At 47.6% G+C, this 141,126-nt stretch overlaps 4 protein-coding genes, 1 non-coding gene and 1 pseudogene across 14 annotated transcripts; 3 read left to right on the top strand and 3 right to left on the bottom strand.

The window, feature by feature from the left end:
* The first annotated feature begins 247 nt into the window (after positions 1–247).
* Positions 248–90,170, top strand: Nploc4 (NPL4 homolog, ubiquitin recognition factor). Of its 2 annotated transcripts, XM_004655268.3 has the most exons (17): positions 248–335; positions 5,346–5,426; positions 8,852–8,964; positions 17,314–17,493; positions 21,099–21,147; positions 22,308–22,402; positions 25,064–25,187; positions 31,846–32,025; positions 33,985–34,071; positions 43,999–44,070; positions 44,448–44,574; positions 57,666–57,826; positions 72,880–72,951; positions 76,403–76,498; positions 78,592–78,708; positions 83,088–83,190; positions 87,758–90,170. In XM_004655268.3, exons 1-17 carry the CDS (start codon positions 321–323, stop codon positions 87,913–87,915), a joined length of 1,830 nt encoding a protein of 609 aa, XP_004655325.1. In that variant the 5' UTR covers positions 248–320; the 3' UTR covers positions 87,916–90,170. The 2 variants fall into 2 exon arrangements, with proteins under 2 accessions (XP_004655325.1, XP_045014245.1); XM_045158310.1 differs by lacking the exons at positions 248–335; positions 8,852–8,964.
* Positions 35,814–35,920, bottom strand: LOC123463719. Its single transcript, XR_006639109.1, has one exon. It is a non-coding gene; the product is annotated as a U6 spliceosomal RNA (small nuclear RNA).
* On the bottom strand, positions 40,531–41,286 carry LOC105943810 (annotated as a pseudogene).
* A 2,153-nt stretch (positions 90,171–92,323) lies between the features above and the next one.
* Faap100 (FA core complex associated protein 100) lies at positions 92,324–103,031 on the top strand. 6 transcript variants are annotated; one of them, XM_045158012.1, is made up of 11 exons: positions 92,324–92,522; positions 92,614–92,732; positions 93,326–94,287; positions 95,457–95,613; positions 96,213–96,629; positions 96,828–96,982; positions 97,638–97,774; positions 98,839–98,955; positions 101,467–101,553; positions 101,768–101,903; positions 102,294–103,031. In XM_045158012.1, exons 1-10 carry the CDS (start codon positions 92,358–92,360, stop codon positions 101,897–101,899), a joined length of 2,448 nt encoding a protein of 815 aa, XP_045013947.1. In that variant the 5' UTR covers positions 92,324–92,357; the 3' UTR covers positions 101,900–101,903; positions 102,294–103,031. The 6 variants fall into 6 exon arrangements, 5 of the variants coding, with proteins under 5 accessions (XP_045013947.1, XP_004655323.2, XP_004655324.2 ...); XM_004655266.2 differs by having other exon boundaries at positions 96,213–96,982; XM_004655267.2 differs by having other exon boundaries at positions 93,329–94,287; positions 96,213–96,982.
* Positions 103,032–103,963: 932 nt separating this feature from the next.
* Positions 103,964–128,656, bottom strand: Fscn2 (fascin actin-bundling protein 2, retinal). Of its 4 annotated transcripts, XM_045158015.1 has the most exons (8): positions 128,645–128,656; positions 124,481–124,607; positions 117,821–118,061; positions 111,860–114,331; positions 105,611–105,767; positions 105,032–105,153; positions 104,311–104,478; positions 103,964–104,236 (listed from the first exon to the last, which is right to left on the bottom strand). In XM_045158015.1, the coding sequence occupies exons 4-8, from the start codon at positions 112,683–112,685 to the stop codon at positions 104,031–104,033; spliced, it is 1,479 nt and encodes a 492-aa protein (XP_045013950.1). In that variant the 5' UTR covers positions 112,686–114,331; positions 117,821–118,061; positions 124,481–124,607; positions 128,645–128,656; the 3' UTR covers positions 103,964–104,030. The 4 variants fall into 4 exon arrangements, with proteins under 4 accessions (XP_045013950.1, XP_045013951.1, XP_004655322.1 ...); XM_045158016.1 differs by lacking the exons at positions 124,481–124,607; positions 128,645–128,656 and adding an exon at positions 124,237–124,329; XM_004655265.2 differs by lacking the exons at positions 124,481–124,607; positions 128,645–128,656 and having other exon boundaries at positions 111,860–114,294; positions 117,821–117,841.
* A 254-nt stretch (positions 128,657–128,910) lies between these two features.
* On the top strand, positions 128,911–131,680 carry Actg1 (actin gamma 1). Its single transcript, XM_004655264.2, has 6 exons — positions 128,911–129,028; positions 129,309–129,437; positions 129,521–129,760; positions 130,032–130,470; positions 130,572–130,753; positions 130,851–131,680. The coding sequence occupies exons 2-6, from the start codon at positions 129,315–129,317 to the stop codon at positions 130,992–130,994; spliced, it is 1,128 nt and encodes a 375-aa protein (XP_004655321.1). The 5' UTR covers positions 128,911–129,028; positions 129,309–129,314; the 3' UTR covers positions 130,995–131,680.
* Positions 131,681–141,126: the final 9,446 nt, after the last annotated feature.

The raw sequence follows: 141,126 nt of genomic DNA on the forward strand, positions 1-141,126 counted from the left end.
TCAGAAGCCAGTCTCTGTTTCACACCCGGGGTTTTCAAACAGTCGCTCCATCGCCAGGCGGAGCCAAAGCGCCGCTCGCGCATGCGCAAGGCCGTTGGATGGGCCGGAACCTTGTTTCGGGGCCGTGCGCCGGGCGGAACGCGAAGGGCGAGGCACCGGACGTCGGCGGCCGGAGGAGCCGGGCGGCGAAGCTGGAGCGGCGTTGGCGGCGGCGGCGCGAGGCCGGGGTCGAGGCCGAGGCCGAGGCCGTCGCTGCGAGGCCTGTGCGAAGGCAGGCCGCGGCGGTCCGGGGCCCGAGTCCGGAGGCAGGGGCGGCCGCCATGGCCGAGAGCATCGTGAGTGCGGCGGCCGGGAGGGAGCGGGGCCCCGGGATGAGGCAGCAGATTTGCCGGCGCCCAGGGCGGGCCCGCGCCCGATCGTCCCCGGTGCCGGCTGGCTTCGGCGCTTGGTCTGGGCTTGTGGTCCGGCCAGGAGTGACCGGCGGGAGTGAGTCCCGGCTGTCCGAGTCGAGCGGCCGCCCGCCGCCGCAGGTCGCGGCGAGGCCCCTCGGCCTTCTCGCAGGCCCCGGAGCCGCTCTCGGCCTCCCCTGGGCTCCCCTAGGGCTTCGTCCTGAGTCACTCTGGGGCGAAGGCCAGCGTTAGGGAATCCCGTTCCCTCCCAAGATGCGACCCGGGAAGCAGACAGCAGCCTGGAAGGGGTTGGGTTTACGGGACATCTGGACTACCTGTTCAGAAGAAATGAGATAAAGAAGGCTGATTTCACTTTAGCCTGTCGTTAGGAATAGTGTACCTCCCCCGTCCCTAAAAGTGAAATACAGTACTTACAAATCAGAGAAGAAAAACCAAACCGACAGCCAATAGCTAACTTGTGGAGTTTCCCCTCCGAAGTAAACAAGGCCAGGGGAAAAAGTACCAGGCAGGTCGGATAGAAGAACTGTGGTGAGCTCTGAGGAATATTTGGAATGTTTGAGGAATCAGAACAGAGTTGAGTGATGGAAGGGAGAGGGGGAGCATTAGCTGTTAGGCCCTGGCATTCCAGAGGGCATCACTTCTCCTTTCGGAATGTCATGGGTTTCCCAGAGACCCCGGCTGTTGAATTACTTCAGGATTACCTAGAACTTGGCATCCTTCTTTCTCAACCTCCTCAATGCTGGGGTTACTTGTAAGGCCACCTTGCGTGGTAGGCTCTTGAGTTTAAGACTTTTCTAAGGGTTTCCTCACCTTCCTCACAGCTTCGTTCTCAGGGCACACTTGTTCCCTCTGTTTCCTAACCTGGAGATTGTCAGCAATGAATACATGGTCTAAAGGAAAGCTCAGAAAGGCTGTCCTTTTAAAAAGTCAAATTTACCGAAATTGGTGACTTGCCTAAAAATAGGCCAGGGCATCAGCAGTCAAATCTACCTTTTTTGTTTGTTTGTTTTGTTTTTTCGAGGTAGGGTCTCACTCTAGCTCAGGCTGTCCTGGAATTCACTATGTAGTCTCAGGGTGGCCTTGAACTCACAGTGATCCTTCTACCTCTGCCATCTCTCCAGTCCCAGAACAAAATCATAACAGTTGAGAGCATGTGGGGTAAAACCAAGTAAAAAATAAAAGACAGTTACACTGGAATTAAAGGCATGCACCACGACCTGGCCAAATCTACCTTTTAAACTTTGTTACTTCATGATTTGCTGAGTTAAGGCAACCTTGTTCAAATAAGTTCCAGACAAGAATGTTTTCCAACCATGTACCAAAAGATGGGCGCTCACAGACAGCATTGGGTCTCTGACTTTCTCAGGTATTGAAAAATCAAAACATCCTTCTGAAATTAATTTTAGAAGCTTTATTTTAAATTCAGAAAGAGGGGCTGGAGAGATGGCTCAGCATTTAAGGTGTCTGCCTGCAAAGCCTAACCTGGGTTCTGCTTCCCAATCAACACCCTTGTAAACCAGATGCACAGAATGGTGCATGCATCTGTAGTTTGTTTGTAGTGGCTAGAGGCCCTGCTGTGCCCATACTTTAACCAATCTCTCTCTCTCTCTCTCTCTTTCTCTCTCTGTCTCTGTCTCTGTCTCTGCTTGCAAATAAATAATTTTTTAAAAAATGTATGAGTTCAGAAAGGTCTTTAAAGAATTTCTTTGGGATTAATGTTTTATATCTTGATAATTCTTCATCCCCTTCCCAGGAAGCCTTCTGGGCTTCAAAACAAAACAAAAATTTGTGATCAAGTTTTCAACAATGTTACTCAAGCAGTCCTCCAAACCCTGGGTTCAAGCAATCCTCCTCTCTCAATTTCCTGAGTAGTTGAAGTACAGATTCTTGTCACCATACACAGTCTTGTTTTCTTATAAATAGGGAAACAAATTACTAAGGCTCTGTGTCACTTTGGCCTGATTTGTCTGTTCTTGTATCCTGTTTTTCTTTTTTTTGGTTTTTCAAAGTAGGGTCTTACTCTAGCCCAGGCTATGTAGTCTCAGGGCGGTCTCAAACAGTGATCCTCCTACCTCTGCCTCCTGAGTGTTGGGCTTAAAGGTATGCGGCACCACACCCAGCATATCTATTCTTTCGTAGCTTTGTTTCAGAGGGTAAGCCAGAGCTTTTCTTAGTAACCTCTCCACCTCCCCCCAATGAGGTAATATCTCACTCTAGCCCAGGATGACCAGAAATTCACTATTTAGTCTTAGGGTGACCTTGAACCCAAGATGATCCTAAGAACCAGTGTTGAGATTAAAGGTATGCACACATTTTTCTTTTTCTTATTTATTTATTTATATTAAAAAAAACTTTTTAGTTTACTTTTATTTATTTATTTGAGAGCAACAGAGAGAGAGAGAGAATGGGCACGCCAGGGCTTCAAGCCACTGTAGATGAACTCCAGTGACGTGAGCCCCCTGGTGCATCTGGCTAACGTGGGTCCTGGAGAATCGAGCCTCGACAGGGTCTTTAGGCGTCACAGGCAAGCGCTTAACCGCTAACCCCTCTCTCCAGCCCACATTTTTCTTTTTAAACAGACTACCACATAGAGTACAGGTAGAGTGACTTGTACTTTAGAAGCCTTCTTTGTAAGCTGGGCATGAGGACACAGGCCTGTAATCCTGTGCACAGCAGGATCATGAGTTCAGAGCCAGTCTGTGCTACCTAGTGAGTAATGGGCCAGAGTTATGTAGGTAGACTCAACAGAGAAACAAAAGCACAGTTCTTCCATGTGACTTCTTTCTCACTATGCCAGAGTGACAGGCTCCAGTTCCCCAGTGATCAGATGAAGGAACATTTGTAAGTTTCCACAGAGAGGCAGAATTCTTCACTTTGTGACATGCCTTAGTTTTGAAGAAAGATTTCAGAAATAAATGTATGGAAGTATTTTTTTTTTTTCCTAGTTATTGAATACAGAGTGAAAGACCCCACAAATCAGAAGTCAGAAGAATTCAGCTAATTGCACCTAAACACAGATAGGTGAGAAAGTGAAAACATTATGCTTATGGTTAAGAAGTACATGGACATGACATGTTTTTTACTGATCAGGATTTTTTGTTTTGTTTTTCGAGGGAGGGTTTCACTCTAGCCCAGGCTGACCTGGAATTCACTGTGTAGTCTCAGGGTGGCCTCAAACTCATAGCGGTCCTCCTACCTCTGCCTCCTAAGTGCTGGGATAAAAGGCACGTACCACCATGCCCTGCTGCTGATCAGGATTTTTATTCATAGAGATTACCCAGAACAAAATCCTTTAAAAAAATTTTTTAAATTTATTTTGAGAGCCGGGTGTGGTGGCACACATCTTTAATCCCAGCACTTGGGAGACAGAGGTAGGAGGATCACCATGAGTTTGAGGCCACCCTGAGACTACATAGTGAATTCTAGGTCAGCCTGAGCTAGAGTGAGACCCAACTCGGAAAAACAAAACCAAAACAAGAAAAAAAAAACAACAAAAAAAATTTTGAGAGAGAATGGGCACACCAGGACCTTCAGCCACTGCCAACAAATTCCAGATGTGTCCACCCTCATGTATATATGTGTGACATTGTGTGCTTGTGTCACTGTGCATCTGGCTTACATGGAACCTGGAGATTTGAACAGGAGTTCTTAGACTTTGCAGGCAAGTGACTTAACCAGTGAACCATCTCTCCAGCCCCAGAATAAAATCAGTTGAGAACATACGAGGCCAAAACCAAGTAAAATTCATTTAAAAAAAAAATAGACAGAGTTACGCTCCCCCCGCCCCCTGAGGTAGGATCTCAGTCTAGCTCAGGCTGACTTGGAATTCACTGTGTAGTCTCAGGATGGCCTTGAACTCATGGTGATCCTCCTCTCTCTGCCTCCTGAGTGCTGGAATTAAAGGTGTGTGCCACCACACCTGGCCAAGAGTCACACTATTTTAGGAAAATGTAGATTATTTATTTATTTATTTATTAGAGACACAGAGAGGGAGAATGGATGTGCCAGGGCCTCTAGCCATTGCAAACGAACTCCAGACGCATATAATACCTTGTGCATCTGGCTTATGTTGACCTGGAGAATCAAACCTGGGTCCTTTGGCTTTGCAGGCAAACGTCTTAACTGCTAAGCCATCTCTCCAGCCCTTTAGATTTTTTTTTAAATTTGTTTGATTAAAGTAGATGAAGTTCAGTTCCAGGTGTTTCCAACTGTTTGACATTATAACATGACATTGTTACCTGCAAAGTTTATACTTAAGAACCACACAACTGAGTTACAAAAAAAAAAATGCAAAAGAAAACACTTTAATGCTTTAAGTTAGTTTATAATTTTGTGTTAGGCTGCATTCATCAGTTCCATAGGCCTTAAGCCTTGGGTTGGACACACCAAACCATTAAGCTCTGTTTTTTTTTTGTTGTTTGTTTTTTGAGGTAGGGTCTTGAGCTAGTCCTAGCTGACCTGTAATTCATTATGTAGTCTCTGGGTGACCTCGAACTCATGGCAATCCTCCTACCTGTGCTTCCCAAGTGGTGAGATTAAAGGTGTGCGCTACCACACCCAGCATAATTATTTTTAAAGTTGGTCTCATGGAGCCCAGTCTGGCCTAAATTATGTATTTGAGGATGACCTTGAACCTCTGACCCTTCTTCCTCCACCTCTGAAATATGGGGTTACAGTTGTTTGCTGCTTTGAAGTGTGTTCTGTGTGCAAACCTAAGGGTTGCAATCAAGGTGGTACCCATGGGCTGCCTGTCATTTGTTGATGCACCTAACCACCTTGATTCTTATCTAGCAAGATTGAATTGGGGTTGAAAGGTGAAGGATGACTTTTCCTTTCATTTTCAGTGACCTAGATGCCAAAAGATTCAGGTGTATGTCTTAATAAGTCAGGTCCTCACTAGGCTGTGTAGTAATCATCTTAACCCATTTGCAACAGATAATCCGCGTCCAGTCCCCAGATGGAGTGAAGCGGATCACGGCCACAAAGAGAGAAACAGCTGCAACATTTTTGAAAAAGGTACTTGTGGCATTTATCTTTAGCAGTCTTTTTTTCTTCCACTGCTCTCCTATGCACTTTTCTTTTTTTCTAATTTCCTTTTTCTGCCCATGTCTAAGTGTCTCATTTATGGGTTTTTCTCTGTATGGTTGGACTAGATTGCTGTTGGATCAGATTTTTCTTGGTGTGTGTAGAGTATATGTGGTATGTGGGCACGTGGGTGCATATGCATTAAAAAAAACTTAACCTGGAAATTATTTCTTCTTATTATTTTTGTTTTCTGAGGTAGGGTCTCATTCTAGCCCAGGCTGACCTGGAATTCATTATATAGTCTCATGGTAGTTTTAGACTCACAGCAATCCTTCTACCTCTGCCTCTGGAGTGCTGGCATAAAAAGGCATGTGCCACCATGCCCAGCCTGGAAATTATTTTAGTCATTTATTATTCTCATGCACATAATGAGGAAAAACTTAAGTAAAATTGAAGCCGGCTGTGATGGTGTATGCCTTTAATCCCAGCATTTGGGAGGCAGAGGTAGGAGGATCACCATGAGTTTGAGGCCACTCTGAGACTACATAGTGAGTTCCAGGTCAGCCTGAGCTAGAGTGAGACCCTACCTGGAAAAACCAAAACCAAATCAAAACAAAAAGACCCAGTAAAATTAAGAGAGTAGGATTTGTATATCATATTTACAGTGCAGCCCCTCTGAATCATTTTCTCAGTCTGTAGGTTCTGTCCCAAAGGGTACTCTTGTAGTTTTCAGAGTGCATTAGCTACCAGCCACCAGCTTTGTAGCCATCTTTTCCATTCCGTGGTCATTCGTTGGCTTGTTGATGTAGTGACAATCCATAGTTGTGCCACATGGGATAACAGATTTTCCTGAGCCTATGTAGTTTTGTCAGTCCTGATATTCACAGACTGGGAGGTAAGATGTGTTATTCATAGGGTGCATCCATGTTAAAGATTGCATTAAGTGGTAATTTGTAACTTGCTCTTTTTCTGTTGGATACTATATTATGGACATGAGTCTATGTAACAGTGGATTTACATAGTTTTTTTGGGATGTGTGTTGTATGTGTTCATATGTGTATATGTTTGTGCATGTGTGTCATGTATAGGCATATGTGTGTCATGATGCACTTGTGGAGATTAAAGGACGGCTTTCAGATGTTGGTCCTTGCTTTTCACTTCCTTTGAGACCAGGTTAGCTTAGCTGATCAATGATGGATGAACGTCCAGGCAATTCTGTCTCAGCCTCTCACTCTAGCCCAGGCTGACCTGGAATTTACTATGTAGTGTCAGGATGGCCTCAAACTTACAGCAATCTTCCTACCTCTGCTGCTCAGTGTCTAGATAAAAGGTGTGTACCACTACGCCCAGGTCAACCCCCCCTTCTTGCCTCTGCATGACTAGGATACAAACATCTGTTACTGTATCATGTATGTGCGTACTGGAAGAACTCAGGTACATCTGTAGCAAACACTTTATCCACTGAGCTATCTCCCCAGTCCCACCATTAGAATATGTGTGTGTGTGTGTATATATATATATATATTTTTTTTTTTAAATTTTCTATATTTTTCTTTATTTATTTGAGAGCTACAGAGAGAGGGGGCCATATATATATATATATATGTACATATACATATATATACGCACACACACACACACACACATATACATGAATGAGACAGAGAGGGAGGAGAGAGAGGGAGAATGGGTGCATCAGGGCCTCTAGCCACTGCAAATGGATTCCAGACACATGTGTCACCATGTGCATCAGGCTTACGTGGGACCTGGAGAATTGAACCTGGGTCCTTAGGCTTCACAGGCATGCGCCTTAACCGCTAAGCCATCTCTTCAGCCCATAACTGTTTATAAGTATATAATTTTCTGGTCCTGTGAGTTCTTGTTTCCTTCACTTCCAAATGTCTCCATAAGTTTTATTTCATACCAAGTTTCTTGTGTATTTGCATTGTTGTGAAACTAGTTTCCAGTTCTCTTGGGCACATCTGAAATCTGTTCCCATTAAACAAAAACTTCCCTTTCTAAACTGGGCGTGGTGGGGCATGCCTTTAATCCCAGCACTTGGGAGGCAGAGGTAGGGGGATCGCCCTGAGTTTGAGGCCACTCTGAGAGTTTGTAGTGAATTCCAGGTCAGTGTGGGCTAGAGTGTGACCCTACATTGGAACCTGCTTCCAAAAAAAAAAACAAGCAAACTCTGTGTGTGTGTGTGTGTGTGTGTGTGTGTGTGTGTGTGTGTATGTATGTATATCTTTCCCTTCATTGCAGCCCTGGTAACCACTATTCTGTTTTCTTTTTTCCATGAATTTGACTACTTTGAGTGGTGAGATTAAAGGCATGTGCCACCACACCTGCCTTTTTTTTTTTTTTTTTTTAATTTGGGAGAGAGAGGCAGAGAGAATGGGTGTGCCAGGCCCCCCAACCACTGCAAACAAACTCCAGATGCATGCACCATCTTGTGCATCTGGCTTAAGTTGGACCTGGGGAATTGAACCTGGGTCCTTTGGCTTTGCAGGCAAGTGCTTAACTATGAAGCCATCTCTCCAGCCCCCCTTCTTCATTTCTTATTACTTTTATTAATGTCACCATTAGCTTGTAGAAATAATAACATACATGCTGTTGAGTAATTACAATACATCTAACATATAATATTTAACTTTCTTTTTTCTTTTTTTGTTTTTTTGAGGTAGGGTCTTGCTGTAGCCCAGGCTGACCTGGAAGTCTCAGGGTGGCCTTGATCTCACAGCTATCCTCCTACCTCTGCCTCCCAAGTGCTGGGATTAAAGGTGTGTGCTACCACGCCTGGCTTTTTATTTTATTTTTTAAAATTTTTATTTTTATTTTATTTTTAATTTTTTTTTTGTTCATTATTTATTTGAGAGTGACAGACATAGAGAGAAAGACAGATAGAGGGAGAGAGAGAGAATGGGCGCGCCAGGGCTTCCAGCCTCTACAAACGAACTCCAGATGCGTGCGCCCCCTTGTGCATCTGGCTAACGTGGGTCCTGGGGAACTGAGCCTCGAACCAGGGTCCTTAGGCTTCACAGGCAAGCGCTTAAGTGCTAAGCCATCTCTCCAGCCCTTATTTTGTTTTTTTGAGGTAGGGTGTCACTCTAGCCCAGGCTGATCTGGAATTCACCATGTTGTCTCAGGGTGGCCTTGAACTCTTGGTAGTCTCCCTACCTCTGCCTCCTGAGTGCTGGGATTAAGGGCGTGTGCCACCATGCCCAGCTTCTTATATAAATTGGCACTTGTATAAGCAGTACACGTTGCTTTCAGAAGTGAAATAATGAGACATTTGGCTAGTGAGAAGTAGTTCTTAACACATATTAAGTGTTCTTTAAGTAGTTTTGGTGGACCATGATATGTGTGGTGGTGCTTAAATATTTCATTAAATTTCTGTTGTTTGGGGCTTGTTGTAGGTTGCAAAGGAATTTGGCTTCCAAAACAATGGCTTCTCAGTTTACATCAATAGAAACAAGACTGGAGAGATAACAGCATCGTCCAGCAAATCCCTTCATTTGCTAAAAATCAAGTAAGTGTCCACCCAGGGTAAGATAGGCAGTGAGGAGTAACCAGACCTAATGCCCACTTGAAGGTGTCTGAATGTATCCTTCTTCATACCACTCTAAGTATGGTTCTGGTAGGGTTTGGCTTATTGGCTAACTTGTCTAGCTGAATTAGTGAGCTCTAGGTTCAGCAGGAGTTGTTATCTCAAAGAATTTAGGGGAGAATGATAGATGAAGACAACTGTCATTGACCTGACATATTTGAACACACACATTCAAACATGTGTACATACATGCATACCTACCACACAGCACAATATGCAAAAAAAACTATATATATGCATATATTTATGTGTATATATGTGTGTGTGTGTATGTACATAATATATCTATGTATATATTTTTTGATGTAGGGTTTCACTCTAGTCCAGGCTGATAGTTACTATTTTGGAACTGTATAGGTCTTAATAAATCTCATCTGGTTCCATTATTGCTGCTCACTAGTGCATTGTACTTTCATCATTGTTCCTTATTAGTGTGTGTGTCGTGTGTGTGCGTGCACATGCATACTCATAGAAAAATATCACATCCCATTGGGCGTGGTGGTGCACGCCTTTAATCCCAGCACTTGGGGGTCAAAGGTAGGAGGATTGCTGTGAGTTCAAGGCCACCCTGAGACTACATAGTAAATTCCAGGTCATCTGGACTAGAGTGAGTCTCTATCTTGAAAAACCAAACCAAACCCAAACAAAAGTTAAACATCACATCCATTAATATGCACAATTTTTTTGGTAATGACAGTGCTGGGAATGGAGTTATGCATGTTTATACCTGTTTAGAAGATCTGTTTGTGGTTGGAGATGTGGCTCTGTGGCAGAGTACTTGCCTAGCATGCATAATTCCCTGTTGTGTTAATTACCTTTTTTGTTGCTGGGACAAAAACATTAATTTTAAAAATTAAAAAAATTATTTCAGCGGGGCAAATATAGAGAGAATAGATGGGTGCAACAGGGCTTCTACCTGCTGCAAACAAACTTTACATACATGTGCCAACTTGTGCCTTTTGGCTTACATGGGTCCTGGAGAATCGAACCTGGCACCTCTGGCTTTGCAGGCAAGTGCCTTAAGTACTAAGTCGTTAATGGGGCCAAGGAGATGGCTCAGCAGTTAAAAAGGCACTTAGTTGCAAAAAGCTGTCAGCCCAGGCTTGATTCCTAGTACTCAAATAATGCCAGATCCAAAGTATGCTACAACTGTCCGGTGTTCCTTTGCAATGGTAAGAGACCCTTCTGTGCCCACCCACCCATTTATACACACTGAAATGCATGCATGCATACATATATACATATATATAAACAAATTTAAAATACCAGTTTAAGGGCTGGGGTTGGCTCAGTGGATAAATGGCTTGCTACTCAAGCTGGAATACCCTAGTTCATATAAAGACATAAGAATCTGGAAGCCATGGCAAATTACTGTAATCTCAGCACACTGATGCTAACAGCAAGATGAGAAATGGAGATATGAGTCAGGCGTGGTGGTGCACACATTTAATCACAGCTCATGAGGCTGAGGTAGGAGAATCCCTGTGAGTTTGAGGATACCCTGAGACTACATAGTGAACTCCAGGTCAACCTGGGCTAGAGGAAGACCCTACCTCAAAAAACCAAAGCAAGGGCTAGAGTAATGGCTTAGCAGTTAAGTGCTTGCCTGTGAAGCCTAAGGACCCCAGTTCAAGGCTCCATTCCCCAGGACCCATGTAAGCCAGATGCACAAGGTGGCAAATGTGTCTGGAGTTCATCTGTAGTGGCTGGAGGCCCTGGTGCACCCATTCCCTCCCTCCCTCCCTTGGACCCTCTATCTCTCTCTCTGCCTCTTTCTCTCTCTGTCAATCTCAAATAAATAAATAAAAACCAATCAACCAACAAACAAAAACAGGGCTGGAGAGACGGCTCAGCAGTTAAAGGTATTTGCTTGCAAAGCTTGATGGCCTCAATTCATTTCTCCCATACCCACCCAAAGCTAGGTGCATAAAGTGGCACATTTGTTTGGAGCAATAGGCCCTGGTGTGCCCATTATCTCCCTCTCCTCTCCCTTTGCTTGCAAATAAATTTATTTAATTTAAAAACAAACTTAAAGCTAGAGAGATGGCTTAGTGCTTAAGGCACTTGCCAGTAAAGCTAAAGGTTTGATTCCCTAATGCCCACATAAAGCTGGATGTACAAGGTGGCCCATACATCTGGAGTTTGTCTGCAATGGCTAGAGGCCCTGGTGTGTCCATTCTCTTTCTCTGTATCTCTTCCAAATAAATAAATTTAAAAAAAATGAATTGCACAGTGGGAAAAGTGCTTGTCACAGTAGCATGAAGAACTGAGTTTGAATTCTTAGCAATCATTTGAAAGCCAGGCTGGGGAGGCAGAAGCAGGATACCTGGGATTTGTAACTGTCTTGTCTAGCCAAATTGATGAGTTCCAGGTTCAGTGAGAGAGACTGTCCAAAAAAAATAAGGTTGAGAGTGATTGAGGAAAAACCTTCAATATTGACTTTTGGCTTCCACATGCACATGAATGCACATATGCACACTACACACATACACATGCAAGAAACCTGATCCAAGAGTGGTAGTATATATGTTCTTGGGAGCTGAAACTGGAGAGTCATGAATTCTTGGCCAGCCTGGGCTACAAGTGAGATTTTTTTTTGTCTCAAAGAAAGAAAACGTGTATTATATCAACTTCCCTTTCTTTTGTTTAATATTTTACTTATTCATGAGAAAGAGGCAGAGAGAGATAGGGTTTGGGTGTGCCAAGGCCTCCAGCCATTGCAGACGAACTCCAGATGCATGCGCCACCTTGTGCATCTGGCTTACGTGGGTCCTAGAGAATCTAACCTGGGTCCTTTTGCTTTGCAGGCAAATGTCTTAACCGGCAGGCCATCTCTCCAGTCCTTTTTTTGTTCTGTTTTTTGAGGTGGTGTCTCAGTCTAGCTCAGGTAGTCCTATTTATTTATTTATTTATTTATTTATTTTTGGTTTTTCAAGGTAAGGTCTCACTCTAGGCCAGGCAGTACTTATTTTTTTTTTTTTAATTTTTGTTTATTTATTTATTTATTTGAGAGCGACAGACACAGAGAGAAAGACAGAGAGAGAGAGAGAGAGAGAGAGAGAGAGAGAGAGGGAGGGAGGGAGGGAATGGGCGCGCCAGGGCTTCTAGCCTCTGCAAACGAACTCCAGACGCGTGCGCCCCCCTGTGCATCTGGCTAACGTGGGACCTGGGGAACCGAGCCTCGAACCAGGGTCCTTAGGCTTCACAGGCAAGCGCTCAACCGCTAAGCCATCTCTCCAGCCCGGCAGTACTTATTTTTGAGATGAAGTCTTGTTATACTGCCAAGGCCCTAAGCTCCTATACTCAAGTCACTCTCCTGCCTCAGACTTTAGGGACTCCAGGTACACACTGTACCTCTCTGTACCACTTTTCACTTAAAATTTATTCATTTGTTTTACCACTGAAAGTTGAACGAAGGCCTTGTACATGCCAGACCAGTGCTGTATGTCTGAGCTGTGTCCTCAGCTTTTTACTTTTGCTTTGAGATGTGGGTGTGCTATATTGCCAGGCAGGTCTTAGAAACTTGCCTCCTGTCTCAGCTTCCAGAGTTGCTGAGATTATAGGCTTGCATCACAATGCCTGACTCAGTCCCTCCCCTCCAGGGTCTCAACTTAGCTCAGGTTGACCTGGATCTCATTCTGTAGTTCCAGGCTGGCCTTGAACTCTCAGCAATGATCCTCCAACCTCTCCCTCCTGAGTGTTGGGATCAACGGTGTGTACTATCAAGACTGACTTATATATACATTTATATATTTGGTTTTTTCAAGGTAGGGGCTTGGTCTATCCCAGGCTGACCGGGATTCACTGTATAGTCTCAGGGTAGCCTTGAACTCATGGCAGTCCTCTTACTTCTGCCTCCCAAGTGCTGGGATTAAAGGCGTGTACCACCACACCCAGCTGATACATACATACATGCATACATACATACATACATACATATATATATATTTTTTGGTTTTTTGATTTTTCGAGGTAGGGTCTCACTCTAGCCCAGGCTAACCTGGAATTCACAATGGAGTCTCAGGGTGGCCTCGAACTCATGGCAATCCTCCTACCTCTGCCTCCCGAGTGCTGGGATTAAAGGCGTGCACCACCACGCCCGGCTGTATTTTTCAATTTAATTTTTTTTTACTTATGAGAGAAAGAGGCGGGGGGGGGGATGAGAATGTGTGCACCAGGGCCTCCAGCGGCTGCAAACAAACTCTAGACGCATGTGCCACCTTATGCATCTGGCTTACATGGGTCCTGGGGAATTGAACCTGTGTCATTTGGCTTTGCAGGCAAATGCCTTAGCCACTAAGCAGTTTCTCCAGCCCCCGGCTGATATATATACATATATATTTTTTTCTGGCTACTTTGTGATTTTGTTTTTATTAACAACTTCCATGATTATAAAAAATATCCCATGGTAATGTCCTCCTTCCCCCCACTTTTCCCTTTGAAACTCCATTCTCTATCATATCCCCTCATCTCAGTCTCTCTTGTTTTGATGTTATCATCTTTTCCTCCTGTTATGATGGTCTTATGTAGGTAGTGTCAGGCACTGTGAGGTCATGGATATCCAGGCCATCTTGTGTCTGGAGGAGCATGTTGTAAGGACTCCTGCCCTTCCTTTGGTTCTTCATTCTTTCTGCCACCTCTTCTGCAATGAACCCTGAACCTTGGAAGGTGTGATAGAGATATTACAGTGCTGAGTACCTCTGTCACTTCTTCCCAGAACCATGATGCCTTCTGAGTCATCCCAAGGTCACTGCCCTCTGAAAAGAGAAGGTTCTCAACCAAAAGTGAGAGTAGCAACATTAAGAGAAGTGCTTACCCGGCAGTTTGATGAGCATAGTATATCCATTTAGCCAGACAGTAGCAGACATTACACCCCTAGGGCTTATGACTACCCTTGTAGGTTTTCACTATCAGGGATATATTCCCTCTCATGGAGCGGGCCTCCAGTCCAATTAGAGGGTAGTTGGTTTCCACCATGACAGACATGCCACTCTTGCACTTGTTGGCTCATTTGGCCTGGCTGGCCAAATATAAGGCTTGCAGTGTCCACTGTTGAGTATCTTCACTGGTGATTTCTTTTTCTCCCATTGAATGGTTTCTTCCAGCTTTCTGTCAGCTGGTCTACAAGGAGGTGGTTAGTTCCAGCAGGCTTTTTCAGTAGCCTTGTACCTGGCTTATATTTTTTGATGATTTCCTTTCAAATATAGCTGTTGACTTCTCATACTCACAGGTACCACACTGTTCCCAGCTCCTAGAAGGTTTGTTTTCTGCAGTTTGCTTCCAGCACTTGAATACTTGGCCTGCCTCTCAGTGCTTGATGTCCCCACCCCTCCGGGTTTTTTGGTGGTGGTGGTGGTTGTTGGGAGGAGTGGGTCTGAGAGGTTATATATATATATATATATATATATATATATATATATATATATATATAATTTTTATTTATTTGAGAGCAACAGACAGAGAAAAAGAGGCAGATAGAGAGAGAATGGGCGCACCAGGGCCTCCAGCCACTGAAAATGAAGAACTCTAGATGCATGTCACCTTGTGCGTCTGGCTTATGTGGGTCCTGGGGAATCCAGCCTACAAGATCTTATTTGTCTCTGTGAGCACCAGGCACCAGGGGGTGCTGTGGAGGTAGGACTCTGCTGAGTCCCCTTTGTCTTTGGGTTTTCAGATCCCAACAACAGCCTAGGCTCCACCCCCACAAGGAGGTCCTTGCCACAAACCTCCATGGCAACTTTTTCCCGCTATGCAGGGATTTCTCCCTTTCAACTTGTGGGATCTCCCTAGTTGTTAAGGGTTCCATCAGTCATCTGTTTGGGTTGGGCTTTGTTTTTACTTATTTATTTTTATTTTAGATTGGTGTGCCAGGGCCTATAGCCACTGCAAATGAACCCTTGACACATGTGCCACCATGTGCATCTGGTTTACATGGGTCCTGGATAATTAAACCTGGGCTGTTAGGCTTCACAGGTATGCACGTTAACCACTAAGTCATCTCTCCATCCCTTAAATTTTATTTTATTTTATTTTTTAACAATGGCCAATTTATTTTTAATTTTTTTAATTTTTATTTGAGACAGAGAGTGAGAGAGGGAGGGAAGGAGAGAGAGATATGGGCATGCCAGGGCCACTAGCTACTGTCAACCATGTCTGGCAAGTTTTCCTTTTCTTTTAATTTTAATTTTAATTTAATTTATTTTTTTAGAGAGATTCTTTTTTATTAAAATTTTTTATTTTTTAATTTTTATTAACATTTTCCATGATTATAAAATATATCCCATGGTAATTCCCTCCCTCCCCACCCCCACACTTTCCCATTTGAAATTCCATTCTCCATCATATTACCTCCCCATTACAATCATTGTAATTACATATATATAATATCAACCTATTAAGTATCCTCCTCCCTTCCTTTCTCTTCCCTTTATGTCTCCTTTTTAACTTACTGGCCTCTGCTACTAAGTATTTTCATTCTCACGCAGAAGCCCAATTTAATTTTTATTTTTTATTTTTTATTTTTTTTTTTTTTTTCGAGGTAGGGTCTCACTGTGGTCCAGGCTGACCTGGAATTAACTCTGTAGTCTCAGGGTGGCCTTGAACTCACAGCGATCCTCCTACCTCTGCCTCCCGAATGCTAATTTTTATTTTTTAAAGACAAAGTCTCATGTAGTCTAGGCTGGCTTTGAACCTCTAATACTCCTATTGTCTATCTCCCAAGTGCCAGGATTACAGGTCTGTGTCACCATGTCTAGCCAGTCATCTGGTTTAATGTGGGAGTTTCACACTCAGCAGTGTGCTTTGGGCAGGAATGCCCAAGACTTCATCTCCTGTTGCCCAGTGAACACTGTAAGCCCTAGGCCTACTCTTTTTTTTTTTTTTTCCTTAGCAGTGTTTTTACAGTATCCATATATCCTGCAGCTGAAGGGTGTTTGGGATATTTAATTCACTCTGGAAACAAAGCCTCTGGATAGAACATGGCAGGTATATCGCCCCTGAATTACAGAGGCAAGAGAAGGTTAGAGCAGATCTATAGCTATGCTCTTCAGGTCCTCGTATCTTTGGCAGTGTTGGCACTTGAAGACACTGCTCTCAGTGTGGTGTTCAGGGCTGGAGCTGGCTGTTCTTTCAGGCTTACTCTGTTTATGGTAGTGGAAAACTTGCCCAGTGTTCTACTTTGGCTTGTCTTCTAAGGCTAGAGCTGATGTGCTGTAAGGCACACCTGGTCAGCTGTGACCCACAGGGTTTTGTGAAAGACTTCTGAATGGAAGCACTCCTTAGCCACCAAGTCTTGCCATTGGAAAGGAGATGTGCAGCAGCCCTTTGAAAAGCATGAGCAGCAGCTTTACAACATAAATGGGCCATTCCTAGGAATCTGCTTAAGGAGTAAAAGCTACTGGCATCTGTTGTGGACATTTGCAGGAGTTCTCCAAAGTGGCAAAGCACAGCAGACAGCATACCTGCCCCTCAGGAAAAGCTGTTACTGCTTCCCTGGGGTATGTTAAGCCAGGTGTGGTATATGCCTGACTATAGTCTCAGCACTCATAGGCCAAGGCTGGAGGATTCTGATTGTGAGGCCAGCCTGGACTACATAAAGACACTTTTTTTTTTTAAAGTAGTGTTTATACATAGAGCATTGATGTGACAGCTCTTTGAGAGTTGCTGGATGAGAAGAGCAAGCTGTAAAGTGACTTCCTGTTGTAAAACAGTGACCACCCCATCCATGTGTGTGTGAGAGAGAGAGAGAGAGAGCGCGCGCGAGTGAGCAAGTAATTGTGGATGGAAAGTTAGATAGAAGGCTGAAGAGTGACGCAGATATGGCCACATAGAGAAGGAACAGGAGAAGGTTCAGGTGAGCACAGGCTGTGTTCACATGTCTAAAGTCAGATAGCAGTAGGTATTTATCAGTATCACAGCTAATAAATTTGTAAGAGAAATTACTGAGAATCTATTGCTGATCTTTATAATGCCAACTAAAATAAGAATTCTGGTCTCAAAATTGGAAGCCTTTAATCTCAGAACTTGGGAGGCAGAGATAGGAGGATAGCTGTGAGTTGGAGACCAGCCTGGGACTACATAGTGAATTCTAGCTTAGACTAGGCTATAGTGAGACCCTACCTTGGGGGGGGGGGGGAAAGGAAACATAATCACTCAGTCTTTAGGATGGTGAAATTTGCTTTTTTGCAACTGTTAGCTCATATATCAAGGCTGATTTATGTGGCCTGGGTGGTGGGGGTGAGGATAGTGCTGATGCTGTTTATCTTTGAACAGACATGGCGATTTGTTGTTCCTGTTTCCCTCAAGCCTTGCTGGAACTTCATCTGAAATGGACACGTCGTCAACCTCACTGGGGTTAAAGGCCTTTGTCCCTCCTAGTGTGGTTGAGGATGAAATCGATCAATACCTCAGTAAGCAGGATGGAAAGATATACAGGAGCCGAGACCCACAACTGTAAGTGCTCTGTAGGGCTCTGGGTCTTGTCTGTGCTGATCTTAATGGGCCATTAAAGGAAGTACTTGAGAAATGGGCATTGTGGCAAATGCCTGTAATCCCATGGACAGGAAGATCATTCCAAGTCCAAGGAAGGCCAGCCTGATTCAAATGTGAACTTAGGTCAACCAGTGAGACCTCTTCTCAAAAAGAAAGAGGGGGCTGGAGGGATGGCTTTGTGGTTAAGACACTTGCCTGCAAAGCCAAAGGACTCAGGTTTGACAAGGTGGCGCATGTGTCTAGAGTTTGCAGTGGCTGGTGGCCCTGGTGTGCCCATTCTCTCTCACTGTTATCTGCCTCTTTCTCTCTCTCAAATAAATAAATAAATGCTAATAGAATATTTAAAAGAAAGCTGGGCGTGGTGGCACATGCCTTTTAAAAAAATGTTTTGTTTTTATTTATTTATTTGAGAGTGACAGAGAGAGAGAGAGAGAGAGAGAGAGAGAGAGAGAGAGAGAATGAATATGAATGGGTGTGCCAGGGCCTCCAGCCACTGCAAACGAACTCCAGGCACATGTGCCTCCTTGTGCATCTGGCTAACGTGGGTCCTGAAGAATTGAGCCTCGAACCAGGGTCCTTAGGCTTCACAGGCAAGTGCTTAACCACTAAGCCATCTGTCCAGCCCACGCATGCCTTTAATCCCAGCACTCAGGAGGCAGCGATAGGAGGATTACTGTGAGTTTGAGGCCACCCTCAGACTCCATTGTGAATTCCAGGTCAGCCTGGGCTACAGTGAGACCCTACCTCAACCCCCCCCAAAAAAAAATTTAAAAGAAAGGTGTTATTTTTAAAATAAAAGAAAAACTGTTAAGAAAAAACATTTAGTAGCTGGCTGTGGTGGTGTACACCTTTAATCCCAGGACTCAGGAGGCAGAGGTAGGAAGATTCTTGTATTTCTGTGAGTTCAAGGCCACCCTGAGACTACATAGTGAATTCCAGGTCAGCCTGAGCTAGAGAGTAAGACTCTACCTTGAAAACCCAAAAATATTTAAATTAATAATAAGGTGGAGAGTTGTTTAGGAAGATGTCTAATGTCAGCATCTGGTCTCTGTGCATGTGCATACACACATCCCCTCACACACGTGCCTGTATAAGACAGTGAAAACCATCTGAATTCATATGCAGTGATATGAAATTTTGTTAGAGAAGGCTGTCTGCAGTGGATTCTGTTTTCTGCCAGTGTGATAGGTGACAGCATCAGGATATTGGATTTCAGTTGCTGTATTAGCAGCTCTTATGCCTGAGACATGACCTAGCCACAGATGCTCAGCTGCTTTGGTGTGGAGCTGCTGGAATGCTGGCTTCCATTTGAGTTTCCTCCCAGGAACTCAGTGCCTACTCCCTTGTCACAATCTGGACTATCATGGTTTCATTAGCTGTCTTTTAGAGAGTGTGTTTACACATTTGTATTCTGACCTCTTACTGGTATATAGGAAGCAGAGTCCATTTTGTTCTGATACTTGGAACTTGCATTTGCTGGGCATTGTGGCACACACCTTTAATCCCAGCATTTGTGAAGCAGAGGCAGGAAGATTGCTGTGAATTTGAGACCACCCTGAGAGTACCTAGTGAATTCCAAGAACTTAAGATGTGTGCATCCCCCTTGTGCATCTGGCTTACTTTGGTCCTGGGGAATTGACCCTGGGTTCTTTGGCTTTGCAGGCAAGCCCCTGAACCTTTAAGCTATCTCTCCAACCCGTGTTTTTAAAATTTTATATTTTTATTTATTTGATAGGAAGAGGCGGGGGTGGGGTGGGGAGATAGGCGTGCTAGAGCTTCCAGCCACTGCAAACGAACTCCAGATGCATGTACCACCTTATGCACCTGACTTATGTGGGTTCTGGGTAATTGAACCAGGGTTCTTTGGCTTGGCAGGCAAGCACCTTAACTGCTAAGCCATCTCTTCAACCCATCCAGCCCGCTTTAAAAAAAAAAAAAATCTTTAAATGTTTTGTTTTAGGGAGAGAGAGAATTTGTGCGCCTGGTCCTCAGCTACTGAAATCAAACTCCAGATGCTTGCACCACCTAGTGGGCATGTGTGACCTTGCACTTGCTCACCTTTGTGCATTTGGCTTACATGGGATCTGGAGAGTCTAACATGGGTCCTTAGGCTTTGAAGGCAAGCACCAGAACCACTAAGCCATCTTTCCATCCACTTTTTTTCATTAAAATTAATTAATTATTTTAAGAGTGAGAGAGAGAATGAGCATGCTAGGTCCTTCAGCCTGTTAATGAACTCCAGACATGCGCGCCCCCTTGTGTGTATGTATGACATTGCATGCTTGTGTCACTGTGTGCCTGGATTATGTGAGACCTGTAGATTTGAACATGAGTTCTTAAGCTTTGCAGACAAGCATCTTAACCTCCAAGCCATCTCTCCAGCACAGCACTGGCTTTTTACTAACATTTATTTACTTATTGAAAATGACTTTGGGGCTGGAGAGATGGCTTAGTGGTTAAGGTGCTTACCTGCAAAGCCAAGGGACACAGGTTTACTTCCCCAGGACGCACATAAGCCAGGTGCACGTGGTGGCACATGCATCTGGAGTTCATTTGCAGTGGCTAGAGGCCCTGGTGTGCCCATTCTCACTCTTTTTGCTTTTCTCTCTCTCTCTCGCACACACACATAAATACTTATTTTTTGTTAGTATCATTCTAAGTACATAGTATCTGTGAAATCACAGGTTTGATGTGTTGGCCAGTTTTCTTCCCCCCCCCCCCCCCCGAGCCAGAGTCTTTTTAGCCTAGGCTGACCTGGAATTCACTCTTGTAGCCCCTAGGCTGGCCTCTAGCTCAGTGACCCTTCTATTACAGCCTCCCAAGTGCTAGAATTAAAAGCTTACATTCGTGGGTTGCCATGACTGACCTTTTGTGTTTTGATTTGAGGTCTATGTATATAACTCTGGCTGGCCTGGAACTCACTTTGTAGTAAGTATCTACTGGTATTATAAGCGTGTACCAACATGTCTTGGCTATTTTTTTGGAATATGTATCACAATAAAAGTGAATTACTAAAATAAAAACATCCAAGCTGGGTGTTGATGATGCATGCCTTTAATGCCAGCATTCAGGAGGTAGAAGTAGGAGGGTCACTATGAGGACAAGGTCACCCTGAGACTACATAGTAAATTCCAGGTCAACCTGGGTTAGAGTGAGACCCTACCTCAAAAAATAAAAGTGAAAACAACAACAACAAAATGCTGGGTTGGAGAGATGGCTTAGCCGTTAAGGTGCTTGCCTGGTGAACTCTTAAGGACCCAGGTTCGGCTGCCCAGAACCATTGTAAGTCAGATGCACAAGGTCCTGCATGTCTACAAGGTGTCGCACACATCTGGAGTTCAGTTGCAATGGCTAGAAGCCCTGTTGTGCCAATTCTCTCTGTCTCACTCTAATTAAAAAAAAAAAAAAAAGAAACATCCATGTACCATCTAAAATAATTTCTTGTAAGTAGGGAAACATTTTATTAAAATATGATATACATTTTAGATATTTAACTGTTGGGAGGCAGCAACAGAGAAATAACTTTTGTGTCCCAATATCTTTTTTCTACCCTATATGCTCTCTAGATGTCGCCATGGTCCCCTGGGAAAGTGTGTGCATTGCGTCCCGCTGGAGGTAAGTCATTTAGAGGGATTTCCTGAGCAGGCATGTGGTTGGCTGCTGATGACAGAGTTGTCCAAGCACTTTTGGTGACCGGACTTGGTGGTTCCAAGAACTTATCTATTTATTGCCCTGGGCCTTGTATTCCCACGAGTGCAAATGGTTGAGTTTTATAAGAGTAACCTTCTGGGTGGATTGGGAATGACTGAGGTGTTGGTGTTGCTATGATTCAAGGACAAGTTTCCTGCTTCATAGATAATCCTTCTCTTACTGGACATAGACCTGACCCTGTCTCTTTCTAGATGTCATGGTTTTGACTTACTGTGCCTGAATCTCAGGTGTCTTGGTGAGATTGGAGAGTTACCATAATAATCCTGACTGGTGTAGTTCCAGGCTGACCTTAGGGCAGGAAGGCCCACCTTATTTTCTACATAAGGCTCTTCTGACTGCATGTGTGCATGCATGCCTGTCACTGTAGATTGTTCTGCCACTGAGTTGTATCCCCAGACTCTTTCTGGCTTTTCTTTCTTTGTTTTTAATGGCTTGGGGGGGGAGGGTCGGGGGATGCACTTGAGTGTTCCCTGAACTGACAATTCATAGCTTTTGTTCAGTGTCAGGCAGTCAAAACTATGGGGAGTCTGAGCATAAGACCCTTTGTGGCTTTCTTTTTTTTTTTTTTTTTAATTTTTTATTTATTTATTTGAGAGCGACAGACACAGAGAGAAAGACAGATAGAGGGAGAGAGAGAGAATGGGCGCGCCAGGGCTTCCAGCCTCTGCAAACGAACTCCAGACATGTGCGCCCCCTTGTGCATCTGGCTAACGTGGGACCTGGGGAACCGAGCCTCGAACCGGGGTCCTTAGGCTTCACAGGCAAGCGCTTAACCATTAAGCCATCTCTCCAGCCCTTTGTGGCTTTCTTTTTGAGAGTTTTCTTAGCACTTATTTGCCCTAAGTGCATGTTGTATTTAGGAGGGTTGCATTTTAATCTTGAAAGCATAACTGACATAGAGAAAAACTTGATTCTGACCTTTGACTGGTAAGAAAAGGATCCATGTGGGTCTTCCTCACTGTCCCTGTGAGCTCTGACTACAAGACTGTATTACCTGGCCTGTTCCCTGTGTCTCACGTGTCCTGGCAGGCCTGTGACTGTCACTTCCATGTGTATTTTGGCAGCCATTTGATGAAGACTACCTGAACCACTTGGAGCCTCCTGTCAAGCACATGTCCTTCCATGCCTATATACGGAAGCTGACTGGAGGGGCTGACAAGTAAGTGGCCATCATGGTCTTGGCACACATAAACTTTATTGTTTAGCACTGGGCAAGGGAAAGCAATGCAGGGTGTAAAGCATTAGCATCTTCTACTTTGCTTAATTAAGGAGCAGGTGGGGAGAACCTACTGCATGACCACAGGGCTCAGAGCATCAGGCAGATTCCTATCTGTCACAGACCTTACTGTCTACACAGTTCCCTTGGAGTTGGTTTTATGTGGTGGTGGCCTATTGAATCTACAAGTCTTATCTATAGGTCTGATCCCTGTCTGTCATGTTCCCAGGGCCCTGCCTCCTTGTCCTTCACTTTCACTACCGTAGCAGGAACCAAAACTACAGCACTGTTCATGGGTTGCACTCTGGTACCACAGGGGTTGCAGTCCACAGAATTAACCAGACGGGCAGTGTAAGCCTTCTCTCTTTGCTCTTGAGTGTGGTGCCAGTAGTGGCTAAAAAGGAATGAACAGTGTTTTTATTTTTATTTTTTTGAGATAGGGTCTCACTATGTACCTCAGGCTAGCCTCAAATTTGAGATCATCCTGCCTCAGCCTCCTGAGCACTGGTCTTACAGACATGCAGTATCACTTGGCTGCATTTTGGTTTCTTTTTCAGTGTTAAATTTGTGTACATTTGGCCAGAGAGTAGCTGGCTTCAGCTGTAGGTTTGCAATTCCTATTACTGTAACAAGGGGAGATGCTACTGATCCAAGTCAGCACCATGTTTGCCTGATTGTAGCTTTTCTCCAATAACGTGCTGACATCCTAAAATGCCTTTTAGAAAGTGGTAGGCAAGCTGGGTGTGGTGGCGCATGCCTTTAATCTCAGCACTCGGGAGGCAGAGGTAGGAGGATTGCCGTGAGTTCAAGGCCACCCTGAGACTCCATAGTGAATTCCAGGTCAGCCTGGGCTAGAGTGAGACCCTACCTCGAAAAACAAAAACAAACAAACAAAAAAATGTGGGAGGCCAGAGCTTGGTATGGTGGCATGCTCACATCTCTAATCCCAGCGCTCAGGAGGCAGATGTAGGAGAATCACCAGGAGTTTAATACCACCCTTGAGACTATGTAATGAATTCCAGGTCAGCCTGGGCTAGAGTGAGACCCTATCTTAAAAAAAAAAAAAATGGTGGGCCAGGAGAAAACACCTACTAGAACCACACTTTTGCCTGTAAGTGGATGGAGAGCTATGGGGTCCTCTGGTCTATCAGTCTGGGTCAAGGGCTACAGCCTTTGTGGGGCATATCTGTGAGCATGACTGGTGTACAGGTCTAGGAACATTTGCCCCAGGTACTGAAATACCAGTGAGCTCTTAGCTTGTGACAAAACCTACGTGTGAGGTTATGTGATGTTAAGTCACCTAAAGTTAGCTCATGGTGCGGGTGTGTTTGGAGACATCTTGAACACTAAAAATCCATGCAGTTTTTTGTTTTTGTTTTTTTAAATTATTTATTTATTTATTTGAGAGTGACAGAGAGAGAAAGAGGCAGAGAGAGAGAGAGAGAGGAGAGTGGGCACTCCAGGGCTTCCAGCCACTGCAAACGAACTCCAGATGCATGTACCCCCTTGTGCATCTGGCTAACGTGGGTCCTGGGGAGTGGAGCCTTGAACCGGGGTCCTTAGGCTTCACAGGCAAGTGCTCAACCGCTAAGCCATCTCTTCAGCCCTGTTTGTTTTTTGAGGTAGGATCTTGCTGTATCCCAGGTTGACCTTGAATTCACTATGTAGTCAGACTCATGGTGGTCCACCTCCCTTTGCCTCCCGAGTGCTGGGACTAAAGGCCGGTGCCACTAGGCCCAGCAAAGTTGGACTTTTTTGGGGGGGCTCCATGCAGTTATTATTTGCAAAACATCATATATGCAACTTAGATAAATAAGCGTGTGTGTGTGTGTGTGTGTAATTTTTTTTGCCAGCTATATCTCAGTAAAGCTGTGGGGAAAGCAATGAAAATGGAATTAATAGGCCATTCTATGAGTGCTAAAATTGAGATCACTTGCATACATTGCCAAGTTCAGTGCTGGGCCCAGGTCTTTTTCATTGACATTTTCAGACAATGCCTTTTACTTTGCTTAGTACCAGGTAGAATATTTTCCCATTGTATATCTTAGTCAGATTTTCCCTGTGAATGAAAATGTTTTACAGATGGGTTGGAACTGGGCTAATGCCACAGTTACTGCTAAATTCCTCTTAGTGACATAGGTTGATCAGAAGAAGGTATTAGACAGTGTTCACCACCCCCCCACCCAAGGTAGGGTCTCACTCTAGCCCAGCTGAGTTGGAATTCACTATGTAGTCTCAGGTTGACCTTAAAATTCATGGCAATCCTCCTACCTCTGCCTCTTGATTGTTGGGATTAAAAGTGTGCACCACCACGCCTGATTTGGACAGTGATTTTAAAACCCTTGTAAATGTTAGGGAAGTGCTGAGAGCAGAAGGTATATTTTGGTAGGGTGAGATCTGTGTGCCTCAGTGCATGATAACTAGATTTTAGAAGGTGTAGGAACAGGACTTTAAACTGCTACAGAGTGGTGTTAGCGTACTGCCTTGCACGTTTGGCCCCTTTGAACACTGTTCTGGAGGTATAAGTTGTTTCACAAACCCTTCCAGTTTTCTGTCTGACTCCCCGCTGTTGTTACATTTTAACTCAGTTGCTTTTCTTCTCAGGGGGAAGTTCGTTGCCCTGGAGAACATCAGCTGCAAGATTAAGTCAGGATGCGAGGGACACCTCCCGTGGCCCAATGGCATCTGCACCAAGTGTCAACCTAGTGCCATCACATTAAATAGGCAGGTGAGGCTTCCCTGTTTCTCAAGATGTGCTTTTTTAAATTAAATTACTATATTTATTGAGGGAAGTATGGAGCCAAGGAAAATCACCCATTTGGCTAGAGACCCCTCGTGGGGGGTCTGGAGAAACCGTGGAGAGAAAAAGTTCAAGAAGTCAAGTTTTTTTTTTATTTTTATTTTATTTTATTTTTTTGGTTTTTCGAGGTAGGGTCTCACTCTGGTTCAGGCTGACCTGGAATTCACTCTCCTCTCAGGGTGGCCTTGAACTCATGGCGATCCTCCTACCTCTGCCTCCTGAGTGTTGGGATTAAAGGCGTGAGCCACCATGCCCGGCAAGATGTGTTTTTATAATAATATTTCACTTATTTATTTGAAAAAGAGAGAGAGAGACAGAAAGATAGATAAAGATAGGACCTCTAGCCACTGCAGAAGACTTCCTGATGCGTGTGTCACCATATGCATCTGGCTTTACATGTGATCTGGGGAATTGAACCTGAATCCTTAGGCTTTGCAGGCAAGTACCTTAAATGCTAACCCAGCTCTCCAACCCCCAAGATGCATATATGTATTTATTTATTTTGGGAAGCCAAGTTTTATTGGGTAGAAAGAAAGGAAAAGAGGAAAGCTGGTGTGCCAGGTTATTTTTTTAATTTTAATTTTTTTTTGTTTTTTGAGATAGGGTTTCACTCTAGCCCAGGCTGACCTGAAACTCACTATGTAGCCTTAGGGTGGCCTTGAATTTATGGCAATTCTTTTACCTCTGCCTCCCAAATGCTGGGATTAAAGACATGTGCCCAGCTTCCTCAAGATGTTTTTTTATTTTATTTTTAATTTTTTGGTTTTTTGAGGTAGGGTCTCTGATCCAAAATGACCTGGAATTATCTATGTAGCCTCAGGGTGACTTCAAACTCATGGCATTCCTTCTATCTCTGCCTCCGGAGTGCTGGGATTAAAGGTGTGCACCACCACACCCAGCTTTCCCAAGATGTATTTTAATTGGATAAAACAAAGTCCACCGCAGTGTTGGGTGCTTTATTTATTTACTTACTTTTTAATTTGTTTCTAAGAAGAGAGGGAGAGGCACAAAGAGATAATGGGTACACCAGGGCCATCTAGCTGCTGCAAATGAACTCCAAATACATGTGCCCCTTTTATGCATCTGGCTTTATATGGGCACTGGGGAATTGAACTGATCTTGTTAGGTTTTGCAGGCAAGTGCCTTAACCATTGAGGCCTCCCCTCCCCCCAGGTATGGTCTTGTTCTTGCTCAGGCTTACCTGGAATTCACTGTGTAGTCTCAGGGTAATTATTTATTTTAGGATAGCAATAGAGAAAGAGGCAGAAAGAGAGAGAATGGGTACCCCAGGGCCTTCAGCTACTGCAAACGAACTCCAGACGCATGTGTCACCTTGTATATCTGGCTTATATGGGTCATGGGGAATTGAACTGAGGTCCTTTGGCTTTGCAGGCAAACACCTTAACTGCTAAGCCATCTCTCCCATAGCCCTCCTTTTTTTTTGAGGTAGGGTCTTATTCTAGCTTAGGTTGACCTGAAACTCACATTATTTCCTGGCTGGACTTGAACTCATAGTGATTCTCCTACCTGTGCCTTCCAAGTGCTGGGATTAAAGTTGTGCACCATCGCACCCAGCTCAAGTGATGATGATGAATATCATTACTATTTTTTTTTAATTTTTTTTGTTATTTTTATTTATTTATTTGAGAGCAACAGACAGAGAAAGAGGCAGAGAGAGAGAGAGAGAGAGAGAGAGAGAGAGAGAGAGAGAGAGAATGGGCATGCCAGGGCTTCCAGCCACCGCAAACGAACTCCAGACGCATGCACCCCCTTGGCTAATGTGGGTCCTGGGGAATCGAGCCTCAAACTGGGCTTCACAGGCAGGCGCTTAACTGCTAAGCCATCTCTCCAGCCCTCATTACTATTGTTTTTTATTGGAGAAAGAAAGAAAGAGAGAATGGGCATGCCAGGGCCTCCAGCAACCTCAAATGAACTCCATGTGTGTGCACCATCTTGTGCATCTGGCTTAAGTGGGTCGTGGGGAATTGAACCTGGCTGGGTCCTTAGATTTTGCAGGCAAGCACCTTAACCACTAAGCCATTGCCTTTTTTTTTTTTTTTTTTTTTTTTTGCGGTAGAAGCTGACCGGGAATTCTCTGTGTAGTCTCAGCCTGGCCTTGAGCTCACAGGGATGCTCCTACCTCCTACCTCTGCCTTCCAGGTACAGGGACTAAAGGTATGTGTCGCCCACACCAAGCTCAGGTGATTTTTGTTTCTTTAATTTTTTTTGTTTTTTTGAGGTAGGGTCTCACTGTAGCTCAGGACCTAGAATTCACTACATAGTCTTAGGGTGGCCTTGAACTCACAGCGATCCTCCTACCTCTGCCTCCCAAGGGCTGGGATTGAAGGTGTGCACCACCACGCCTGGCTTTAATATTTTTATTAATTACTTGTGAGAAAGTGGAGGAGGGAGAGAATGGGAACACTAGGGCCACTAGTCACTGTAAATGAACTCCAGATGTATGCACCACCTGTACATCTTGCTTATGTGGGTACTGGGGAATTGAACCTGTGTCCTTAGGTTTTGCCAGGAAGCGCTTTAACTGCTAAATCAACTCTTCAGCTGTCAGGTGCTTTTTCTTTTCGTTTTTGTATTTTTTTTATGAGAGAGAAAGGAAGAGAGAGTGCAAGAGGGAAATAATTGGTATGCACCAAGTCCAGACACTGTAATAAAACTCCAGATGTGTGTATGTGTGACCTTGTGTGCTTCTGTCACCTGTGTATCCGGCTTGTGTGGGACCTGTAGGGTAGACTAGGTCCTTAGGCTTCTCAGGGAAGCGCCTTAAGTGCTAAGCCATCTCTCCAGCCCCTCAGCTCTTTTCTTTTTTTAATATTTATTTATTTGAGAGGGAGAGAGAAAATGAGGCAGATGGAGATGGGTACACCAGGGCCTCCAGCCATTGCAAATGACCTTCAGGCGCATGTGCCATCATGTACTTCTGCCTTACTTGGGTACTGGGCAATTGAACCTGGGTCCTTAAGTTTTACTGGCAAGTGTCGTAACTGATAAGCCCCCTCTACCCCCCTCAGGTGCTTTTTGATCCATCTGTGGCAGTCATGAATTCAAACATAATTGGTAGTTTCTAGCTCCTGTAGATGTATAGCTAATGTGTTGGTTGTTTTGTTAATTTGTATGGAGGTAGAAATCTTTTTTTTTTTAATTTTAGTTTCAAAAACATTGTTTATTTTTGGTGGTATAATTTTCTTTTTAAATTTTATTTATTTATTTATTTGAGAGAGAGAGAAAAAAAAAAGGCAAATAGAATGGGTACACGAGGGCCTGTTGCTACTTTGTGTATCTGGCTTTATGTGTGTACTGGGAATTCAAACCTGGGCCATCAGGTTTTGTAAGCAAGTGCCTTTAACTGCTGAGCCATCTCAGCCCTTTTTCTTTATTTTAGGCAGGGTCTGTAGCCCAGGCTGACTTGGAACTTAGTGTAGCCCAGGCTGACTTGGAACTTAGTGTAGCCCAGGCTGGTCTCAAATTCACAGTGATCCTCCTACCTCCTAAGTGCTTGATTTTTTTTTTTTAATTTTTTTGTTTATTTTTATTTATTTGAGAGTGACACAGAGAGAAAGAGGTAAAGAGAGAGAGAGAGAGAGAATGGGCGCGCCAGGGCCTCCAGCCACTGCAAACGAACTCCAGACGTGTGCGCCCCCTTGTGCATCTGGCTAACGTGGGTCCTGGAGAATTGAGCCTCGAACCGGGATCCTTCGGCTTCACAGGCAATCGCTTAACCGCTAAGCCATCTCTCCAGTCCCTAAGTGCTTGATTTTTATAGGCATGATCTACCATGCTCAGCTTGGAGGTAGAATCTCCTTTGAAGAGAGAGAGGGAGAGAGGGAGTGTGTGTGTGTGTGTGTGTGTGTGTGTGTGTGTGTGTGTGTGTGTGTGTATTTTAATATTTGTATTTATTTGCAAACAGAGGGGGGGAGGTGAGGGAAAGAGAAGGAGGGGGAGGTAGAGAATGGACATGCCAGGACCTCTAGCAACTACACATGAATTCCGTATGCTTGTGTCTTTGTGCTCAGATCTGTCTTTATGTGGGTACTGGGGAACTGAACCTGGCTCATTAGGCTTTGCAGGCAAGTGCCTTAACTACTGAGCCATCTCTCTAGTCCTCATTGGAGATTTTTAAAATGCTCAGTGATTTTAACTTTGCCTTTAAGAATCTGTTCTCTGGGGCTGGAAAGATGGCTTAGCAGTTAAGCGCTTGCCTGTGAAGCCTAAGGATCCCAGTTCGAGACTCAATTTCCCAGGACCCACATTAGCCAGATGCACAAGGGGGGCACACGCGTCTGGAGTTTATTTGCAGTGGCTGGATGCCCTGGCGCGCCCATGGTCTCTGTCTCTCTCTCTCTCTTTCTCTCTCTCTCTCTTTCCCTCTCTCTGTCTGTCACTCTCAAATAAACAACAACAACAAAAAGAATCTGGAGTTTCAAAGGGGAAAGTGGGGGGAGGGAGGGTACTGCCATGTGGTATTTTTTATAATTATGGAAGTTGTTAATAAAAATTTGGGGGGAAAAAGTATTTACTCCAAAAAATAATAAATGAATGAATAAAAAAATGAATCTCTTCTGTAGAGATTGGTGACAGAGTCTTTTTTGTTGGGGGGTGAGATAGGGTCTTACTCTAGCCCAGGCTGACCTGGAATTCACTATGTAGTCTCAGGGTGGCCTCAAACTCAAAGCAATCCTCCTACCTCTCTGAGTGCTAGGATTGAAAGCATGTGCCACCATGCCTGGCTGACAAAGCCTTTTCTTTAAAAAAAAAATTTATATTTATTTATTTGACAAAAAGAGAGAATGGGTGTGCCAGGGCCTCTAAATGAATCCAGATGCATGCACCCCCTTGTGCATCTGGCTAAAGTGGGTTCTGGGTAATTGAACCTGGGTCCTTTGGCTTTTCAGGTAAATGCCTTAACAGCTGTGTTATCCCTCAGGCCCAACAAAGTGTTTTGTGAACTGCTGAGCCATCTCTCCATCTCAGACAAAGCCTACTGGCCTTTCTACTTTTAGTCTGCCATGAGATTGGCCCACTGTGACTTTTTTTCCTGTCATTGCATAGATTGTCATGGCAACCTAGCCTCAGGAATTCAGCCTCCCTTCCTTTCTTCCTTCGTTTTCTTCATAGAAAGCTATCTTGTTATTCCCTAGATATTTGGAAACCTGCATTTTTTGATGAATCACAGATTAACTTTAATTTACTGACGGATGATATTCTCCTTCCCCCATCCCCCAGTGAACACTGGAGGGTAGAGCAGGTGACCTCTTAGTTTTTTTTTTTTTGAGGTAGGGTCTCACTCGGGTCCAGGCTGACCTGGAATTAACTCTGTAGTCTCAGGGTGGCCTTGAACTCACTGTGATCCTCCTACCTCTGCCTCCCGAGTGCTGGGATTAAAGGCGTGCGCCACCACGCCCGGCTCCTCTTAGTTTTTTGGAGACAGGTTCTTCACTGCATCTGGGCTCCATCCACACATGAGCAGTCTAACTGCCTCAATCTCCTGAGTGCTGGGATTGCAGGTGTGCACCAGTATGCTTTTGTAGAGCACTTTCTTAGAGCTTGGGTTGTGTTTGTTATTTGGTGGTGGGAATTAAACCCTGGGCCTTGTACGTGTTAGACAAGTCAGTGGTCTCCCACTGGCAGCATCTGTGAACTACACTCAGCTATAGCCTGTTGGTTTGTGTGGAAAATACTGGATACCAGGCTGGAGAGATGGCTTAGTAGTTATGGCACTTGCCTGGGAAGCCTAAGGACCCAGGTTCAATTCCCCAGTATCCTCATAATCCAGATACACATGGTGGCATGTGCTTCTGGAATTTATTTGTAGTCGTTAAAATCCCTGGCACCCCCATTCTCTGTTTTTCTCTCTCAAATAAATAAACATAAAAAATATTGTATGTATGTATATATAGAATATATATGTATTATAAATTATTTAAAAAAGACTAAGGCTGGATAGATAGCTTAGCGGTTAGTGCACTTGCTTGCAAAGCCATAGGACCCAGCTTTAATTCCCCAGGACCCTTGTAGGCCAGTAGCACAGGTGGCACTTGCATCTGGAGTTCGTTTGCAGCGGCTAGAGGGCCTGGTGCATGCATTTTCTCCCTCCCTTTCACTCATTCACTCTCTCTCTCTCTGCCTCGTTCTTTTTCAAATGAATATCAGAATAAAAAATATTTTAAGGGTGCTGGAGAGATGGCTTAGTGGTTAAGCGCTTGCCTATGAAGCCTAAGGACCCCGGTTCGAGGCTCGGTTCCCCAGGACCCACGTTAGCCAGATGCACAAGGGGTCGCACGCATCTGGAGTTCGTTTGCAGAGGCTGGAAGCCCTGGCACGCCCATTCTGTCTCTCTCCCTCTATCTGTCTTTCTCTCTGTGTCTGTCGCTCTCAAATAAATAAATAAATAAATAAATAAAAATTAAAAAAAAATATTTTAAGGAAAGACTGGATACAGTTAGGTTAAATCCCTTTTGCTGAAAACAAACAACAACCAAAAAATGTGTATAATGGTTTGTTCTTGAAAAATAAATACTTTGTTTCTGATAGAATGTTTTCATTTAGTATATTTTTATTACTTCTGTAGAAATACAGGCATGTGGACAATATCATGTTTGAGAATCACACTGTTGCTGACCGCTTCCTTGACTTCTGGAGAAAGACAGGGAACCAACATTTTGGGTACTTATATGGACGGTACACGGAACACAAGGACATTCCCCTTGGCATCAGGGCTGAAGTGGCTGCAATTTATGAACCTCCTCAGGTACATGAGTGTAAGATTTACCACGTGGAGGTCTGGGGCTTGTTTAGAAGGCTCTGTGAGGCACCCTTTCCAGATTGACTATTCCCTACCTGCTTTGCCATTGTGCAACCTCTGTCCCTCATACTCACTCGCACATACTCTGGGGATACTTTCTTGAATTGTTGGAGTGTAAGATCATAGATAAGAGATTTTCTGTGGCACTGGTATATTCTGCGGAACAGACCCTAGTACCTTGAACACATCCACATAGCACTTTATTTTTACTTTTATGTTTTGAGGTAGGTTCTTGTTCCAGTCCAGGCTAACCTGGAATTCACTGTCGTCTCAGGGTGGCCTCAAACTCATGGTGATCCTCCTACCTCTGCCTCCAAGTGCTGGGATTAAAGGCCCTGTCCATTTTTCTCTCTTATTTTATTATTATTATTTTTGTTTTGTTTTGTTTTTCATAGATAGGGGCTTACTCTAGCCCAGGCTGACCTGAAGTTCATTATGTAGTCTTAGGGTAACCTCGAACTCACAGCAATCCTATCTTTGCCTCCCAAATGCTGGGATTAAAGGCTTGTGTCACCACTTCTGACTCCCATATAGCACTTTTATTTCCTTCCATTTGAGTTCTGGGTTTTGATGTTTCATTTTCATAGAGACCCTCCATGATAACAGAAACCCTACCAGGAAACTTGTATCTTTCAGAGCTTGGCTTACTCTAAAATGTGCTCTTTAATAAGGGTACTTTTGGAAGCAGAGAACTTCAAAGTCAGTTTTGTAGGTCTCTTTTATGGGGTGAGTAGGAATTCTATTAAAAGTATAATTGAAGCCTGTCATGGAGGCTTACCCTTGAGATTTAAACACTTGGGAAACTGAAGAGAATTGGGAGTTCAAGGCCAGTTTGTGCTATATAGTCAATTTGAGGCCAATCTGGACTCTGAAAAGAAAGGAAAAAGGCATGTATGCATGTTTATACCTGCAATCCCAGCATGTGGGAGGCAGGGACAGACAGATCACTGCAATTTTGAGGCCAGTTAGTGCAAGATTCATGTTCAGCCTAACTTCCCCCCAGACATATGCATGCATGCACGTGTGCATGAATATGCACATACACTTGAGAAAACAGTTTAGAACAGGTATCTCAGGCATCCTGACTTACCCGCATTGTCAGTGTTCTGTCATTGGGGGAGGGTGTCCCAATAGGTTGAAACCATTGACCTCTAATGACCTGTGCTCATTATAAGGTTAGCCCCTGCTACCATGCCATGGAGCACAAGTATCTTTCTTAAATTTGGACTGAGTTTCTGTTTGACCTATGTTGTGGATGTCTTAAGTGTTTTGTGTATGGTGACATGAAGAAAACATAAATTTTTTTGCTGTTTTGCTAGGATTTGACCAATTTACAATGATACTCTCCTTTGAAATAACTCAATTTAGGATACACCCTGAAAGTAAGGCTTGGGTTTCAGCTTGGAATACTACTTATTTACAACCCATGAGCCATGTTTAAGTGAGCACTAATGATCTGTTCAGTGTCTCCACTTTACAAAGTGACACTGGTGGCTACTTGAAGCTGCACATATGCCAGCCACAGTCATCACATGCCTAGTTGAGCATGCTGCCCCCAGGCAGGCAGAGTACAGTTTGGGGTACTTTATCTTGTTCTGTGGCTCTGCTGACTGTACTCTGCATTGGACCGTCTCTGCAACAACAGGGCATAGTGCTTCAAGGCAGTCCTGGGATGAGTGCCATCTTGCAGCTTGTCAAGCCAAGCTTTTTAGAGCACAACCTCCTATCTAAGGCAGTTGTGAGAGAATCCACACCTCCTAGGGAAGGAGCACAGTGTTCCTTCAGGACACACCTACTTGGTGACCATCAAGCTCTGACAAGGAGGGCCGCAGGTAGTAGTAGTAGAGGTAGTGGAGGCACTGCTTTCCTACTTGTGCTCTGTTTCTTCCCTGTGGTTTCCCACAGATAGGTACACAGAATAGCCTGGAGCTTCTGGAAGATCCCAAAGCTGAGGTGGTTGATGAGATCGCTGCCAAGCTCGGCCTGAGGAAGGTATGACACTCTGTGCTGGGGAAATTCAGGTGGATGGAATAGCCAGGTCTGGTTTGGGATGAAGTGCCTAGATGAACAAGGTCAGGTACGGGCTCAACTTGTGTTCTTTGTCAGGCACTGAGAGCTTTGATAACTCTGTCTTAAAGCATGGTCAGAATATTTTTGAAATGTAATTCACAGGACATGGAAGCACATGTAGTTCTTCCAGTACTCTGAAGGCCAAGGTAGGGAGATCAAGAGTTTAAAGCCAGCCTGGCCTACAGAGCAAGACCTCAGCCTAAAAAAAAACAGTATAAATATGTAACCTTTAGCCCTGCCAGCCACACAGCTCCTGAAGACAGTTTCTATACTGACATGTTCTTTCTTTTGATTATGCTTTCTGTGGCAGGACCTCACTGTAGCCCATGCTGTCCTGAACGTACTCTGTAGCCCCAGTCTGTCCTCAAACACATGGCAGTCCCCTTACCTTAGTTTCCTGAGTGCTGAGATTAAAGACCTGTACCACCACATCCAGCTATGCTGGCAGGGTCTGTAGTAGCCATCCTATCTCACATTACTCTGCTTTCTGTCTTCTGCACAGAATACTTTTGGTGTTTCTTCCTCCTTCAGTATTAAATTTCCTGTTCACAGTTTAGTTGTCCAAAGCAGGAATCCTCTTTGTTTTTTGCAGTCAGTAGATGGGAGGCGATTTCCTTGTAGTTGTCTGATCTGGTTCATTTCATATCCTTGATAATGCTTCTAGGATTGCTGGTTGTTTTGTTCTTATTTTCTCTTTATTTTTCTGTTACTTGGTTTTTTCCAGGTAAGGTCTTGCTGTAGCCCAGGCTGAACTGGAATTCACTCTGTCATCTCCAGGTTGCCTGGAACTTATAGCAGTTCTACCTCTGCTTCCCTAGTGCTAATTAAAGGCTTGCACGACCACACCCAGCTGTCTGTCTTTATCATTTTTTTTTATGATTTATTTATTTATTTTGGTTTTTCATGGTAGGGTCTTGTAGCCCAGGCAGAACTGGAAATCACTATGTAATCTCAGGGTTGACCCAAATCACAGTTATCCTCCTACATCTGCCTCCCAAGTGCTGGGATTAGGTGTGTGCTACCACACCCAGCATTGTCTTCTTTTTTTTTTTTTTTATTCTTCGAGGTAGGGTTCACTCTAGCTCAGGCTGACCTGGAATTTTACTATGTAACCTCAGGGTGGCCTCAAACTCACAGTGATCCTCCTACCTCTGCCTCTCAAGTGCTGGGATTAAAGGCATGCACCACCATACCCAGCTCTAGCATTGTCTTTATTTTTTAAACTTTTTATTTTTAATATGTATATCTTATTGACAACTTCTATACTTATAGACCACAAACCATGGTATTTCCTTCCCCTCCCCTACTTTCCCTTTCATAACTCTGTTCTCCACCATATCCTCTCCCTCTCTCCATTAGTCTCTCTTTTTATTTGATGTCATCATCTTTTTCTCCTATTATAAAGGTCTTGTGTGGGTATTGCTAGGCACTACGTGGCCTTGGATGTCAAGGCCAATTTCTGTCTGGAAAGTTGTATGTAAGGAGTGGTACCCTTCCTTTGGCTCTTAGATTCTTTCCACCACATCTTCCACAATGGTCCCTGAGCCTTGGAGGGTGTGAGATGTTTCAGTACTGGACACTCCTCTGTCCCTTCTTCTCAGCACTATGTTGCCTTTTGGGTCATCCCAGTGGTCTTCACCATCTGAAAAGATAAGCTTCTCTAAAAAAATATGGATTGCTTCACAAATTTGCTTGTCATTCTTGCGCAGGGGCCATGCTAATCTTCTCTGTATCATTCCTGTTTTAGTATCTGTGCTGCCAAAGTGAGCACTATTTTTTAAACATTTTTGTGAAACTTCCATAATTATTGTCAATGAACCATGATAATTCCCTCCCTCACTTTCCCCCTCACAAATCCACTCTCCATAATATCCCCTTCCCCTCTTAATTAGCCTCTCTTTTGTTCTGTTGTTACCATCTTTTCCTCCTATTATGAGGGTCTTGTGTGGGTAGTATTAGGCACTGTGAGGTTATGGATATTGAGGCCAAATTGTCTGGAAGGATGCATCGTAAGCAGTCCTACCCTCCGTTTGGCTCTTACATTCTTCCTGCTACTACTTCTGCAATGGACCCTGATCCTTGGAAGGTGTAATAGAGATGTTTCAGTGCTGAGCACTCCTATCACTTGTCAGTACTATGGTGCCTTTTGAGTCATTCCAGTAGTCACTGCCTTTGAAAAGAGAAGCTTTTCTAACCAAAAGTGAGAGTAGCATTAATATATGGGTATGACCATCAAGTGCTTATAGGGCAGTCTGGTGAGCATATTCTATGCATTTAGTCAGTCCACAGCAGGCATTGCACCCCTAGCACTTGTGGCCTCCCACACCATAGGCTTTTGACTAGGTTTTCAGTGCCAGGCATGTATTCGCTCTTGTGAAGTAGGCCTCCAGTCCAATTTGAGAGTAGTTGGTTTCCCCCATAATGGACATGCTACTGTTGCACCTGCTGGGTCATTTAGCCTGGTTGGCCAAATTTAAGGCTTGCAGTGTCCACTGTTCTCACTGCTGATGACTTCTTTCTCCCATAGGGCTGCGTGCAGTGTAGTTTTTTCCAGCTAGTCTATGAGAAGGAGGTTTTCAGCTTAGCTCCATCTTGATTTCTCAGTGACCTTGCAGCCAAAGCATGTAGAGTCTTCAGTAATAGGGTCTTATATGCCATCGATTTCTGGTGAAAAACCAAGAGCCTTGGCAATGGCCAGTAATGTTTTTGGGGGCATCAGGGACTTCCCTGGCCAGGAATTCACTGGGATGTATCCCATCTGTGGCACTAAAATACTTCTAGTAACTATCTATGGCTTTTGGGTGTGTCATTATCCAAAAAAGTGGGTTTTCATATAACGTATTCACAGCATCTTAAATATTGGTTAACCCTTCCCTACCCTTTCTTTACTCAGTGTCTCCCACTGACCTCACCTCATTGTACCCCTGCAATCTGCTTATCTACTTACGTGTATATAATGCCGTGTCCTTAAGTCCTCCCCTCTCCACCCTCTAGCTTACTGGTCTCTGCTACTGATTTTTATTCCAACTCACATATAAATCTAAACATTTGTAGGCAGGATCCACATATGTGAGAGAACATGCAATTTTTGGCTTTCTGGGCCTGGGCTACCTCACTTTGTATAATCCTTTCCAGATCCATCCATTTCCCTGCAAATTTCATTTTTCTTTACTGCTGAATAGAACTCCATTGTATAAATGTACCACATCTTCATTATTCATTCATCAGTTGAGTAATATCTTGGCTGATTCTATTTCCTAGCTACTGTGAATAGATCAGCATGAACATGATTGAGCAAGTATCTTTAAGGTAGTGAAATGCATCTTCAGTATATATGTATAGGAGTGGTATAACAGGGTCATATGGTAAGTAGTCTATTTTTAGCCGTCTCAGGAACATCCACACTGATTTTCACAGTGGCTGTACCAAGTTACATTCTAGCCAACAGTGTAGAAGGGTTCCTCTTTTTTTCTCTTTCCACATCTTCACCAGCATTTGTCATTTCTTTTTGTTTTTTTTGAGGTAGGGTCTCACTCTAGCCCAGGCTGACCTTGGAATTCACGTTGTATTCTCAGAGTAGCCTTGAACTCACAATGATCCTCCTAATTCTGCCTCCAGAGTGCTGGGAATAAAGGCATATGCCACCATACCCGGCTTATTTGTTTTCCTGATGAGAGCCATTCTGACAGGTGGTAGAATCTCAAAGTAGTTTTAATTTGCATTTCCATGATGGCAAAGGATGTAGCACATTTTTTTAGATGTTTATATGCCATCTGTATTTGTTGTCTTTATTATTTTTATTTTTGGTTTTTCAAGGTAGGGTCTCACTCTAGCTCAGGATGACCTAGAATTCACTATGTAGTCTCAGGGTGGCCTTAAGCTCACGGCAGTCCTACCTCTGCCTCCTGAGTGCTGTGAATAAAGATGTGTGCCATCACGCCCAGCTATCTTGTATTTATATGAGAGAGAGAGAGAGAGAATGAGTGGACAGGGCTTCTAACCTCTGCAAATGAATTCCAGATGCATGCACCTCCTTGTGCATCTGACTGATATGGGTAATGGGGAACTGAGCCTGGGTCCTTAGGCTTCGCAGGCAAGTGCCTTAACCACTAAGCCATCTCTCCAGCCCTGTTGTCCTTTTTTTCTTCCTACTTCCTTATTATTTGTTGTATAATTCATGTACATTCTCAGATTGGTACTTTTTTTTGCCAGAATTAAAGCAACAAAGATAAGATAATAGCAAGATGTATTTTACATATAAGTGGTCATCTTGTGACAAAAGAAAGTCTGGATCCCTGTACAACAAAAAAGGAAGCAAAATATAAGTGCTATGTCCCCAAATGTGTATGCAATGACAGTGCACCCATAATACAGCTTACTCAGGTTCCTTCATGATGCCTAATGCCTAATTGTGAAGAATGAATAAGAAATAAGACATCCAAATTGCAGTTACTTTTTAAAAAAATTTTTTTTTATTTATTTGAGTGAGATAGACTGACAGAAAGAGGCAGAGAGAGAGAGAGAGAGAGAGAAAGAATGGGTGCTCCAGGGCCTCCAGCCTTTGCAAACAAACTCCAGATGCATGTGCCACCTTGTGCATCTGGCTTATGTGGGTCCGGAGCATTCGAGCCTCAAACTTGGGTCCTTAGGCTTCACAAGCAAGCACTTAACTGCTGAGCCATCTCTCCAGCCCCTGCAGTTATTTTTCACAATATGAACGCTAACTAAACTCAGAATAGCAACTTTATTGACTAAATGTTGAATGTTTCAAAAGAAAAAAGCAACTTTAACTTTTAGTAACCCTCCCAGTAGGGCTTATAAAAAAAGGCCAAGTCTGCAAAGAAAAGTAGATTGTTTTTACTCTATTTGCAAGGAGACTGTCTCAACCTGCACTTAGTGTGGCATGAGCAAGAAGGGATAGCAAACAAGGATGCTCATGGACATAAGGCAGCTATTTGAACCATGTTCTTTCTACTAATATAGCAAGCTGTGAAAAAACCACCAGTAATAAAGGAAGCTTACAATAATATCTCATGAACAGAAGTGCTAAATTAACTATACATTTGTTAGCAGTTTTCACATCCTTGCTCCTAACACAATTTTAGTATACTTAAAAAGTACAGTAGGTCTCTTAGAAAAACAGAAATAAAAACATATTCCCAGTCTTTGTAATTTAATTTTAATTTTTATTTTTTTCTTCAAAGTCATCTTTATTCTCCACAAACTTATAATTTAAAAGATTATTTATAGATATTCTTAGTATGTAAATAGCACATGTTCATACCTTAATTTTTATTATTTATTTGTTTGTTTGCATGTTTGTTTTTTTGAAGTAGAGTCTGACCCTAGCCCAGGCTGATCTGGAGTTAGTTCACTGTGTAGTCTTGGGTGGCCTCAAACTCATGGTGATCCTCCTACTTCTGCTTCTGAAGAGCTGGGGTTAAAGGTGTGGGCCACCATGCCTAGCACAATTTAATTTTTTTTATTTATTTATTTATTTTTTTGGTTTTTCGAGGTAGGGTCTCACTCTGGCTCAGGCTGACCTGGAATTTACTATGTAGTCTCAGGGTGGCCTCAAACTCATGCTGATCCTCCTACCTCTGCCTCCCAAGTGCTGGGATTAAAGGCGTACGCCACCACGCCCGGCTACAATTTAATTTTTTAATATAAAAAATATTCAGATATAAATTTTGCACTAATTTTTTTTTCTAAATATAATTTATGTTATTAAGGTTTTCTTAAAGAGAGGTCCTTAGATGTGTGGTCTGTACAAACTTGCAGTAGTGTTTATTCCAAATATTTTCTTCCTGTTGTGATATGTAGCATAACTGTTTTCTGAATAAAAGGTCTATGTTAAGGCTTATGGTATAAACACTTTAGAAGGAAAACAACTTAGTGTAGAAATTACTATTCACTTAAAGTATGTATCATAATAAGCTCCTGAACTCTCAAATTTACATGTAAAAATAAATTTACATCTTAAATTTCTAGAAAAGGCATAAGTTTATGTAGAAAAGCAGCAGAATTTTTTTTTAAAATTTTTATTTATTTATTTGAGAGCAACAGAGAAAGAGGCAGATAGATAGAGAATGGATGCATCATGGCCTCCAGCCACTGCAAATGAACTCCAGATGCATGTGCCACCTTGTGCATTTGGCTTACTTGGGTCCTGGGGACTTGAGCCTCAAACTTAGGTCCTTAGGCTTCACAGGCAAGTGCTTAACCGCTAAGCCATCTCTCTAGCCCAGCAGCAAAATTTTAAACCCATCAATTTATTGACAAAGCCATTACTTTTTTTTAGAAACAAATAATGCTTCTCAAGATGTTGGCAATAAGGCACAATATGAGATACTTATCCATGCAGTATATTTCTCTTTTCAGTTATATTCCAGTTGGAGAAGGAATACCTCCTTGGCTGTGGGAAGCAGAAGTATTTAATGGCCTATGTAAGCTGGTCTCAGCATTTTTTCCTCAAAGTATCATATTCAGAAAGCCAAAGATCACAGATGCATTTAGCGATCCCATACTAGTCACAGAGCCAAAATGACATGTCACTGGTGGCTTACAAGGTAGAAGTTCTTGAACAATGTTGGGTCCAGTAGCCATTTTAATATATCCATAAGAGCTTTAGTTCAGGCTGAAGCACTGACCAACCATAAAAATGTGGCCACAAGAGTAATAAAGTCAGTCATGGGTAGTTTGCGACTATCCCGGTACAGGTTTGTGTAACCAACATAAAGAAGGAGGGCCTCAATGCAGTACAAGAAGACAAAGACTGCAATGTGATGGAGAATTGTGCAGAAGAGTGATCTATGAGGACACGACTGTCCCAGTTTACATTGCATACATTTACATTTGAAGGTGATTGAAATGATGCTGGATTCAACCTGAATGGATACCCAAAAGTAGCTGTAGTAGTCTTACCTCAGTAACTTTAGAAGGACAGTTCACTTGAATTTCAGTTCTGCCCTTCAAACCTCCACAGGTGACAAAAGCAAAGATGGATGCAATCCACTTGAGGATCTTAATGAAGCCGAGCGGTTCCTTGAGCTGGTTGAGATTAATCTGGAAGGCGAACAGCCACTGAGGGAAGGAGGGTAGAGAGTCAGGACACGAGGAGGAGGAGGGGATCCACATGCCCTGAGCACCTCAGCAGGCAGACAAGGCCTTGTCCGTTGTCCTTTTTAAAAAATATATATGTGTGTATATTGTATTTGCGAGAGGGTATGAGAAAGAGGCAGAGGGAGGGAGGGAGGGAGGGAGGGAGAATGGATGCATCAGGGTCTCCAACAGCTGCAAACATACTCTAGGTGCATATGCCACCTTGTACCTCTGGCTTAATGTAAGTCCTGGGGAGTTGAACCTGGGTCTTTCCGTATTGCAGGCAAGTTTCTTAATTGCTAAATTATCTCTCCAGCCCTGTTGTCTTTATTTTATTTTATTTATTTATTTATTTATTTTTTGGTTTTTGGAGTTAGGGTCTCACTCTAGCTCTGGCTGACCTGGAATGCACTATGTAGTCTCAGGCTAGCCTCGAACTCACAGAGGTCCTCCAATACCTCTGCCTCCCAAATGCTGGGATTAAAGGTGTGCATCACCATGCCCCACAGTATTGTCCTTATTTTTGACACAAATTCTTGCTTTGTAGTCTAGGCTGGCCTTAAACTTGTAGTCCTCCTGCCTTAGTCATCCAGTGCTGGAATTACCAGGTCTATGTCACCTCTCTTGAGTTGTTAGGGTTAAGAGACACATTGAGCTGTGAGTTTGAATACATTATGAAAGTTCAGTATTGGTGGCCATATAAATTTTATACTTTACTACTAATTAATTTAGATAATGAGAAACAATCTGTCTTCCTATAGGTGAAGGGGACTTGAAAACCTAGAAACATGACTGACAGAATCATAGTGCAGTTTTTACCTTGCTATGGGAAAAATATACTACAGATTTGAACAGGAATCTACTGTGTTAGTATAGCATTTTAATCTATTCTAGAAGTTCTATTGTTCAAAGAGAAACTGGCCAAGTATTTTGACCTTTGTGAGTTAGAGACTTGTGGTTCATGGTATCATAATGGAAAATCTTTTTTTTTAAGTGAATTTTAAAATATTTTATTTATTTATTTGAGAGAGAAAGATAGAGTGGGTGCACCAGGGCTTCTAGCCACTGCAAACAAACAAGTACTTTAACCATCAAGCCATCTTTCTAGCTCACAATATATTTTTGGTTTTTCTTTCTTTTTTTTTTTTTTTTTTTTTTTTTTGTTTTTTTGGGTTTTTTTGTTTTTTTGAGGTAGGGTCTCACTCTGGTCCAGGCTGACCTGGAATTAACTCTGTAGTCTCAGGGTGGCCTTGAACTCATGGCAATCCTCCTACCTTTGGCTTTCAAGTGCTGGGATTAAAGGCGTGCGCCACCATGCCCGGCTCAATATATATATTTTAAAATATTTTATTTTTATGTATTTATTTGAAATAGATGGTCAGACAGAGTCAGAGAGAGAGAGATAGTGAATAAATGAGAAAATGGGCACTCCAGGGCATCCAGTTACTGCAAACGAACTCCAGATGCATGTGGGTCCTGGGGAACTAAACCTAAATCCTTTGGCTTTGCAGCCAAGTGCCTTAATCCTTAAGCCATCTCTCCAGCCCTCAGCTCAGAAAATCTTAATTCCAGCTGGGCATGGTGACACATACCTTTAATCCCAGCATTTGGGAAGCAGAGATAGGTGGATTGCCATGAATTCGAGGCCACCCTGAGACTACATAGTGAATTTCAGGTCAGCCTGGGCTAGAGTGAGACCCTACCTCAAAAAGAAAAGAAAAAAGAAAATCTTTAATTCATAATTACTTATTTGGAAGTAAAAGAGTAAATGAGAGTGGTGGTGAGATGAGTGGGAGCACCAGGCCCTCTTGCTGTTACAAATAAACTGCAGGTGCATGTGCCACTTTGTGCATCTGGCTTCATCTGGGCACCACCAAATCAAATGTGGGCTATTAGGCTTTGCATGCAAGCTCCTTTAACCACTGAGTCATCTCCCCAGTCTCAATTATAGAAAATCTTAAAGTTACTTAAGTACCTTACTGAAAACCTGAATTCCTTACTTACCTCAGCTTGTCTGATTTTGATTGTGATGCCTTGCTTTCTGTTGTTATCCTTGGGTTATGCTCATTTGGGTAATGCTGTGACAGTCTTGTCTGTAGTTGATGGCTTGAAAAGCTGAGTAGGGCTGTGTGGAAACAGTGTAGGAACAGCTCACTTCTCCCAAAGATGGGGTAGATGCTGTGCCTGGCCTGTAACTCTAGTGTGACAACCACCCACTAGGTTCCAATTTCGGCGAATAAGGTGAGCTTAAATGATGGAACAGGTAGGCTGACATGCTAGGGCTACTGAAAACCAAAACAATAGGACTGACCCTTATGTGCCCCAGTGATGTGAAGTCTCTGGTGTAGCACTTTCATCTTAAGTCCTTTCCTCCCAGAGCCTGCTTCCTACTTGTAGAGGGACTTAGCTCAGGAAACTTACTGTGTGCTTCTTGTCTGACTTCCTCTTCCAACCATGAGTTCTCTTTCTCCACATCCTGCTAATCTTGTTGACCTGGTGTTCCTGCATCCTGAACGAGTGATGCTAAGCAGAGCCCTTTATGATAGACAATGATGATGGGGTTTGACCATGAGAGTGACCAGAGGAAGGTGCTGGTTTCTCCATGGCAGTGGAGCTGAAGAGCTACTTACTCAGCTGCTCATAAGCAGGAAGGGCTCTGTTAGAACAGTTTTTATGCTTCTTGGGCAAAAGCCAGGAACCATCACCATCTGTAGAGAGATTGAAAAGATACTTTGCTTTCTCATTAAGGTTGGATGGATATTCACGGACCTTGTCTCAGAAGATACCCGGAAGGGTACAGTCCGATACAGTCGAAATAAGGTGAGATAAAGGCAGGAATGTTGGCTTGTCCTGAAGCCTGATTCAGATAGTGCTAACTTGGATCTCACTGTCTCTGCCCAGCTTACAAGTTATTTTCGTGACAATTTCTTGGTCTGTTAAGGATGGGTATGATGATTCTGTCCTGTCCTGGCAGAGTAAATTCCACCTCATCTTCTAGTTGGGGGTGGCTTGCCCAGGACTTTCCTGCCTTCTTAGCGTGGGTGGTTTTAGATGAATGGGTAATGACTAGGAAGGAATTGTAAGCATTTGTTACAGTATATTACTGATTTATTACATTTAGCCCTGAATATTTTATGAAGAAGAAATAGATGTTTGTTTTGACATATAAAATCTGACATGCCGCTTCTCTTGCTCAGGACACCTATTTCCTGAGTTCAGAGGAGTGCATCACAGCAGGAGACTTTCAAAACAAGCACCCCAACATTTGCCGGCTCTCTCCTGATGGGCATTTTGGATCCAAGTTTGTTACTGCAGTGGCTACAGGTATAAATGGGGAGAGAGTGATGCTACTACTAATACATTGGTTTTTTAATTTTTCTTCAGCAGTTTTAATCTGTAACTGTTGTAATAGGCTTCCTTAATGGACCTGGAGGAGAAGTTCTTTCTAGAACTGGGCGAGTCAGGGCCTCTGTGTGGCTCTTCTCAGGTCTTACTGTCTCATCACAAGTCCAGGATAACTCTTATCTTTGGAACCTTGGCCTTTTCTAGCAACCAGGAATGTCTGTGCAAGAAGGACTTCCTGCCTGGTGTGGTGGTACACTCCTTTAATCTCAGCATTCAGGAGGCAGAAGTAGGAGGATTGTTGTGAATTCTAGGCCAGTCTGACACTACATGGTGAATTCCAGGTCATCCTGGGCTAGAGCAAGACCCTGCCTCAAAAAAACAAAAAATGTAAGGCATGGTGGCGTATGCCTTTAATCCTAGCACTCGGGAGGCAGAGGTAGGAGAATCACCATGAGTTCAAGGCTACCCTTAGACTACATAGTGAATTTCAGGTTAGCCTGGGTTAGAGCAAGACCCTACCTTGAAAAACCACACACACACACACACACACACACACACACCCCGACTTCTGGGCGCGAGAGATGTCTTAGCAGTTAAGCGCTTGCTTGTGAAGCCTAAGGACCCTGGTTCTAAGCTCGATTCTCCAGGACTCATTAGCCAGATGCACAAGGGGTCACATGTATCTGGAGTTCGTTTGCAGTGGCTGGAGGCCCTGGTGTATCCATTCTCTCTCTCTTTGCCTCTTTCTCTCTGTCTGTCGCTCTCAAATAAATAAATAAAAGTAAACAAAACCAAAAAAAAAAGGACTTTCTGTGCCCATGGACATTTGACCTCATGAACATGACTACACTCTAAGAATCCATTTTAATAATGTTCTTTTGGCTGGGCGTGGTGTTGCACACTTTTAATCCCAGCACTTCGGAGGCAGAGCTAGGAGGATTGTCATGAGTTCCAGGCCACCCTGAGACTACACAGTGAATTCTAGGTCAGCCTGGACTAGAGTGAGACTCTCCCTCTGAAAAACAAAACAAAATGTTCTTTTGGAAGTGACATGGGTGAGTGTATATAATTTGATTATATGTGTCATATACATCATAAATACACAATAGGTTATGGCCTATAAGGACATAGGCCTGTGACTGGAGGGTTGGCTCAGTAGTTAAAGGTACTTACTTATTTGCAAAGTCATGGTCTGGATTCAGTTCCCCAGTACCCATGTAAAGCCAGATGCACAAAGTAGCCCACACATCTGGAATTCATTTGCAGCTGTAGGAGGCCCAGGTTTGCCCCCACCCCACGAAAAAGTAAATAAATTAATTAAAAATAAATAAAACACATCTGACCTTTTTTTTGTGGGTTGGGCGGGGGACCCGAGGTAGGGTCTCACTCTAGTATAGGCTGACTTGGAATTCATTATGTAGTCTCAGGGTGGCCTAGAACTCTTGGTGATCCTCCTACCTCTGCCTCCTGCCTGCTGGGATTAAAGGCATGTGCCCCCACGCCTGGTCCATCTGAGCTTTTATAGCATCCTTCAAATGCTGTCCCGATGAAAAGTTAGACATAGGGCCATAGATTTCATTGCAAGGAGTAAGAATCTGGAAATTAGAGTCCCAGGTCACAACCCCAAAGTCTAGTTGTCTAGATTTTATTGTATTATTGTTTTGAAGTAGCTTTTCACCCCAGCCTGGGCTGATGTGGGACTCACTCTGTTGCCCCAGGCTGGCTTCAAACTCACATTGATTCTCCTACCTCAGCTTTCAGAGTACTGTGATTAAAGAGATGTGCCACCAATGTCGTCATTGGCCAAAGTTTTTGTTTTTGTTTGTGTTTTTTCAAGGTAGCGTCTCATTATAGCCCATGATGTCCTGGAATTTATTTTGTAGTCCCAGGCTGGCCTTGAACTCTCAAGTGATCTTCCTATCTCTGTCCCCTAAGTGCTGGGATTAAAAGGCATGTGCCATTGTTCTGCCATTGGTTAGATTTTAAAGTAAACACTGACCCTGATCTGCCACCGAGGAGACAGCAGTCCCATTCTCTTGACAACTACTCTCCTCCTGGTACAGGATGCTTATTAGTTCACATGCAACCCATCTATAAGGATTAGATTTGTTTTCCATTTCTGTGGGTACTTACTCAAGAGGCTCTCACTCTTGTCAGAATTTTTAAGCCTTTTTAATGGTACCAAGCTTGCCCTTCGTTGGTTTATGATCTCTTTAGCTTGACAAAGAACTTGTTTGGGAGGAGGCAGGGGGACTTTTTCCAGGTCTTTCTAGCCCAGGCTGACCTTGTTCTGAAATTCATTCTGTAGACCCAGGCTGGCCTTGAACTTACAGTGATCCCCTACCTCAGCCACTCCCCGAGTGCTAGAATTAAAGGCATGTACCACCACACACCTCCCTAGACCTCCTCTTTTTTTCTTTTCCCTGAGGTAGGGTTTCACTGTAGCTCAGGCTCTCCTGGAATTCATTATGTAGTCTGTCTCAGGGTGGCCTCGCACTCACAGCAATCCTCCTACCTCTGCCTGGGATTAAAGGCGTGTGCTACCACGCCCGGCTTCTCTTTTATTTTGATGTCATGATCTTTTCTTTCTATTATGATGGTCTTGTGTAGGTAGTGTCAGGCACTGTGAGGTCATGGATATCCAGGCCATCTTGTGTCTGGGGGGCGCACGTTGTAGAGTCCTACCCTTCCTTTGGCTCTTACATTCTTTCTGTCACCTCTTCTGCAATAGACCCTGAACCTTGGAAGGTGTGATAGAGATTGTAGTACTGAGCACTCCTGTCACTTCTTTCCAGCACCATAATGCCTTCTGAGTCATCCCAAGGTCACTGTCATCTGAAAAGAGAAGATTCTTTACCAAAAGTAAGAGTAGCATTAATTTATAGGTATGAACATTAAGAGAAGTGCTTACTGGGCAGTTTGATAAGCATAGTATATACATTTAGCCAGACAGCAGCAGATGTTACACCCCTAGAGCTCATAACTACCCCTGATTTAAGTTTTCAGTATCAGGGATGTATTCCCTCCCATGGAGCTGGCCTCCAGTCAACTTAGAGGGCAGTTGGTTTCCACCAGGACAGATGTGCTACTATTGCACCCATTGGCTCATTTGGCCTAGCTGGCCATATATAAGGCTTGCAGTGTCCACTGTTGAGTGATTTCTTCTTCTCCCATTGAACTGCATGCAGAATGTCTTCTTCCAGCTTTCTATCAGCTGGTCTACATGGAGGAGGTTACCAGCTCTGTTCCAGCAGGGTTTCTCAGTGACCTTGCAGTCCAAGTATGTGGAGTCTTCAGCAATATGGTCTTATCATCTATTCCTGGTGGGAAACCAAGGGCCTTGGTAATGGCCTATAATGTTTTGGGGGCATCAGGGACCTCCTTGGCCAACAGCTCACTGGGAGGTATCCCATTCCTGGCTCTGAAAATTTTTACCCCCTTTTTAAATATTTGTGTATTTGTGTATATCTGCATGTATGTGCACATTTTTGTTGGTGCATGTTTTCAGTGGCTCACTTTTGTTTTTAATTTTTTAATTGTTTTTTAATGTGTTTTTAAATTATTTTTATTTATTTACTTGAGAGCAACACACACACAGAGAAAGAGGTGAAAGAGAGAGGAGAGAGAGAGAATGGGCACGCCAGGGCCTCCAGCCACTGCAAACGAACTCCAGACACCTGCGCCCCCTTGTGCATCTGGCTAACGTGGGTCCTGGGGAATCAAGCCTCGAACTGGGGTCCTTAGGCTTCACAGGCAAGCGCTTAACCACTAAGCCATCTCTCCAGCCCTGTTTTTTAATGTGTTTTTAATTTTATTTATTTATTTATTTATTTTGGTTTTTTGAGGTAGGGTCTCACTCTGGTCCAGGCTGACCTGGAATTAACTCTGTAGTCTCAGGGTGGCCTTGAACTCACGGCGATCCTCCTACCTCTGCCTCCCAAGTGCTGGGATTAAAGGCGTGCGCCACCATGCCCGGCTTTAATTTTAATTTTATTTTATTAAAGAGAGAGACAGACTGGGAGTGTCAGGGCCTTCAGCAAGGTTCCTTTGGCTTTGCAGGCAAGTGCCTTAACTGCTAAGCCAACTCTCCAGCCCCTCACAGCCTCACATTTAAAAATCTTTTGGGGAAAAAAAAAAGAAAAGAAAAGCTGGGTGTGGTGGCGCACACCTTTAATCCCAGCACTTGGGAGGCAGAGGTAGGAGGATCACCATAAATTTGAGCACACCCTGACACTATATAGTGAATTCCAGGTCATTCTGGGCTAAGTTGAGAAACCTACCTGGAAAAACAAAATAAAATAAAACAAAACTTAAAAATCTTTTAAGGCCGGAGGAGATGGCTTGTCAGTCAAAGGTGCCTGCTTGCAATCCTCCTGGTCCTGGTTCCGTTCCTCAACATCCATATAAAGCCAGATGCAAAAAATGGCACATTGCTAAGCTTGGTGGCACACACCTTTAATCCTAACTTGGGAGGCAGAGGTAGTTGAAATACTGTGTGTTTGAGACCGTCCTGAGACTTCATATTGAATTCTTGGTCAGCCTGAGCTAAAGCAAAACTCGACCTCAAAAAACTAAAAAAAAAAAAAAGGTGGGGCGTATATCTGGTGTTTGTTTGCTGTGACAAGAGACTTTGGTGTACTCCCACACAAAAAGTAAATTAGCTAATGAAATTTTTAAAATCCTTTATTGGGCTGGAGAAATGGCTTAGTGGTTAAGGTGCTTGCCTGCGAAGCCTAAGAGCCCAGGTTCTGTTCCCATTTATCCATGTAAGCCAGATGCGTAAGGTGGTGTGTGGATCTGGAGTTCATTTGCAATTGCTGCAGGCTGTGGCAGGTACAGTTCTCTATCTTCCTACTCCTGGGCCTCCAGCCACTGCAGTCGAACTCCAGATGCATGCGCCCCTTTGTGCATCAGGCTTACATGGGTCTTGGGGTATCGAACCAAGGTGGTTCCTTAAGCTTTGCAAGTAAGAGCCTTAACCATTAAGCCATTTCCTCAGCCCAAACAGAATATTTTTATATAAGAAAATCCTTTAGCCCCTTGCCTTAGATGAGCTAGCCTGTCTGCATGTATAACCAACAAGCAAGTACCAGATGTGACGAGGAATGCCCAGGAAAGTCTCACATTGCAGAGATGGTCCAATCTCCACGTGGCAGTGGTAGGAGTTGGGTTACCACATGGGTGGGGTTCTACACATGGTTGGACAGAGGTTCAGCAGGTCTCTATCCTAGCCATGAAGGTTGTACCCTCCTAAGATGGTCTGTGATCTCCACCCAGCCCAAGCCAAGCCTTGTGCCCATCCCTAGTTTAACACCATAGGGCTGGAGAGATGGCTTAGCTGTTAAGGCACTTGCCTGCAAAGCCTAACTGCACAGGTTCGAATCCCCAAACCCATGTAAGCCAGATGCACAAGGTGGTGCATGAATCTGGAGTAAACAAAAATAATAATAATAATAATAAATAAATAACACCATAATCTTAGAGAATTTAGCAGGTGTTGTGAAAACATTTGATGGTAGCTTATGAGATAGCATTCATTCTGCTCTCAGATCATGGTAGATAGGAATTTTTGCCCACAGAACTGTGTAAGGGATGTTCAGTGTCACATAGTATGCTCTCTATCTGGCAAAATGCCTGGCATCTTTAACCCTATCTCATGAAAGCTGCAGTGCCCCATCGTTGAGACATCTAGAGCCAACTTTAGAGGCCTCTAGAATTGTTGCCTTCACTGAGTGAAGCACTTTTGGGCTCCTGTGAGTTTCCATAATATCCAGCCCTTTTAATCACTATTTCTATAGGGAAATTGTCCCATGGGTCAAAAGAACTGGCACATTTGCTAAATTTTAAATAGTTTCCATCTTGGGGGCTGCCACCCTCAATTATTGTCCCACTGCTTGTTAAAAATTTGGAAATCAGATCATCCATGAAATTTTTGTCTCTAGAATTGGTACTTGTGGGAAAGGATCTGGAGCTAGGAGGTAGCAGCTAACCTCATTTACAGTAAGATCTGTAGTCAGCAAGGTTTTGCCTCTGCCTATGTGTCCTCCTCACCCCCTGTAGTTTTCCATATCCTTTCTGTCACAGCATAGAGCCAGAATGAATTTCACACTGTGTGTCTTGGTCTCTGAGTATATTAATTATTCTGTCACTGATACAAGAAAAGCAGTCTTAAGAGGAAGGGTTTATTTCAGCTTATTTCCAGAGGATACGTTCTGTTACAGTGGCAGGAGCATGAAGTAACAGCTGGTCACCTTTAGTCCTCAGTCACAAAGCTGAGAGGTGAGTGCTGCTATGTAGTTCGCTTTCTCCTTTATGTGTCTGTACAGGTCTGTACTTGTGCACGCTTATGCACGTAAACCAGGTCTCTTGCCACTGCACATGAATTCCTGCCTGGCGTTACGTGTGGTGGGGGAGAATTAAACCCAACCTGGAAGGCATTGTTTGCAAGTTACTTTAACCATTGAGCCATTTCCTCAGCCCATGGAATGGCACCACCCACATTTAGGGTAGCTCTTTCTACCTTAAATTAGTTTCTATGATGATTCTAAATCTTGTCAGGTTGATAGTTGAGTTTAACCATCACCCTTGATCTTTGTCATTTGACATATACTTGGCTTCTGGGCTGTAATATTAACTTTATGAAGATCTGATTTAAAAATCCAGAATTAATGGCCAGACATGGTGATGCATGCCTTTAATCCCAGCACTTTAAAGGCAGCGCTAGGAGGATTGCTATGAGTTCAAGGCCATCCAGAGACTAATAGTTAATTCCAGGTCAACCTGGGCTAGAGTAAGACTCTACCTCAAAAGAACAAAAAAAAAGTTTTTTAAAGAAGTGCTGGGCTGGAGAGATGGCTTAGTGGTTAAGCGCTTGCCTATGAAGCCTAAGGGCCCTGGTTCGAGGCTAGATTCCCCAGGACCCACGTTAGCCAGATGCACAAGGGGGCGCACGCGTCTGGAATTCGTTTGCAGTGGCTAGAGGCCCTGGCGTTCCCATTCTCTCTCTCTCTCTCTCTCTCTCTCTCAAATAAATAAATAAAATATAAACAAAAAACATTAAAAAAAAAAAAAAAAGAGAAGTGCTTCCCAGGCAGTTTGGTGAGCATAGTATATACATTTAGTCAGATACCAGCAGACGTTACACCCTAAAGCTCATGACTTCTCCCATCATAGATTTTCGGTAACAGGCATGCATTCTGTCCCATGGAGCGGGCCTCCAGTCCAGTAATGAATATGTTTAAAAACAAACAAACAAACATAGGGGTAGAGCAATACCTATCCTTAGGAAAAGCTACTAGAAATGAGAAAGAATTAGAGAGGATCACCAACCAGGGTTGAGGCCCTGGCACGCCAATTCTCTCTAAAAATAAAAAAATGTTTAAAAAGAAAGAAAATCAAAATTATACCACAAATTCATAGCAACTCAGTCCTTTCTATAACTGTTCCTCTGCAGGACATGTGGGAGTTTTCTGTCTAGTGCTTTGTACATACCCTGCCTCCTTGGCATCTTCCTATGTGAGGCTTCTAGAAAAGTTAAGTAAACCCACATGTGTGTGCACTTGTTTCTGTTCTGCATGGAAAGGGTGGTTTGTGTTTCATCTCAATCAGTTGCTTGTAGAGACTACCTGTCTTATGTGGACCTCCATTGGTGGTGCTAAGGTCAAACCCAGAGTCTTGCATGCTAGACAATAGCTCCACCACTGAGCTGTATTCACATGGAGTCCATGCTGGTTTTAAGCTCCTTATCTTTCTTGTTTCTCAAGTACTGCGATTATAGACTTGCACCACCACTTCCTGCTACCAATGTTTTATTTTTATTTTATTTTATTTTACTTTAGTTTTTCTTTTTTTAAAAATTTTTATTAACATTTTCCATGATTATTAAAAAAAAAAATCCCATGGTAATTCCCTCCCTCCCCACCCCCACACTTTCCCCTTTGAAATTCCATTCTCCATCATATTACCTCCCCATTACAATCATTGTACTTACATACATACAATATCAACCTATTAAGTATCCTCCTCCCTTCCTTTCTCTTCCCTTTATGTCTCCTTTTTAACTTACTGGCCTCTGCTACCAAGTTACTTTAGTTTTTCGAAATTAGGTTTCACTCTAGCCCAGGCTGACCTTTAATTCATTATGTAATCTCAGGATGGCCTCAAATTCTAGGTGATGCTCCTACCTCTGCCTCCCAAGTGCTAGGATTAAAGGTGCTCACTATGCCACCCCCAGCCCAGTCCCAGTGTTGGTTTTATAATCTCTCTCTCCCTCACCCCCCCCCCCCCAAGGTAGGGTCTTACTGTGGCCCAGGCTGACCTGATTTCACTATGTAGTCTCAGGGTCACCTCGAATTCACGGCGATCCTCCTACCTCTGCTTCCTGAGTGCTGGGATTAAAGGGGTGCACCACCACGCCTGGCCATCCACCTTTTAGGGTTTTAATGTTTGTGTTCGGGTGCATATAGGTATGGAAGTCAAAGGACATCTTTTTGTGTCATTCCACTCAGGTGCTTTTCAGCCATTTATTTACTTTTTTTTTATTTTAATTTTTTTTGTCTTTTGAGGTAGGCTTTCACTCTGGTCCAGGCAGACCGGGAATTCACTGTGTAGTCTCAGGGTAGCCTTGAACTCATGGTGATCTTCCTACCTCTCCCTCCTGAGTGCTGGAATTAAAGGTGTGCGCTATACCATGCCCAGCTTTATTTACTTTTTTGAAATTTTTATGTATTGGGCTGAAGAGATAGCTTAGTAGTTAAGGCACTTGTGTGCAAAGCCTAATGACCCATGTAAGCTAGATGCACAAAGTGGCACACACATCTGGAGTTTGCAATGGCTGGAGGCACTGGCATGCCCAGTCTCTCTCTCTCTGTTTGCCTCTATGTATTAAAAAATTATTTATGGGCTAGAGGAATGGATTAGTGGTTCAGGTATTTGTCTGCAAAGCCAAAGGACCCAGGTTCACTTCCAGGGACCAATGTTAGCCAGATGCAGAAGGAGGAGTACGCATCTGGAATTTGTTTACAGTGACTGGTGGCCCTGGCGGGCCCATTTTCTCTCTCTTTCTCTCTCGCTCCCTCGCTCTCTCCCCCCTCCCTCCCCATCTTTCTTTATCAAATAAATAAAAATTAAAAAATTATTTATATATTTGCAAGCAGAGAGAATGACGATGGTGTTTTAGAAACTAATGCCACTGCAAATGAACTCCAGACACACGTGCTGCTTTGTATATCTGGCTTTACGTGGGTACTGGGTACTCAAACCCAGGCCTGAAGGTGTTGCAAGCCCATGTCCTTAACTACTGAGCCATCTCTCTAACCCAGTTTATTTATTTATTTGTATGCATGTGTATGGACATGCCAGAATCTGTTTCACTGCAAATGAATGCTCATCTGGTTTTGCATGGGTGGCTGGGGAAATTGAACCCAGCCCTGCAGGCTATGTAAGTAAGCTCATTTAAGTACTGAGCCATCTCCCACCCCTGTTCAGTTTTGTTTTTTTTTAATAAATTTTTTTTTTTTTTGAGAGCGACAGATGCAGAGAGAAAGACAGATAAAGGGAGAGAGAGAGAATGGGCGCATCAGGGCTTCTAGCCTCTGCAAACGAACTCCAGACGCGTGCTCCCCCTTGTGCATCTGGCTAACGTGGGACCTGGGGAACCGAGCCTCGAACCGGGGTCCTTAGGCTTCACAGGCAAGCGCTTAACCGCTAAGCCATCTCTCCAGCCCCAGTTTTGTTTTTAAATATATTAATTTATTTGAGATAGAAAAAGGCATGCAAGAACCTCTAGCCACTGCAGAAGAGCTCCAGACACATGTAATACCTTTGTTCATCTGGCTTTACATGGATACTGAGGAACTGAACCTGAGTCATTAGGCTTTGCAGGCAAGCGCTCTAACCACTGAGCAATCCCTCCTGCCCTGTTCAGCTTTTTTTTTTTTTTTTTTTTTTTTTGGTTGGTTGTTTTTGAGATGTTTTCTCCTTGACCTGCATCTTGCCAACTAAGCTATATTGGCTGGTAAGCCCCAGGGATCTGCCATTCTTCACCTTCTCAGCTCTGGGATTACAGGTGTATTCTACCACACCCAGCAATTCCATATGGGCTCTGTTGATCAAACTTAGGTCCTCCATACTTGCAAGGCAAACACTTTAATGACTGAGCGCCCCCCCCCCCCCCGTATCACTCTTTTTTAAAAGCAGAATTGGAGTCAATTAAGACGCCTTTGGGCCAGTTGTGGTGCATGCCTAGGCAAAGGTAGGAAGATTACTGTGAGTTCAAGGCTACCCTGAGACTACACAGTGAATTCCAGGAGAGCCTGGGCTCGAGTAAAACCCTCAAAATAAATAAATAAATATTCAGGCCTTTTTTTCTTCTTTGTTATCCCCTGCATGTATGTGGTATGTGTGTGGTGTATACGCAGGCATAACACGTTCACCCTTTAGCAAATAGCAAGTGTCTACCTTGAATGCACATCCACAAGTTCCTTGAGATGGAGTCTCTCACTAATTCTGAGATGGAGTCTCTCACTAATTCTGGAGCTTGTCTTTTTCCTGAGTCCTAGTGGTTTTAAGCCATCTCTCCAGCCCTTCTCTCCAGTTTTTTATATGGCTGGGTATTTTTTTTAATGGTTTGATGTTTTTTATTTATTTATTTTGTTTGATTTTTTTAAAAATATTTATTTGCAAACACAGTGAAAGAGAGAATGGATGCACCGGGGCCTCTAGGTGCTACAAACGAGCTCCAGATGTATGCTCCAGTTAATGCACATGGCTTTACGTTAGTCCTGGGGAATCAAACCTGGCCTGTACAGGCATTGCAGGAAAGTTCTTTCACCATCTCTCTAGCCCTGTTTGTGTTTTGGAGGTAGGGTCTCACTGCAGCCCAGGCTGACCTGAAATTTGCCACATAGTCTCAGGCTGGCCTCAAACACAGTAGTCCTTTTCCCTCAGCTTCCCAGGTGCTGGGATTAAAGACCTGTAACACCACACCCAACTATATTTCCAGTTTTTGTCTTTGATCTCTGTGTCATTATGGTGTGCTCTTCAGCTTTGGTGGTGGTGGTGGTGGGCTAAGTTAGGACTATAGAGCAAGTTCTAGAATCAATGTATAGGACTTGGGGCTCTAGTTTCACTTGACAGTTTAAGCCAGCTCTATTAGACAACCTATATGCAGAGATGAGCCTATTTTGCCAACTCAAGGTTCAGCTCTGTCTTTGTCCTCCACCTCTTCTGATTGTGTGTCCCTCAGCTCTGGTTTCTTACACGTCTTTGACAGCCAGATGGACTGAGTTTTTCTATTCCCTCATCTGTAAATTACTCTGTTTTTTCAAATGAAACATAAATAGGGCTTCTTAATCTCCTGGGTTAAACAAAAGCAATGGACATTGAAGTTATCTGAGTGTAATTATGATTCAGAAAGAATACCAATGGTTCTATCCCATGCCCACCCTTCTTATTTCAGGGGTGTGGTGTAATAGGCAGTGGGGTTATTTCAAAAATAGCCGTTTATACTACCTGTGTCCTTAATGTTAGGTCTTTATGAAGTGGTCCTTGGTTCCAGGGGAAATGTTAGAGGGTAATTTATGGGTGGGTCTATGAGGAGACCCTGCTGTGGTGGTCCTTGTTACCTACACATCCATAGTATAAGGTGGGGCTCTGACCTGATGTGGCCACACAGGTTTCTGTAAGGTGGAGATTGCTGTGTAAGATCTGTGTCCTAGGATTGCTTTTACCTAAGATAGTTTTTGTTTTGTTTCCCATATACATTGTGCCCTTTTGTCATTAAGGAAACCCATTTTTGTCTCTGATCCTGTTCTCTCAAGCACTAGTTTGTGGAATGTGTGATTCCATTATTACTTCCTGGAATTAAAAACTCAGAATCGCTGGGCGTGGTGGCACACACCTTTTATTCCTACACTCTGGAGACAGAGGTAGGAGGATTGCTGTTAGTTCAAGGCCACCGTGAGACTGCATAGTGAATTCCAAGTCAGCTTGGGCTAGAGTGAGACACTAACTTAAAAAAAAAAAACCCTCATAACCACAGTGGGCATGGTGGCAGAAGTAGTAGGAGGATCGCAATGAATTCAAGGCCAGCCTGGGACAGTAGAGTTCTAGATCAAACTAGACTAACATGAGACCCTAACTCAAAAAATAAAAACTCAGCACCGGTGGGCTTGGTGATCCTAAGTACAGCTCTGGAGGTAGGATGGGGGTATGGAGCATGTCCTTTGGCATGTGGCTGGTGGCTATGTAGGATCCAGCAGTGTCCACACCTGGGCCAGTTTATCCAGAAGATTCTTTGTTATATTTATTTATTTGGCTTTTCATGGTAGGGTGTCACTATAGCCCTAGCTGACCTGGATCTCTCCAGCCCACTGGAATTAATTATGTGGTCTCAGGGTGGCCTATAAATCATGGTGATCCCTCCTACCTCTGCTGGGATTAAAGGTGTGTACCACCACGCCTGGCTTGTTTGTTTATTTATTTATTTTCGGCTTTTTGAGGTTGGGTTTCATTCTAGCCCAGGCTGACCTGGAATACACCATATAGTCTCAGTGTGGCCTCGAACTCTTAATGATCCTTCTATCTCTGCCTCCTAAGTGCTGGGATTAAAGGTGTGCACCACCACGCCGGCTTTATTTTTTTTATCTTAATTTTTTGGTTTTTCAAGATAAGAGTCTCTACTCGAGGAAGGCCTAGAATTCAGTATATAGTTTCAGGCTGGCCTTGAGCTCACAGTGATCCTTCTACCTTCTGCCTCTTGAGTGCTGGGGTCAAAGGTGTGTGCCATCATGGCTTGTTTCAGATGACTTTTTTTTTTTTTTTTTTCCAAGGTAAAGTCTCACTTTAGCCCAAGTTGAGCAGTGTTCACTATATAGTCTCAGGGAGATTTCCAACTCTCAGTGATCCTTCCTCTTTTCTCTGCCTCCTGAGTGCTGGGATTAAAGGTGTGTCCACCAAGCCCTGCCCCAGCCTGACTCTTGAATGTTTGCTTCCTATTGGTTGGAAGTAGCTGATGTGAAATGTTTCTTAGTGTTCTTTATAGATTCTCTTTGAAGATCTTTCTCTTACAGGTGGTCCAGACAACCAGGTTCACTTTGAAGGGTACCAGGTATCCAATCAGTGCATGGCACTGGTCCGTGATGAATGTCTCCTGCCATGCAAGGATGCCCCTGAGCTCGGTTATGCCAAGGAGTCCAGCAGCGAACAATATGTGCCTGATGTGTTTTATAAGGTAAAAATAGACAACAAGCTCAGTACATAGAGAACAGTGAGAGCCTGTCTTGGACTCTTGTGATTTTGCTGCACTGTGGAATGTTGTCCACTGTTAGCTGTGCCACCGCTCACACCTGGAGCCACATTCATCGGATCTGAGTATGTTGCACTGAGTTGGACTATTGCAACCCGTTTTACATCTAAAGAGGATGGTGAAAGTTGTTTGGAACTATTTTCTGTTTCTTTTTTTTATTTTCTTTTTCTTTCTGGTTTTTCAAGGTAGGGTTTACACTGTAGCCCAGACTGACCTAGAATTTCCTGTGTAGCCTCAATGTGGCCTTGAACTCACAACAATCATACTGCCTCTGCCTCCCAAGGGCTCGGATTAAAGACACACACCACCACACCAGGCCCTTTCTTTCATTTTGTGCCATGAAAATGATCAACTGAGCACAATTTGTTGACCAAGGATGGGACAAACCACTTTTACCCTGTCACTTTACGATGCATCTCTGTCACCTGATACACTGTTAGTCCACATTGCTCCTCATCAGGAGCCCAGCCATCTTTTCAGACCTCACCAGAACAGATGGATCTCCTTGGGGTTACTGTGGGCCTTTTCAGAGCTGGAAGCACTGCCCTTGTGGTTTTATTATCTCCCAGAAGCTGTTGGCTTTCTTCTAGATGGACTTGCCCCTTCTCTTTTATTTATTTATTTATTTTTTTTTTTAAAGGTAGGGTCTCCCTCTAGCACAGGCTCACCTGGAATTTACTATGTAGTCTCTCAGGGTGGCCTGGAGTGAGCTAGGTTTAAAGGCATATGCTACCACACCCAGATGTCTTTTGTGCATCCCTTCCTAGGTGGTGCTAGCTATTACAAAAACAGCATTACTTTTACCACTTTTTAACCTGCTGTTTGAAATGAGTAGGTGTCACATCAGGTGATTTGCTATCTGCCCTGCAGCACTTTAGCTTTATTTTTCCCTCCATGTTTGGAGGAGATTTCCCAAACAACTTTGTCTTGCTCTCTGCCCAAAGGGTAAGTAGGGGGCAGAGTCTCACGATGTCCCGTGTAAGTGCTGGTTTTTCACGCATGTGCCAACAACTCAGCCTTTATTTTCATTGTAACTTTGAAGAAGCTTCTTTTAGGGTTTCAGACTTTCATCCTTTAAAAAAAATTTTTTTTTTTTTTTTAAATTTATTTGCAAGAGAGAACGAGAGAATGGCTGCTCCTGGGCTTCCAGCCACTTTGTGCATCTGGCTTTATGTGAGAGAATCGAACTCAGGTTGTTAAGCTTTACTGGCAAGTGCCTTCACTTCTAAGCCATCTTTTCAGCCCCTAGGGTTTCATCTTTAACTGCTGAGTTTGAGTTTGACATGGGTTTGTTTTTCTTTAGTACTTTTTTTTCCTGGTTTTTCAAGGTAGGGTCTCTAGCCCAGGCTGAACTGGAATTCAGTACATAATCTCAGGGTGACCTCAAACTCATGGCAATATGCTTTCCTTTACCTCCCAAGTGCTGGGGTTAAAGGTGTGCATCGCCACACCCATCATATCTGTCTTTTATACATTTTATCAGCTTATAAGTTTGCAATATATTGTATGTATGCTTTTTTTTTTTTTTTTTTTTTTTTTTTGCTTTTTCTAGGTAGCGTCTCACTCTAGTCTGGAATTCACTATGTAGTCTCAGGGCGGCCATGAACTCATGGTGATCCTCCTACCTCTGCCTCCTTAGTGCTGAGATTAAAGGCGTGCACTAGCATACCTGGCTTTAAAAAAATATATTTATTTGATAAAGAGAGAAAAAGGCAGGTAGAAAGAGAGAATGAGCATGCTCGGGCCTTGTTGCCACTGCAAACGAACTACAGATGCATGCACTCCATTGTGCATCTGGCTTACCTGAGTCCTAAGGACTTGAATCTGGGTCCTTTGACTTTGCAGGCAAGCATCTTGACCATTAAGCCATCTCTCCAGTCCAAAAATTGCTTTTTTAAATTTTTATTAATTAGAAACTTTGTTGTATGGGCAAATCATGTGTTAATCACATCAAAATTTGCTTTTTTATATCCATGTCCCTTTGTATGTTTCTTGCACTTAAAAAGTGATTTCCAGCCAGGTATGGTGGCACATGCCTTTAATCACAGCACTCAGGAGGCAGAGGTAGGAGGATCGTTGTGAGTTTGAGGCCACCCTGAAACTACATAATGAATGCCAGGTCAGCCTAAGCTAGAGTGAGACCCAGAAAACCAAAAAAAAAAAAAAGTGATTTCCAGCCAGGCATTTTTATCCCAGCATTCAGAGGCAGAAGTAGGAAGATCACTGTGAGTTTGACTCTGAGACTAGATAGTGAATTCCAGGTTAACCTGGCCTAGAAGGAGACCCTACCTCACAAAACCAAAACAACAGCAACAACAACCTGATTTCTGTTGTTCTTCTGACCTGGAATTCACTATCTAGTCTCAGGGTGGCCTCGAACTCATGGAGGTCCTTCTACCTATGTCTCTCCTGTGGTGGAATTAAAGGCGTGCACCACCACCTTTTGTTCTAAAATTTCCCCCTTTTGATTTCATTGTGCTTTCCTGCCATGTGTAGTGCAAGTGCAAGCGCTTCCAAGGTACAGCCCATGTAATTGGAGATACTCATTGGTCATAGTCAGGAAAATCAGTTTTAGAGCAAGGAAACCTATCAGAGCAAACATTCATTGAAATAATCCTTTTGGTCCTCCTGTGAACAGTGTAATTTTAAAATATACTGTATAAATGAAATTTGTTCCAGCATCTAGCTAAGGGTGTTCTTTCATCACAGTATCATTTGTGGTGTGGAAAACAATTGAGTAGTCTTCTAACAAAGGGCGGGTTAAATTTTATTTGTGTGTGTGATTATGGGTGGACACATGGCATGACATGTGTAGATATCAAAGGACAATCTTTGAGTGTGGGTCCACTCCTTCTACTTTGCTTCTTGTTTTGCCACTGGGAAGGCCAGACTAGCTGGTATCCAAACTTTGTAATTCTCTTGACTTCATTGTTTTAGGTGTGTTGGGATTACAAATGCATGCACTATTTGAATTCTGGGAATCTGAGTTCTGGTTGGTAGGCTTTCAGAGGAAATACCTACAACCACTGAGGAATCTCCCCAGCACCACAAAGGGACATTAAATAATCATCTGCATGTTGTGTAATTCCTGCTAAGCAATGAGTCCAATGTGAGCTAATTACAGATTTGGGGTAGAACTCATGTGAAATTTCAAGTGGACTTAGAGAGTTGTAATCACAGTGTATTTTGTGTTTTATAGACACATCAGTGTTCAGACATGTCTGTACTTTTCTTTGGATTCACAAGTAGGGTGGGAATGGGTTGACTGAATGTACAGTGAAAGGGGTACTGAGCATATCTCTACTCTCAATCCTGAGCAGTGAGTAGGAGGAAGGACAAGCAAGGAGACTCCTGACACAAGGAAAGGAGTTGGAGCCTGAATGTGCATGCAGTCACTCACATGTGCTGTTAAGTAAGGAGATATGAATATTTTAAAGAAAGAAAGAAAGAAAAAGAAAGAAAAGTGCAGGTCAGGATGGAGAGATTGCTCAGTGGTTCAGGCATTTACCTACAGAGTCTAAGGACCAGGTTTGATCCCCGAGTACCCACGGAAAGACAGGCGCACAAAGTGTCTAGAGTTTGTTTGCAGTGGCTGGAGGTCCCGGCAGGCCCATTCTCTCTCTTTCTTTGTCAGAGGAAGGAAGGGGAGAGAGAGAGAGAGAGGAAGGGAGGGAGGGAGGGGGAGAGAGAGAGAGGGAGAGAGAGAGAGAGAAAGCAAGCACAGGTGTATATAGGCTCTGTATAAACAGAAGGTTTATATCCCTAAGAAAGTCTGATGTGGTTAAGGGCTGCTGTCACTCCATACAAGGGACATTGGAAATCGGCTGTGCATGTTCAATAGTTTCACTTGGTTTCTGTAGAAAAAAATAGAAGGAAGATGTATTTTATGATTACCACTTCCACATTTATCATAGTTCTCTCTCTCTCTCTTTTTTTTTTTTTTTTTTTGGGGGGGGGTGGTTTTCAAGGTAGGGTTTCACTCCAGTCCAGGCCAACCTGGAATCACTATGTAGTCTCAGGGTGGCCTCAAACTCACGGTGGTGATCCACCTACCTCTGCCTCTCGAGTGCTGGGATTACAGATGTGCACCACCATGCCTGGCTCATAGTTTTCATTTTTTCTGCATATATACTGCCACACTGAGCAGTTTTTTTTCACTGTGTGTGTGTGTGTGTGTGTGTGTTTTACTTTTTTAAAAGAAATTATAGTCTAGAGAAATGGCTCAGCTGATAAAAGTGCTTGCTTGCTTTAAATTCCCTAGTACCCATCTAAAGTCAGACACACAAAGTTAGCACAAGCATCTAGAGTTTATAGCAGCAAGAGACCCTGGCATGCCTGCCCTAGGTTTCTTTATCCCTCTGTCAAATAAATAAAAATATTTTTAAAATTATACATAATAAATGCATTTATTGGTAAATGGTCAGATTAGAGTGTATAAAATTAGTTGAGTGTGAATTACTACGTCAGTTATTACCAACTGGCCATATTCTCACAACCTCATATAATATCATATAATATCCTGAAAGCAGAATTTGGGGGGCATCAGATTTTTAAGGTTTTTTTTTATTAATATTTTATTTATTTATTTGCTTGCTTGAGAGCAAGAAAGAAAATGGTGGTCCAGGGCCTCTAGCTACTATAAACAAACTGCAGTTGCATACACCACTGTGTGCATCTGGCTTTATGTGGAATGTTTTAAGTTCATTTAGTATGTGTGGTGTGTGTACATGCACGTGCTTCATGTGCATGCTTGCAGAGGGCAAAAGAAGACATTGGGGTCTCGCTCTAGGCCAGGCTGACCTGGAATTCACTATGTAGTCTCAGTCTGGCCTCAAACTCACAGTGATCCTCTTACCTCAGCCTCCCTCCCAAGTACTGCAATTAAAGTCACATGCTGTTTCACCCAGCTTGTGGTGGTTTTGTTGGGGTGCTTGCTTGCTTAGCACAGAAGAGATCCCACATGCATATTCAGACCAGAACTGTACAGCAGGCTTGCAGCACTTGACTGCTCATGGAAGGAAAGGGCTTATTTCTGTTTACAGTTCCAGAGGCTACAGTCCATCATGGGAAGGGAACCATGGCAAGAATAGGAAGCCTGTGTCGTATCAGCACATAATCAGGGAGGAAGTAGAGAGAGCAATGAATGCTGCTACTCAGTCAGCTTTCCCCTTTTTATACAGTCCAGGATCCTTGGCATGTGGAATGGTGCTGCCCGTAGTTCTGTAGGTCTTCCCAGTCTAATGTAGAAAATTCCTAACAGAAATGTGTTTCCATGGTGATTTTAATCCTATCAGATTTCAACCAGTGATCTACCATCACTGTTGAGTTGGTGCTCTAGGCCACTCAGGTGGAAAGGGTTAAAACAAAGGGCCTGTCACGGGCATCTACCTGAGAGGTGGGCTGCAGAGGAGCAGGGGAGAGAGGTGAGCAGGAAGGGATTGTGGGAGGAGACAAAAAGTGGATATCAGGGAGCCAGGAGTGAATGGTGGGGAGAGCTCAGCATCTGGGAAGCCCAGAGGAGTGCTGAGAAGTTGAAAAAGGGGGCAATATCACCACCATTGTATTCAGTGACAGGAGGCCATTGGCTGTAAAGAGCTGTGCTGACTCAGGTTGAGCAGCTGGTCCAAGGGCTGAGTAGAGGTTGTACTATTCAAAGAGCTATACTGCAAAAGCAAGGTAGAGCCATAGACAGGGGCCATATAGGAAGTACAGTCAAGTGTTCTCTGAGGATTTTGGTGAGTGTATTGCTAGATCTGGTCTGAGTGAGGGGTGAATAAGGTACATGCAAGCGATGAAGAGCTCTGAGTGGCATCACCACACAACTATGGTCAGCGTGGTGGGCGACGGAGAAGAGGTGGGTGAATAGGAGTAGGTTGAAGGGTGGAACAGTGGAAGGTGAGAGTGAGGCAGAGGTAGATCCAGAACCTCCAGGTTGCATCAACACAGATGGAGAAGTACGAAGCAGAAGACTTATGATGATGACCTGTAAGGTTCGTGGGCAACAGATAGTGTTAGACATTTAAAAATTAATATATGATGGGAGACAGAGGTAGGAAGATCGCCGTGAATTCGAGGCCACTCTGAGACTACATAGTGAATTCCAGGTCAGCCTGGGCTAGAGTGAGACCCTACCTCGAAAAAGCAAAAAAAGAAAAAAGGAAAGAAAAAACAGCTACTCACAGCTCCCTCACATGACCCTCAGGTACCTCTGGCTCTCCTGTTCACACCCATGGCCACATAAATAGAGGTCTGTGACCTGTCCTTCATGCTCATCCAGACTCAGTATGCTGTGCTTTTGCTCTCTGTTGGTATTTTACCTGAGCTCTGAGCCTGCAGCTGCCAACAGGTCATACCTGTTTTCTGTCCTGGAGGTGGTGCTGTCCCTGTGTGAGGCTGGCAGGCACCCCAGAACTGAGACTGGAATGAACTTAAGGTTGGCTGGGGCAGAGAGCCAGTCCACTTGTAGAGGGCAGTATGTACACCCAGAGGCTCATTTTTGGTGAGTGGCTGGTGGTGGATTTGGCAGACTGGAAGCCCAGGGAAAGTGATGTGAAAGGTGGGTTTGTAACATTCCTGTTGGATGTGATCTGGAGAAGGAGGCTTGGTGACAAAACCATGCATAAAATGCCAATGGCCTTAGTGAGTAGAGCCAGTAGGGAAAAGGAGTAGGGCAAGACCCATGTCCGGTTATGAGATGTACTGGACAGGCACTAGCTGACAGTAAAGAAGGCCTGTAGTATAGAAAATGCATCCTGAGCTGGGTGTAAGGTTGCATGCCTTAATCCTAGCGCGTGGTAGGCATAGGTAGGAAGATCACCATGAACTCAAAGCCACCCTGAGACTACATGAATTCCAGGTCAACCTGAGCTAGAGCAAGACTTTACCTCAAAGAAAAAAAAAGAAAGAAAATACATCCTGGCTTCCAGGGGTGTAGCTCGGGAGCCCAGTCGCATCTGGTGATTCAGAGGTGTGCAGAGAAGCATGAGCAAATCGTGCTCTAGGTGAGCAGGTGGGTTCTGACGTGAGAGCTGAGGTCATGCTGACAAGTACCCTGAAAGGAGACAAGTAGACATCATTCCTTTCAGGGGATGCACTGGCAGAGGAGAGGTACCTCTGACATCTGTGAACTCCACTCTTGGCACCCCAAGAGGTGCATACCTTGCAAGCAAAATGAAAGTTGCTGTGGCATCTGCCAGGAGCAGGGTTCAGTGGGCCCTTCTATAACTTATTTTTTGTGTGTGCTCCTAATTACTCTGGGACAAATTCCCAGAACTGGGATTACTTGTCAAGTGTCTCTGTATAGTTAATGGGCCCTATGCATTCTCCATTAGTGTGCTGGCTTGGCTGCAGACTGCCCTTGCTGCCTGTCTTGTGAGGCCCTGTGACCAGGCCTGCTATATGTCAGGAAGCCTCCTATATATGTTAGTTTTTTTTAATATATTAATTCTCTTTAAATTATTTATTAGTTTATTTGAGAGAGAGACATAGAACGGGCACACCAAGGCCTCTGTCTACTGCAAACTAACTCCAAATGCGTGTACCACCTTGTGTATCTGGTTTACATAGATACTAGGAAATTGTAACTGGGTCCTTAGGCTTCATAGGCAAGCACCTTAGCCACTAAGCCATGTCTCTAGCCCTTATATATTCTTTGCAATGTATTGCAAACAAATCTCATAATTTTATTCTCTGGGTGTTAGGTAAAGGAACTGAAAGAGTATATGATTTCAAAAAGCTTAAGAGAGAGAATATGAATGGCATGCTAGGGCCTTTTATCCCTACAGCCCTACAAGTGAACTCAAGATATATGTGCCACCCTGTGCGTTCCAGCTCTGTGTGAGTGATGGGTTGGCATACCTTGCAAGCAAGTGCCTTTGATTGCTGAACCGTCGCCCCTTATCTTTTTTCATTATAATTTCTGCCTTTGCCTGGACATGGTGGCACATGCCTGTAATGCCAGCACTTGAGAAGTGAAGGCAGGGGGATCAGGAGTTCAAGACCATCCTTAGCATATAATGAGTTTGAGTTCAGACATGAGGCTACAGAATGAGATCCAGATCAGCCTGGACCAGATTAAGACCTTGCCTACATAAAACAAAAATAAGCAAACAGGGCTGAACTGGGTAAAAACCTTCTGTTGCTCAAACATGAGGATCTGACTTTGATCTTCAGCATCTACATAAGAAAGTCAGGCATGGCCATGCACGCCTGTAAGCCTAGTGCTTGCTCAGGGCGTGGAAACAGAATGCTTGCTAGACTTTCTGGTTGTTAGCTAGTCTTACGGAAAAACAGGGTGTTCTAGCCGGGTGTGGTGGCACACACCTTTAATCCCAGCACTTGGGAGGCAGAGATAGGGGGATCACTGTGAGTTCGAGGCCACCCTGAGACTACATAGTGAATTCCAGGTCAGCCTGGGCTAAAGTAAGACACTACCTTGAAAAAACAAAAAAATGGGGGAGGGGTAGTCTGGGTGCTTTTTGACTGTCTCAAGGAAATGAGGTGGAAGAGTGATGATGAGTACCTTGTGTCTTCCCCTGGTCTTCTCACACATGGATATGGTATAGTCTTATATGCGCAGAACACCCCTTCCTCAAACACATACTATACACAGACAATCACACCAAAACGTTTTGTTATCATAGAGAAGTAATGTTTTGTTTTGTTTTTCTAGATAGGGTTTCACTCTAGCCCAGGCTGACCTGGAATGCATTCTGCAGACTCAGGCTGGCCTCGAGTTCAAATAATCCTCCTACCTGTGCTTCCTGAGTGTAGGCTACCACACCTGGTGTACTGTTTGCTTTGAGGCAGAGTTTTGTGGCTTCAAACTTGATCATCCTTTTGCCTTAGCCCAACTCCTGAATGCCTCATCACACACAGCCGAAGTGATTGTGAACACAAAGCTAGGTATGAGGTTATATGTTCCTTGATGCTCTTATGATTTAATTTTACTTTGAGATTAGTTAGACATTTGTGTGCCACATTAATGCAGTGAAAATGTAGTTTAGGGATGGAGAGATGGCTTAGCAGTTAAGGCACTTGCCTGTGAGGCTTAGGACCCATGTTTGATTCCCTGCTACATGCGTCTGGGGTTCGTTTGCTATGTCTAGAGGGCCTGGCACACCCATTCTCTTCTCTTCCCCTCTCCCTTTCTCAAATAACAAAATACTTTTTTTTATTTTAATATATTTTATTTAGGGCTGGAGAGATGGCTTAGCGGTTAAGCGCTTGCCTGTGAAGCCTAAGGACCCCGGTTCGAGGCTCGTTTCCCCAGGTCCCACGTTAGCCAGATGCACAAGGGGGTGCACGCGTCTGGAGTTCGTTTGCAGAGGCTGGAAGCCCTGGCGCGCCCATTCTCTCTCTCTCCCTCTATCTGTCTTTCTCTCCGTCTCTGTTGCTCTCAAATAAATAAATAAGTTAATTAAAAAATATATATATATTTTATTTACTTTTTTTGTTTGAGAGAGAGAGAGAATGGGTGTGTCAGGGCCTCTAGCCACTGCAAACGAACTCCAGATGCATGCACCCCCTGTGCATCTGGCTAACATGGGTCCTGGAGAGTCGAACCTGGATCCTTTGGCTTTTCAGGCAAACACTTTAACCACTAAGCTGTCTCTCCAGCCCTCAAATAACAATAAAATACTATTTTTAGATCTAGTTTTCTGTTTCCCTAGGTGTTCATCTGGTGGGCTTGTATTCCATGTCCCCTAAACTCAGGGTCATCTTATGTCTGAACCCAAGGGTGCAGACTCAGCCTAGGGAAAGAGTTTTGTGCTTCCTTGACATCTGATTGTAGCTTCTGTTCTTCCTCTGTAGTGCCAGTGATAGGCATGCTGCCAGGACCAGACCCAGAGCTTCAGGTTCTAGGAATGTGCCCAGAGCCTGCATCTCAGTGCCAGGGGGAGGAGTGAGCAACCATGAGCCTGAGCTCTGGGTGTAGGCAGACATGCTCTCCAGCACTCCTGGTCTCTAGGTCTTGATGGGTAACATTGTAACCCATCACTTTTCATGTGCTAGAGACAAGAGCAATGCTTGTGACATGTACTTCCGATGGCCAAGTGGGCCAGTGTATGTAGCATCCAGCTCAGCAAATGCATAAGAAACGCTGTTGCCTCTGGCAGGCATCCTTCACATACCCTGTGCATACCGTACTGCCCTGTGCCATGAGAAAACTCAGCACTTCTCAGATCAGTTCTGGTGTTTCCCCTTTTACTAGTTCTCAGTAGAGAAGCAATACTCTTCTGTAAAGCAAAGTCACACTAGCTGGTCAGGGAAAGTCACTGTTAACTAGTCACAAAGCCCACTTGGCTATGGGGTAACATCAGTCCCTATATTCCTCTCTATGGGGTATCATCAGTCCTTGTATTCCTCCCTCATGTCAAGACCTGGTGCCAGTGTTTCCAGACAGGGCTTGTGGCAGACATCAAGGACAATTTCTACTCCCGGTACCTTGCTCCAGGTGGAAATAAAACTGCTGACACTTTGGCAGCTGCCAAACTTAGAATTAAGATGTCTTCCTCCTAGCATATTCTGTCTGACATTTGGTAAAGCCCATAAAAAGTAATTGCCTTCAAAAATGGTTTGTAGGGCTAGGGATTGGCTGGCAAAAACATTTGAATGAAGGCATCGGGGAGAGATAGAAGTTACCTGTTTTCCCCTAGGGAAGAAAGCAGGATACAACACCTTTATTTTCTTGGTGAGCAGAAAAGGTACAGTTGGGTAGTTAAATTTGAACAAGGATAGCAGAACACAACGAAGAGGGGGCATTTAACTAGAAAATTCCCTGGAGGGGAAGATTAAAGTGAACAGGTGCTGGAAAAATGTTTCTGCATATTAGAGCTTAATTAGATTTGAAGATGAATTCCAGATGGGCTAATTATGCATGAGTTGTTGCAGGTTATTTCTTGTAGGGGCATGTGTGTATTTTTGGAAATAGTGATTTAGATTGATAAGGTTTGAGTCCCATATTGTACCCTACCTCCTCCATCAAGAAATTGCCTCTCCAGGGGCACAGGACCCCTTCAGCAAGCCCCTGTCCTAGCCAGAAGAGCCATGGAACATGGATTACCATGTGACACACATATGGAAACAAAAGACAGGAAGACCCTCAACTTGACAGAAAGTGAGCAGAGCAAAGCAGGAATATTTGTTGAGGTAGGAACAGCGTGCTTGACTTGAAACTGGAGTTAAAACTCATGCTTGGGCGGAATGATGGCTCAGCAATTAAGGCTCTTGCTTGCAAAGCCTAAGGACCTGGGTTTAATTCCCCAGTACCCACATAAGGCCAGATGCACAAGGTGGTACATGTGCCTGGAGTTTGTTTGCAGTGACTAGAGGCCCTGGCTTACCCATTTTCTCTCCTCCCCCCCCCCAACCGCTGGCAAATGTGTAGGCTGAAGGTAGAAGAAAGACAGGTGTACCAATAAATGGAGGCATGTTTCAGACAGAAAATTCTAATGTTTAAGCAAGGAATGGATATAAAACAGTTTGGGTCTGAGGGCTTCAATAAACCAAACTTCTGTGTAAGACCCTATAATTAGAAATTGGGAGCCGGGTGTGGTGGCACACCTTTAATCCCAGCACTCAAGAGGCAGAGGTAGGTGGATCGCCATGAGCTCAAGGCCATCCTGAGACTACATAGTGAATTCCAGGTCAGCCTATGTTAGAGTGAGACCCTTCCTCGAAAAACCAAAGCGAAATAAAACAAAAATTGGCAGGGCATGATGGCACACACCTTTAGTCCCAGCATAGGAGGCAGAGGTAGGAGGATTGCTGTGAATTTGAGGCCACCCTGAGACTATATAATGAATTCCAGATCGGCCTGGGCTAGAGTGAAACCCTACCTTGAAAAAAAAAAATCATGGTGTATAACTTATATATGTCTCAATGATTTATATTGTGTTAAGTGATGGTTTAGATAGAAAGTATGACAACTCCTCTTGTTGGATCTTTAACAAAAAGCATTGGTTCTTAGGAATTTATTTCCAGAGCTCTGTTTGAACTCAGCTTGTTTGACATAAATCAGTTCTAATTGTCATTGTATGATTAATGAACATATGCTGGCCGATTTTCCCCATAATTAAACTTTATGTTCTGTGCATCCAACAAATCAAAACAAGTTTAGACTTTGACAGATTGGTGGTTGAGTATGTATGTGTGTGTGTTTGTATCTTTATTTTGTTCATGTACAAAAACAGCTTCTATAAAGTCCTGCTTTCAGAGGTTTGGGTTTTTTGTTGTTGTTGTTTTTTTTTTTTTTTTTTTGCATGCATGTATGCATGCATGCAAGTGTGTAGAATATGTGTAGTGTACGCACATGTGTGAATGCAGAGGCCAGAGGAGGTTTTTGGATGCTCCTCTCTATTGCGTGTGTGGTACTTCCTTTGAACATGATCTCCTTTGGTATGGAGTTGGTCCCACCTCTCTTCCATGAATGAGCCCCAGTGATTCTGGTCCCCACCCCTACTGAGTTTACAGCTATTTGTGGCCACACCCACTGTTTTCCTTGGATTCTGGGTACTCCAATTCAAGCACTCTCAGGTCCTCCTAGACCTTCATGCTTAAGCAGCAAGCACTCTTACCTGCTGAGTATCTCCTGAGCCTCCAGAGGTGTAATAGCTTTGAACCTTTTTTATTTGATTTGATTTGATTTTGAGAGAGAGACAGGGAGAAGGAGGCAAAGAGAGAATGGGCGTGCTAGGGTGCATTTCAGCTGCTCTGAACGGCCTCCAGATGCGTATGTCCCCTTGTGCACATGTACGACATTGCACACTTGCTTCTGGCTATAAGTGGGACCTGGAGATTGAAACAAATGTTCTTAGGCTTCACAGGCAAGTACCTTAAACACTAAGCCATCTCTCCAGTCCAGTGGTTTTAATAATTAGCATTCAAACTGTGAGACTTGGAGTGTTGATGGAGTGTTAAAGAGTACATCTCCATTATGAAGGGAAAACATCACTGCTGCTTTCACCTCTCAGCCATCCTTAATGCTAGGCTGAGTGCTGAGAGGGGGTGGCAAGTGCACACTCCCCTCTGCCGGTCTCCACTGACTGAAAGTATGGCTGTTCTCTCAGGGCATGACCCTAATAAAGAGCTCTAAGAAGCCAGTGTGGTGGTGCACACCTTTAATCTCAGCACAGAGGCAGAGATAAGAGGAGCTCCATGAGTTTGAAGCCACCCTGAAACTACGCAGTGAATTCGAGATCAGCCTAGGGTAGAGCAAGACCCTACCTCAAAAACAAAAACAAAAAAATTCCTTCCTATTTTTCATGCACTTTAACAAGAATCAGAATAAATTCAAAGAACCCAGCATAGTGGCACAAGCCTGTAATCCCAGAACTTGGGAGAGACTGAGCCAGGAAGAGTACAGCAAATTAAATGCCAGTCTGAGATACATAGTGTGTTCAAGACCACCTTGGGCTATGTAGCAAGTCCCCGTTTCCAGACCAGTAGTAATAATGTAGCTGTATGTATGGTGGCATATGCCTTAATCCTAGCATTCAAGTGACAGAAATAGGAGAATATCCACAAATTTAAGACCAGCCTGGACTGTGTAGTGAGTTCCAAGTCAACCTGGTCTACAGTGAGATCTTTTCTCAAAAAAAAAAAAAAAAAAAAAAAAATTGCCTGACGGGGTAGTACATACCTTTAATTCCAGCATTCAGGAGGCAGAGGTAGGAAGATAGCTATGAGTTGAAGGCCAGCCTGGGCCAGAGCGAGACTCTACCTTAAAAAAAAAATGGGTTGGAGAGATGGTTGAACAGTTAAGGCACTTGCCTGCAGAGCCAAAGGACCCAGGTTCAATTCCCCTGGACCCACATAAGCCAGATGCACAAGGTGGTATATGTGTCTGGAGTTCATTTACAGTGGCTGGAAGCTCTGGCATACCCATTCTCTCTCGCTCTACATATGTATATCCTCTTTCAAATTAATAAATATATTTTAATTAATTAGTTTATTTATTGGGTTTTTTGAGGTAAGTTCTCATGCTAGCTCAGGCTGACCTGGCATTCACTCTGTGGCATCAATGTGGCCTGGAACTCTCAATGATCCTCCTACCTCTGCCTCCCAAGTGCTGGGATTAAAGGCATGCACCACCATTCCCGGCTAATAAATACATACATTTTTTTAAAGAATTTTTTATAAAATTTTATTCATTTGTGAGCAGAAGAGAGACAGAGAGAGAAAATAGATGTGCCAGGGCCTCTAGCCACTGCAAAAGAACTCCAGATGCATGTACCCTGTGTGCATATGGCTTATGTGGGTCCTGGGGAATCAAATCTGGGTTGTTGGGCTTCGCAGGCAAATGACTTAACTGCTCAGCCATTTCTCCAGCTCTAATAAATATGTTAAAAAACAACAACAATGGAGCTGAGAAGATGGCTTAGTGGATAAAGTTTGCCATGCAAGCATAAGTACCTGAGTTCAGATCCCCAGAACCCACATAGAAACCTGATGCTGATGTCTGTGATTTCAGTATGCCTATATCAAGAAGGGAAGCAGAGGGCTGGAGGGATGGCTTTGCAGTTAAGGTGTTTGCCTGCAAAGGCAAAGGACCCAGGTTCAATTCCCCAGGGCCCATGTTATCCAGATGCATCAGGGGTTGCACATATCTGGAGGTCATTTGCAATGGCTGGAGGCCCTGGAGCCCCCTTTTTTTCTCTGTCAAATAAATAAAAATAAATATTTAAAAAGAAGGGAAGCAGAGATAGGAGAATTTGTTGGAACCTCTTGGGCCAGCCTGGCAAACAGAACAGTGAACAGAGAGAGACTCTCAAATGAGGTGGAAAGTGAGAACCAACACCTGAAAGTTGTCCTTTGAGAACTCCACATGTGCACTGTAACATGCACCCAGTCACACACGCACGCATCATACACAAATGCCCCCCAAATAATAATTTTAAATGAGATATGTGTGTGAAAGGAATACTATGTCACTGGTCACCTTCTCTCACCTGTCATTCATCTTTGAATTGTTTCAGGACATAGACAAGTTTGGTAACGAGATCACTCAGCTGGCCCGCCCCCTGCCCGTGGAATATCTGATCATAGACGTAAGTGCTCCCTTGTACTCAAACTTACAGGCTGTCAACATAGCCGCCTTTGAGTCCAGGTCTCCTGCGTGGCGACTACTTGAGGGAGGAGGCAATGAAGGCTTGAGTCACACCCTATGCCTTGTACAGTGCCAGGGGATGGTGGTTGAATCATCCCGCCTGCAGTTTTCCAGAATGTGCACACTTTAAACAACATAGGTCTAGCTTTCTCCAGGCTAAAGTGCAAACAAAGGACCATTGGCACCCCAGCCCCACCTGTGGAAGGCAGCAAGTCTTATTCTCATGGAACTAAGCCCCAAGGTGCATGAGGAGTTTCACCACATATGTTGTGCTTGACTGATCGCTGCCCAGGCCCAGCTTGTGCAGATGTTGGCCTGGTCAGAGCACATCTGCCACTCCATAATGCTCCCTTGGAGGCCACTCCATCCAAGAGAGTCCTGGGCCCACACCTATGACTTAGTATCCTTGAGTAGTGAGAATCAGTGTTGTGTCCTGGGGCAGACCTCCAGGAAGTAAAGGGGTCGTTGGCTCTGCTGCATCTTCCCAGAATTAGCTTCTTGGAGGCAGAGATATGACCATGCTGTCAGCCGTAGGCATATGAGAGCTGAAGAACAAAACCTGGTAACTGTGTAGCCACCGTCCTGTTACTGCCTCAGAGCTCTGTCCAGAGGGTGGGAGGAGGCTCATTTCCTGCGTTGTTGCTGTGCCAGGATATCCGTTCAGGCTGCCTTTGGATGCAGGGTGGGAATGTGATTCAGGCAGTAAAATATCATTGCATTTGGCGCATTGAGTCCCCCTGAGCCAAGCCCATCAATGCTCCATTCCCATTGACAGTTCCTGAGAACATATTTATTACCTAGGCTATAAAGGCATCTGTTTTTAGACTACCTAGGGTGTAATTAAGATGAAAACAGATTGATGGAGGAGCCGGCATGATTTAGAATCAGCATCCTAAGCTCCTCTCCCTCCAACACCTCCCCAAACATGTCAGCAGCACTGGGTTGCTGAGCAGTATTCTACCCTATGTTACACAATCTCTATCTCTGTGGAAGAGAGGAGTGGGAGTCCCTTTATAGCAGATACCCAGTGAAGGCTATTCAGCTCCTTGCATGGCCCCAGAAACTGCACACATGGAGCAGGGTTGTCTGCTGGGGGGTTTTGTTTTGTTTTGACTTTTGTTGGTTGGTTTTTGAGACAGAGTCTTGCTTTATAGCTCTGGCTGGCCTTGAAGTTGCAGTGAACTTCCTACCTCTGTCTCCTTGGCATTAAGATTATAGGTGTAAGCCATCATGCCTGACATGTCTGTTGTACTTAAAAGTAGAATGGCTGTTTAAAACACAGAAAATGGCTCTATGGTTAAAGACAGTGGTTGCAAAGCTTGCCAACCCAGGCTCAATTACCCAATACTCACATAAAATGTATGCACAAAGTGGCACACACGTCTAGAGTTTGTTTGCAGCAGCAAGAAGCCCTTGTGCATCCATTCTCATTCTTATATTCATTGCCCTCTCTCTCTCTTCTTGCAAATAAGTAAATAAAATTTTTTTAAAAATGAATTATGGGGAAGTCTTATCCAGCTGATGCCTTCAGGACAGGCTGGGCAAGCACAAATGAGGAGCTGGACCCCTGCAGTAGTCATATGGGGCTATGTGGATTTTAGTTTCTATTGCTGTCTAGGGGCCACTTACAAGGATTAAAAGTACACCCCATTCCCCAAAACACACCATTTGGTGGTATTTGAGAATTGTTCTCTGGGCCTTGTGTTTGCTAGATAAGCAGACTGTTACTGAGTTTATAAACCCACCTTTATTTGTTTTAGTTTTTGTTATTTTGAAAAAGAATCTTCCTAAGTTGTCCTGGCAGTCCTCCAACTTGTGGTCCTCCTGCCTCAATCTCTTATGTAGCTAGGATTACTGGCCTATACCACAAATAGCAGGTGCCCTTCCTGTGCTACAATGAGATCCTACATCAACAACAAGCATCAGGGCTGGAAAGATGGCTGTTTCTTGTTTCTGACTTCCGAAAAGGAGGGATATGAGTGCCCCAGCCTTTTGTTTACAAGTTCAAGCACAGGTAGGACTGTGTTGCCAGCTCTATACTAGGTACCCCCTGTGAGACCACATGACACTGTGGCCCAGATCTGTATGGTTGGCCCTACTGCTAGAGTTTTGTCTGCAAAGCAACAATCAGCTTGAGTGCTAGTGATGTCTTGGCTTGTCCTTCCAGAGTGCTGACATTAGCATGTCCGAATCCAGAAATAGCTCAGTGCCTTTGCTGATGTAGGAAACAGACCAAAGCCACTAGAACAAAGTTGTCATTCTGTAGAAATCATCCCCCAGCAGTCAGAATAGCTGCTCTAAATCTGGAAGGGGTGTGACCTAACCATGTTAGTGACCTACACAGAGGAAAGCTGTGTCAGCCAGAGGTGTTGCTACTTGAACTTGAGTGCTCTTGTGGGGGAGAGAAATAAAAACTTGAGTATTGATTCGTGCATAGTCACACTGTCCCCCAGGTTTCTACTGATTATGTATTAGGTATAAAATATCCTCTGCTATTCTTATAGCACATTGGAACCAGATGAAGAACTTGGCTCCCCTGTGGTAGAAGCTATCAGTTCCAGGTTGCCCCTGTGACTCCGAGTCCTTCCTACAAGGATGCATGGGCTAGCCCCCAGCAGACTCATAAAGGTTGCTATGTTTCTCAGACCCGCACAGCTGACTCCACAATAGGAAACACTTGAAAGCTAGTGACATGAATGTTGTGCCTCCTCAGGTGCCTCTTTGTCATTTCCTTCTGTAGTTCCTCAGCACAATGACACAAGCTTAGACATTCTCGATGCTGCAGTTGGGTGTCTGGAGGGCACTGCACAGAGCTGGAGCTGCCAAGATGTGGGCAGGCTTGTTGATTTTTTTTTTAAGGGGTGGGGGAGAATTGGCTTTTCAGGGCCTCAACCACTAAAATTAAACTCTAGACAGCTGCACCACCTAGTGGGCATGTGCGACCTTGCATCTGCCTCACTTTTGTGCATCTTGAGAATAGAACATGTGTCCTTAGGCTTTGCAGGCAAGCGCCTTAACCACTAAGCCATCTTTCCAGCCCTGATGCTTGTTTTTGATGTTTTTTTGTTTTGATCTCATTGTAACCCAGGCTGACTGGAATTTAGTCTGTAGCCCTAGGCTGGCCTTTGGCTTCTTGATCCTCCTATCTCTGCCTCCTGATCCCAGCTCAGATATGAGGATTCTTAGGATACATTCTTGAATTTATTTCTCAGGGTCTGAATTGCACATGGTTCATTTAAAAATGCCAGCTATACTTAACTGTTCTCTTCAATCCAGAGTGTGTAGGATTCAGAATCCCCATCTGCTGGCGTGCTAGAATTGCTTGTATGAATACAAGTGTGTCCACACCTTTTCCAGCACACTTTGACATCATTCATGTTTTTATTTTTTAGATCACAACAACCTTCCCCAAGGATCCAGTTTACACTTTTTCTATTTCACAAAATCCATTTCCTATTGAAAACCGGGATGTATTGGGCGAGACACAGGTAAGCTCTTTGTCTTAGAGACAGTGTACAGGAACTTGATTGTTTATCTAGCATTGGTCTTATTTTCCCCCAGAAAGTGTCATTTTCATACTCCCCTGACTCCCTCTGTGACACACTCTTCAAGGGCCTTGTCTAGGACACTGTCTGGTTTTGGCCCCTTCCTTTGGCCAGGTGATAGATAACCATAGGATGAAACACCTGAAGTCCTCAGGCCTATGGACTTGCCAGAAATCCCACTCTGTTGAATTTATTATTTTTTTCCAAAATTTATTCATAATTTATTTGTATCTACCAACAAACTTTTTCTGGTTTGTTAATGTCCTGTGAGGGGCCCCATGTGGTACCACACAGTGCCCTCAAACTTTGTTGTATCTCCTGCACTGTCTTCTCCTCTCACTGGCAGGTCCAGCCAGACTTGAATCACCATTGCTGTCATGTAGACTGTGCTCTTAGTTGTTCTTAGATCATGGTTTGTACCAACATTTCAGAGCATGGTTTGTCTAAGGACTATCTGTAATTCTTATTTCTGTGTGGCTGTAGGGTGCTTGCTGGGGCACAGGACCATTTATTGGGTGGCCTTTTACATGGGACCAGTTGTGTGAAAGCCACCTTGCCCATTGTTCCTCTCCTGTCCAAGAGCAGGAATGAATCCAGAAGAGAAAACCAGTATTGGTATAGTGGGGAGCATAGCTGCCTTCCAGAAGAGAAGGCCAGATGGGTCTCCTCCCTGCCTCTAAGTGGGCCTTTCCCTCAGCCCACTGTCCACTTCCAGATATAAGGGGGTATTTTCCTCTGCGTCTTTGATCTCAGCCTCTGAGTCTTTGATCTGAGCCTGGGTTACAATAAGATCCTACATCAAAAACAAGCATCAGGGGGCTGGAGAGATGGCGTAGCGGTTAAGCGCTTGCCTGTGAAGCCTAAGGACCCCGGTTCGAGGCTCAGTTCCCCAGGTCCCACGTTAGCCAGATGCACAAGGGGGCGCACGTGTCTGGAGTTCGTTTGCAGAGGCTGGAAGCCCTGGCGCGCCCATTCTCTCTCTCTCCCTCTACCTGTCTTTCTCTCTGTGTCTGTCGCTCTCAAATAAATAAATAAAATTAAAAAAAATTAAAAAAAAAAAAACAAACAAGCATCAGGGCTGGAAAGATGGCTTAGTGGTTAAGGCGCTTGCCTGCAAAGCCTAAGGACCCATGTTCTTAAATATCTTTTTTTTTAAAATTTTTATTTATTTATTTATTTGAGAGAGACAGACACAGAGAGAAAGACAGATAGAGGGAGAGAGAGAGAGAATGGGCGCACCAGGGTTTCCAGCCTCTGCAAACGAACTCCAGACGCATGCGCCCCCTTGTGCATCTGGCTAACGTGGGACCTGGGGAACCGAGCCTCGAACTGGGGTCCTTAGGCTTCACAGGCAAGCGCTTAACCGCTAAGCCATCTCTCCAGCCCTTAAATATCTTAAATATCTATGTCTTTATACACCTGGGTCAGTCAGATGTGCCAACTCCCTCCACTCCCCACCAGGCAGAAGAGTCACACTTGCTCTGCAGCCCTCGACACCTATCGTCTTGCACCCTTAAAGACAACACTGTCTCTGTTACTGGTGTGTTCATACCTAGTAGGAGATAGAGTCTTTCTGGGATTGGCACTAGAAGCTATGATATATGATAAAATACTTTGTTTTTTGTTTGTTTGTTTTTCAAGGTAAGGTCTCACTCTAGTCCAGGCTGACCTGGAACTCACTATGTAATCTCAGGGTGGCCTCAAACTCATGGTGATCCACCTACCTCTGCCTCCCAAGTACTGGGATTAAATGCATGCACCACCACGCCTAGCTAAAATACTATTTTTAAAAATATTTTATTTATTTATTTATTTATTTATTTGAGAGAGGGACAGAGAAAATGGGCACATCAGGGCCTCCAGCCACTGCAAATGAACTCCAAATGCATGCACCCCCTTGTGTATCTGGCTTACCTGGGTCTTGGAGAGTCTAACCGGGATCCTTTAGCTTTGCAGGCAAACATCTTAACCTTGAAACCATCTCTCCAGTCCCTAAAATACTGTTTTTTAATTCTCTCCTGACCCCTTTTCTTCAGGACTTTCATAGTTTGGCCACCTACTTATCTCAGAATACCTCATCTGTGTTCTTGGATACCATCTCGGACTTCCACCTTCTACTGTTTCTGGTCACCAATGAAGTCATGCCTCTGCAGGTACCAACTCAACTGCCCTTCCTTGTTTCCTGTCCTCAAACCCAGAGTGCTGGAACAAAGGTGGGGTTGAGGGTCACTTGATCTGTGCACCGGTGTGGGAATGTGCAGGAGCAGCGTTTAACAAAGAACCTCTTAATGGAGGTGTAGGAGTTTCAACCTTTGGCTTCTGCGGAAAGGTCATAAGCAGAGGAGAGCAGAGGCAAATAAGCTGTGTCCTCTCTAGAGCCACGGGGACCCCAGACAGTCCCTGTCCAGCAGCTTCAGCACCATACCTTCTGCTCTTCACTGGTGGCTCCCATCTTCCTGAGCTACTGCTAGCTTATTGCCTTGGCCCAGAAGGCTTGGCCAGCTTCCCAGCCCTACATGCACATCTGCACAGTTGGCATTTTTATGATCCACCACGAGGAGTAGAGGCAAGCATTTCACAGATGGTGGGTGCTCTCTGAGCAGGGCAGGGCAGCAAGTCACACGAGACAGCTCTGTATGTGCCATGAGTGTCCTGCAAGATGAGTAGCCTTCTCTTCTTTGCCTAACACCCATGGAAATGCTCAAGAGGGAGAAACAAATCTTTCTAAACCTGATTATGATGATGACTTGGCCTCTCTCCCTGAAGATGATGGAACAGAGCCCTCCCTTCCCAAAACATTTCTGTTGGGTTTGTAGCTAGCCTTTCATCCTGCTGGGTTTATCTTGTGTCTGTTCTGCACTCCTGCGATCTATAGCCCAGAGAGCATGACCACTCACTATCCAGTCTGATATTTGACATCAGGCCCTGGCTCTTCTCACTGTGGTCAGCCCAGGTAGCTGCACATCATTGTGGCCTCAGGGTCAGCCCTCTCATCTGTCTCAATGCAGGGTGATTGAGGATTGTCTGCATTAGGAGCACCTTGCTAGTGAGAAAAACTGTTTTGGAATTGCCTATGGATAGCATTTTCTGGGACTGGCCCCTTGCAGACTTTTATCAATCTCATTATAGAAGCTTGTACTTCCCTGAATGTTTACTGTGGAGACCACTGATAGTGAATGTTGTTTGTAGACACAAGAAAGAAGAGAGAGAGAGAGTAGAGTGTACAGTGTGAGGTAGGAGGATAAGTCTCACAACTCTGAGCTGCTGTCCATCTGTTTCTGCCTCTAGGACCAAAGATGTGGGTGTCTGTTTTCTGTGCTGTTGGGCTTACTGTCAGCCCATATCAGAGATACAAACGATCTTCTGGGGCTGTTTTGGGAAGAACTAAATTTTAGCTTGTATAGCACTTGGATTTATAGACCAGGTGTGGTTTTTTTTTTTTTTTTTTTTTTTTTTCAAGGTAGGGTCTCACTCTAGTCAAAGCTGACCTGGAATTCACTTTTTAAAAAATTATTTACTATGAGCCAGGAGTGGTGGCGTACGCCTTTAATCCCAGCACTCAGGAGACAGAGGTAGGAGGATCGCCGTGAGTTCAAGGCCACCTGAGACTCCATAGTGAATTCCAGGTCAGCCTGAGCTAGAGTGAGACCCCACCTCAGAAAACCAAAAAAATAAAAATAAAAAATAAATTGTTCACTTATTTATTTATTTTGGTTTTACGAGGTAGTGTCTTGCTATAACCAAGCTGCCTGGAATTCATTGTGTAGTCACAGGCTGGCCTAAACTCATGGGCATTCTCCTACTGCTGCCTTCTGAGTGCCAGTACACAACCATGCCTGGCTTGACCTGGAATTCACTATGTTGTCTCAAGGTGGCCTCGGGACTCATGGAAGTCCTCCTCCTTCTGCTTCCCAAGTGCTAGGATTAAAGGTGTGTGCCAACATGCCTGGCTCATTTTTTTTTTAAATTAATTAATTTATTTATTTATTTTTGAGGCAAGCCCAGCAGACTGGCCTTTTTTTTTTTTTAATGCACGAATGAGAGAATTGGCACACCAGGGGCCTCCAGCCACCACAGTTGAACTCCACACACATGTTCCACCTTGTGCACATTTGCAACCTTGCATGCTTGTGTCCTCTTATGCGTCTGGCGTACGTGGGACCTGGAGAGCCAAACATGAGCTTCACAGGCAACTGCCTGTGGTGGTTTGATATGGGCTTTATAGTGGTACCGAGGAGTGGGATTGCTGCTAGACACCTGACTGTGTGGCTTTGGCCTTTTGGAGCTTGTTTTCAAGAGGAATGTGGAAGGAGTTGAAACCTTGGCCTAAGAGATGCCTTGCAGTGCTGTAAGTACAGCTTGATGGACTGTTCTGGTCAGAGCTGAAAGACCTGAAGGCAGTAAGAACTATGGACTGTGAGGTTTGGCTTACGAGGGCGAGAGAGAGCTTTGCTTGGACTGGGCTAGCAGTTTGTGTGAGAAGCTTGCTCTTATGCCCATGTCCTGAGAAGTTGTGCAGGGTTGCTTTGTGTAGAAATGAACTGGTGTGAGCAGAGGAATATGGCACAGAAAGGAAAATCTTTGGGTGAACTGCTGCCCGTTCAGCTGCAACTGAGAGATTACAACCTTTGAGACTGGGCTAGCTGACCTGTGCTGGGGCAACAAAAAGAATGTCGACTCTTTTGAAGGGGCCTGAGTGCTCAAGGAGTGTCCTGTTCTTCAATGTCTGCTTTATTCCCCCCTGGATTAACAAATTGGCACCTACCTGGTATCGTGGAGTATAAGAAATGCTGGAAAGAGGGTCATTGAGTTTGCAACACGGTCTTGTGTTTTGGAAATGGCCATGGGCAGTGTGAAGCAGGTTTGCTGGTTGCCTGCATAGAGATCCCATGGGTCCATGAGGATGAACCGTGGTTTGCAGTGGAGACCCAGTGGAGATGCCGGGACCATGAGATGGCTGCCGAGGAGCTGCCGGCCCCGATGAAGTTTCCCAGGACTGTGAGTAGCCTAGCTGGAGGGGCGGAATTGGAATGCCAGAGACTTGTTGCTGATTAGAATTATCGGACTTGAAGATTTGTCACTGGTTTGAGTTGCTGGACTTGAAGCTACAGAGTTTGATGTTTGCCCTGGTTGTTTTAAATCTTGTATTGGTTAAATGTTTCTTTGCTATGCCCAATGCCATCTATTGCAGTGTGAATATTTATTCTGTGCCATTATGGGTTTTTTGAGGTTATTTTTTGGTATTATGGCTCAGTTAAAAGATCTTGGACTATGGGGATGTATGAACATCATTTGGATTGATAAAAACTATGGGGACTTTTAAAATGAGATGAATGCATTGCATTTTACATCATGTATGATTATCAGTTTATGGGGGTCAGGGGCGGAATGTGGTGGTTTGATTCAGGTGTCCCCCATAAACTTAGGTGTTCTGAATGCTAGGTTCCCAGCTGATGGATATTTGGGAATTAATGCCTCCTGGAGGGAGTGTATTGTTGGGGGCGGGCTTACGGGCTTTATAGCCAGTTTCCCCTTGCCAGTGTTTGGCACACCCTCCTGTTGCTGTGTTTCACCTTATGTTGGCCTGGTGGTGATGTCCACCCTCTGCTCATGCCATCATTTTCCCCTGCCATGGTGAAGCTTCCCCTCGAGCCTGTAAGCCAAAATAAATCTCTTTTTCCCAGAAGCTACTCTTGTTGGGTGATTTCTACCAGCAATGTGAACCAGACTGCATCACTGCCTTAACCACTAAGCCATCTCTGCAGCCTGAAATTTTTATTTATTTATTTATTTTTTTAAGGTAGGGTCTCACTCTAACTCGGGCTGACCTGGAATTCACTATGTAGTCTCAGAGTGGCCTTGAACTCTCAGTGATCCTCCTACCTCAGCCTCCCAAGTGCTGGGATTAAAGGTGTGAGTCATCACGCCTGGCTCAGCCTTTATTTTATTTATTTTATTATTTTATTTTATTTTATTTGTTTGAGAAAGAGAGAGAGAATGGGTGCACCAGGACCTTCAGCCACTGCAAACAGTCGTTTTTTAAATTTATTTGAGTGGAAGAGAAAGAATGGGCACACCAGCTCCAGATGCTACAAATGAACTGCAGATGCATGCACCATCTTGTGCATCTGGCTTACATAGGTTCTAGGAAATTGAACCTGGGTCCTTTGGCTTTGCAGGCAAGTGCCCTAACCACTAACCTATCTCTCCAGCCCCCTTTTTTCTTATTTTATAGTGACAATCTTAAAAAAAATTTAAGTTGCCTCTGAAAGATGTTCTTGTTATTGAAGATAAACCTGTTAGCAGAGCTAGATGGAACCTTCCTTTTTTTAAATTTAATTTAATTTATTTGAGAGAGAGAATGGATGTGCTAGGGCCTTCAGCCACTGCAAATGAACTCCGGACACATGCACCACATTGTGCATCTGGCTTATGTGGGTCCTGAGGGATTGAACCTTGGTCCTTTGGCTTTGCAGGCAAGTGTCCTATCCACTAAGCCATTTCTCCAGCCCTTCCTTTTGGCTTCTTGCAGGACAGCATCAGTCTGCTGTTAGAGGCTGTGCGGACCAGAAATGAGGAATTGGCACAGACGTGGAAGAAGTCTGAGCAGTGGGCCACCATTGAGCAGCTGTGCAGTAAGTTCTTCCTACCCCCTCTACCAAAGGTCATAGCTAGAAAGAGTAGCAAATGCTGTGTCCCTTACGCCCTGGACTTTTGTCCTGGATGCCTTCTTTTTTCTTTTTTTTTTTCTTTCTTTTTTTTTTTTTTTGGTTTTTCGAGGTAGGGTTTCACTCTAGCCCAGGCTGACCTGGAATTCACTATGGAGTCTCAGGGTGGCCTCGAACTCATGGCGATCCTCCTACCTCTGCCTCCCGAGTGTTGGGATTAAAGGCATGCGCCACCACGCCTGGCTTCTGGATGCCTTCTTGAAATGCTTTGTGTGAGGGGACAAGTCTATACAGGACCTCCTTGCTGAGCACATGCCATCCAGGTCACAGACCCTAGGTGTGCACAGCTGTGAGCTGTTTGTTTACATGCACCAGATAGACTGCCTTCATGGCCCTAACTTGATCTGAAAAGGTGTCTTTTTGAATATTTAACAGCAAATCTTTGCCATTTACGTGGGACATTTGGCTCCAACCCCTATACTTTGAGGATGCAATAGAAAGCCCACCTCTTACAGCAGTAGATACCAGGTTCTGGAGCTACCACTATAGCAGATCGGACCCTAGAGCCAAAATGTTTACTATGTGACTTTCCAATCCCATGCACAGAACTGGCAATGCAGACTAAGTGCTGTGTACGAAACCACCACAACACGCAAGACACCTGGAAATGCTTTAAGTACATTAGAAACATTAGAAACTCTGTGCTGGAGCTTCTGCAATGCCAAAGCCTATGAGTGTGAAACATTTCCCTGTCTGGGCCTGAAGAGTCCGTATATCTGTAAGGTGTCAGTTTTCTCCATATTGACAAGCGAAGTCCTGATTTAAAAAACAGACTACTTTTTTTTTTTTGGTTTATCAAAGTAGGGTCTTACTCTGGCTCAGGCTGACCTGGAATTCACTATGTAGTCTCAGCTTCAAACTACTTTTTAAAAATTTTTTCTTTATATTTGAAAGAGATACTGAAATAAGCAGAGAGAGAGAACGGGTGTGCTAGGGCTTCCAGCCACTGCAAATGAAATCCAGATGTGTGTGCCCCTTTGTGCATCTGGTTTATGTGGGTCCTGGGGAATCAAAACTGGGTCCTTTGGCTTTGCAGGCAAGTGCCTTAACTACTAAGCCATCTGTCCAGCTCCCAGACTTTTTTTTTTTTTTTTTAGAACCTGTTTTATTCTATTTACAAAAAAAAGTAGAGCCAGGCGTGGTGGCTCACGCCTTTAATCCCAGCACTCGGGAGGCAGAGATAGGAGGATTGCCGTGAGTTTGAGGCCACCCTGAGACTCCATAGTAAATTCCAGTTCAGCCTGGGCTAGAGTGAGACCCTAACTAGAAAAACAAACAAACAACAACAATAATAATAAAAATAAAAATGAAACAGGTTCTAACATTTATTTAGAGGCACAAGGGGTTCTGGAATAGACAAAACAATCTGAAACACTGTAAAAGCTTGAATTGCCCAACCTCAGAGTTGGAACACTTCAGTGATCCAGACAGTATATTGTTGGCATGGAGACAGATGGCCTGATGGGCCGTGGGAGTAGGTTGATAATAGAAACAGCAGCAGTGAACTGGAAGAGAGGATGGCTGTTAAGAAGGAGAGTTCCCAGGTAGCTGAGTACTGTGGTCAGATGGATCTGTTCTACACTGGTGAGCATAAACAGGGGAGTTGAGGCATTTGTGTATTTATTTAATTGAGTATCTTCAAGACCTTGAAGTAGGCAGAAATTCTTTCAGACTAGATTTAAGACTTTTGGATAGGGCACCGATAAACAGTGACCAGATAAAGCTGGTAAACTGGTTAGGCATGGTGGCACACACCTATAATTCCAGCATTGGGAAACTCAGTCTCAAGGAAATAATGTTGGGAGGAACAACAAAGGAAGATACCCAGTATTCCTCTGGACTCTGGTCATGCAAGCATGGGCCATGCATATCTGGACACACATCATACACACACAGTTTAAAAAATAGTAATAGGAGCTGGGCATGGTGGCACACGCCTTTAATCCCAGCACTTGGGAGGCAGAAGTAGGAGGATTGCTGTGAGTTTGAGGCCACCCTGAGAATATATCATGAATTCCAGGTCCACCTGGACTAGAGTGAGACCCTACCTCGAAAAGCCAAAATAATAATAGTAATTGTCACAATGAAACATGGGCCAGGCATGGTGGCACACACCTTTAATCTCAGCACTTGGTAGGCAGAGGTAAAAGGATTGCCATGAGTTCAAGGCCACCCTGAGACTACATAGTGAATTCCAGGTCAGCCTGAGCTAGAGTGAGACCCCACCTCAAAAAAATAAGTGGGGTTCTGGAGGAATGGCTTAGCAGTTAAGGTGTTAGCCTGCAAAACAAAAGGACCCAGGTTTGATCCCCCAGAACCCACATAAGCCTGATGCACAAGGGGACGGATGCATCTAGAGTTCATTTGCAGTGGCTAGAGGCCCTGGTGCACCCATTCTCTCCCTCTCTCTTTCTTTCAATCTACCTATTTCTGTCTCTCTCAAATAAATAAATAAATAAAATAAAAAGAAAGAAAGAAAAACAAAATCAAACACTTGTCTTCCTTGAAGGGCATTGTTAGCAACTTGTAAAGGTAATGACAGGCAGAGAGAATATTTTCAGTGCATGCATATGCAATAGTTCTTCTATCCAAAATTAAGATTGTGCACATTGATAATAAAATATGAAACACTTAAATATTTATTAAAGTGGCCTGGCGAGATGGCTTTAACAGTTAAGGTGTTTGCCTGCCAAGCCACAGGATCCCTGTTTGATTCTCCAGGACCCATGTAAGCCAGATGCACAAGGGGGCGGGTTGGGGGCGGACACATGCATCTGGAGTTGGTTTGCAATGGCTGGAGGTCCTGGCATGCCCGTTCTCTCCCTCCCTCCCTCCCTCCCTCCCTCCCTCCCTCCCTCCCTCCCTCCCCTCTTCATCTCTCCCTCAAATAAATAAAATGTCTTTCAAAAAATTTATTTATTTATTTATTTTTGTTTTTTGAGGTAGGGTCTCGCTCTAGACCAGGCTGACCTGGAATTCACTATATAGTCTCAGGGTAGCCTTGAACTCATGGAGCTCCTCCTAGCTCTTCCTCCCAAATATTGGGAGTAAAGGCGTGTGCCACCATATCTGACTCACGAAAAAAAAAATTTAATTATTAAAGAACTTAAACATGGGCTGGAGAGATGGCTTAGCAGTTAAGCACTTGCCTGTGAAGCCTAAGTACCCCGGTTCGAGGCTCGGTTCCCCAGGTCCCACGTTAGCCAGATGCACAAGGGGGCACACGCGTCTGGAGTTCATTTGCAGAGGCTGGAAGCCCTGGCGCGCCCATTCTCTCTCTCTCCCTCTTTCTCCCTGTGCCTGTCACTCTCAAATAAATAAATAAATAATGAACAAAAAATTAAAAAAAAAAGAACTTAAACATTTTACAGGAGGTACAGAATTGGTTGTTATCAATGCTCATTTTTTGTTGTTTTGCTTGTGTGTAGTGTGGTATATGGCATTTATATGTGCCCTTGAGCATCCCATAACTGGCCTGCAGTTGCCATAGTGCAACCTAGGGTGTCCTACTCCATTACTTTTCCATCTATTTTTGTTTTTTAAAATGATTTTTTTTTAATTTATTTGGGGCCGGGGAGGGAGAATGGGTGTGCCAGGGCCTCCAGCCATTGCAAATGAATTCCAGGTGTATGTACCTCCTTGTTCATCTGGCTTACGTGGGTCCCAGGGAATCTAACTGATGACCTTTGGCTTTGCAGGCAAGTGCCTTAACTGCTAAGCCATCTCTCCAGCCCTTTTTTGTTTTTTAATTTTATGTTTTTGTTTTTTGAGCCATAGTCAGCCAGCCTGCCCCTTCCTCCTCCCTCCCCTTCCTTTCTCTTTCACTTCTCAATTCTAGAGCTTGCAGGCTTCTGAAGATGCTTACATCTCTGGTGTTACTTTCATGCATGGCTACGCCCAGCTGTTTTACATGAGATCTGGAGATTTGTGCTCCAGCACTCTGAGGTCTTCATATTTGTGCAGGAAGTACACTTCACTGCTGAGCCATCTCTCTGGCTCTTATTACTCATTCAATTGCAAATTGAAACATGTGGCATCATTACACATCCATCAGAGTGGCTAGAGTGAAAACGCCTAACAGTGTCAAGCACCCGTGAGTAGTGGAGCAGCTAGGGCTTGAACCCTGCGGGGTGCTTGGGTGTGACTTTCTCAGGAAGCTTGACAGATGTTTGCCCTGTGGCCCAACAGGGTCCACTGTTGGGCCTTTACCCAGGAGGCATGTAAATATAGGTTTGTCACGGCAGCTTGGAACTTCCTAAGTACCCACCCATCAACAGGGCATGAGGATTCTCTTGCAGAGGAATGCTTGGCACCTACAGGGACGGAGCAGGGGAGGCTTTTGCTGACTGATGGGTGCAGCATTGGCTTGAAGAGCAGGAATTTCACCTTTGCCCCTGTCTTAGAGCTCCCGGGGGGGTGAAGTGTTCTTTCTTTGCAGAAGTGATGCATGCTTCCTTCTCTTTCTGTCCTACAGGCACTGTTGGTGTGCAGCTCCCAGGCCTACATGAGTATGGTGCTGTTGGAGGCTCTGCACATGCTGCCACCTCTGCTATGTGGGCCTGTCAGCACTGTACCTTCATGAACCAGCCAGGCACAGGCCACTGTGAGATGTGCAGCCTCCCTAGGACCTAGGGCTCAGGCCCTCTGCTGGGTGAGACTGGGCCAGCCCAGCCCTCTCTGATGCCTGGAGCACCGTGTGTTCCTATAAGGCCTGAGGCCCACGGCCCTAAAGAGGTGGAACCAGCTACCCTGGTATCTCAGACCTGAAGCTTCTCAGTGCCGATCCTGGAGAGAAAGAGCCCTGGCTGGTATGCTGGGGCTGAACAGAGACTCCCAACTGGAAATACAGAGCAGTCCTGCCCAAGAACACCCTACATGCCTCACTCAAGTTAATAGCTCCCCACTGCAGTGGAAAGACTGAGCACCTCCTGAGATTGGGGTGCAAGGATAGATTGCTGCTGCCACCCAGCTGTTTCTCTTTTCTTTATGGTTTTTTTCTGCTTCTTCCCCCTACTTCCCACCCCTTATTTTTGGTTGGATACTCTTCTCCTGGTTGCCTCTGTGCTCTTGCTGTGGGGCTGCATCCCTCCTGTGTGAGGAGCACTGCCTGGCAGGAATGTGTGTAGTTGCACTGTGGCCTCCTTGGCCTGACCTGCTGGTTAGTGTGACACCTGTCGTTCACTCACTCAAAATCTAGGTAAGGTTTTAAAATTCCCATTGGTTATAACAACAGTTATCACTAATTCTTGCCCAGAAAACATTTATTTATTGTTTTTAAGGTAAAACTGCACAAAGTGGGGAGTAAAAGAGACTTAATTTCTGCTTCTTTTCTTCCCTTAGTAGAACTCCACATGGGTGTTCCAAGGTGGTGAGTGGATAGGGGGCCATTGTCAGTTCTCTCCTGAAGCAAACCTCAGTGCCTGAGACCTTTTTTTTTTTTTTTTTACCAAGCCACAGGGCTGTGGCAGCTGGTAACATGGGCGCTGAGTAGGAGCAGGGTTGCCCTCACATGGCAGGTAGCCCTTCCAGAGTCTGGATGGGCCGGAACTGGGGCTCTTGTCCCCTCCTCCAGCACTATTCCCTGACCCATGGCTCCTCACAACCTGGCCTTGTGGTACAGTGCTATGGCTCTTGAGATAGCCTAGTAAGGGCCTGTATGTGGCTTGGATGATTTATACTGTATGTATGGTAAGGTGTGGGCAATCCAAAACAGTTTGAGGGACTCTGAGGGTCCCATGTAACTGTTCTCTGATGCAGCCCTCTCCTAGGTGAGCTGTGGACATCTTGATGCCTCTTTGCCTTAATTGAGAGTCCAGTCAGTTGTGTTGGGCCCTGGGAAATGCCAGCCCAGCCATAGACTGTTGGAAGACTTGTATGTCACCCTGGTGGGAGGGCAAGCCTATGCTGCCTTCCCCATCCTTGGCCCTGTGGACAGAGAACCCTTGTCCGCTGTGCTTCCACATGGCAGAGCTGTGGCCAGCATCCCTTGGTTCACCTGGCATTGGATCCAAAGTGAAAGGCCCAGAGGCTTGTCTACTGCTCGGGCCATAAGCCCATTCAGTTTGGTTTGGTCATGGCAGGGCCATCCTAGAGGGTCAAAAGGGTTGGAAAGCAGCAAGGAAGCCAGTCTTCTGGGCTGTGTCAGCATATGGCAGAGAGTGCCGAGGTTTGTCCGCCCTGCCTCTTGGAGCTGCCCTGGCTAGGGCTTCACTCTCCTGTCTTTTCTGGTCCCTAAGATCACTTAGACTGGATGTGGTGGCATTACTGTTTCCAAGGCCAATCACAGTAGCATCATCACCCGTGCTGAGCAGCACAGACTTCTCAAGATCTTTCCGCCACTGCTTATTCTCCTACTTGCTCTCATCTTTGTCCACCATGCTAATTTACTTCACTATTCTTCTCATGTTCTGGCATCCACATAAATTCATGGGTTCTTTTGTCTTTTTGCTAAAGAAAGTTGTGATTTCTCTGCTTATGGTTTTGAATTGCTCTTTGTTCAGTAATGCACTTTATTTTATTGTCCAAAGAGAGTCAAGCTAATGCTACCGGCTCGGGGTGGGCTCTGCTGAAGGTGGAGTTCTGGTCAGCTCAGCCACTTCTACATGGAGATGAACCTAGCCCCACCTCTCCTCCCTTTTGCCATCAGGCACTGTAGCCAGACAGGGGTGCCTGTGTGCACACCTGTCCAAGTGAATCCAGTGGCTGCCATGGTCCCCTGCAGGCTGAATTGGGGTCTAGCCCTAGCCTCCAGCCAGTCTGCTCCTGGGACATGGGTGCTCCCGCTTCGGCTCTGCTTTGGGCTCGCTGGTGTGTATTGGCTGGGTGTGGACTAGCATTTCCTTGACCCCAGCCCTGCAGTGGAACCTAATAAAAGCACCTGAAGCGACTGCCCTGCTCCCAGCGTGTTCTGTGCTCAGAACTATTGTCCACGGCTTGTTTCTGATGTGTGTTTCTGTGTGGAGTGATCTGATCATTTCCTCCCAGATGTCTGCTCCTGGGATGTGGTTGGCCATTTCAGGTTCGTACCCAACTTTGCAACCCATTGTCCCCTGCCTGGGTTCTTCCAGGTCTGAATCTTGGTGACCTCCTTATGGTGCCTTTTCTGCCTCTTCTCTACCCACCAAACACGTGATACTCCTGTCTCTGCTTCATGGACAAATGCATGTAGCCAAGCAGCAGGTATAGAGCAAATGCAGCCTGATCAGCCCAGTCCTCTCCACACCACATGGTCACTGTTTGGGACAGTCTTGGTATGTTTTCCTCCACACTGGAACATGGCCTGGGAAGACTTAACAAATGTGCACAAGTGACTTGCAGGCATGAGGACAGTCTTGAGTGTTGAAACTGGTAGTCTTGCTGGAGTGATGGCTCAGTTGGTAACGTGCTTGCTGTGCAAGCATGAGGGCCTGAGCGTGGATCCCCAGTACCTATAAAAGCACAGCACAGCAATACGTACCTGTAACCCTAATGTTGGGAAAGCAGAGAAAAGGAGGATCCCTGGTGACCCAGAACCAGGATTTGATTCCCCAGCACCTACGTAAAGCCAGACACAAAAGTGGCACATGCATCTGGAGTTTGCAGCAACCCTGGTACACCCATATATACAAGGTAGAGAGCAACTGAGGAAGCCACACATGCCTGCATTCACACATACACACACCACTACTGGTCAGAAGATCAGCAGAGCATGTTTCCGGTGCTCTGAAGGAGAGCCAGTGATGCTGCAGGGTAGGAATGCCTGCTTCCTCAGTCCAAGCCTTCAGCACCAAGGACAGCCATTCCAGCCAGCCTGGTCAATACCCAGAACTGATGCTATAGGCACTAGGCCAGCCGGGCCCAGCCTGAGCCTGAGATTAGGACCTTGCAGTTTGTATTTAGGCAACAGCTCCACTAGGACCAAGCAACCTAATCTTGGGAACATCTTGTGGCAGGTGCAATGTATAATGCCTGGCTGTGCCCCAAATGCTTCCTTTACTCTTGGAAGTTCTACCTCTGGATTTTTAAACTAGTGGTTCTTTAAAATATATTTTTTTAAATATTTTATTTATTTGAGAGAGAGAATGGACATGCCAGGTTCTGCAAGCAAACTCCAATGTATGTGTCATTTTGTGCACCTGGCATTACATGGAGAATTGAACCCAGGACAGGCAGACTTTGTGAGCAAGTCCTCTAACCACTAAGCAGTCTCCCCAGCCCCACTCTATATGTGAACTTTTTTTGTTGCCCTAAATTCCTCAGCTCAAATAATCCTTTAGCTTTGTGAAGCTGGACTACAGGAGGTGGCGCTTCAGATGAAAGGGAAAGGGTATAGAGTCCTTGATCTTGCCTCTAGGAATTCTCTGGCCTGGAATCATTTAGAGTGGGGCTGTCAGCCCAGCTCGGTGGAAGCAAACAGCTGCTAGGAGAGAGTGGGGGGCCTATGGGCCTCTCACACTGCCCCAACCCAGAAACCCTTTGCCTTACCTGCACCTTCAAGCATTAAAGGGAAAGGCTCTCCTGTATGACTGACCCAAAGCCCCTGGTAATCCGAGGTGTGGGCTAGCTGGACATCGGGCCCTGGCACAAGGCATTACAAGAGCAGTAGCCACCTCTGCTCTTTCCCAGATTAGAGGCCAGAGCCAAGGACTCTACTTCATCCCACGGCGTGGTTAGTGCTTCAGCTTCCGTGTACCCACCCAGGACAGCATCACATGTGGGTGGCTGGTTTCTTAAGACATTTGTACGTGAGCGGGGGGGGGGGGCGCAAGTATCTCTTGCCGCTGCATCTGGCTTTACGTGGGTGTTAGGGGATAGAACCTGGTCCCGTAGGCTTTTCAAGTAAGCGCCCGTTAGGTGGAGACCTAAGCCCTCTTGTTTCGCTCTAAACCCGCTTACCCTCTGCTCAACCATTGTGTCCAATCGCTGGCGGTGGCAAGGCTGCGGGGTTGCCCCGGGCCGCGGGGCTCCCCCCCCCCCGCAGGGCCCCGCCCCCGTGGCGGCCGCTTTACGGCTGAGGACGCGCCTTGCCGTGGTCGCCGTAAAGCGCGGGTAGCGGCACCGCCCCTCAGGGCTCAGCTTCGGCCAGTGCCCGAAGGATGGCGTGCGGGGCTTCGCGCGTGCACTACCTGGAGGGCTTCTGTTGCCCAGTAGGGGGCCTAGCGGCGGGTAAGCCTCGCGTGCTATGCCACGAAGAGAAGGTCTTCCTGTCCACCGGGCGCGAGTTCGTCTACGTGTACGACCTGGAAGGCGGGCTGCTGACCGTGAGCGCCGGGCCGCGGGCGGGCGGGCGGGCCAGCTGCGGGGCGAGGCGAGACGGGGCGCCGGGCCTGACGGCGCTTTCCCGGCGCCCAGGCGGTGTACCAGTTCCCCGACCAGGTGTGGCATCTGCAGCTCCTGGCCCCGCGTAGTGCACTCTATGTCCTGTGTGCACGCAGAGGCATCTACTGCCTGTCGCTGGACCCTCCGAGCAGGTGAGGGGGGCGTGGCGGCGCGTCCCCAGACAGCCCAGGTGCCCCGACCGCGAGGAGGCCCGCCGGGAGTAGACTTCCTCGCTAGCCCCTTGAGCCAGTCGCACACGGTTTGCTCCTGCAGCCCAGAGTCGCGATCTGTCGGACTCTGGGGAAGGATGGTGCCCTGCCCGCACTTGGAGCTTCTGGCTCCCAGCACCTGTACACTGTGCGCGCGTTCCCCATGAGACTGCTTGTCCTCAGCCCGTCCTGTCCTCTCTGGCCAGGACCTTTGTAAGTGGGTCTCAGAGGAGAGGCTGAAAGGCTTTGGGCTGCATGTGTAGCTCAGACTAGGTTTTGGGAATCAGCTCTGCTCTGGTGAGCATTGCCAAGTGGAGCCGTGTTTCTAGCAGCCTGGTCCTCCGTCTCCGTCATGTGTCCTGAGCAGTCCCTAGGGCAGTAGGACAAATGGTGTATGGTCTTCTGAGAGGCTTATGTCACCATTGGGAATTTAGAGAGCAGTTCCTGTGAAGTCCCCTGATCGCTCTGAGCAAGTCAGGTTACTGTGGACCCACTTGAGTCTGCCCCACCCAGTTGACTACGGTTCCATTGTTCAGAAGGTCTTGGAGCCAGGCTTCTGAGGACCGAGAGGATGGGGACCTCCCTTACCCTGTGATCTGTGTGGACCCAGATGCCTGTGTCCTTCCTGATGCTGCACTCTGTGCCTTCACTGTGCTTGATGATGTGCTGGTCACCCTGCGGCAGGGCCCCACCCAGTGGAAAATGCAGCTGTTTGAGCGCCCCTGTCTAGGGGAGGAGCCCCAGCCGGGAGGCCAGTTGGGTGAGGTGGAGTTGTCAACCTGCACCCCCCCAGCTGGGATTCCAGAGAAGCCTGAAGTCCCCCATTTCCTGCCAGTGTTGTGCTGCATGTCCCCGCCTGGCTCCCAAGCACCTCGCAGCCGCCCCCAGGGCTGTGGGTACTTCACGTTAGAGGAGGTTCTCTTTGGTCTACTCTTTGGAGCTGATGCCACCCTCTTGCAGTCACCTGTGATCCTGTGTGGTCTCCCTGATGGTCAGCTTTGCTGTGTGGTCCTGAAGGCCTTGGTCACCTCCAGATCAGCCCCTGGTGACCCCAAAGCCCTGGTCAAGATCCTCCATCACCTGGAGGAGCCCGTGGTCTTCATTGGGGCGGTGAGGACAGAGCTACGAGCCCAGGAAGCTGCAGAAGGAGAGGTGCTACCTGATGAGGATGTTTACTCCAACTGCTTGGTAGCCCTTGGTCACCACGGCCGGACACTGGCCATCAAGGCCAGCTGGAACGAATCAGGGAATGTGGTGCCCGAGCTTCGAGAGTACTGCCTCCCAGGGCCTGTGCTCTGTGCCGTCTGCGGTGGGGATGGCCACATGTACCACAGCACACCCTCAGACCTCTGCATGGTAGACCTGACTCAGGGAAGCACCCCCTGGGGTCCAGAGAAACCTGATGGGACCCTGGGGAGCCTGCCCTCCGTGCTGTACCCAGCCAGCTTGAGCATCTGCAGTGTTGTCACACTGTGTGTGTCACCACAGACGCCTGCAGGTACGAGCTGCTGCATAGACATGAACACCCAGAGCCTTTGGGTGGGGCCTGCTCTCTGGCAGTCTTTCCCTTCTGCTACCCTCTGCTTTCCTTTCCCTTTTTCTTTGCTTTTATATTTTGTATCTAAACTGACAGGTGCAGGCTGTCCTCACCACGCTGTCAAAGGCTCAGTCAGGAAGCAGCTGCTGTATGTGTGCCCTCTGGGCTCAGGCAAGGGGCATCGCTCTACCTGAGTGTGTTCTGACCCCCTCTCCTGAATGGCAGCCTAGAGCACGTGGCCTGTGGGGTCAGTGCAAGAGATCTCCCAGAACTAGTCTCAAATCAGGTCAGGCCAAACCTTCACGTGCTTGCTGAAGACTGGGACACACCTGTTTCCACTGCTCTGTGGCCTGTTTAAGAGTCATTCAGAGGATGTCAGAGTTTTCCAGCCCAGAGAGGGTTTCACTGTATTTTCTGGATATTTAGGTGAAGGGAAGACAGCCATTCCACCCCAGCATTTTCCCACTAGTGTCATGAAGGGTATATTAATAAATCTTGCTGTGGAAAATCTTACCAAGAGAAGTGCTTTGAAGGGAAAAGCCAAACTAGAGTGTTGAGAAGGGTGTGAATGTGGCTGGAAACCACAGTACCTATGAGCTAACCTTCAGCCATTCACCTCAGAGGTCATGGCAAAAGCTGTGTTTGGGGGAGGGGACAGGCAGACTTTGGGCATGGACAGCCTGTCTCTCTGATGCCAAGAAGGGGGCAAGAGGATGCTGTGTGCTTCTTGAGATGTACACAATGAGAACAGAGTATATAGGGTTCAGCCTTCCAGGCCATCTCTCCTTGGGAGAGCTCAGGAGCCTTTCTTTGGGTGGCCCATTGAAGTTTGAGTCACGTCCAGCAGATTCAGTGCCATACAGTACCCCTCATTTGGCTCTTTTTTACCCTGTTCATGTCCACTGGGCCCAGTGGCCACTATGGTGCCACTTCTGTGCTGATGTCCTGTCTCAGGGAGGCCCTTGAGAATGTGTGAGAGACCAGTGGGCAGTATCTCTGTCCAGCCCTGGGGTGGCCCTCCCAGGTCTGCTGAGGAACCTTCTTTTCCTTCCTTGTATACTGCCTTTGACCCTTTGCCAACTGCTAAGGCTCCCAACCTGCTGACTGGCCCTGCATGTGTCTGTCATCAGGTGGCACTGAGCTCCTGGCCCTGTCTGCCAAAGGCCGCCTGATGACCTGCAGTCTGGACCTGAAATCTGAAGTGCCGGGTTCTGCCAGAATGACCGTGGCAAATGCAGGCCAGAAAATCAAGGAGCTGCTCTTGGACATCGGTGATGTCTCTGAGAGGTGAGCAGCAGGCACCTGCTCAGGCAGAGCTGGTGCTGTGTCCTTGGGAGGCTGCCCCCTGACATCTTAGCCCTCCCGGGCATCTGCGCTCCTGCCCTTAGCAAAGGGCCCACCCGTCTCCCCAGCCATCACTGGTACTAGCCATGCAGTGCCAGTGAGAGAAATGTCTGCTCCAGAATCAGCCCAGCTCCTTTTGTTCTGCATTGCTCCTATGTTACTAGAGCTGATGTCCTGTAGGCTCCAGGTCCTGTGGCTTGGGGCTGCTTCCACAAATGCCCTCCACCAAGTGTCACTGTGGAATGCAAAGCAGAAAAAGGACCGACTGGGAATATCTGGGGGATGTGGGTAGATACTACCTTGCCCTGGGTGGCAGCGCTTGAGTTAGTCCATCCGCAGCAAACACAGCCCTGCTCTCTGCAGCTGAGAAGAAAGATCAGGTCCCATGGCTGAAGTGGCTTCCAAAGGGCTTCACAGGCAGAACAAGGAGACAGTGTCCCTGGAGGTGGGAGCTTGTGCTGGAGCCAGGTTTGGGTCCCTTCCTCCCTTGGCAGTCCAGGGATGTGGCTTCCTTCCATGGGTGTTGTGTCTGCTCTTTACAGAGTGTCCTTTCTGAAGAAGGCAGTTGACCAAAGGAACAAGGCCCTGACAAGCCTCAATGAGGCCATGAACGTGAGCTGTGCCCTGCTGTCCAGCCGGGAGGGCACCCGGCCCATCTCGTGTACCACTACCATCACCTGGAGCCGCCTGGAGCTGCGGGACACGCTGCTGGCCACCTGCCTGTTAGAGAATGGTAGTGGCTTCACCCTGGACCAGGGCTGGACCTTGTGCATTCAGGTGCTCACCAGTTCCTCCGCCTTGAACCTGGATGCTGCTGGCTCGGCCATTACCTATACCATCCCAGTGGACAGGCTCAGCTCTGGCAGTCGGCGGGAGGTGACGCTACCCCTGGGCCCTAACGAGAGTGGCGTGCTCGACCTGCCGGTGACTGTGTCCTGCTCGCTCTTCTACAGCCTCAGGGAGGTAGTGGGTGGGGCCCTGGCTCCCTCGGATCCCCTGGAGGACTCATTCTTGGAGGATCATCCCCTCGACCTTCCTGAGCAGGAGGGTGTCTGCCTGCCTCTGAGCAAGCGTACGGTCGACATGCTGCAGTGCCTGCGCTTTCCCAGCCTGGCTTCAGCCCCTGAACAGGCATCCTTCACATCTGGCCCCCCCAGGGACCCCGTGGACACCTTCTTGGAGACCTGCCAGGCCTTGGGCAGTGAGCCGGCCAGCTCTGCCTCTCTGCGGGCCAAGTACCTGCCTCCATCCACAGCCTCCATCAGGGTGTCAGCAGAGCTTCTCAGATCTGCCCTGGAGGATGGTCACTCAGGTTGGTGGCACTGCCTGGCTTCACTCTGGCCTCAGGGCCTCGGAGCCAGTGGAAGTGGGGTGTTTATCCCTCTTCCAGCAGCACTTCCACATTCCAGTGCATCCTGATTACTGTTGGAGTCTTGTGTTGCGTTGCCCTGTAGTCATGTTTTCTTTGTGTGTTTCTTAAAACCTGTGTGGAAGAGTAACCTACACACAGAAGCAGACGTCACCAGGGAGCAGCTTGGTGAGTTTTTGCACGTCCAGCATCTGGGGAACCTCCCGATTGGTGGACTGGCAGCCACAGAACCACTTGGCTAGTCGTCTGAGCTCTGTGATGCCTCTGGGTCTGGCTTCTGCCCCACTGCGTGCAGAGCCCTTTGTGTTGTATGAGGTTGGGTTTGTGGCAGAAGTGTCTTAGATGTCAGTGTCACTGTCTTGCTCCCGACTGGTGTTGAAGTCATTAGATTTGGTCTTGCACAGGGAGTGCAGCCGCCTGCTCTTAGGACCAGTGCCCTGCAACCTGCAATGTCTCCCTGCTTGGCTCACTTGCCCAGCTTCCTGCATGGGGTATGGTAGGGCTGTGTGCATCTGTGGCATTGAGAGGGTGACATTTGAGGATGGCCACGTGGGTGCTGTTTAGCAGGACCCCCTGAGCTCTGGCCTCTCTCCTCTAGGCTCCCCCCTGTGTAGTGCCACCCTGCAATGGCTCCTCGCAGAGAATGCTGCTGTGGACATCGTGAGGGCCCAGGAGCTGTCTTCCATCCAGGGAGTGGCCCCTGATGGCACTGACATTCATCTCATTGTCCGTGAGGTAAGCGGGGGCTCTTTGTCTCTTTGGGGAGATTGGCAACAGAGCCTATGATCCTCAATGGGTCCCTGGCTAGTGCTTGTGAGGAACTATGTATGGCCCACCATCCTTACTGGGGACATGTCATCCCTGTCCTACCCAGACCAGGTCCTTGGGGAAGGGACTGGCCCCACCCACTTCTCCATCACAGGATCTCCTTCCTCCTACACTCCCTCTCTTATCTGCAGGCCAGCAGCAGCTAACTGACTGGCTGGGCCAGCAGAGGGCGCCAGGTCCTCTCTGGAACCTGAAGTGAAGCTGCTGGTCTCCTGAGCCTTCCCCTCCCACATCTTCCCCAAGGACCTAGCCAGCAGATTTGCATCCACTGTCAGGGACTCTTGTAAAGTATCCCTGTCTGGCAAGGCATAAATGTGTCAAAGAACCGTGGGTAGAGTCTCTCAGGGCACAGGGTGTGCTTGAGATCAAGCCATGTCCCTTATGTTCCTGGGCCTTGCTGCCAGCTGCACTGCCCTTTCAAGCCAGGCCGAGGCCAGGCCAGTGTCTAGGTCAGGCCCTCCTTCAGCCAAAACTGGGTCCTGGCAGTGGCTGCAAATCAGCAGAAGAGGGTGACTAAGGTCTTCCTCCGGTCCCCAGGCTCTGGGTCTTGCCTCATGTCACACCTCATGTCATGGCCACCCAGCCCCTCAGCCTGTCTAGCTCAGCACAGTCAGAACCTCTGAAGGGCCTGAGCTGTCCTTAGGTAGTCTCCTTAACTCCTTGTATTCACACTCGAAGCCCTCACCCTGTCACAGGAGCCATACTCCCTGGCATGGAACTGAGTATAGCCTGGGTCTCAGTGCAGGTGTCCTCGAGGGCTGGTCACAGCTTGAATGAGGCAGTTTCCATAAAACTGGGTTCTCAGAGTCCTGCCTGTGTGTGTCTCCAGAGACTGCTTTCCTGCCATGTTCTCTGTCATGGCCCTGCTTCCCCAGCCTTTCCACCTTTAGGGTACAGAGCAGGTCATGCAGGGTGTTGGGGCCACCAGGGCCTTGCATGGGGCTGGCAGTGAGGCTCTCTGTGTATTGCAGGTGGCTGTGACTGACCTGAGCCCTGCAGGCCCCATCCAGGCTGTGGAGATCCAAGTGGAGAGCTCCTCCTTGGCTGACATATGCAGGGCTCACCATGCCATCATCAAGCGCATGAAGGTACAGCAACCAGCAGGGCCCGGTGGGAGGCTCCGAAGGCTGTCAGCATCCACAGCCTCTCCATGTGTGCCATCAGTCCCATTATCACCCTCAAGTCCAGAACCTACTGGAATCCATGAAGCTGATAATTTTCTTTCTTTTTGAATTTATTTGAGAGAGAGAGGATGGGTGTGCCAGGGACTTCAGCTGCTGCAAATGAATCCCAGACACATGTGTCACTTTGTGCATCAAGCTTACGTGGGTCCTGGAGAATCAAACCTGAGTCATTTGTCTTTGCAGGCAATTGCCTTAACTGCTAAGCCATCTCTCCAGCCCAAGGTGATAAATTTTCATTCATTACCTGGCTGGGAAGGGCCACATGGAGAGGCTGAGCCTGCATATGGGTCCTGGGACAAGGTGTCTACTCTGAGCAGAGGGAGCCCCCCGTGGAGTTCGTACTTTGGTGCTGTGCCTTCTGAGGAGCTCAACACTGAGAGCATCACCTGATGCTTGCAGAGTGACCTCTGTCCATTGCAACTGTCACTCTCGTGATTGTAGTGTGGCCCAGCCTTTATGGCATACTCTGAATTAGCCACTTGGTCAACTCTGCAGCTGGTGAACTTGTCCCTATGTGCTCCTAGGCTGCCTCCCCTGAGAATCAGGACCTGGCAGCTCCTGGGACTAGAGTGTACCAAAATACTCTGTAAATTGAGGCCCTGTCCTAACCAGGCAGAGGTGCTGGCTGCTATCAGAACTTGAAGGTTGACCGTGATATTCCAATGATTGATTACTATGATTCAGGTCAGGACCCCACTGTAACTCTGAACTTCTCATGATGTAGTTATGATGAGCTGTCACACAGTGCAGTGTGGCTTTTTGCATGGCTTCAGGAGTCCAGTCCCCACAGAGCTGGCAAAGTGTCTCCAAGGCAGCAATGCCACCTCTCAAAAAAGGTCCTTCCCATAGGGCCAGCCAGTCCCAAAGAACTTCTGTCACCTTTTGTCCAGATTTCCATTTACATGGGGTTAGAACCATCCCAGTGACATCATCTTGGTCCTCTGCAAAGGTCCATTTCAAAATACAGCTGCATTCAGAGGAATGGGGGCTAGGACTCCCATGTGTGAATTTGTGGGAATATAGCCGAGCCTCTGACAGGGAATCATATAATGTAGCTAGTCCCCGAATGGTATTCAGCAGGACAAATGCTGCCATGCCTATGAATGGAAGCATTGGCCTACAATCCATATTGATCGCAGCTCAGTCTCCAGCACCTTGCCTGGATAGATGCATTCCACACAGACAATGCTTCCCAGAGCCCAGGGTGGACACTTGGCCCTCAGGGGGCAATGCTGCCCCAGGGGACTTTGCTCACTCACTGAAAAAGCCAGTGGCCCTCACCTCAGGTAGTTAGCAAGCAGGACTTCTGTGAAAAGCTTGAGTGTGGGTCAGGTGTGTGGCATACACCTTTAATCCAGCACTAGGGAGGTAGAGGTAGAAGGATCGCCATGAGTTTGAGGTTAGCTTGAGACTACATAGTGAATTCAAGGTCAGCCTGGGCTAAAACCAGATCCTACCTTGAAAAAACAAAAAATAAATAAGCTGGGCATGGTGGCGCACACCCTTAATCCCAGCACTCAAGAGGGAGAGGTAGGAGGATCACCATAAGTTCGAGGCCACCCTGAGACTACATAGTAAATTCCAGGTCAGCCTGGACTAGAGTGAAACCCTACCTCGAAAAACTAAAATATATATATATATTAATAATAAATAAATTGAGCCAGGTGTGGTAGTACATACCTTTAATCCTAGCACTTAGGAGGCAGACATAGGAGGATCACTGTGAGTTCAAGGCTACCCTAAGACTACATAATGAATTCCAGGACCAGCCGAAACTACATACTGAGTTTGAGACCAGATTGAGCTATGTGAGACCTTGTCTCAAAATTTTTTAAAAAGGGAGGGGGACTGGTGCGATGATTTAGCAGTTAAGGTGCTTGCCTGCAAAGCAACTCTCCAGATCCCACGTAAGCCAGACTCACAAAGGTGAGGCAAGTGCAAGGTCACGCGTGCCCACTAAGTGGCGCAAGCATCTGGAGTTTGATTGCAGAGGCTGAGGCCCTGGTATGCTAATTCTCTCCTCTTTCTGTCTCTCTCTAAAATAAATTTTAAAAATTCAGCCAGGTATGGTGGCGCATGCCTTAAATCCCAGGACTCGGGAGGCAGAGGTAGGTTCACCATGAGTTTGAGGCCACTCTGAGACTACAGAGTGAATTCCAGGTCAGCTTGGGCTAGAGTGAGACCCTACCTTGAAAAACCAAAAAATAAGTAAATAAAGTTTACTGTCAGTCAGGGGGTTATGCTTCTGGAAGTCCCGATGAACAGTAAGTAGTATGGGACACACCATCGGGATGAAGGAATGGAGTGTCCAACAGGAGCATGGGGTCAGTGGAGTAGGGAAACCAAGGAGGAACATTTAAGAGGATAGCTAAGGCCTATCTCCCCAGCACCCCATCATCACCTTTGTGTCCCTAGACAATGGTCACAGAGCATGCAGCCCATGGTTCCAGCCCGCCTGATCTCCGCATGCAGTATCTCCACCAGATCCATGCCAACCACGAGGTAAGCCCCAGAGCCTGAGCAGCAGAGGACATCTGTCTCATGGTCTGCATGGTCCTCATTGTAAGCTTGGGTCCCTTGCCCATGCCCACCTGGCTGCGTGTCTCATATTTAAGGTCACATGGCCCAGTGTTTTTCTTTAAATCAGCCTACTACCTCCCAAATGTGGAGAAGCCCTTAGGCAGAGGTTCAGCCAAGCTATGACCTTTCCCCACAGGCACTGCTCCGTGAGGTACAGACATTGCGTGACCGGCTGTGCACAGGGGATGAGGAGAACTCCTGTGCTGCAGCCCAGAGGCTCCTGCAGGTGTACAAGCAGCTGCGCAACCCCAGCCTTGTCCTACTGTGACCAGGTAGGTCTAGACCTCTCTCCATGCTTTCTTCAGCCCACAGAAAACTCCAGAATAGAAAAGGCTTCTCTTGAGCCAGGCGTGGTGGCGCATGCCTTTAATCCCAGTACTCGGGAGACAGGGCAGGAGTATTGTCATGAGTTCCAAGCCACGCAGAGACTACATAGCAAATTCCAGGCCAGCCTGAAGTAGAGTGAGACCCTACCTCAAACTCCCCCTCAAAAAAAAAAAAAAAAGGCTTCTTTCTCCTCTGGCCCCTGGCTTAGGTGGCCACACTTCCTCCTCTTGAAGAGCTCAGCAGAGAGCAGTGAAGAGCTGAAGTGCAGAGGGATTCTGGCAGTGTCTGAGCCCTGCAGGCTCTGCTGCCCTCATCCCTTCCTTTTCTCCTGACAGCTGCTGGACACTTCCTGCCCAGAGTGTTGGAGCTGCCCTGACAGCAACCCTTCCTGGAACTTTCACAGCCCTGATGGGGACCATCACTGCGCAAATGGGCAGCCACGGAGACAGGGTTTCTGGGGTCTAGACTTGTGGATTTGAGACTGTTGTCACTGCTGATGCTACCACACCCCAGGGGCACTGGCTGCCTCTCTGGGATCACCAAGTGGCAGGGTGCTCTCTGCGACCAAAGCACAAAGACCATGGGAAAGCTCCTGCAGGTGCCAGTGGCCGGGGCTGTTCCCAGCACTGTGCTCTTTCTAGGCTCGCTTGGGGTGGGATCCACCCCAGAGTAGCCCCATGTTCCAGTCTCCTCCTCCCTCAGCTAGGCAGTGCCTGGCTGTTGGTGCTGTTTTTACTATTGGGGGCGGGGGTCTGGACTTCGTGCCCACTTCTGTTGAGTACTGTCTGTAATGAGTGTGGCAGAAGCTGTGAGGTGCTATGCTGACAAGCCACCCTTTCCACTAAGCTCCAGGATTTGCTGGTTTTTACCCCCTTCGTACCCTCTCTCAGGCTCTACAGGGCTCTGCAGTCTGGGAGGCAGAGCCCTGTTCCCCTCCTCCTTGGCTCTGGAAGTGTCCAGCTACCCTCCACTGGCACTGCTCTGTCTAGATGGAAAGTGCAGTGACCCCACTACTGACAACCCTGCAGTCTCTACAAGCCTGGCATTTGTGACAAGACTCTCATTCCCATGTTTGCTGGCTTTCCTTGGCTTTTGTTGACCTATGAGCCCCATACATAAATGTCCCCAGGGCCACCTCTCAAGTGGGAGCCTCCAGCTCCATTATCTAGTAAGCCTGGCCAGGGCTGGCTCTGAGCAGGTTGGAGCCCGCCAGACCACATGACATACGAGGCCTGCACCCACCTTCCTTGGGAAGTTATGTGGGAGGAGGTGTCCTAGCCTGAGCTGGCTTCTGTGTGTCAGATTTGACACTTAATGCCTTCCCATTTGCCATCACAGACCACATGCTGGGCACATAGAAACCGAGAATGCAGACAGGGCGTCGTTGGCTTGCTGTCCTTGGCACTGGCAGTACCAGGCTGGGATGGCTGCCCGAGCTGAAGGCCGCCCACAGACACTGGCCTTGGCTGTGCTATCTATTGAAGTGCACAGTGGAGTAAACGCCACCTCTATTCCAGTACCTCCTTGTTACCCCTGCTCACACCACCCATCCCTGACAGCCAAGGAGACACTCTGGAGACCCGCCTCCATGACCCCCAGGCCCACGCAGTCTACTAGTGTCTGTTCCTCCAAGATTTGGTAGGGAGCCCCCTGCCATGTGAATCCTTGCCCTGCTGAGCCTTATTCCCAAGAGGTAGGGGTATCTATCTCTTAAGCCTCCCCACAACCTTTCCAGTGAGCCCTGCGTTATCCCCACCTCTCCAGAGCCCACCCTGAGTTCAGGCTCTCCTTACTCCCTGGGTGGATTGAGGGACCGTACCTACTTGGACTCCATCCATTCACTGCCCTGAGGGTGATGGAAGAGGCAGAGGGGAAAGCCTGCCTAGGAGGGCAAGGAGCTTCCCAGGATCAGGGGTTCCAGTGCCGAGCAACAGGGCACAGACGGTCTGGGGGTCTCCAGGCCTCACCTGAGTCCCACCCTAAGTGGCAGCGAGCCCACAGCAGCTGCGAGAAAAACACGGTTTAATGCTGGGTGGCGTAGGTCTGGTGCTTGCGGCTGGTCCTTCGTGTCCTCAGTACTCCCAGAGCGCGTCCCCCGCCGGCGTGTCGCCGTCTGCGCGCAGCAGCCCCGAGGCGCCGCCGCGCAGGTACTTGCCGCTCAGGGTGCGCACGGCCAGCCGGCCGCGCTCGCGGAACTCCAGGAGGAAGTCCTCGGCCAGCTCGCCGTCGCTGCACACGCTGCCGTGGCTGCCGGTGTACCAGAACCCGCCTCCGCGGCCTGCGGAGGACGGCAGGGGTCGGCGGGCCGCCCAGCCACCTGCGCCCGCCCGCGCTCCCGGCCCGGCCCCCCACCTCGGATCTGGTAGGCGCCGTCGCGGAAGCTCAGGTGGAAGACGTCGTAGGCCGAGCGGTTGGTGTCCAGCTGGTTGGAGCCGCGGTGGTGGCACACGAAGCCGTCCAGGCCGCGCAGCACCAGGATGGGCCGGTTGATGAGCTTGAGGACGAACTCCTCATCCTCACCTGCGGGAAAGGGTGCTGTGAGGCCGCCCCTAGGAAAGCCCACAGCCCACATCGCCTAGTGTGCCGCTTTGGCAAGGAGCCTAACCTCATAGAAGCTGGGGGTTTCCAACTGTGGAGGGCGTTGAAAAGGCTCCCAGGGGGCTGGAGAGACAGATTAGCGGTTAAGCGCTTGCCTGTGAAGCCTAAGGACCTCTGCTGGAAGCTCGATTCCCCAGGACCCTCCTAAGCCAGATGCAAAAGGGAGCGCATGCATCTGGAGTTTGTTTGCAGTGGCTGGAGACCCGGGTAGGCCCACTCTCTATCTGCCTCTCAAATAGAAATAAACGGGGTAAAAGGCTCCCAGGGTTCACCAAAGATACAGTGATGGAAGTGACACATCCAGCGATCTACCTCCCGAACCCCCCCCACCACCACCACCAGTGGATCTAGAATGACAAGGAGGGCAGTTGCGAACTGCAGCAATTCCTTAGGGAGGCGGATAGGCCTCTGGGATACCCTGACCCTGGATGGAGAGCCCACACACTACAGCCCACAAGAGACAAGGAGTGCTTACCCACAAAGTCACTGATGGCTGCCAGCTGCCCATTCTTCTTCATGCACACGTAGCGCCCATTGCTGGCTTTAAGTGCCACCCGGCGACCATGCCATTCCACTTCAAACATGGTGTTGGCAGAACTGGAAGAAACAGGACAAGGTCACTCAGAACAGCAGGAGATAGTGGTGCAGGGTTTGGCCTGCCCATACTCCTAAGGTTCCAGGGAGTGGGACAGAAGATTGCCCTCCATAGATACATTTATCTTTTAAGATTTATTTTTATTTATTTGTTTATTTTGGTTTTTCGAGGTAGGGTCTCACTCTAGCCCAGGCTGACCTGGAATTCGCTCTAGTCTCAGGGTGGCCTCAAACTCATGGCGATCCTCCTACCTCTGCCTCCCCAGTGCTGGGATTAAAGGCAAGCGCCACCACGCCTGGCTCCTACTAGGCATTCTTTGTCAGCAGAGCTGGAACAGTGATCCCCATGGTGGAGGTAGTGGTGGGATGGTGGTAGAGGTGATGGGGATAGAAGTGATGATTGGAGGTAATGATCTGGTGGTGACAGCAGTGGGGTGGAGGCAGGGGCAGGTGCACTCACACTTGTGTGGCTATGGCCTGAATGCCCCCATGAGTAACCAGGGTCCAGTAACCCCCAGTGCTTGAGTAAAAGGTACATTTCTTTGTCTCCTGGTCAATTTGCATCAGGAAGGTCTCATGGTCCAGTTCTTCATCCTGATTGGCTGAGACATTGACTCCTGGAGAGAGAAAATGGTGATGCATTTAGGCCTCTCCTGGGTGGTAGGAGGCAAGTGCTGAGGAAGCATCGTTTGGGGAAACTCCAGAGCCAGACGAAATCTCATGTAGAGCCCTCTGGATTTGAGATTTGGAAGTTGCCTGCCTCTCATACACAGCCCCAAAGAGATCCCTGGTCAGCTCTTCCCGCACACCCTGAGCCAGGGCCTTCCGTGCAAGAAAATCCCCACTCTGCTAATCAGGTAATCTGCTTGTCCCTATGCTCTTGGCCCAGGATTTACAGCAGCCTCTATTTATAGCTCACATGTAAACCTGCCAGGCAGGTGTAGTGGCAATGGTGGTCTTTGTCCTTTTCATTCAGGTAACCCAGATCAGAGTCAGGGCCTATGGACCAGCCCAGCCCATGCATATGCTTGGTCTCCAAGTAGTCCTTGTAGAGGAAGGACAAGGCTCTGCCTAGGGTTCCTGTGAGGGGCCTGGAAGGGACATTCATCCCCATGTCTGGGAACAGTATGCAGGTATGAAAGCCTTCCCAAGGTCTTCCTGTAAACCTAGAAATGAAGACTCGAGCTCCCTGTTTCCATTGCACCTGGCTACTCTGGATGGTGTGGTAGGTTGTAGAACCCCGCAGGGGTGCCAGATGTGTCCAGCTGGAGGATAACAGAGGTCCCACCCGTGGGACCCCAAGGATGGGATCATTTCTGGTCCAGCTCTGAGGGAGAGGTAGTCAACCAGGCAGTGACCCCAAGAGGAGAGGCTGAGATCTGCTGCCTTTCACCAGCTTCCAAAGGCTGTCCCCTGACACCCTTAGTACTGGAAGTCACCTCTGCCGTGCATAGAAGCACCTGACAGACCCTAGGAAAGACCGACATCTTCGCCCCTGCCAGCGCTGTCACCCTGGGAACAACCACTGAAGTGAGTGGGAAGCTCTGGTCCCTAAGCAGTTTGGAGCCCATAGCCAACCAAGTCAACCACTGACAGCCCTGAGCCTGGGCATGCAGTCAGCAGGAGACAACAGGAAGGTGCAGGTGGTGTGTCCCACATGGATGAGCGCTTTGGCTCACAGGAAAAGTAACATTTCAACAAAGAACCTCCCTTCAGGAACCAAGGGTGGAAAGAGGTCAAAGCAGTACCCATTGCCCCTCAGCCATCGCACCATCTCCAACTTTCAGGCCAAGAATGTAGCTGTGCCCCATGTCACCACATTCAATCTCTCCAACAGCATGCTGTTCAGGCTGCTTCCTCCTCCAGCCACCTGCTTCTAAGGAAGTAGACTTGGCCTTGGAGGGGCCTGAAAGCCAGAACTGCCTGTGCAGTGTTGGTTTTTACTCCAGAAAGGCAGGTTGAGGGTGAAGGCGTGCCTGCTAGGATTTAGGGGAGATACTGCTTGAGTCAGTCTGTGCCAAGTGTACCATTACTGGCAACCACAAATGCAGATGGTTGATGCATAGCACAGCCTCTCAGTGCTATTGAAGGCAGAGGCGTGCAGGCACCAGCCAAGACACTTCCAACCAAGGAAATATAGTCAAGGTTGTCTACCAGAAGGTGACACATATCAGCCACACTGAGCTGCCACTCCATAGACACTGAGCAGGGCGGATAGGTCTGAATCCATTGCTCCAGCCACCTTGAGCCTAGGTACTGTCTCCTTAACACACACACACACACACACACACACACACACACACACACACACACACGGCTCCTCCTGCTTCCTCACTTCTCTGAGGCTCCCAAAACAAAGTCTGGAACAACTGATAGGCCAGGCAGGTACCCTTAGCCCTATTGCCAAGAAGTCAGGAAGATGAATCCAGGATGCATCTGCTTGTAACATGAGAGCTGGCGCTGGTCCTTGGTAGGGGATTCTCCCATCAAAGGGATGAGTCATACACAGAGTAGCCAAAAGGATGAGAAATAACCTACACAGCCACTATCCCTCCACTGGCACCACAACCGACACTTCCACTACTGCATCCACCATTATTTTCCAGTGCTGGGAATAGAACCCAAGGCTTTAAACTGGACAAGTGCTCAACATTGAAAGACATCCTCAGCCCAACACCCACTACTACCCTTACCAATACCACCACCACCACATCTCCATCACCACCACACCCACCTCTACCATCACCTCTACCACCACCACTCCTCCAACAGCACCACATCCACCTCTACCATCACCCCACCACCCCTCCATCACCACCAATCGACCTCTACCATCACCCATCACCATAACAACCAACCTCTAACATCACCTCACCAACACAACTACTCCATCACCACCACATTCACATCTACCATCACCCCACCACCACATCCCTCCATCATCACCACATACACCTCTACCATCACCCACCATCCCACAACATCCAGCTCTACGTCACCTCTACCACCACCACCCCTCCATGACCACCACACCCACCTCTATCATCACCCCACCACCACCACGCCTCCATCACCACCACTTCCACCTATACCGTCACCCCCACACACACCACCACCCCTCCATCACCACCACCACATCGACCTCTGCCATCACCCCACCACCACCACCTCACCCCACCATCTCCACCACATCCAACTCTACATCACCTCTACCACCTCTCCATCACCACATCCACCTCCACCATCACCCCACCACCACTATGACCCCTCCACCACCACCACACCCACCTCTACCACCACTTCATCACCACCACATCCACCTATACCATCCCATCACCACCACCTCCCCTCCACCACCACCACATCCTCCTCTCCCATCACCCCCACCACCACATCCATGTCTACCTCCACCATCACCCCCACCACCACATCCACGTCTACCTCCACCATCACCCGCCACCACCACATCCACGTCTACCTCCACCATCACCCCCACCACCACATCCACGTCTACCTCCACCATCACCCCCACCACCACCACATCCACGTCTACCTCCACCATCACCCCCACCACCACCACATCCACGTCTACCTCACCCATCACCCGCCACCACCACATCCATGTCTACCTCCACCATCACCCCCACCACCACATCCACGTCTACCTCCACCATCACCCGCCACCACCACATCCACGTCTACCTCCACCATCACCCACCACCACATCCACGTCTACCTCCACCATCACCCCCACCACCACATCCACGTCTACCTCCACCATCACCCCCACCACCACATCCACATCTACCTCCACCATCACCCCCCACCACCACCACATCCACGTCTACCTCCACCATCACCCGCCACCACCACATCCACGTCTACCTCCACCACCTCCCCTCCACCACCACCACATCCACGTCTACCTCCACCATCACCCCCACCACCACATCCACGTCTACCTCCACCATCACCCCCACCACCACCACATCCACGTCTACCTCCACCATCACCCACCACCACCACATCCACGTCTACCTCCACCATCACCCACCACCACATCCACGTCTACTTCACCCATCACCCCCACCACCACATCCACGTCTACCTCCACCATCAGCCCCACAACCACATCCACGTCTACCTCCACCATCACCCCCACCACCACCACATCCACGTCTACCTCCACCATCACCCCCACCACCACATCCACGTCTACCTCCACCATCACCCCCACCACCACATCCACGTCTACCTCCACCATCACCCCCCACCACCACCACATCCACGTCTACCTCCACCATCACCCGCCACCACCACATCCACGTCTACCTCCACCACCTCCCCTCCACCACCACCACATCCACGTCTACCTCCACCATCACCCGTCACCACCACATCCACGTCTACCTCCACCATCACCCCCACCACCACCACATCCACGTCTACCTCCACCATCACCCCCACCACCACCACATCCAAGTCTACCTCCACCATCACCCGCCACCACCACATCCACGTCTACCTCCACCATCACCCCCACCACCACCACATCCACGTCTACCTCACCCATCACCCGCCACCACCACATCCACGTCTACCTCCACCATCACCCCCACCACCACATCCACGTCTACCTCCACCATCACCCCCACCACCACCACATCCACGTCTACCTCCACCATCACCCCCACCACCACATCCACGTCTACCTCCACCATCACCCCCACCACCACCACATCCACGTCTACCTCCACCATCACCCGCCACCACCACATCCACGTCTACCTCACCCATCACCCCCACCACCACCACATCCACGTCTACCTCCACCATCACCCCCACCACCACCACATCCACGTCTACCTCCACCATCACCCCCACCACCACCACATCCACGTCTACCTCCACCATCACCCGCCACCACCACATCCACGTCTACCTCCACCATCACCCCCACCACCACCACATCCACGTCTACCTCCACCATCACCCCCACCACCACCACATCCACGTCTACCTCCACCATCACCCCCACCACCACCACATCCACGTCTACCTCCACCATCACCCGCCACCACCACATCCACGTCTACCTCCACCATCACCCGCCACCACCACATCCACGTCTACCTCCACCATCACCCCCACCACCACCACATCCACGTCTACCTCCACCATCACCCCCACCACCACATCCACGTCTACCTCCACCATCACCCGCCACCACCACATCCACGTCTACCTCCACCATCACCCCCACCACCACATCCACGTCTACCTCCACCATCACCCGCCACCACCACATCCACGTCTACCTCCACCATCACCCCCACCACCACATCCACGTCTACCTCACCCATCACCCCCACCACCAGCACTCCTCCATCACCCCCACACCCCTCCATCACCCCCACTCTTCTATCACTACCACATCCACCTCTACTGTCACCCCACCACCCCTCCTCCATCACCACCACACCATTTTTAGCATCACTGTAACTCATACACCATGGCCACCACCGTTGTCATCCCTTCCCATGAGTCTCTTTCACAAGCTGTTGGTAAGCCACTAAATTGTCCAACACTTCTTTTTTCTCCTTCAAGAATTACTTGACCACCACTGCCCCAGCTAACTTGCTTAACTAAAGACCACAAATATTTGGGCCCTCATGGTATAGTTGTATTATAGGACTGGCGGTGGGAAGGAAGGACATGCCAGAACAAGGGCTCACGAGGTGACTTCAGCGCCTGTTGCTGTGCAAGACCAGCCTGTAACTGCAGGTGCAGGTACCTGGGTATGGCTGGGCTCTGCCATCTGTACAGGATATAAGGTACCCAGATCTCTATGGTGGACAATCACTGGTTGGTGCATGGGCTTTGTGGGCACATGGGAGCTGCCCTTTTCCTGGCTGCGGCTGGCCTGAAGGCTATCTGAGTAGGTAGAGTGTGTTTGGCCTTCTCTCTTCATTTCCCTCCTAGCCATCCTATGTGCCTGACCATCCTGGAGTGTATAGAGCCTGGCGCCCAAGTTGTAAGTGACTATGCCTAATGGGCTGTGCCAGGGTTGTGCCCTCAGAATAAGCAAGGGCCTACTCACTCAGATGCTTGGTTTCCTCATGGGGCAGTAGGGACTCTGTTCACTCCAAGCTACTCAGATATTACATAAAGCAGGTGACCAATGGCCAGGAAACTGGGAGAGCAGACCACACCCCACTAAGGGTGGAGATATAGCACCTTTCCACCAAGAAACCCAGGCCCTGGATGGGGCTAGTTGAGCCTGTGTCTGACACTGGATGTAATCTCATGTCCCCCCAGTTCCCCGCTGCTCAGGCATTTGGGAGTGGTGCTCCAGCTCCACTCCCACTGTGCTTTGCCCTGCTCTAGTCCCCCAATCTCCTTCAAAGACCAGAAAGTCAGGTGGCAGGGCAGGGGAGGAACACGGCCGCCACAGCCCATTACCCACCTGCCCCTCACTGTCTGTCCACACCTCTGCAGTCTCAGCCTGAGCAGTTCCCGAGTAGGCCCTGGGCTCGGCTGTGCCCATCTAGTCCAGAGAATGGCCAGGACCTCTCACCCTGAAGCTAGCAGCACTCATTAGGCCCCCAGGCCACCTACCTCACCCTGTGTGCAGACACACCCCAGCCCAGCACATGCGCTAGCAGACTGGCACACACAGGGGGCGGTCAGCTGCCTGCATTCTTCCTACCTTGCCTCACAGAGACATAGCGGTGGTTGGCAGCCAGCAGCACCACCTGCGGGTGACTCTGCTCCAGGTCAAAGAGCTCATCCTTGCCGGGCCTCGTGTTGCGGCCAGCCTTGAGTGTGCCCGCAGGCCCCATGGGCGCCAGGTAGCGGCCATCGCAGTCCTTGAAGGCCAGCTTACCAGCCTTGAACTCGAGTGTGTAGCAGGCACGGGCTTCAGGTTCCCAGACAAGGTGGCCGTCACTGCGCAGGTATCGGCTGTCACAGGATTTGAGGCAGTACCTCCGGCTCTGGAAGATGAGCGTCAGCAGGGCATCCACGCCCCACGGCATGTCGCCATCCGCAGCCATCTCATCCTCCTGCGGGCACAGATGCACGTATCGCCGCCGGCTCACGCTCAGCAGGTGGGCCTGCGGGTGGATGGCCAGGTGCACTGCCCACAGCTCCGCTGGCGAGATGGCTGTGGCAAAGCAGGACAGCCGGTCCTCAGTGCCGCCGAAGAAGCGGCCGTGGGGCTCTGACTGCAGCGCCCAGCGCCCGTCGGGCTGCGGCAAGACCAGGAAGCGGCAGTCCCGGCCTGGCTGCTCCCTCTCACAGGCCACGCGCCCGTCTTCTTGCGCTGACAGGTAACGGCCCAGGTGACTGCTGCGGAATAGCACGGCAGCAGCCTGTCCTGGGTCAGGCTCTAGCACCCATATCTGCTTCCTCTTGAGGCTGGGTGCTGAGGCGTTGACCTTGAAGCCAAAGCTCTCTGCCGTTAGGTAGCGGTCCGCGTCATTGACGAGGCCAAACTGGATCTTCAGCACCTGGTGCAGGCCGTTGGTTGGCATTTTCCAGGTCGCCTCAGACAGTTCTCTCCGAGTATTCAGGGGCCCTGTGGCCCCCCCAGAGGCCCAGGTCAGCTCAGTTGGCCCTTAGTCCCCAAGCCCAGCCAGCGTCATGGACACTGCCTGCTCCAATGCCACCTCTGCCCTGTGGCCTTGGCCACCCAGGCAGATCTTACATGGCCGCTGGGCAGCCGAGGGCGGGTGAGGAGGGCGGATCAGAGATGTGCCGGCTTAGGAACAGAGGCCACCTTGCATTACCCCCAGCTTGGATTTCAGAGGCTCCTGGGATGCACCAAGGGCAAGGCTTGATGCCCTGCAAAACTGAAACAGAGCTGACCACTTCCTTGTCTTTCCTTAAAGTGCCTGAGCCCAAGCTTTGGGCCCTGTGGCCACCCTGGAGACCCCACACCTCCTGGCCTTTCCCCTTCCTGCTCACCACTTCAGGGACCCTCAGACCTCTGGCTTGGACTCCCAGCCCAGCCTAGCTCTTTCCCAAGGTAAAAAAAAGCCACTCAGTGGAAAACTCACAGCAGGGCCGCAACCCGATCGCAGCCCTCCACCCTCAGCAGCCAGCAGGATCCAGTTACTGCTTCTCTGATTCCTGCTGCCAGGAGCACGTGAGCCCCCCCCCCCCACCCAGCAGCCTGCAGTAGTGTCCTGGGCCACCCCTCTGGCTATAAGGGCATGCAGCCTGCAGTCTTGGGGCAGACTCTAAGACTTGTGAGGAGTGTCAGTCCCTGTGGTAGGGATGGGACCTGGGACACCTTGACTCTGAATGTAGGTGTGGCGGTGTGGAGGAGACAGGTTCCCTGGCTGTGCTGATCTGACTAGTTTGGGAAGAGCGGGCTTGTGTGGTGTGCAAGGGAAGAGTGTGGGATGCCTATGTCCAGAGCTGTGTGCCTAGGCTCATACCTGCCCAGTGACCCAAGGGCCAGGATTTGTCGGGGCTCCTGTACACTCTACTGAATCTAGGGACATGAGATCGCTCCTTGTTCTGCAAGGAGCGCAGGGTGAGCTAACCCCAGGATCCTTTGGCAAACTTGCTCAATGGCTTTAGGAGCCTCATTGCTACACTCAGATAACCACTGCATGGGCTGTACTTGGGATCTTTACAGAGTTGGGTTCAGGGGCCCATGTAGGGCCAAGTCTGTTTCCTGCTCCCAATTCAGCAGGCAGATGGCACCCACAATTCAGGGAACGTTGGAAGCTGGACCCACCTGGCCCTTGTATCTCTTCACCCAGAGACCCCCTGGATCTACCCCATCCATCCTGACTCAGAGGGCCATCCAGGAGGCAGCAGTGACCCTGTCCAGGTACGCCTGCCTGCCTATGTCCTGCACCTGCCTCAGGGGCCGGGAGCCAAGCAGGGAAACTGGAGCCTGAGCCAGACTTGGTGTCCTCTTCCTCAGTGTGTGACCCTGAGGCCTCCTGGGGGTGGGGGCAGGAACAAGGGGCCAGGGCCACTTCCAACCATGGCCTCCAGTTCTTCTCCTATCTTCTGGGTCTACCATCTCTCACATGGCTGTGGTGATGATGAAGACCCACGCAGGGGACAGGCTGGAGACCACTGCTGGGGAGCGTGCAGAGCATCAGGGGTCCATCCTGCAGGCACCTGAAAACACTGAGAGATGAAAGGGACCTGGCCCCAACTTGGGGCCAGGGTGGGGTTCATGCCATGTGCGAGCTGTGCTGGTCTTGGCTCCTCCAGAAAGCCAGTGCCATCCACCTCTGCAGCCCACTCACATTTATACAGCACCAACTGTAATATATGACCAGGTTGTGCCAGGCACTGTCCTAGAGATGGGGTCTAGGGCAACATCATGCCCAGGTACCCGTATACAACCCCTCACAGTCCTTGGCCAGTGTCTATGTTAAGAAATATTCCTGGTTTAGCTAGGTGTGGTGGTGCATGCCTTTAATCCCAGCACTTGGGAGGCAGAGACAAGAGAATCAGTGTGAGTTCAAGGTTATCCTAAGACTACATAGTGACTTCCAGGTCAGCCTGGCCTAGTGTGAAACCCTGCCTTGAAAAAAAAAAAAAAAGAAAGAAAGAAAGAAAGAAAGAAAGAAAGAAAGAAAGAAAAGAAAAAAGGAATATTCTTGGTTTGGGGAAGTCTCCAATCAGGTCCCAAGGAATTAACTAGTTTGGCTTTAGGGGTGGGGTGTACCCATATATCCCAGCAACATCCAGTCAGGCTTTAGAGAAGCCCAGGATATCTTGTCTCTCTGATTGGCATAACAGCCTCATTAGCCTGACTGGCGCTGGCAAGGCTCACTGGCATCAAGTGCCCATAGGAGGAGGCCTGGTCGCCAGGAGCTAAGCGGCCTGGCCCTGGGTAGCCTCTCAGTGGCAGAGCCAAAAGTGACAGTGGTCCCTCAATTCTGGGACCTCACAGCTCCAGATGGCATGGGCTATTGGCACTGACAGGAGTGTGAGCAAAGGCTACTGCTAGGCTGTGAGAGACTTCCTTGGAGGAAGGTAATTTGCTTAGGGCCCTGTACCTGGGCCTCTGCTGTAGGCCCTAAGGCTCTTACCTACTGTCCCCCAAGGGAATATTTTACTTGTGTGTCTGGCACACAGTAGGTGCTTACTGTGATTGATGTAGGGTCTGATGTGTGTGCAATGATAGGCTCTGTGGAAAGATGTAACACTGCAGGCAGAGCCAGGTATTGTGTTCACCCGTGTGTGAAGATGCACAGGGCCAGGGCCAGGGCCAGGCTGAGCGGCCGTAAGTCACCCGCTGAACCAGCCCAGCCCCTGGTGATGCTGCCTTACACCTCAGCGGCTAAGCAGGGCAATCTGGCTGTGCACTTCTTTTTTTTTTTTTTTTCTTTTTTAAATTTTTGTTTATTTATTTTTCTTTATTTATTAATGACACAGAAAGAAGGCAGAGAGAGAGAAAGAAGAGAGAGAATGGGTGCACCAGGGCCTCCAGCCACTGCAAATGAACTCCAAATGCATGTGCCACCTTGTTATGTGGATACTGGGGAATGGAGCCTTGAACCAGGGTCCATAGGCTTCACAGGCAAGTGCTTAACCACTAAGCCATCTCTCCAGCCCTCTTTTTTTATTTTAAAATTTTATTTTATTTATGCATTTATTTGAGAGAGAGAGGCAGATAGAGAAATAGAGAAAGAGAGAGAGGGAGGGAGAATGGGTACACCAGGGCCTCAAGCCACTGCAAATGAACTCCAGATGCATGTGCCACCTTGTGCATCTGGCTTATGTCGGTCCTGGGGAGTCGAACCAAGGTCCTTTGGCTTTGCAGGCAAGCACCTTAATCGCTAAGCCATCTCTCCAGCCCTCTTTTTATTTTAGAGAGAGTGAGAGGGAAAGACAGACAGACTGAAGGAGGGAGAAAGAATGGCCTCAGACACTGTAATCAAACTCCAGACGCTTCTGCCACCTAGTGGGCATGTACGACCTTGCACTTGCCTCACCTTTGTGCATCTGGCTTACCTGGGATCTGGAGAGAGATGGAACATGGGTCCCTGGGCTTTGCAGGCATGCACCTTAACTGCTAAGCCATCTCTCCAGCCCTGGTTGTGCACTTTTTTTGGGGGTGGTTTGAAGTAGGGTCTCATTCTAGCTCAGGCTGACCTATGTAGTTTCAGGGTGGCCTCAAACTCATGGTGATCCTCCTACCTCTGCCTCCTGATTGCTGGGATTAAAGGTGTGCACTACACCTGCTGGTTGTGCACTTCTTTTTTTTAAATATTTTTGTTCATTTTTATTTATTTATTTGAGAGTGACAGACAGAGAGAGAGAGAGAGAGAGAGAGAGAGAGGCAGAGAGAGAGAGAATGGGCACACCAGGGCTTCCAGCCACTGCAAATGGACTCCAGACGCATGCGTCCCCTTGTACATCTGGCTAATGTGGGTCTTGGGGAATTGAGCCTCGAACCGGGGTCCTTAGGCTTCACAGGCAAGCGCCTAGCTGCTAAGCCAACTCTCCAGCCCTGGTTGTGCACTTCTTAAGGGAAGCCTCTTTCCAGGATGCTGGTCACATCCCAGCTGAATACTACACACAGATCCCACAGCAGGCTGGGTCCTCCAGCCCTCTACAGGGTACTTGGGTGACAAAGCCCCTCTCTCACTCAGGGTGCACAAATGTGCCTGCCATCATGGCCTACTCATGCTGCTCTCCAGGAACATTCAGCCATTGCCATTGTAGAGCCCTCCTTTTTCTACCCTGAACCCCAAGGGGAAGACAGTATGCCCAGAGTATGTCCATCTGAGGCTGCTGCACCAAGCCTGGGCACAGATGTTAGGCCAACTGATGCACCGACTTAAACATGCATGCTTGCGGGAGGAGTGCTCCTGGGTGATGGGCACTGAGCGGCCATTTGGGCGAGCAGTGCCTCAGCCCCTAATTCACACAGCAGCCAGCTGTGGGTGGGCATGGGAGCAGGCTCTGCTGGTGGCAGCTGGGTTCAGAAGACAGGGATCACTTCAGCTGTCAGTCTGCCAGCTACAAGGCCAGGACCTGAGCTGCTGCCACTTTTGGTGAAAATCCAGGTGGGGCAAGAGCAGACAAAATCCTGAAGCTCCCCAGGCCCTAGGTGCCTAATCCTAGATCTGGCTCTTCTTTCTTAGGAGGCTGGGGGATGGGCCACCTTGGCCCCTGGAGGACCCCCAGACAGCCCCATATGGGGCTAGCAGGGGAAGAGCCCAAGGTCCCCCTTATCTAGAGTGGCCTGGACACTAGAGCCCAACCTGGGCTCCTGCCTACTTGCTGCCTGCTGCCATGGCAACCAGCACATGTGCCAGGCTGGGTGCTGAGTAACACTGTTGCTGATGGTGTGAGCTGGCACGAGCCTCCGAGAGCAGGGGCTGGGTGACTCTCCTTGCTGGCCCAGAGCCCTGGAAAGTGGGAAACAGAGCCGGCAGCTTTGATGCCCAGGGCCTGCTTTTCACAGCCCTGCAGGGGGATCAGAACCCCGGCCCCCCACCCTTCTGACAGCAGCGCCCCAGCCTGCCCCTAGCTGCTGCCCGGGCTGGTGTCAACACCCCTCCAGTCCCACAGCTAGCCCCTGTAGGAGCCCTGGTGTCTTCTAGGCTCCTTGACCCTGCAGTGAGATAGAGCCACCATGTGGGCAGAAGGCTGTTGGGCACAGCCATAGCCCTGATTTCCTCACCTCTGGGCATGGCATCTGCTCCTACCCGGGGTCCATCTTGGCATGAGCCCAGAGCCTGGCCTCCCACGGAAACGCAGCTCCCGTGCTGGGCTTCTGAATTTTTCATGCTTGGCTCTGCGCTCCTCAGGTCTGTTTACACACACCGGCCGGGAGGTTGCTCTTCGCTTACTCTGGTCTAGGTTGGTTTACTGAGGCCCGCAGGCCTAGTTTAGGGTGACAGGCTCCTCTCAGCAAGGGGCGTCTGTTGAAATGAAGAGCACTGGGAGAGGGCTCCCAGGCCTCAAGTGCACAGTGCGCGCCCGACCCCACACCCTCGCCCTCACAGCCACCCCAACAAGGCAGCTCACTGAACACTTGGGTTTTATTTAGTTGTTGTTTGTTTTGAGACAGCATCCCTGTGTAGTCAGTATAGGCTAGTCTTCAACTGGATATCCTCCTGCCTCCACTTTGCCAGGGCTAAGATTATAGGCATATATATACCAAATAAGGTGAAAATACTCTTTGCTGGGGATGTAGCTTGGAAGGCATGAGGCTTGCACAAACAGCAGCAACTCACCAAACCAAAAAAAAAAAAAAAAATTTTTTTTTTTTGCACCGGGCATGGTGGCACACACCTTTAATGTCAGCAATAGGGAAGCAGAAGTAGGAGGATCTCCATGAGTTCAAGGCTACCTTGAGACTACATAGTAAATTCCAGGTCAGCCTGGGCTAGAGTGTGACTTTACTTGGAAATTTTTTTTTAAAAAGCAACTGAAATTGGTGTTGTGGGTGTTCCCTTCTTGTCCAGTTAAAAGCTGTGCTGTAGTCTGGCCTTCTTTGTAAAACTGTAACACGACAAGGGGCTGTGCTTGGTACCTCAGAGGTCAAGTCAAGGATGGGGAGAATTCAGACCTCTTTGTTCTGTCAGAAAACCCAAGGTCCCAGCAAAGCCAAAAGTCTTGAGACAGGAGCTGGAGAGATGGCATAGCAGTTAAGGTGCATGTCTACAAAGCCTACAGACCCCGGTTCGATTCTCCAGGTCCCATGTAAGCCAGATGCACATGGAGGCGCACGCATCTGGGGTTCGTTTGCAATGGCTGGAGGCCCTGGTGCATCCATTCTCACTCTCTCTCCTTCCCTTCCCCTCTGTCTCTAACAAATAAATAAATAAAAATTTAAAAATCTTTTTTAAAAAGTCTTGAGATGGACACAAGGGCACAGGAGAGAATTATAGGTGACCACAGGGGCCACTCCTCAACTCTGAACCTCAGGGTTTTTGCACATTAGTAAGAGCATTTACAAGATATCTGAACATAAGTTCCTGACTACATGGGATTCAGCATAGAAGACAGATGGCTACTGACTTCCATTGCTTGCAGACACACAAGTGCACAGCCACAGATGTAGCCATACTTATGTGGACAGCATGAGCTCTCAACTCTGCAGGTGGCCATGGAGTCTTCTGCCCAACCCCCATCTTTGGGCATCTTCCTCTGCAGACTCAGCTCATTCCATATGAATGGGAATCCTTTTCTCCATAACAAATAGTCACAGAATCTTGAAAATTATTTAGTTGCAAGGAGACAGAAAATAACAATGAATGCACCAGGCCTCTTGCATGCATCATTTGTGCATATGGCTTTCTGTGGGCTGTCAAGCTTTGCAAGTGCCTTTAACCAGTGAGACATCTCCACAGCCCAACCATTTTCCCCCAGTACTAGGACTCTTGGATGAAAGGCCAAATGTTCTACTACTGAACAACTTCCAAGCCTTTGCCTTTTATTTTTGTTGTTGCTGTTGTTGTTGTTTTTGGAGGTAGGGTCTCACTCTAGCTCAGGCTGACCTGAAATTCACTATGTAGTCCCAGACTGGTCTCAAATTCATGGAAATCCTCCTACCTCTGCCTCCCCAGTGCTAGGATTAAAGGCGTCCAACACCACACCTGGCTTTTTTTTTTAAGGGCTAGGAGGAGGCCTTTAATCCCAGCACTGGGGAGGCAGAGGTAGGAGGGCTGCCGTGAGTTCGAGGCTACCCTGAGACTACATAGTGAATTCCAGGCCAGCCTGGGCTAGTGTGAGACCCTACTCAAAAAAGAGAGAGAAAGAAAGAGGGCTGGAGATTGGCTTAGTAGTTAAGGCACTTGCCTGTGAAGTCTAAGGAACCATGTTTGACTTTCCAGATCCCATGTAAGTGAGATGCACAAAGGTGAGACAATCTCAAGGTCACACATGCCCACTAGGTGGCTCAAGGCGTCTGGACTTCGATTGTAGTGGCTGAGGTCCTGGTATGCCAATTCTCTCTCTCTCTAGCTCTGTTTTGAGGCAGGGTCTCACTGTAGCCCAAACTGACCTGGAATTCATTATGTAGTATCAAGGTGGCCTCGAACTCACAGCAATTCTCCTATCTCTGCCTCCCACATGCTGGAATTATGGTCATGTGCCACCAAGCCCTGCCTCTGTCTCTCCCATGGGTTCTCTCTAAAAATATATAAAAAATAAACAAAAAGAGAAAGTGGGCACACAAGAAGAGAATGGGTGCACCAGGGCCTCTTAGCCATTGCAAATGAACTGCAGACGCATTGCACCACTTTGTGCATCTGTAAGCCTTTTGTTTGTTTGTTTGTTTGTTTTTTGAGGTAGGGTCTCACTCTAGCTCATGCTGACCTGAAATTCATTATGTATTCTCAGGGTGGTTTTGAACTCACGGTGATCCTCCTCTGCCTCCCAAGTGCTAGGATTAAAGGCATGTGCCACCACACCTGGCTGCTAAGCCCTTTATTTTTATTTTTTATTTTTTTTAATTTATCTATGCATGTGGGGGAGTACCCCAGGGACTCTCACCATTGCAGATACATACAGTGTACCAGCTTTACATGATGTTAGACAGAGAATGGATGGGCACACCAAGGCCTCTTGCCACTACAAATGAACTCCAGATGCATGTGCCACCTTCTGCATCTGACTTTACATGGATGGAGGGGAACTGAATTTGTGCAAGCAGGCTTTGCAAGCAAGCACCTTTAACCACTGAACCACATAGTAGCTGGAATGACAGGCCTGTGCTACCAGGCCTGGTTCAGCCTTCTTATTAAGTACCTACTGTATGCCAAAAACCTTGCTGAAGTTTCAAGAGGAATGAACTCCATCGCTGACCTCAAGGGCAAAACAGAAACAGGCCATTTGTTGTGGAAGGCTGAGGCAAGCCCTGCTCTAGGTCACTGCCAGTGACAAATGGTTCCCATGGAGATGGAGCCTCACTACTCCACTCCAGGTGTGCCCCCACTTCCTGCTTCCTGCAGTCTCCCTACAATTAATGCTAAACAGTAGACAGAACAATGGGAGAGGCCTTGGGAATTTAAAATATGAGTTTATGATAATAAAATGCAGCGCATGCTCCTGGGTTAGGTCAGAAACAAATGCTACAGAGAACATTAGTGGACGAGGTCATTACTAAAGTACAGTGCAGATTAAACATTGTCAGATCAACGTTGATCACTGTGGTGCAGTTACATAAGACAATGACCTGTTCCTAGGAAAAACATGCTGTAATGTTAGGATATCATGCTGGGTCCTCGGAAGCAGAGAATGGTAACTGTGTTACAGAGACTTTAAAACCAAGGAAGTTTGAAATTACTTCAAAATAAAAGTTTAAAAAGAAAAATTCCTATAATTTCAGAAGAAACTTTTGCTTAATTTAACGTCAAAATACCAAGAAAATTGTTATCTTTGTTAAAGTCTGGAAGAAAGTTTTTTCTTTTTTTAAAAAAAATTATTTATATTTATTTATTTGAGAGACACAGAAAGAGGCAGATAGAGAGAATGGGTGCTCCAGGGCCTCCAGCCACTGCAAATGAACTCCAAACACATGCGCCCCCTTGTGCATCAGGCTAACGTGGGTTCTGGGGAATCAAGCCTTGAACCAGGGTCCTTAGGCTTCACAGGCAACCACTTAACCACTAAGCCATCTCTCCAGCCCCTTTTCTCCTTTTTAAGAATTTGAAAATACTACTACTCTCTTGAGCACTATTTAGGTGTTTTTCATCTTTTGTAATCCATAAGTCTTGTAACAACTATATTTTCTCCTTTCTTTGGCCTTTAAAAGTTTTAAGCCCTTCTATCCATGCCTTGGGATCATATGGAAAACTGATGATGCTCCAGTTTTAGTATCAGTTTGACTACTGTCCCTTTTAATCTTTTATCTTCCTTCTACCTATTACACTTCTTTTTCTTAGCCTTTGATTTAGACATCTTACAATCTCAATTTTTTTTTTCGAGGTACAGTCTCATTCTGTAGTCCAGGCTGACCTGGAATTCACTATGCAGTCTCAGGGTGGCCTCAAACCCACAGTGATCCTCCTACCTCTGCCTCTCAAGTGCTGGAATTAAAGGCGTGCGCTACCATGGCTGGCACACTCTCAAAATTTCAATGGAACTTGATAGCTCAGTAAGAGAAACAAGGTGAGCTTCTAGTTTGGTAAAGCCCATTCAATAAATCATCTACCTTTCTATACTTCTGGATTAATATTAATCTAAAAATGGTATGATCACTATCACCGAGTGTGCATATATGAATATGCAGCGATTCAACTAAGTTCTAATAAAATCTCCTCAAAACAACAACAAAAAAAAAAAAAAGAAAGAAAGAAAGAAAAATTTCTCCACAGATTAGAAATCAAGGAAGTTGCCAGGCATGGTGGTTCATTCCTGTGTTCTAAGCACTCAGGAAGCTGAGGTAAGAGGATCCCTCTAGCTCCAGGCCAGCCTGGGCAACAGAGTAAATGCCAAGTTAGCCTGAGCTAGACCAGACCCTGCCTCAAACAAGCAAGCAAGCCGGGTGTGCGCTGGGAGTTCGAGACCACCCTGAGACTACATAGTGCATTCCAGGTCAGCCTGGGCTAGAGTGAGACCTTGCCTCGAAAAACCAAAAAAAGAAAGAGAAGGAGGGAGGGAGGAAGGGAGGGAAGAAGGGAGGGAGGGAGGAAGGGAGGAAGGAAGGAAGGGAGGAAGGAAGGAAGGAAGACAGGAAAACTTGTCACCACGGGAAATGGGGACTCCGAGTTCCACCCATTCACTCTTGGCCACTTTCTGCTGTGACCTCGAAGTACCTTGTCCACTCTCTGAGCCACCCCCTTCGTTTCGTGTTCTTGGAAATGACAGCGTTGGGATGAGCCGAAGCCAGAGCCTAGCAAGGGCCCTGGAGGCGAACTTCCCGCGCCAGCGAGACTCCCCAGGACCGGCCGCCTGCGCGTCGGGGTCCCCGGGGGCGCGGGCTGCTCGGACGCCCCACAGGCCTGCCCTGTCCCGTCCTGCCCCGCCGGGGCGCGGGCCGCCCGCCCCACCTCCTCCCCGTGCGTCAGCCCCGGCTGAGGTCACCGCCGCTCCCCCGGTCCGGCCTCGGTCACCGCGGCGGCGGCGGTGAGTCAGCGAGCCCTCGGCGCACGGTCCCGCCCGCCCGCCCGCCCGGCTAGTGGCCGCGGGGCCCGTCTTGACCCGGGGGACGCGGCGACCCTGCGGCCCACGAGAGAAAGGGCGGCTTCCCCAAAGCCCTCTCGAGGGCGCCATCTGCCGGCCCCAGGCTTCAGGTTCGGGCCCGGGGGGCGGGGTCCCCGTTCGCCCTCCCTCCCTCCCACCCCCGGCGCTGGAAGCCCGGCCGCGCCCCGCAGCCGGCGCCCAGGCAGCCTCCCCGCGCGAGCGCAGCGCTAACCCACGCGGGCGGCGGGGCTGGCACGTGGACTGACCCCACACCATGCTGCGACTCGGCCCGCGAGCCCCCTTGGCGCACCGACTGGCCCACATCCGACCAGTCCGGGCCTCCTGCCATGGGGAACGGGGTTGGGGGGAGGGACGAAGCCACGGCCACAGTTCCCCTTCCTGGTGTTCGGCTCAACTCCAGCCATCACCTCCCTCCAACTCTGGGTACCCCAACTGTAGTCCTTGGAACAGTGGCAGGGGTACAGAGCGTCCAGAACAGCAGCCTCTTGCCCTTGTCTGGCCCTGGCCTGCCTCCTTGTCCTAGGCGAAGAGCCAGGCCTCCTGGGGTGATACACCTGTCACGCGGGGCCCTGACCTCGTCTAGCTCTGCAGGTTACTCCCTGCAGCCGGCGGCTAAAGCAGGAGGTGTGGGAAGGGTTAACCGTGGGCTTCTCAAGCATTCCTCCCCCAGCCTCCAGGCAGCTGCTCCCTGGCTTATGGGGAAGGGGGCTGATGGCCCCAAACGTAACCAAGCAGGGAGGCAGGAGAGCATGGGTCCCTGGGAAGAATGTAGCCTGGGATTCCCTATCCTCCCAGCTTTCCAACAACAGTTCCCTCCTGCCTTCTGGGGTCTGGGTGCAGCTGCGCCTACATGTGCCCCACTTCCTAGGCTCTCTCTCAGCCCAGGCCCCTTCTGCCTCCAAGTCGGCCAGAGCTGGGAACCCCACCCCTCCATCCCACCCTCACCTGTCTCAGGTGAGAGTATTCAGCTCCACCAAGGCCAGAGCTGCTGTACTACAGAAGTCTGTGCCAGGGGCACGGCAAGTAAGTGAAGACTCAGTGGCCATGTCTGGAAGCCAGCCGTGGGATGCTGGGACCCTACAGGAGGGGGGCAGCCAGGCTGTGGTCAGGGGCCAGAGCACAGGTGGTGGAGTGGGGTAAGTGGGCAGAGCGGCCCACAGGAGCCCAAGTGCCTGGGGAGAGGACTCACTCAGATCTTGAGGCTGTGGCAGCCAAGGAGCAGCTGGGATCCCACGTGTAGTCCTCGTGGGCAGCAAGAGGCAGACATTAGGGGCCAGCCTACAGGAGTGGCACATGCGACAGGGGATGAGGCTGACCTGGAACCAAATGCAGACAGGCATGGGAGTCAGAGAAAGATGGGGACCTGCTTCTGGATTTGGCGGTGCTGGAAGAGAATGCAGAGACTAAAATTGCAGGGGCAGCCAGGGGTGGCGCACGCCTTTAACCCCGGCACTCCGGAGGCAGAGGTAGGAGGATCGCCCTGAATTCGAGGCCACCCAGAGACTACGTAGTGAATTCCAGGTCAGCCTGGGCAAGAGTGAGACCCTACATCCAAAAACAAGGCAAAACAAAAACTGCAGGGGCGATGACAGCTCCAGGATGTGCTGGCCACTGGGGAGGGGTCAGAGTGTTCTTGACACACTCACTCTCCCAGTGTGTGCTGCTTACCAACCACACTTCCCAACAGCAGAGTAAAGAGCAGACAGTTCTAGAGCCAAGGAGGCAGGCACTCTTTAGGCTTTAGGGCCAACGGGTAGGGTAGTGAGGCCCTTAGGAATGAACCAGTCTCTTTGAGGGCCTCAGCTAGATCTGGGAGTGTGTGGTGGGAGAACGGCCACAAGCTGCGCTACCCAGCCTCAGGTCTGACACACAGAGTTGTTAAGTCTCACTCATCAGTGAAAATGGAAACACCTGGGTCATCAAGGCCTAAGGCCTGTGGGTTCTTGGGGTTGCCGGTCCTCAGACCTCTTGTCTTTGCAAGAAGGCTACCCAAGGCTGGAAAAATGGCTTAGCAGTTAAGGCACGCCTGCAAAGCCCAGTACACATGTAAAGCCAGATGCACAAAGTGGCGCATGTATCTGGAGTTTATAGTGGCTGGAGGCCCTGGTGTGCCCATTCTTTCTTTATCTGCCTCTTCTCTTTCACTCTTCCTCCCCTCTTTCTCTCAAATAAATAATATACATGGGTCACACACCTTCACAAGGCTTGTCCATTTACCCCTTTCACAGAAAACAGGTTTGAGGCCACACAGCAGACCCAGTGGCCTGGTGTCCCATCTCAGAGGCCTCCACTGTTCTTGAGGACCTGTCTGGAGGGGCAGGACGTTCTCTTCTCCCAAAGCCTAGAGCAGGGCTGGAGGAGGGACTTGGTTAACTCACCAAGCTTCATGTGGAGTGCCTGCACGGCCCCTCTAGAACCTTGACTTCCAAGAATGTAACAGGACTGGGTTCTCTCCACCCTGACCCTGACTGCCTCCCTTTCACCACTGGTTTAACAGGCTTGGAGCCTTCCTCAGTGGGGAGGCCGGTCCAGAGCTTCCTGGCACGGGGACATTCACTAAACTCTCAGGAGAGCGAGCTGGTCCTTCTGGGCTTTGATCTGGGCAGTGTTCTGAGAACAGGTCCCTACAGGTGGCCTCCTAGCAGCCAGGACAAACCACAGGAAGCTGGACGGTGGGCTTGGAATCATGGTTCTATGGGATCCACAGGCTGAGAGAACAGGGATGTGAGCTCAGAGTAGGTAAACTGATTTCCTCGGTTTTAAATGTTTGCTTTTTGTTATGGTATAATTGCAGGCTTACAGAAAAGTTGCAGAGCTAATACATGATAATGTTGAGACCTTGGTACTTAATATCCAGACTTGACTTGGGTCTCACCTGCTCTAATGTCTTACTTCAGAATCTGGTGGGCATTCCTGATGGGTGGAACAGCATAGGAGAAGGGAGACTCATGGTTCCTTGTTCCCTCTGCTCGATAAGCCCCCAGCCAGCTGGAAGGTGGTGTGAAGGTGAGGTGACCAGGACTCCAAGAGTGCAGAGAACCTTAATTTAGAGTGGAATGTTGGGTTGTCTCAGCTCCAGCACATAACTCTTCACTTCATTGAGCCTGTTTTCTTATACATTAAATGAGCAGACTATGAAATGAAAATATCCAGTAAGATCACAATAAATTTTTTTGAAAAAAAAAAAAAAAAAGCCGGGAGTGGTGGCACACGCCTTTAGTTCCAGCACTTGGGAGGCAGAAGAGGATCGCAGTGAGTTCAAGGCCATCTTGAGACTACATAGTGAATTCCAGGTCAGCCTGGGCCAGAACGAGACCCTACCTCGAAAAACCAAAAAATAAAAAATATATATATATATTTTTTAAAAAGCTGGCACAGAAAACACAACACGGTTTCTGGGAGCTGCCTCTTCCTTCTTACAAAGGAAAGACACACCCACTCTGGCAACTGCTGCCCCTGGCTCCGGTGAGACAGGAGGCCAGGGGCAGCCACATTCACTCGGTCCCCAAGGGATGCCAGGCTGGATCCCGCTCCAAGAGAGGTGGGGCAACTCTGCCCCACGGGCTTCCTCAGCGCAGCCCAGAACGGCCCCGACGTGACCTTGGGTGAGGCCGAGGATGACCAGTTGCAAAACAGAAAAAAAAAAAAAAAAATCACAGCGTGCCCACTGCTCCGGGTTCTGCGGGCGCGCGCTCCCGCGGGCCGCCCGGCCCGCAGCCGGCGATGCCGGGGCCTCGGGCGCACTCCAGGGCCCGGGTGGGCCCGGGGCGCCGAGCTCGGTCGGGCTTCCCCGCCGCCGCCCCTTTGTCCCGCGGGCCAATGGGCGGCCTGCTTGACTAAATAAGGCGAGGAGCGCGGCCCGGCGCCCGGTCCGTTACGTCCGCCCCCGTGACTCACGGCGGCCGCGGGCCTGGGGCGGCGGGCGGGCGGGCGGGCGGGGCGCGGGTCCACATCGCCAAATATGGCGGCGCTACCGCCGCCGCCCCCCCCCCCCCGCACACCTGGGCCGCACCTGGGCCCGCCGCGCCCCGGGCAGGGGGAGGCGCAGCCGGCCGGAAGGACCCCTGAGCGCCCCGCGGGGAAACCGGGTCTCCGGGAGCCGCGACCGCCCCTCCGGCACACACGCAGACAAAGGCGGCCTGGAGAAAGCCGGGCGCGAGGGGGGCCGGGCGCCTGCAGCTGCAGCCAAGGAGACAGGGCGGGGCGAATGGTGTCCAGGCGGCGGACGGATACCGTCCACTTCGCGTCTCGGGACCCCCGCCCAAGTTATGGAACACCCCCCCCCCGCCGCCGAGTGGTCGGACAGACCTGTGGGTTTTCTGGAGGCGACGCCCCATGGGTGGTGCACACACCTTGACAGCCTTGCTGGCTAGGTGCCCCTGGGAAGACTGGGCACCCTCCCCGCTGGCCCTGGTGACAATGTGACTGTTGTGGCGGGCAGGTGAACTGGGCTGAGTGCCTAGCCCTCTGAGTGTTGTGTCCACGTTTCAGATGGGGACACGAGCTGACCTTGCAGGACAGAGCGCTGGGGTATGGGCTGGAGGGGAGCCCGGCACCGCCCCCCACACCTGCCAGGGACATGTTGAATGCCCCGTGACCTTGGGGCGAGTCCAGCGCCTCCACACTGCTGCCCCTCCCCCAGTACCTTCCCCCGCGGTTTAATTCCACACTGAGCAATTTCAGAAGCTTACAAATAAACCCGAGGAAGCCACAGTGCCAGCTTCCCCTTGGGGTATAATCAAGGGAGCGCGCCAGCAGGTGCGGCCAAGACCCCGCCAAAGGTGACAGGTCTCCTAGTGCCGCTTCTTAGGGAGGACACCGAGGCCCAGGCTAGCCTGCCTGCAAGGGGACCTGGGGTCGGTTGGTGCACTGTGTCCCAAACCCAGCTGGACCCCGGTCCTTTCTAGCAACATAAACAGTGGAGAGATGGCTCGCCCAACCTAACAGTGCGGGGTTAGGGATGGACACTTCAGGAGGTCAGGAGTCCTTCCTTGCCTCAGTTTCCCTAGAATGTCCCCAGGATGAAATAAAGCCCTTCCACACCACCTCCTCAGATGATGAGGGTCGAGTGACCCCCCCAACCTCAGGCGGAGGCCGCATCTGGGCACATTCAGACCTACGGAGGGGCCTACGTGATCGTGGGCGTTCTGGGGAGACTGGCGACACCCCTCATGTGAGCGGGAAGAGATGAAGAGTCCGTGGGTCTTGAAGCCCGGCTGGCGGGGACCCTGCTCCCCTCCCCCAGCCGGGCACGGGTTTCCCAGGCCCAGCTCTCTGCAGTGTGTAAAAGGAAAGCTCGCTGGGGCGCGCGGAGCGCACAACTCCCGGCAAGGCGTGGGCCACAGGGACTCACCCCAGGTCGGGCGCGGCCCGCCCGGGAGCCCTGCAGTTTCGGGGCGCAGCCTGAACCTCCCCGCGCGGCGCGGTCGTCCCAGGCCGGGTCCGCGCGGGGTCTCGGGCACGCGGGGGTGGCGCGGGCGGGGCGGTTGGCGGCGGCGCGGGCAAGGGGCGGGCCGAGCCGAAGTCCCACGTGTCCTGGGCGGGCGGGCCAATGGGCGCCCGGCTTTCGGAAAGATCTCCATATATGGACATGTTCTGGGGCCGCGCGCGCCGCCGCCCGCGCGCGCACCCCACTCCCGCTTAAATAGCAGCGGGGGAGACCGCGATCGGTCTCACTCGCCGCCGCCGGCCAGCGCTCCGCGTCTTCTCGTCTCTCCGTTGCCCCCGGTTTCCGCCGGTAAGCGGCCCGTGCCTTCTGCGCCCCAGGCCTAGTCTTGGTTCACCGGGGAGGTTAGTCACGTCCTCGGGAGCGCAGCCGCCCGGCTCCGGGGACGCTGGGCACGGTGGGCCAGGGCCCGCGGGGGGCAGGGCGGGGCCCGGCGCAGTGCGCAGCCCCTTCGCGCCGCTGCGGACCGGGCCACCGCCGGTTGCAGACGGTTATCCCGCCCTAGAGGCCTATTAGGGGCCTGGCGGGGTCGCGGAGGGGTTGTTTCTGAATCGGACACATTTCTGAGTAGATCGCCATGGAAGAAGAAATCGCCGCGCTCGTCATCGACAATGGCTCCGGCATGTGCAAAGCTGGCTTTGCAGGCGACGACGCGCCCAGGGCCGTGTTCCCCTCCATCGTCGGGCGCCCCCGACACCAGGTTAGTGGAGGGAGTCCGGGTCCCCCAGCGTCCTCCCTAGGCTACAGTGCGCGGCGATCCTGACGGCTTTTCCCTCCTCGCAGGGTGTCATGGTGGGCATGGGTCAGAAGGATTCCTATGTGGGCGACGAGGCCCAGAGCAAGAGAGGCATTCTGACCCTGAAGTACCCCATCGAACACGGCATCGTCACCAACTGGGACGACATGGAGAAGATCTGGCACCACACCTTCTACAACGAGCTGCGCGTGGCCCCCGAGGAGCACCCGGTGCTGCTGACCGAGGCCCCCCTGAATCCCAAGGCCAACAGGGAGAAGATGACTCAGGTGGGGCTATACCTTGACCACTGTTACCACCTTTCATAAGTCATGTTCTGTTCTGCTTCATTTCCTGACATTCAAGTGTTTCTTTGATATTTCCAGGGTTCTGTTCCTCTTCTGGCATTTCCTCCCTGAAGCCTCCAGGTTTCTGTTTGCGTTTCTGCCTGCATTCTTTTCTTTTCCTTTTCACACATCACATTTTTGGCATGAAGCATGCAGTGTGCGGGCGTGGGCGGCTCTGGGTCCCTGCTGCTCACAGATCTTTGTTCCTTCATAGATCATGTTTGAGACTTTCAACACCCCTGCCATGTACGTGGCCATTCAGGCCGTGCTGTCCCTGTACGCCTCTGGGCGCACCACTGGCATTGTCATGGACTCTGGTGATGGGGTCACACATACGGTGCCCATCTATGAGGGCTACGCCCTTCCTCACGCCATCTTGCGTCTGGACCTGGCTGGCCGGGACCTGACGGACTACCTCATGAAGATCCTGACTGAGAGAGGCTACAGCTTCACCACCACAGCTGAACGGGAGATTGTGCGCGACATCAAGGAGAAGCTGTGCTATGTGGCCCTAGACTTTGAGCAAGAAATGGCCACTGCTGCATCCTCCTCCTCCTTGGAAAAGAGCTACGAGCTGCCTGATGGGCAGGTGATCACCATTGGCAACGAGCGGTTCCGGTGTCCAGAGGCGCTTTTCCAGCCTTCCTTCCTGGGTAGGTGTCTAGAACCTGGTGCAGGACCTCGAGGCTGTTATCCCACCAGGGAAGGGGGGTGGGTCGTGCAGAACTTGATGACTGAGAGCTGTGTCTCCTAGGTATGGAGTCCTGTGGTATCCATGAGACTACCTTCAACTCCATCATGAAGTGTGACGTGGACATCCGCAAGGACCTGTATGCCAACACAGTGCTGTCTGGTGGTACCACCATGTACCCAGGCATCGCTGACAGGATGCAGAAGGAAATCACAGCCCTGGCGCCAAGCACAATGAAGATCAAGGTGAGGAATGGTTCCCAGCCTGGACAGGCCTAGCCCTGAGGGTGGGGGTTGGGCCCCACATGACTTCCTGGGTTCTCATCTGCTCCTTCCTTCACAGATCATTGCTCCCCCTGAGCGCAAGTACTCCGTGTGGATTGGAGGCTCCATCCTAGCTTCGCTCTCCACCTTCCAGCAGATGTGGATCAGCAAGCAGGAGTATGACGAGTCAGGCCCCTCCATCGTCCACCGCAAATGCTTCTAGATGGACTGAGCAGGTGCCAGGCATCTGCTGCATGAGCTGATTCCGAAGTATTGATTTGCCCTGGCAAATGTACACACCTCATGCTAGCCTCATGAAACTGGAATAAGCCTTTGAAAAGAAATTTGTCCTTGAAGCTTGTATCTGATATCAGCACTGGATCGTAGAACTTGTTGCTGATTTTTGACCTTGTATTCAAGTTAACTGTTCCCTTGGTATATGTTTAATACCCTGTGCATATCTTGATTTAAGCCCTTGGTCCGTGTGGCTCGGTCACTTGGTGGCTGAGGAAGAGGGATCCCCACTGGTGGGTCTGAGCACAGCGCCGGCGACGGTGCAGGGTGTCAACTTCCACGCTGACTGTTCCAGGATTTCTAGAGGCTGGCAAGGGTTCCTGAACCAGTTGTCACGTCCGTGTTGCCGGTCTAACGGTGGGAAGGTCCGAGCCTTAGGACCCAGTTTCCGTTCTGGTGTTTCCCCTCCTGACCACCGTGGGTTGCTCCTTGCCTTGAGTTGGGAACGTTTGCATTTACACCTGTAAATTTATTCATCCTTTTAATTTATGTAAGGTTTTTTGTACTCAATTCTTTAAGAAACAACAAATTTTGGTTTTCTACTGTTAAGTGAGAACATTAGGCCCCAGCAACACGTCATTGTGTAAAGAAAAATAAAGTGCTGCAGTACACCCAGGACTGCCTGCTTTTGTTTGGGGAAGGGACTTGGGACCTTTGTTTCCTTGCAAGGCTTGTGTGGGAAGGCCTGGCCACAGCAGTGGCAGGCCCTCCCTATTGGGAGAGGGAAGCTTGTTAGTGTGGTTCCTACTCCCCCCTCCACCTCAAAGATTGACAGGTCAGGGGTGCCACCCTCTTAACGGATTTAGTCTCCCATATGCCATATAGAGTTAACTATCTTAAAGGTTCTGTTCCCTGGAGCCCTCCATGGCATAAGTCACTTTTTTCAGGTTTATTTGCCAGCAGAGAGTATGGGCATACCGGGGCTTCTAGCCACTGCAGATTAACTCCAGGTGCATGTGCCACTTTGTACATGTGTACTGCACATCCCTGCAGGTAAACCTTTGCAGGCTTAGCCCCCAGAGCCATCTCTGGCTGTGTTTCAGTTTTTCAAGGTAGGGTCTCTAACCCAGGCTGACCTGGAATGTGGTGTAGGTGGCCTTGAGCTCATGGTGATCCTCTAACGTTTTCTTCCCAAATGCTGAGATTAAAAGCATGTGGGCTGGAGAGGTGCCTCAGTGGTTAATGTGCTTGCCTGCAAAACCTAAGGACCTGAGTTGGGTTTCCCGATGCCCAAGGTGGTGCACCCCAAGGTGGTGCACGTGTCTGCAGTTTGTGGTGGCTAGAGGCCCTGGTGCACCCATACTCTCACTCCTGAATAGATTTCTTTTAAAGCATGTTCCACCATGCCTAGCCCATCTCTTATCTCCACAGAAAGTGGCAGCCCCACAGGTAGGGCTGTGAGGGGGTTGTCCCAGGGGTGAGCGGGCAAATGACTCACTCACCTGTGATAAAGGGCCTCTTCCTGCCTACTAGGATGGGCATTAGATGGTTGGTGAGGAAGTAGGGTAGTCAGAACTTGCCATTGCTGGTGGGAATGCTGCAGGGACACCTGCCAGGGAAGAGCAGTTGGTTGGGCAGGTCCTCAGCATGTGTACAGGAATCCCACTGGAGGCCCAAAGCTTTTGGTTTTTCCAGGTTGGGTTTCACTCTAGCCCAGGCTGACCTGGAGTTCACTATGGAGTCTCAGGGTGGCCTCCAACTCATGGTGATCCTCCCACAAGGTGTGTGCCACCACGCCTGGCTGTCCCCAAAACTGAAAACTATCATTGAAGTACTTGTGCACAGCAGCACCCCAATAACCAAAAGGTGGAAACAATCCAAATAGCTTAATCAGTGAGCAGATTGTAAAAATAGGTTTTCATCCATGCACTGGAATATTATTTAGCCATAAAAGGAATGAAGCACTGACCCATGCACACAGATCAACCTTGGAAACTCTGGGTAAATGACAGGCACATCCAGAAACAATGATGTTAAGGGCTAGTTAGGAGAAAGCAGAGGCCAGGGTGTCAGTGTGCTTAAAGGGCGATTACTCAAAGTGAAGAGCCTGGGGTTCTACAATGGGGTCTGGAGATGTAGCTCAGTAGAATGCTTTCCTAGCATACAAGAGGCCCTGAGTTTAATCTCTAGCATTTACAGGGCTAGGCCTCGGAGTCCGCTCCTGTTGCCCTAGTATTTGGGATGTGGAGGCAGGAGGGTAAGAAGTTTAAGGTCATCCTCAGCTGGGCCAAACTGGGCTGTATGAGACCTGGGGAAGGGGAGAGAGAAGAGGGACACCCCCAAACCTCACATTTGATGTCCTTTCTTATTTTTGAGATAGGATCTCACTATGTAGCTGTGGTTTTGATCAGATGTCCCCCAAAAACTCATGTGTTTTATGTACTTGGTCCTCAGCTGGTGGCATTTTGGGAAGATGGGGTCTTGTTGGAGGAGGTATATTACCAGGCGCAGGCTTTGGGGTGTCATAGCCAGCTCCCCTTTGCCGGAGTTTGGCTCACTCCCCTGCTTCTGTTTTCCACCTGCTGTGGCAGAGGTGATGCCCAGACTCTGCTCTGCCATCTTTTCTCTGCTATCACAAAAGCTTCCCCTGAGATTATAAACCTTAGTAATCTTTCCTCCCTTTGGTCAGGTGTTTTACAACTACTGTAGCTCAGCCTGGCCTGGAACCCAAGGTGAGACCCTCCACTTCAGCTTCCCATGTGGTGTGCTGGGGTTGGAGATAATTTGACATCATGTCATTTCTAGGACAATACTGTTCCTATTTTAAGGATATGTGCACATCTCAGGATACACGCCAAGACCTGTGCCTCTGGGGAACAGATGGGAACGGAAGGAGGATGAAATAAGTGAGAGAGAAAGAAGAAAACCAAGTCAGGAATGGTGGCACATTCCAGTCATCCTAGCACCAGGAGCTGAGTTGGGATCATTGCCATGAGTTCAAGGCCAATATGGACGACTTAGCAAGACCCTGTCACAAAGAAACCAAATAAATAAAAATAAAAAATAAGCCAGGTGTGGTGGTGCACTAACCCTACCCCTACTTCAAGAAACAAAAACAGGCTGGAGAGATGGCTTAGCGGTTAAGGTGCTTGCCTGAAAAGCCACATGATCCTGGTTTGACTCTCCAGGACCCACGAAAGCCAGATGCACAAGAGGGCGCATATGTCTGAAGTTCATTTGCAGTGGGTGGAGGTCCTAGCATGCTCATTTTCTCTCTCTGCCTGCCTATTTCTGTATCTCTCTCTCTCAAATTAATAAATAAAAATAAAATATTTAAAAAGAAACAAACTAAAACAGTTGGGTGTGGTAGCACACAGCTTTAATTTCAGCACTTGGGAGGCAGAGGTAGGAGGATCACCATGAATTTGAGGACACCCTCCTGAGACTACAGAGTGAATTCCAGGTCAGCCTGGGCTAAGTCTCTCTCTCTCTTTTTGTTTTTTTGAGGTAGGGTCTCACTCTTGCCCAGGCTATGACTATTTATTACTGTTACTCTCACTTTTGGTTAGAGAAACTTCTCTTTAAAGATAGCCATGACTACTGGGATGGCTCAAAAGTCACCATAATGCTGAGAAGTGACAGTGGAGTTTTCAGCACTGAGACATCTCTATCACACTTTCCAAGGCTCAGAGTCCATTGGGGTAGAGGTGGTGGAAAGAATGTAAGAGCCAAAGGAAGGGTAAGAGTACTTACAAAGCAATTTTCCAGACACTAAAATGGCCTGAATATTTATTACCTTGCAGTGCCTAACATTACCTACACAAGATCTTCATAATAGGAGAAAAAGATGATGACATCAAGGCTTAGCAGTTAAGGCGCTTGCCTGCAAAGCCAAAGGATCCTGGTTTGAGTCCCCAGTACCACATAAACCAGATGCACAAGGTGGCGCATACATCTAGAATTTGTAGTGGCTAGAAGCCCTGGTGTTCCCATTCTCTGTCTCTTAAATAAATAAATAAACTATATTTTAAAAATTGTTTTTGTTTATTTTTATTTATTTATTTGAGAGCAACAGACAGAGAAAGAGTCAGAGAAAGAGAGAGAATGGGCACGCCAGGGCCTCCAGCCATTGCAAACGAACTCCAGACGCATGCGCCCCTTTATGCATCTGGCTAACGTGGGTCCTGGGGAATCAAGCCTGGAATCGGGGTCCTTAGGCTTCACAGGCAAGTGCTTAACTGCTAAGCCATCTCTCCAGCCCAAAATATATATTTTTAAAAAGATGTGACAGCCAGGCATGGTGGCTTGTGCATTTAATGCCAGCACTTGGAAGGCAGAGGTAGGAAGACTGCCATAAGTTTGAGATCATCCTGAGACTCCATAGTGAATTCCAGGCCAGCCTGAGCTAAAGTGAGACCTTACCTCAAACAGACAAACAAACAAACAAAAAGACTTAATCTTTCTCTTTCAAATACATAAATAAATATAATATTTTATTTATTTATTTATTTTGGTTTTTTGAGGTAGGGTCTCACTCTGGTCCAGGCTGACCTGGAATTAACTATGTAGTCTCAGGGACGCCTTGAACTCTTGGCAATCCTCCCACCTCTGCCTCCCGAGTGCTGGGATTAAAGGTGTGTGCCACCATGCCTGGCAAAATATAATATTTTTTAAAAACAGGGATGGAGAAATGGCTTAGCAGTTAAGGCATGTGCCTGTGAAGCCTAAGGACCCAGCTTCAATTCTCCAGGTCCCACATAAGTCAGATGCACATGATGGTACCTATGTCTGGAGTTCATTTGCCCTGGTGTGCCCATTCTCTCTTTTTCTCTCTCTCCCACCCCTCTCTCTGTCTTAAATAAATGGAAAGACTTCATTCTCTCCCCCCTCTAATAAATAAAAACAAAATAAAGGACTAGAGAAATAGCTTAGCATTTAAGGCACTTGCCAGTAAAGCCTAAAGACGCAGGTTTGATTTCCCAGGACCCATGTAAGCCAGATGTACATGGTGGTGCATACATCTGGAGTTCATTTACAGTGGCTAGAGGCCCTGGGGACCCCATTCTCTCCCTTCCCTTCCTCTAACAAAATAAAATAAAATAAAATAAAATAAAATAAAATAAAATAAAGAGGCTAGAGAGATGGCTTAGCAGTTAAGGAACTTGCCTACAAAGCCAAAGGACCCCAGTTCAATTCCCAGGACCCACATAAGCCAGATGCACAAAGGGGTGCATGCCTCTGGAGTTTGTTTGCAGTGGCTGGAAGCCCTGGTGCACTCATTCTCTCTCTCTCTCTCTCTCTCTGCCTATTTCTATCTCTCTCTCTCTCTTTCAAATAAATAAATAAAATAAAATTTAAAATAAAATAAAATGAAATAAAAAGTTGGGTGTGATGGCACATGCCTTAAATTCCAGCACTCAGGGGGCAGAGGTAGGAGGATCACTATGAGTTCAAGGCCACCCTGAGACTACATGCTGAATTCCAGGTCAGCCTGGGTTAGAGTGAGACCCAACGTTCAAAAAATTTTGCCAAAAATTTTTTTAAATATATTTTTTTGTTTTTGTTTTTTTTTGAGGCAGGGCCTCACTCTAGCTCAGGCTGATCTGGAATTCACTGTGTCTTCTCAGGATTTCCTTGAACTCACAGTGATCTTCCTACCTTTGCAACCCAAGTGCTGGGATTAAATGCGTGTGCCATCACACCCAGCTATTTTTAAAAATATTTTATTTACTTATTTGAGAGAGGGAAGGAGAGAGAGAGAGAAAGAGAGAGACAGAGAGAAGGAGGAAGGGAGGGAGGGAGGGAGGGAGGGAGGGAGGGAGGGAGGGAGGGAGGGAGGGAGGGAGGGAGAATGGGTGTGCCAGGGTCTCTGCGACTGCAGTAGAACTCCAGATGCATACACTATCACGTGCATCTGGCTTACTTGGGTTCTGGACAATTAAACCAGCATCCTTTAGTGTTGCAGGCAAGTGCCTTAACCATTAATCCATCTCTCCAGCCTTGACTTTTTTTGGGGGGGGGTTCTTTTTCTCTTTCTTTCCTTTCCTCTTCCTTCCTTTCTGTTTTTCTTTTCAGGTAGGGTCTCGCTCTGCCCCAGGCTGACATGGAATTCATTATGTAGACTCAGGGTGACTCAAACTCATGGCAATCCTTCTACCTCTCCACCAAAAAATATTAATTCTTTTGACAGCCTCTTTAACAAATAGTTCTGGGAAAACTGGATATCTATATGTAGAAAGATGAAAAGAGATCCTTATCTCTCTCCATGCGCAAGAATCAAATCCAAATGGATCAAAGACCTTAATATCAGACCTGAAACTCTGAAACTACTACAGAAAAAGTAGGGGAAATCCTTCAACATATTGGAATAGGCAATGATTATTTTAAATTCTTTTTTGTAAGGCAATGATTTTCTTAATATAACTTCAGTTGCCCAGGAAGTAAAATCCCTAATCAACTACTGGGACCTCATGAAATTAAAAGGCTCTTCTTTTTTTTTGGTTTTTTGAGGTAGGGTCTCACTCTAGCCCAGGCTGACCTGGAATTCACTATGGAGTCTCAGGGTGGCCTTGAACTCACAGGGATCCTCCTACCTCTGCCTCCCAAGTGCTGGGATTAAAGGTGTGCGCCACCATGCCCGGCTTAAAAAGCTTTTGTACAACAAAGGACACTCTGAATAGAGCAAAGAGGCAACCTACAGAAAGAGAGAAAATCTTTGTCAGCTATATATCTAACAGAGAATTAATGTCAGAATATACAAAGAACTCAAAAAATGAAAAGATAAGAAATCAAACAACCCAGAACCAGAAAGATGGCTCAGTGGTTCAGGTACTTGCATGCAAAGCCTAACGACCTGGGTTCAATTCTCCAGTGCCCACGTAAAGCCAGATGCACAAGGTGGCACATGCCTCTAGAGTTTGTTTGCAGTGGTAGGAGGCTGTGGTGTGCCCATACTCTCTGTCTCTCTTCTGTCTCTCTCTGCTTGCAAATAAATGAATAAAAATATTAAAAAGCAAAAGAAATCAAACAACCCAATAAAAAATGAGCTATGGCATCTGGGCATGCTAGTGCATGCCTTTAATCCCAGCATTCGGGAGGCAGAGGTAGGAGGATCACTGTGAGTTCGAGGCCACCATGAGATTACATAGTGAATTCTAGGTCATCCTGGGCTAAAGAGAGATACTACCTCAAAAACCAAAACAAAACAAAATAGAAAGAAGAAGAAGAAGAAGAGGAGGAGGAGGAGGAGGAGGAAGAAGAAGAAGAAGGAGACGATGGAGGGGCAGCAGCAGTAGCAGCAGCTATGGCCGGGCGTGGTGGCGCATGCCTTTAATCCCAGCACTCGGGAGGCAGAGGTAGGAGTATCACCGTGAGTTCGTGGCCACCCTGAGACTACATAGTGAATTCCAGGTCAGCCTGGGCTAGAGTGAGACACTACCTCCAAAAAACAAAATAAAACAAAAAAGGCTATGGAACTAAATAGAGATTTCTCAAAGGAGAAATAAAGATGGCCTATAAAGATCTAAAAACACTCTGCATCCTTAGCCATCAGGAAAATGCAAACTAAAACTACTTTGAGTTTCCATCTCCCTCCTGTCAGATGGCTGTCATCAAGAAAATAAATGAATGCTGGGCGTGGTGGTGCACGCCTTTAATCCCAGCCCTTGGGAGGCAGAGGTAGGAGGATCACCGTGAGTTCAAGGCCACCCTGAGACTACAGAGTTAATTCCAGGTCAGCCTGGACCAGAGTGAGACCCTACCTCGAAAAACCAAAAAAAAAAAAAAGAAAAGAAAAATGAAATTTGTGTGGAAATGGATAGATGTGAAAAGGATTATAATAAGTGAGGTAACCCAGGCCGAGAAAGCCAAACACTGCATGTTCTCTCTCATATGTGGATCCTAGCTACAAATGTTTAAATTTGTATGTGAGTTGGAGTAAAAGTGAGTAGCAGAGGCCAGCAAGCTAGAAAGGGGCTATGAGGGAGGGGAGGGGAGGATTTGCAGAGAGGGTATTGTATATACGTAAGTAGATGAGCAGATTACTGGGGGTACAACAGCCTAAGTGAGGTCGGCGGAAAGGACTTAGTAGAGGAAGTGTAGGAGCCATAGACTGTTACTATAAAAATTTCCATGCCAGGGATGGAATACTTTCCAGTGAGTTGTTGGCCAGAGAGGTCCCTGATGTCCCCAAAACATTACAGGCCATTGCCAAGGCTCTTGGTTTCCAACCAGGAATAGATGGTAAGACCCTATTGCTGAAGACTCCACATGTTTGGGCTGCAAGGTCACTGAGAAATCAAGCTGGAGCTGAGCTGAAAACCTCCCTGTAGATCAGCTGACATAAAGCTGGAAAAAGCTAGGCTGTATGCAGCCCTATGGGAGAGAGAAGTCATCAACAATGGTGGTGGTAAACAGCAGTGGACCTTGAAAGCCATAAGAGTAGTCCTCCACCCCTGGGTTCCTCCACCCCATCATCCATCCTCCACAGGGCACAGATGGCTCCATCCCCTCCTCAGGCTGATTCTTCTCCCTAAGTTCTGAGGTGTCTCCTGGGCTGGGTCTGTCTGTCTGCTGGTTCCACTGGTCTTTCCTGGGAGGCCTGGCAAGCCAGCCGACAGCCCAGCCCCCAAAACTAGCTGCACACCCTCCAGGATCAAAACAATGGAACATAAGTGTCAACAAGGCGTTGGAGAAAGCGGAACCCTGCGCATTGCTCAAGCTGGTGCAGCACTGTAGGGAAGTTTGCCAGTTCCTCAAGAAAGTGACCAAAGCAACTAGAAGACCCAGTGATGTCACTGCAGGTGCCCAGCGTGCTCTAGAGAATTGAGTGCCACACAGACACCTTCATCACTCTGCAGACTTCCTCCACGTTTTATCTTTTATTTATTTATTTATTGGTTTTTTGAGGTAGGGTCTCACTCTGGTCCAGGCTGACCTGGAATTCACAATGTAGTCTCAGGGTGGCCTTGAACTGTCAGCGATCCTCCTACCTCTGCCTCCCGAGTGCTGGGATTAAAGGCGTGCACCACCACGCCCGCTGTTTTATCTTTTAAATCCACCTCCATCCCAAGCCCTTGGTGGCAGTTCATCTCTTTCCTATATTTATATAGCTTCGCCTTTTTTTTTTTTTTTTTTTCCCAAGGCAGGGTCTCACTCTAGCCCAGGCCGACTTAGAATTCACTATGTAGTCTCAGGGTGGCCTCGAACTCATGGCAATTCTCTTACCTCTGCCTCCAGAGTGCTGGGATTTAAGGAGTGTGCCACCACACCCGGCATAGTTTTGCCTTTTAAATTTATTTTTGTTTTTTCAAATAAAAACCTGGAATTACCGGGCACGGTGACGCATGCCTTTAATCCCAGCACTCAGGAGGCAGAGGTAGGAGGATTGCCATGAGTTTGAGACCACTCTGAGACTACATTAGCCTGGGCTACAGCAAAACCCTACCTTTTTTTTTTTTTTTTTTTTTTTTTTTTTGTTTTTCAAGGTAGGGTCTCTAGCCCAGGCTGACCTGGAATTCACTATGGAGTCTCAGGGTGGCCTCGAACTCACGGTGATCCTCCTACCTCTGCCTCCCAAGTGCTGAGATTAAAGGCATGCATAGCCACGCCTGGCTAAAACCCTACCTTGAATAAACAACAACAACAACAACAAAAACCCCTGGAATATATTTAATCAAGGCAAGATTTGCACACTGGAGACTATAAAATACAGTTGAAAAACTTAAGAAAGACCTAAATAAATGCAAAGATATAAAGCATTCATGAGTTGGAAGACAATATTTCTAAATAGCAATACCATCAAAATAATCTACAGGTTAACTGTAATTCATATTAGAAGGGATATGGTAAAAATTAACACCCAGAGAATACAAGTGTTAATAAGGATGTGAGCAGATTGGAACCTTCATACGTTGTTGGTGGTACTGTAAGTTGTTGGTGTATATTATTGTGGTCAATAGTTTGCCAGTTTGTTCAGTTCCCATGTGAATAATATTTGTATATAAATGTTTATTGCAGAACTATTTTCAAAAGGTAGAATCAACCTGAATGTGTCTATCAGACAACGAATAAGGAGACAAAATGTGGTAGCTCTAAATAAAGATACATGTGACCACACAGAT

Source organism: Jaculus jaculus, chromosome 9 (genome assembly GCF_020740685.1).
Source record: "Jaculus jaculus isolate mJacJac1 chromosome 9, mJacJac1.mat.Y.cur, whole genome shotgun sequence".
Taxonomy (NCBI): Eukaryota; Metazoa; Chordata; class Mammalia; order Rodentia; family Dipodidae; genus Jaculus; species Jaculus jaculus.

What these genes read in the sequence shown, in the direction of transcription:
- Fscn2 (XM_045158015.1), bottom strand. Translation starts at nt 112,685, where the DNA reads ATGCCAACCAACGGCCTGCACCAGGTGCTGAAGATCCAGTTTGGCCTC. An exon ending in CTATGTCTCTGTGAGGCAAG is followed by an intron (nt 105,768 to 111,859) that starts GTAGGAAGAATG and finishes TTCTCTCTCCAG; the next exon opens with GAGTCAATGTCTCAGCCAAT. An exon ending in CGGCGCCTACCAGATCCGAG is followed by an intron (nt 104,237 to 104,310) that starts GTGGGGGGCCGG and finishes CGTCCTCCGCAG; the next exon opens with GCCGCGGAGGCGGGTTCTGG.
- Actg1 (XM_004655264.2), top strand. Translation starts at nt 129,315, where the DNA reads ATGGAAGAAGAAATCGCCGCGCTCGTCATCGACAATGGCTCCGGCATG. An exon ending in ACAGGGAGAAGATGACTCAG is followed by an intron (nt 129,761 to 130,031) that starts GTGGGGCTATAC and finishes GTTCCTTCATAG; the next exon opens with ATCATGTTTGAGACTTTCAA. An exon ending in CAAGCACAATGAAGATCAAG is followed by an intron (nt 130,754 to 130,850) that starts GTGAGGAATGGT and finishes CTTCCTTCACAG; the next exon opens with ATCATTGCTCCCCCTGAGCG.
- Faap100 (XM_004655266.2), top strand. Translation starts at nt 92,358, where the DNA reads ATGGCGTGCGGGGCTTCGCGCGTGCACTACCTGGAGGGCTTCTGTTGC. An exon ending in TGGAAGGCGGGCTGCTGACC is followed by an intron (nt 92,523 to 92,613) that starts GTGAGCGCCGGG and finishes CCCGGCGCCCAG; the next exon opens with GCGGTGTACCAGTTCCCCGA. An exon ending in TCGCTGGACCCTCCGAGCAG is followed by an intron (nt 92,733 to 93,325) that starts GTGAGGGGGGCG and finishes TCCATTGTTCAG; the next exon opens with AAGGTCTTGGAGCCAGGCTT.
- Nploc4 (XM_004655268.3), top strand. An exon ending in TCCGATACAGTCGAAATAAG is followed by an intron (nt 44,071 to 44,447) that starts GTGAGATAAAGG and finishes TCTCTTGCTCAG; the next exon opens with GACACCTATTTCCTGAGTTC. An exon ending in TGGAATATCTGATCATAGAC is followed by an intron (nt 72,952 to 76,402) that starts GTAAGTGCTCCC and finishes TTTATTTTTTAG; the next exon opens with ATCACAACAACCTTCCCCAA.